The 136,477-nt window shown below is 37.0% G+C and overlaps 5 protein-coding genes across 9 annotated transcripts; 2 read left to right on the top strand and 3 right to left on the bottom strand.

The window, feature by feature from the left end:
- Positions 1-1,706: 1,706 nt before the first annotated feature.
- On the bottom strand, positions 1,707-8,940 carry LOC306880747 (angiopoietin-related protein 3-like). The gene is made up of 7 exons (XM_079434485.1): positions 8,412-8,940; positions 7,331-7,441; positions 6,565-6,676; positions 6,368-6,481; positions 6,134-6,229; positions 2,469-2,738; positions 1,707-2,285 (listed from the first exon to the last, which is right to left on the bottom strand). The coding sequence occupies exons 1-7, from the start codon at positions 8,892-8,894 to the stop codon at positions 2,122-2,124; spliced, it is 1,350 nt and encodes a 449-aa protein (XP_079290611.1). The 5' UTR covers positions 8,895-8,940; the 3' UTR covers positions 1,707-2,121.
- A 3,011-nt stretch (positions 8,941-11,951) lies between these two features.
- On the top strand, positions 11,952-24,066 carry LOC306880841 (KN motif and ankyrin repeat domain-containing protein 4-like). 2 transcript variants are annotated; one of them, XM_079434623.1, is made up of 10 exons: positions 11,952-12,130; positions 15,090-15,163; positions 15,287-16,798; positions 17,250-17,331; positions 17,495-17,827; positions 17,936-18,020; positions 18,867-19,086; positions 20,654-20,796; positions 20,947-21,147; positions 23,697-24,065. In XM_079434623.1, exons 2-10 carry the CDS (start codon positions 15,148-15,150, stop codon positions 23,805-23,807), a joined length of 2,703 nt encoding a protein of 900 aa, XP_079290749.1. In that variant the 5' UTR covers positions 11,952-12,130; positions 15,090-15,147; the 3' UTR covers positions 23,808-24,065. The 2 variants fall into 2 exon arrangements, with proteins under 2 accessions (XP_079290749.1, XP_079290750.1); XM_079434624.1 differs by having other exon boundaries at positions 11,961-12,130; positions 17,283-17,331; positions 23,697-24,066.
- Positions 24,067-28,723: 4,657 nt separating this feature from the next.
- On the bottom strand, positions 28,724-116,055 carry LOC306880840 (low-density lipoprotein receptor-related protein 8-like; the record flags this gene model as incomplete). Its single annotated transcript, XM_079434622.1, has 18 exons — positions 28,724-29,055; positions 30,893-30,961; positions 32,068-32,316; positions 32,479-32,631; positions 32,959-33,100; positions 38,072-38,211; positions 38,369-38,487; positions 39,216-39,443; positions 42,661-42,832; positions 43,938-44,063; positions 44,327-44,446; positions 47,136-47,258; positions 47,706-47,828; positions 55,115-55,507; positions 71,075-71,197; positions 91,539-91,661; positions 115,456-115,587; positions 115,989-116,055. 18 exons carry the CDS (start codon positions 116,053-116,055, stop codon positions 28,724-28,726), a joined length of 2,934 nt encoding a protein of 977 aa, XP_079290748.1.
- Positions 116,056-118,570: 2,515 nt separating this feature from the next.
- On the top strand, positions 118,571-127,104 carry LOC306881907 (uncharacterized protein). Of its 4 annotated transcripts, none has more exons than XR_013785181.1 (7): positions 118,645-119,478; positions 120,745-120,983; positions 122,102-122,234; positions 122,756-122,866; positions 122,992-123,055; positions 126,588-126,697; positions 126,805-127,104. XR_013785181.1 is itself a non-coding variant. In XM_079436261.1 (4 exons), the coding sequence occupies exons 1-4, from the start codon at positions 119,016-119,018 to the stop codon at positions 122,851-122,853; spliced, it is 933 nt and encodes a 310-aa protein (XP_079292387.1). In that variant the 5' UTR covers positions 118,571-119,015; the 3' UTR covers positions 122,854-123,541. The 4 variants fall into 4 exon arrangements, 2 of the variants coding, with proteins under 2 accessions (XP_079292387.1, XP_079292388.1); XR_013785182.1 differs by having other exon boundaries at positions 126,588-126,721; XM_079436261.1 differs by lacking the exons at positions 126,588-126,697; positions 126,805-127,104 and having other exon boundaries at positions 118,571-119,478; positions 122,756-123,541.
- Positions 123,304-130,847, bottom strand: LOC306881908 (putative rRNA-processing protein EBP2). The gene is made up of 9 exons (XM_079436263.1): positions 130,649-130,847; positions 130,429-130,512; positions 128,898-129,073; positions 127,742-127,865; positions 126,945-127,034; positions 126,784-126,859; positions 126,563-126,650; positions 124,131-124,287; positions 123,304-124,012 (listed from the first exon to the last, which is right to left on the bottom strand). Exons 1-9 carry the CDS (start codon positions 130,724-130,726, stop codon positions 123,965-123,967), a joined length of 921 nt encoding a protein of 306 aa, XP_079292389.1. The 5' UTR covers positions 130,727-130,847; the 3' UTR covers positions 123,304-123,964.
- Positions 130,848-136,477: the final 5,630 nt, after the last annotated feature.

Here is a 136,477-nt window from a genome sequence, read left to right as displayed (position 1 = left end):
TGGTTATAATGGGAATTGTATTGGTTTTAATGGAAACTATAATGGTGTCTACTGGTGGGATGTAAAATCCTATTGGAAAAATGTCCAAAACACACTACAAAAAGGAATTTTGTAATGGTTTTACTGGAAAAAGCTAATGGTTTATAATGGTATTTTAATGGAAACCATTGGAATTTCTGTGATGGTTTCTATTGGGATTCTATTGTTTTTTTTGTTTTGTTTTTTGCAGGGATGCTATTGAATTTTATTGATTTCTTCTGAATATCAGCCAATCACACATTTGGATGTGTTATATACAATAAAATAAATTGGTAACAGTTTAGGAACCAATCCTCACTGTTAACTAGTTGCTAATTAGAACACATATTACTAGCATATTGGCTGTTTATTAGTACACATAAAGCACATATTAATTTCTTATTCTGCATGACCATATTTTAGATATCTTAACCTGACCCAATACCTAAACTTAACAACTACCTTACTAACAATTAATAAGCAGCAAATTAGGATTTTATGCAAAAGTCATAGTTAATAGTTAGTTAATAGTGAGAATTGGTCTATAAACTAAATCGTGACCAATAAACCTAATTCTGCCTTTTTATGGAAATAAAATATACTTTCACTTTATTAGACCCTCTCCTATTCCCAATTTTTATATGCAGTTTCTGTCGCTACATTTTCAGTTTAGCTGTTAGGATAGAAGTTCATCTTAGTGCTCCAACTGTCCAGATTTAATGACTGTGACTCCATCTTTTTCGCATTTTAGCGATAGTGCCTGTGAGTAAAGTTTTACCAAATACAGCTCTTTTGTGGATGTGGGCTTTGTGAAGTTCTCTGTCGTCATTTTTGTGGAAACAAGGCGAATATTAAGGGTTGCTATCGCTTTTGCTGCAAAAAGTCCTTCTTAATGATAAGCGTCCCTTTTATTCACTTTTGGTTTTTGCCTACTACTCTTTTTCGCTGATGAAGTCTTGCCAGGCTTTGTGTACATAGTAAAAATCGTAAAGACTGTTATTCTTAAAACACCAAACAATTTGGCTGTTAACTGACAGATACTCCTACTGAACGGGTCCTTTTTGGGAGTCTGACAACAAGTTACCCATTAGTGCTTGCACTAAACAACACTGCTGAACACTGATATACAAGCTAGAGAATATACACAACAAAAGATGATATATGTTTGGTCACATGGTTGAAACAGAAGTAGGTTTTTCTTATAGTGATAACTTTTCATTGTATTTACACATATTAGCTCAATTTACAAAAGATCAATTTACAGAAAAAAAAAAAAAACTTTTGTTCTTGGCACATGCACAGCTCCCTATGGTGTGTGTTTATGACATTTACAGCCTTGGCATATGAGAAAAAGGAAAGCCTCAGGAACATTTTCCTTATAGTAGTCTTTTTAAATGATAAAACAATAATTTATCATTTTGTAAATATGCAGAGTTAACAAAGCTGTCCTGTATTATTGAGCTTTAATTAAAAATGGCTGCAATTATTGGCAATGCTCAGCAGAGGGCGATGCTGCATCAACTATGAACATCATTGCTATTGCTCTCTCTCTCTCTCTCTCACACTTTTACTGTTTATGTTTAATTACTCTGATTTTATTGCTTTTTTAAATTTTTTTATTTTATTACCATTTATTACATAATAAGTTAGAAATTCAGCAAATTATAAGCCATCCGATCATTTTAAACACGTTTAAATGAAATTTAGAATTTAATGTAATGTTAACAACATAATGAATAAAAATATGTATGTTGGAAGTAGTGCAAAAATAGCAAAAGCTGTACAACTGTGCATATGACATCTTGAGGTCAATGTGACTCATTTAAACACATGCTGAAAGTGGCTCTCAGAAGGTTAAATTAGAGGTTTCCTGGTCGGACTCATTACAATGTAATTAAGATGACTGGTGGAGAAACTGAATCACAGTGTAAATGTCCCATTTTTACTGCATCACATTGATAGGTTCATACTCAACAATGGGAACTTTGTCATGTCCATTAAACGGTTACTTTTTAAAAACCAAGATGCAATTGCGGGGGTCTATCACCCCTGGCCGGAGATGTGGAATTCAATCATACTGTGCTTCTGCTCATACTGTTGATATTAAGGGGTTTGTGGCTTTGTGAGGTGACTAATGGAGATTTTTGAGGCCTTGAAGCTGGTGGTTCCCCTGCCAGGTTTCCAGTGGGTTCCCTTTTTACGAGGTCTGCTCTGAATACACTTGCCATTTAGGTTAATGTCGCCGCAAATGCTAAACCACCACCCACCTAAAGGAAACAGCAGCAGTCGTGGAGAGAAAACTAATTTAGTTTGTAATTTCCAAGCACACTATTATTCAAAAGCACTGGGATTACCTCAAAAATAGGTATTTTCAACAAAGTCGCACTACTTGATGTATTAGTTTTCCACAAAAACACTCTATGAAAAGGTCTGCTTACGATCGCATGTACCTGTGTAGTCTTGAGCACAGTTTGGATCAAGGTTTCCATCTTTGTGATCTTTAGTGGAGAAACTGAAGCCAGTGTGTTCATCCAGAGCAGAGCTGGACTCTCCGGTCTGCAGCTTCAGATGGATGGTGTAGTTGAAGGCGGCATCCTCAAGGATATAATGAAAAAGCATGAAATGCTTCTCCTTCCTCCAGTCCTCAATCTGGACGTGCAGGAGCGAGTGTCCCTGACGGGCAACAGCATAGATCTTCTTTAGCCCCAGCCAGAACTCACCTACAAAACACAGACATCTGAGACGTCCAGCTCTCTGTATTATATAGTATTATAAATCACTTAATATTATGGTATTCTAATATCATAATAAACAGGTACAGTGGGGAGAAAAAAATAATTTGATCCCCTGCTGATTTTGTACGTTTGCCCAATGACAAAAAATGATCAGTCCGTTATTTTAATGCTAGGTTTATTTGAACAGTGAGAGAAAGAATAAGAGAGAGACAGTTGTCCTGTCCCCTGATTCCTCACCGTTCTCATGATCATTGAAACTCCACGAGGTGAGATCTTGCATGGAGCCCCAGACCAATGGAGATTGACAGTTATTTTGTGTTCCTTCCATTTGCGAATAATCGCACCAACTATTGTCACCTTCTCACCAAGCCGTTTGGCGATGGTCTTGTAGCCCATTCCAGCCTTGTGTGGGTCTACAGTCTTGTCCCTGACATCCTCGGACAGCTCTTTGGTCTTAGCCATGGTGGAGAGTTTGGAATCTGATTGATTGATTGATTTCTTCTGTGGACAGGTGTCTTTTATACAAGTAACAAACTGAGATTAGGAGCAGTCCTTTTAAGAGAGTGCTCCTAATCTCAGCTCCTTACCTGTATAAAAGACACCTGGGAGCCAGAAATCTTGCTGATTGATAGGGATCAAATACTTATTTGACTCATTAAAATGCAAATTAATTTATAACTTTTTTGAAATGCGTTTTTCTGAATTTTTTTCTCTCACTGTTCAAATAAACCTACCATTAAAATGATAGACTGATAATTTCTTTGTCAGTGGGCAAACGTACAAAATCAGCAGGAGATCAAATAATCCCCCCCCCCCCCCCCCACACTGTATATGGTACAATATAATTAAGAGTACTTCAGATTATTTGAGAAACATTTCTCTCTTTAGTATACTGTAAAAACATTTTATCAAAAAAAAGAGAAAAAGATTATTGGAGTACATTTTGCAAGAAAATACTATTTCAGTCTTTCTATTTAAAAATTTCACATTTAATTCAACATGTTAGTCACTCGTCACGCCTTTGTCATTATTTGCAAAATTTACTAGCCATTTCTGAATGTAAACTGTCTGACAGTTAATCCTACATCAATTCTTTCAGTGTAATGCTAGAATTGATTTATATAAATAAATAAATTAATTATAATAAATACATTTATTTATATTAAAATAATTATAAAATTATGATTAAATATATTATTATAAAAAAAATTACATTTGTTTTTGTAATGTGTTATGTATTAATCTGAGAAAATTATGAATTTGTCTTTTCCCCTTAGACTCATCCAACTCCATGGGGGCTGGATGCCATGGTACAGACGTGGCCGAGGCTTCGTCTGTACGTTTTTCCCCCGATCGCTCTGCTCCCGGGAGTTCTGGCGAGAGTGCGCCGGGACAAGGTCAGTCTACTTCTGGTAGCGCCATTCTGGCCAGGCCGAGTATGGTTCTCTGACCTGATTTCTCTCTTCGACGGCTCTCCATGGGGGATTCCCATCAGGAGGGATCTCCTCTCACAAGCGGGGGTCTATCACCCCTGCCCGGAGATGTGGAAGTTGTGGCGGTGGCCCCTGAGGGGGCGCAACTCATAGCTTCCGGTCTCTCAACTGAGGTTGTTGAGACCATCCTCCAATCCAGAGCTCCCTCAACGAGGAAACTGTATGCCTTGAAGTGGAAACTTTTCACTTTATGGTGCGGAGACTGCCAGCTCGACCCAGTCAACTGCCCGATTGGTACAGTTCTGGAGTTCATGCAGGCCTGTTCCTCCGCAGGGTTAACCCACTCCACTTTGGAGGTTTACGTGGCGGCAATTCGGCCTACCACACCTCTCTTGTTGGGCAATCAGTGGGTAGAGACCCCCTAGTTACACGTTTCCTCCACGGTGCGCTGAGGCTGAGGCCTCCAGTATGGCTAGTCGTACTGCAGGCCTTCTGTCCTCCTCCCTTTCAGGAGCCTGACCAGCAAAAGCATAAATGTATGTGTCCAGTGCGACCTAAGAGGGGTCTGCCTGCTACAAAGCAGACCCTCAGTCGGGGAATTGTGGATGCTATCAACACTGCCTATGAGTTCTCTCAGCTCCCCTCGCCGATGGGAGTCAGAGCTCATTCGACACAAAGTGTGGCGGCCTCCAAGGCCTTTCTCGCAGATGTCCCATTACAGGACATCTGCAACGCTGCGGGATGGTCTACGCCCCTGACCTTTGTCAGGCTTTATGGCCTTGACATACGGCCACTCCAGGCTCTTCCATCCTCTCTTCCACCCTAGATGTGCTCCGCAGGGATACACACTGGGCAGGGACTTGAAAGTTTGGCAGCGTGGGTATCTCGTTCCCCTAGCATTTTCGTACGCCGCTCGAGTTCTTGAAGAGGAATGTCTCTAGGTTACATATGTAACCCTAATTCCCCGAGGGAACGAGACGCTGCGTCTCGAGGCCATACTTCCGGCATCCCTGCCAGCGCTTGCTTCATTCCTAGAAGCTGACGCCGGTTTCACCGCCCACGCTTTTATACCAGCTGGTCATTACGTCACCCCGTCCGTGACGTCTCGCCCATCCATTGGATAGATTGCACATGATATTCAGAGCCGCTAATGCTGAAGGCATTCCCCTAGCGTTTTTGGACGCAGCATCTCGTTCCCTTGAGGAACTAGGGTTACATAAGTAACCTAGAAACGATCTTTCTTACATCATTTAAAGGTCTTTATCAGTGCTTCATATGGTAAGACTAAATATTGGTTGGTCAACTTCTATATTTAAACTTGGTTAAAAAGTACAGTTTTTCTTTTTAACGATTATATTTTTTTAAATGTATTTTTTTCTTATATTATTGTTATTTTTTTAAGACTAGTTTCACTAGTTAAGGATAAATGCTTGATTAGCTTATTTTCACTGACATTCAACCGCTTATTTTTAATTTTACAAGATTGCATCATATAAATAAAAAATCTCATGGGTTATTAATATTTTTATTAATTAATATTATAAAATATATACTTTTTGTAAATAATTAATGGCAGGGAACACAGAAACTGAGTAATTTATTAAAAGTGCTACCAGAATTTAATAAATTAATTCCAAGCCTACTGTGAAACAAGGCTGTAACCACATGCGTGAGCAGTTACTATATTCTTCAGTAAGTATTTTGAACGTTTTTATGCCAGGATGTCTCATGAGAACAGATTGGGACAAGAAAGACAATATTATAAAAGAGGAATGCTGGTCAAGTTGGACATAGTGTGAAATTATGTAGTAAAAAGTGATACTAAAAGTAGGGCGTTAAGATTCAGACTTCTCAACACCAATCACAGAGCGCTCCATTGTACTCCACTCTATAATCACAGACTGAACACATTCAGTTTATGAGCACAACATTCTTGATTTAACTCACTGCTGAAGTCCCCAAATCCATCCTCATACTTCTCCCAGGACTGGTCGAAGTCCACAGAGCCGTCATGTCTGCACTGGATGACAGTGAACACCCCCTCTGTGGATGACAGAGGACAATATCATAAAGAGACTGCCATCATCAAAGTTTCATGAGAATCTCTTTTCTGTGGAAGCAAATCACCTCTGGCTGTTTTCAGAAATCAGAGATCTGAGAAAGAAAATGCCTTATCTTTACCCTCAGTGAATTCACATTTCACAAGAAACGGTCGTGACTCGTGAGGTTTAATGGCATACAGGCCGCTGGATTTCTGTCCTCGGCTGAAGACCTCGCTGCAGTCTTTTGGAAGATCTAAAACACAACCGGACATGTGGGTCTACAATTGAACAGATGCAATAACATTTTTCAATGCAAACCATTTCTGCATCCCATACCGCTTGAGAAGCTCCCATCAGATGTGAAGTATGGTAGATATCCTGAGAGGCTGCTGCTTTGGTGCTTCCTGTCCAAATTTTCAGCAGTTTCCTGGATCTGTGCAGAGTTGAGCTAGATAGAAATTGAAAACATAGAAATACTCAAACTCAAGGACCCATACAGTATCTGGCTCAAGTTCCTCTTTCACTGCAGGTCTATGGGGTATTTTAGTCTATTTTAATGTCTGCTGGGTGCAAAGTCCCATCACTTAACTAAGGCTTATCAACAAGACAGGTGATTTAAAACATCTTTTTCTGTCACGATAACGCTCTGAGAGTTTAGCATGGTAATATACATGGCAATGTTAATGTGTTTGGGCTTGGTGGAATAAATTTGCTACACTGCTGCTGCGGCAGAGCAAGTAAGACTTGCTATTGTCAACACATCCACAGACATGCTGCTGTGAGCATGTAAGAAATACTGCTGCTGCACATATAACATATATGAAACAACCACCATATACTGTAGCAAACATGAATCACCTTGTAGAAGATCTATACAGGTGGAGGATTTCTAAAGCATGCTGCAGCTGCTACAGCAAGCACTGGCAGAGTATTTGAATGTTGAGCAGCGAGCTCATTAGCTGCTGAAGTGAAAGAAACCAATCACCTGCGCCATGTGATAACGATGTCATTATGTCAGATTGAGTTTGACCTATCTAGAGTTTCATGCCAGAACTCTGTATTTACAGTTTTGGATAAGTAAAATGGTATCTTAATAATGTACTTTATTTTCCAGGCCCTTGATTTTGGTCCTTTGGTTGTTGAGCTGCTCACTCTGTTCACTCACAGCCTTCAGCAGATCAGTGATGCTCTTTTCTTGGGTCAGGATTATCTCCTAATAGACAATAACAACAACAACAACATCTCAGCATCTTGTAAACCTGAGCACGGCATAGACAATTAGAGATCACATCTGCTAGAGTCCCAGATGTTTTGCCTGCTGTATTGGGGTCTTTTGTCAAACATATAATTGTGAACCTGACATTGAGTTGTATGCCGTTCATAACTGAAATGAGAATTAAATTTATACTGAAGCGGCAAACAGGACATTGCAAATCAAATTTAAAAGAAGTAGGATTAAAATGGAAATTTAAAAAGACAAAATTAAATTAGTAAATTAATTCAAATAAGGAAGTATTATTAAAATGGGAAACTAAATTAAGAAATTAAAAGAAAATAATAAAAAAAAATTAATAAAATTAGGAAATTATATTAAGAAATAAATTGAAATGATAAAAGGCATTGTCCAATGTACTGTGTTAATATAAAGGAATTATGCATCGCACAAATTTTAGGGTGAAAGGAAATGCTACTGGTGGAAAATTACCAGTTTCTTTTCAATTTACAAATTTATTCCAAATGCATAGGTCTACTCTAAGTCTACCACATACTAAAATATTACAAAAATTATAATTTATATACATTTCACTATATAAAATATTGTTTGGACCATGTGAAGAAAACACATTTCCTATAAGGCTCTAATTCAGTTAAAACTTTGGGAATATCTTTCATTGTTGAATATTTATGTCTTTATCGAATATTTATATTTCTTATATTATTGAACTTTTTAACCTTCCCACTTTTCAAAATTGAACTCTTCAAAACTGAGCTAACCTACAATCAATAAATTTTGTATTTTTAAATAAAATTATCTGAAAGCAATGTGGTGGAAAATAAAAAGGAAAAATAAAATGTGAATAAATGACCTACACATAAATCTTGCTTGATTACACTTGAGAATATTCATAAAGGATTTTCTGTCTCTATCAAAGACATCTAAAACTTTACTGATCTGATCCTACCTTGAGCGTGGAGATTTCAGCCACCTGCTCAGCTGAGAGCAAACTCTGGGACAGACCGCTTAACTTCTCCTCCAAACCGCCCACCTGCCTCCTCAGATGATTCCTGTCTTTTATGATATCTTCCACTTTGGAGTTGATCTTCAGTGACAGACTCTTTATTTCCTCATTATTTGCCTTTAAGATCACAGTGGTCTTCTTCAGTTCCTCCTCCTCCTCCTTGATCTCACTGGCCAGCACAGAAAGTTGGTAGAAGGATTTGTCAAAGATATTGATCTTTTGGAAAATATCATTGATTTGATTCTTGGTATTCTGCACAAAGTCCCTCAGGCTATGGCCCAGCTGTAGGAGGCCGTTTGCCAAAAGCCGAACTTCATCCAGAGCAGCAAAGCTTAAGCGTCTCTCTGTCTGATGTTCAGGAAAGGTGGGCTCTGTAGGGAAGGAATGAGATGACGCCAGAAGGAGCAACAGCACAAGCAGGTTCATGGTTGCTTCTTTAGACTAAGACTATGGTCCTCACAGCTCTTAGAGTGAGAAGCCCGCAGGTTTGAACTTCTTTTATAGGCCTCCTCCCGTTAATCATTAAGCAGGGTGATGGTGACCTGATATAGACTTTTAATATATAACAGATTGGCATTCCACAAAATGGGAAATGGCGAAACTTCCTAAAATTGTGAGCCTTAGGATCAGTTCACACAGAATGGTTTTTTTTTTTGTACTTTTGCCTTGTACTTTTTGCACAAAATTGTATTTCCTTGTAAATGGTTACTTTAATATTGCCCAAATAACCTAAACTAATTTAAATTTAAAAGTAAAATGTAAAGAAAATGTATAAATTAAGTTCAGCTTTTGACATGCAACACAACTAATTGAAAAACAGTAGGCTAAAAGTACCTAGATGACCTATTGCTTATTCCGACGAGATTCTAAGATGCACATTTGATGGATGTTTTACCCCATGAGGCCACAGGAGAGGATTTATGGTATACTATGTCCGAATTTCATTCACATTCATACTATATAGAACATACTTCATTAATTTATTAACTATGACTGAATTTGAACTTTATTTTAGTAAATTCAAATCCAGATTTTGTACCAACTCAGTATGCAGTTTTAGGCTGAATTCAGAATGGCACACTAGCATACTAACATTAAGTCTGAGCAATATAATGCCGTAGCAAATACCAGTAGTAAAGAGCTATTAAATGATAATAAGGAAAGGAACACTGTTGATGCAACACTATTTATTTTACCATTATTTTGCAAATTGGCCTTTCAGATTATGCAGTAGCGTGCACTAGATTTGATGTGCTGTGCTCACTGTGATAAAATAACCCTCTGTTTACCAATGACAGCTACTTTGATTTTGAAAATCAAAAAAGACTAAGGTTGCCCAAGACTGTGTGTGTGTTTGTGTGTGTGTGTTAGGCTACGGCTGCTAATATCATCAGTTCTGACTTCATAGCTCTCCAGCGTCCTACTAAAACCAAAACTAACCATTAGCTAAAACTATACCGCTGTCCATTGCCACATGGCAGTGAGATTATTTCCTATTTTCCTGAAAGATCGAAAGTTTCCCTCTGCCTTCTATTTCAGCAGAGACTGGGATGACGATGCCTCTGAACTTTTCATCATAGTCAAAGTTTTTCAACAGGCTCAAAAGCCAGTGAGAGAGCCAAACAAAACACAGATGATTATATAAGGGCTGATCGCTGCAACTTTTCTCAACCATACAACCGACCTTCACAACCTGAGGGCTAAAAATAAAATTTTGTGAAATCAGTTCTGGTGAACTCAAAGCAGACTTCCAACAAAAGTAAATCAAAAAGCTTTGGGCCACCTCCAGTTAAAGGTTAACTTGCATAAGGATGAAACATTAAAAAACAACAACAACCTGACCTCATCCCCGATTCTGTCCCACACAGGGAATGCGTGTCTGAAGAGCTGTATAAGTAGGTGAACACATTAGTGTGTGTATCACCTATGATATGTTTGTTGTTTAAGATTTGTATTAAAGCTTGAATTGATAATTTCTCATGGACCAGCAATCTTTATGTTCATCCCTATAGTTTGTATGGTTTGAACAAGGATTGATAAAGCCGTATTTGCTTCCTGATGTTTTTGATACGAATGGGTTTACTGAATAGCCTACACACAGACTGCATTCAGTGCACATTATTTACAGCCTTCTCTTATATCACTGATGGTTCAATCTGTTTGTGCATACAAGCATGCAAAAATGCTCTAGTGTACATATATCTGAGAACAACATTATAGAAAAAAAAATCAGAATTCAACTATGAAAAAAACTGAAATCACAAATGACACTCATTTCTACACAGACTATAATGTACTGTATGTTACTTCTAGTTTAGTGGGAATCTAAAATTGCAACCAATTACGTCTAACCCTCTGGCTTTAGCAAGTAAAATACCCACATAAGTGAAGAATTCATTGGCATAAGTAAATAAAAAAATCAAACGACTCAGAAGTGGGATTTTATTTAGGGCTCTACAAATGTGCATTTATTTTCCTGGAGGCAACCCCACATAACTAATCTAATAAGCATTAAAGTCATAAGCAGTGAAGTGCTAATATAGTTCACTCTCTCCTAGACACCATTTATAAGTTTTGTTTTTTTTGCATGTATTTTCCCACCCTTAGATTCAAGTATCAGGACTATACGTGCCAGAGACATTGTTTTTAAATGGATTTTGCATTACACACTAACAGTGTTAAGCCAGTCAAATAATGTTGCTGACAAATGGCAACTGTTACTGAGAAAGACAAACAGACAAAGGCAACTGGTGACCATTAGCCAAAGAAAAGTGGACTTGCATGTTTCTTTCATCACTGATAACTGTGGAAGTCTAGTTATGCACGCTTGTTCCCATCAGTCATGCAGGACCACCTCAGATGACTGAAGTCTCTCTGTTCGGTGGGTGTCACATGCAAGCAGAGCATTATTTTCAATAGTTGTAAAAGTAGTCAGCCTTTCCTGATTTCTATGTTCGATAACCATTGCCTTGTTGATGCTGTTGCTGAAAATCTCCAATAATACTATTAAAACCAGAGAAAGCAGATACATAAAGAATGAATGGCATGTCCTGAGAGAGCCTCAACCACTCTGTGCCCTATACTCATGAAAAGCCCTGCACTATTTCCAGATTATAATGGATGGTGAGCACTATGTTACAGTGGATTGTATTACACTTAAAGCGTATGGGTGGCGGCTTTAGCCACATGTGCTCTGAGATTCTGACGGGTTACACCAGGGTCCTCTTTCACCCAGTTTCATGCGGGGCTAGTCTTGTGAGTGCCCCAGACTGTACTAGTAAACTCGGGCCCCCTGCCATCACATGGATCCTGTTTTGAGAAACATCCCTCAGATGCAGTTATGCACAAAGCCCCGCCCACCTCTCAGTTGTTCAGCCCGCCCTCTTACTTTGATTGGAGGAATAATGCAGATTGCCTCCCACCCAGTGGCTCTGATTGGGTGTAGGGGGGAGTCATGAAAGGCCAGAGTGCCCACAACCCGCCTCCTGTTCCACACACAATAACACTGCTTATGTTTTGCAAGAATTTTACATTGGCATTGCTTGAATGTCTTTTGTCTGCCTTCCCCTCTGAAGCCTCTCAGAAGAAGGAGAAAAGTGAAGAGGTGAACAGGCTAAACTCCAGCACAGAGAGGACACAATGGCAGACTTGTGATGTTTAAGGTAAGATACAGCACTAAAATATCAAATTTAGTGTGAATATTTAAACAAAAAATAACTCATGAGAGAAGTAATGTCAAAGAGCTTGAGCAAATCTCTATGGATATCTTTAAACTCTGGGTGCCCAGGCATTTACTTTTTTCTACTATATTAGAATATTGCAAAAAAAGTGTTTTAGTGTAATCTGGGTGTGTCATTTTACTTCCATATGATACGCCATTTGTTTATTTTGGACAAACAAATTCTCAGGAAGTCCATTTTTTGGGTGTCTCAAATGAGATTTAAAGACTTTCCTCTGATGTAATGACTGTGTCACTTAAACAATAGAGAGATATCCTGAACTGCTTAGTTTGTGTGACAGGAGCCAATGAACAGGAGGTTTCAAATGGTGACTTTAGAAGATTCTTTTTGAATGTTTCTCAGGCACTAAGTGCTCAATGTTTGACATGTGTTTGATTATACAGTGAGTCAGAATTTACTTTCCTGCACACATGTCTTCTCATGTAACTGGTGTGCGTGCACATATTGCTGTTGGCAGAGAGCCAAGATTGTCGGCATGGTCCAATTATTGTGGACATGGAAAAAATCCCACAGAGATGGAACAACGCTCTAAGGATAAGAACATGTAGATGCACAGATAGATAGATAGATAGATAGATAGATAGATAGATAGATAGATAGATAGATAGATAGATAGATAGATAGATAGATAGATAGATAGATAGATAGATAGATAGATAGATAGATAGATAGATAGATAGATAGATAGATAGATAGATAGATAGATAGATAGATAGATAGAAGAAAAGCATCTCTTTTCTCACAGTAGTCATTCTGAAAAGTCCAGTAGCATAGACTCTCCACCACACCCTCTCTCCATAAAGTGAAAGGGTGATGGGGGTCAGAGAGCAGGAGAACCAATCTTTGGCTTTGGTCCTCCAGCCAGCTCCAAACAGACGAGAAAGAATGAGGATCTGAGCCAAGGAAACCACACCACTTACAGGGCTAAACAGGAAGAGTGAAACGTCTGTCTATTGTGTGTGTTAAAAATGTGAGCGAGTGAGAAAGTGTGCAGGACCAGCAGTCTGTTTTATGTGACAGTGAAACAGGTCTACTTGAGCTATTAAATGTGCATGTCAAAACAAAGCTAGCATATCCTATGTTATTCAGAGATAAAAGAGAGAACAGGTTGTGTCATCTGACTCATTTTAGTGATAGCACAATAAGGAGAGATATGAAAAGACTCACAAACCACACTCATTTAAAATGATGCATTGTGCGGCAATGTTTCCTTGTATATGACTGAACTCAAATACAAGTAAAAAAAAACTTCCAGTTGTAGCAGACTAGTTTGAAACTCTCTAAATTGTTTGTTCCTCTCAAGTTTCCAGTTTGGTCGTTTTTTCCATCCTCCAAGCCTGACCTAAAACCTGAAATTGTCCGCTCCGTTCAGAGTACACAGTGTTTCAAATTTTGTTCTTACAGCGGTAGCAGTTTTTAAGTTGTCATGAGTTTCAATCCAATTTGTGGTGTAAGAAAGAATGCAGTGGAGAGAAATACATTTAATGAGAGGAGGGATTTTTTTTCCTTAGTGCTGCAAAAAGGAAAAGGGAACAATAATCATTACTGTAAAATGGAGTGCGCCTTACTCAGTGAACACAGACTACATTGTAAAAGTGATCAAATAAATCCTAAATCTACTACAATCTCTGAATTAAGACTTCATATTAAAGTTGTCTATAGAGGCAATTAACAGCACTTATAATGTTTTAGTATTTATATTACAGCTAATTTTCAGCATTAGAACAGAAATATACTCTACAAGTACTCAAGGGGGCTTTAACATCATCTTTCAGGTAGCTAGTTCTAAACATGAGTGTAAAACTGAGTGTAGAAGACAGTTTAAAGCCAACTTAATATCCCTCACAATAAACGTAAGATATCAAGCTTATGTAGCTGTTAATATTTGTTTTCACATACTTGTGTAGAGTACGTTTCAGGCCTTACTATGTCAGCATATGAGAGAAGTTGTCATGTCAGTCTATGTATGTCTGTGAGTAAATGTGCATTTACTTATGTTAAACATGTGCCCTACCAACACTGTTTAGGTCTACCTACACAATAGGGGTGTCCAAGTCTGTTCCTGGAGGGCTACTTTCCTGCAGAGTTTATCTCCAACCCACCTGCCTGGAAGTTTCTAGCGATCCTGAAGACCAGTTTAGATACCCTCTTGTTCAGTGGCTATTTATGGTCCTTCAGGATAAAGGAAACATTTGTCAGGATATTTTCCATAAGTGTGTTTCGAACAAGAATCCTTCAGCCCCATTTTCCTATCAGCATAAGACTATATCAGCAATGCATTTTTGTGTCTGACATGGCCCATATATCTCAATTGTTATATCAGTACTTTAAGATCAGCCTACCTTGGCATAGCCAGGTTCTGAGGTATGTCATAACAAAAAAGGTCAGCCCCTATTTGTGTGTTTGTCTGGCTGATCTCTATCGATAGAGTAGAACGGTGGAACAGACAGGTATGAAAGAAGGGCTGTTGCAATTTTTGATAAGATGGATTTTTCCTACCAGTGTGAGCGATGCCAAGGTGTGCATCTGTGGTTGTTTGTGTGTATGCGAACCAGTGGAAGTGTTTGGTCTCAGCTATTTGTGTGTTTACTGCATAGCTCACATTGTTTGGGCTGTGGCTGCTTCTGTGGTGCCTTGAAAGTGCTGCGTGGTCAAAGAGAGACAGAGAGAGAGAGAGAGAGAGAGAGAGAGAGAGAGAGAGAGAGAGAGAGAGAGAGAGAGATGGGGAGGGATACAGAGACAGAGAAGAAAGAGTCTGGCTCTGTAAATCAGCAAAATACTCATGCACAAACTACTTTGATCTCAACTTGTGTTCACAGCATTCAGAAGTGCTTGATTCTGTTTCACTTAACTCTTAACAGCAATGTCTTTTTGTTCTCAGGTGGCAGGAGACAAACTAAAAACCACATGAAGCTGAAAACAGACTTGTGCTAAGAACAATGGAAAACAAAAAAGGTATGAATCACACAGTTTTGTTTAGGAACACGTAGTACTGCAGTTCCAATGGTCTAAATATATTTGGACTGTTTTGCATATTGTGCATCACTTCTGCAACTCACCCTTGTGTTTTTCTTTTAGAGAACGGCATCTCTCCAGAAGAGAATGGGAGCCAAAGAAGACCACCCTCCTACTCTGTAGAGACTCCCTATGGATTCCATCTGGACCTGGACTTTCTCAAGTATGTCGATGACATTGAGAAGGGTAACACCATTAGGAGGGTGCCAATGCAGAGAAGGCAAAGAGGACGAAATAATGGCATCCTGTCACGTAACTTAAGCCTTCCGGGTTATGGATGCAGAGCTACAGAGTGGAACTCAGTCAGCACTTCATGGCCCAAAACCAAACTAGGAGACTCTCAACAACATTCTGAGTTTCGATCTAGTGACAGTGTGTCTGCTGGCTATGTCAGGAGGGGAGAACCCATCTACAAGTCCTTTACATCTGCAGAGATGGAAGCTTTTGATGAGCAGCCCTTAGGATGTTACGTCAGGCCAAATCTCTTGAGAGCCTCCAGTTTACCCTTGACTGTTTTACTGAGAAAATACTCTGAGTCAACTGAGGACCCAACCAGCCCCAGCAGCCCCAAGGAATATCTAATGCAAGAAAATGGCTCCTCTGAAGATGTATTCCACGCTTCTGACAGCAGGATAGGTAGAGCAAACGGGACCCTCCAGCGGCTCACTGCAGCTCTTGAAAGAGTTGGGGAATTGGAAGAGGAGATCAGAGTCATTCCTGAGCTCAAGGCGCAGATATGTATTTTGCAGGAGGAGCAAGAGAGACTTTTACTCCAATTACATTCCCAAAACAAAACCATCGGGCCACTGGATGTTCTTACTGCTCCTCTACACATAAATAACTGGGACACTCTTTCATTTGCCAGAGAAAATCAAGACAAAGCGAGTGATGACTGGATGAATCGAGAATATAACCGGCTAGAGGAAAATGTCAAGGCTTCTTCTGAACAAGTTGATGCAGTTACAATGACTTCAGCTACTGAAAGAATCCTTCCAGAGATTGAAAGACGTAAAACGGTCTCGCGAGAAAGAGATCTCTTGGATAATGGAGACAAAACTAAGTCTCTCACTGAAACACTCCAGAGGAAAGTTGTTTTGCTGGAACAGAAACTTCATGAAATGGAGGTAGAACTGGACAAGACCAGAGCTTTGCTGAAGCAGCAAGTAGAGGAGAGTCTTCTCAAGGATGATAAGATCAAGCAGCTGACCGTACAGCTTGAAATGGGACGCACACTGGCCAAGGTGATTTCATCCGAGAGCTCCTTAATAAGTACACAAAGTCTTGAACCTGTGGTAGAATTGCAGGAAAGTGGGCAAAAGATGCCAACAGAGGAGGGAACCACCCCTCAAGTTCTGGATCAACCTCCAGTATCACATGCAGACATGGAGCACCATGTGAAAAGATTACAAGAGCTCATTCAGGAGCAGTGGGAATGCCTTTGTAAAGATGACTCATCAGGGAAAATGTCTTCAGATCTCTTGCCTCCACGTGTCTGCACTATTCAAGAGCAGTTAGCTACTTTAGTCACCCTTCTTACCCTCTATGTGTTTCCTACTGGTGATGCTTCAAAACCAGGTATGACTCTGCATGCAATCGCACCTTTAGGGGTACAACAGCTTATCACTTGGGTACCCTCAAAGGGTACTAATATGCACCATTTATGGCAGGGGTCTCCAACCCTGCTAATGGAGAGCAAATTTCCTGCAAATTTCAGCAATAAAATCAAATTTCAAGTCAAATTTCCAATTAAACACACCTGATCTAGCTAATCAAGGTTTTCAGGGCTACTCGATAATTACAGACAGGTGTGTTGGAACAGGGTTGGAACTGGAGTCTGCAGGACGCTAGCTCTCCAGAAGCAGGGTTTGACATCTCTCCCTGCTTCAGGGGTTGTTAAACTAAAATGTTTATTTTTTGAGGGTACTGTCCAAGTGACAAACTATTTTACAAGTGCTATTTGTTCTACTGACATTGTATGTTGTAAATGTGTATGATGGTCTTTTGTGGCTTTTCTGTGAATTGCAAGACTATAAAATGATGGAAATTCTTCCTAACATAGGAGAGAACCCCAAGACAGAACATTTTAAGACAATCAGTATAAGAGACAGGTAAATATCACCATTATGGGCAATTTTATATTAAACAGTACTAATGGTCTTGGAATAGAAAGTTTTTTTTTTTCTTTTGTACACAATGACTTCAGACTAATCCACTAAAACAGTGAATTCAAATTCAGAATACTAATACTCTTTGACCTTCAACATTCTGAAGTGGGAGCATGGAGACAGAGGGAATAAGTAATGCTATCAAGCTACAAGAGCATGCAGAAGTGGATGTTGGCCTCAAGAAGAATACAACTAAAGAAGAAGGCAAATTCTGGACCACACGGACAACAGACTCCAGTGTACAAACACACAAAAGTAAACATGCAGAATTCAGTCAAAAAGAAGATGCCATAGAGGTAGAGACCACAAAACAAGAATATCAGCACAAGCAAACAAGTCAGGCAAGAGCTCTAGAGGATCAAACAGAGGAAGAGAGGAAGGATTGCATTTCTTTGAGCGTGGTCTCAGATCAGAAATCCCAGGCAATGAAGCAAAACAGGTGAGACGATTTCATCTTTAGGTTTCTTTTAAATTTGTAAATTTTTTAAATTCTTACATTTCTTTTACATTTTAAATACTAATGGAAACCACCTGTTTTTTCCCCCAGGGAAGCTGTTGATAAAGATTTCAAGGAGGCATGTTATTTTGTGAGAGACCACATGGATAAAGTGTCAGAACCTGATGATGACATGGTAATACTCAACTTAACTAGTTTATATGGAATATTCCCTTCTTGCCTGTTTTAGGCAGTGGTGTGTACTAGTTTGAAGCTTGTAACCAAAATGTTGCTGGTCCAATCTTTGCAGGGAATAAGACATGAACCATCACCAATGAACCCTTGAGCAAGACACATTGGGCCAGATTTACTAAACAGAGCTAATTAGCATGAGACCAGAATCCCATAAAAGTGCCAATAGGAGAGTAAAGTTCTGCAAGTGATTTACTGACAATGAGCAATTTAAAGAACATAGACACAGCCAGATTATTTCCATAATGACCAATGGAATCTACCAAAGAGCAGCGCAAATAGGAAAACTTAAAATAAAAAGCCATTTCAAACACAGAATGGGTTAAAGGGCATTAAATACAGTAAATTGACTAGCGCAAACCTTAGTAAATTATGTTACATGATTCATTAAAATACTCTCCTCCCATAAATTTTACCTCTGAAAAAGAAACTCCTACAAATGCATATGCAACAAGGTCAGTAGTAAAAAAACAACTTTAAAATAAAATTTTCAGTGCCATTAGTACATCCTGACAGCATGTTTTAAGGCAAAAAGAAGGTTTGACCTGGTGCTAAAGCTTTGAGTAAATCTGGCCCTTAATCTCAGGTACCTTCAGGCAGATTGTCATTGTAGTAAGTGAACTGTTAGTTGTTGTACTTTGGAGACAAGCACATGCCAAATTAATATTTACTTCCTCTGTCAAGTCTGACTCTGCCAGATAATAAGTTACCACAGTACTATGCAGAGGAAAATAATTCTATTGTTTTCTGTAGAGTGGTAACGTCATTGGTATCCTTTGCTGAATTGCAGAGCCAGGCTCTCACTGTGGTGTTCCAGCAGTGGTTTCTCATCTCTGCTGAGGAGGGAGCATGTGCTGACACTGTTGCTGTGTATCTCAACGAGGTTAACTCACAAACACCTACAGTCCTTCAGTTCCTGGTCAACATGGCTGATGATAATGGGAACACCGCCTTGCATTATAGTGTGTCGCATTGTAACTTCAGCATCGTTAAGATCCTTTTAGACACAGGTCAGTGATAACATACTTTTTTGTTTCATTTTCTCTTATTTTTAACTGCTCGAAAATAAATGTTTTAAAACAGGTCTTTAATTATTGTGTGGGAAATTACATTATAAAATCTTTGATTTATTTGAGGCTAATGAAAGCAAAACACATACTTCAAGTATGTTGTTACTTCAAAACACATACGTCAAGAGTAACATTCACGTTTCTCGCTGTGATTGCACTCTATAACTATTCCAAAACCTAAAGTAGCAGCCTACGTAGACAGCATTTTATCTCTTCATTTAAAGGGTTAGTTCACCCAAAAATGAAAATTCTGTCATTAATTACTCACCCTCATAACGTCCTAAACCCGTAAGACCTTCGTTCATCTTTGGTATGCAAATTAACCTCTTTTTGATGAAATCCGAGAGCTCTCTGACCCTCCATAGACAGCAATGGAACTGACAAGTTCAAGGCCCAGAAAGGTAGTAAGGACATCGTTAAAATGGTCCATGTAACATCTGTGACATGAACTAAGAGAGATGGACGTTCTACATCAGAAAGCCGGCTTCTGCATCAGCAGCACCACATGTATGCATCATGATACCCTCATAAATGCGTGTCGAAGACTGACGAAATTGTTGAATAAAGTATTATTTTAGTTTTCTTCGCACACAAAAAGTATTCTCGTAGCTTCATAAGATTACGGTTGTAATAACTTTAATTCAACAATTTCTTCTCTTCCGTGATGTTAACAAAGTCCTTGCCAGTTGCGTTGCAGGGTCAGAAAGCTCTCGGATTTCATCAAAAATATATTAATTTGCGTTCTGAAGATGAACGGAGGTCTTACGTGTTTGGAATGACAATGGGGTGAGTAATTAATGACAGTATTTTCAATTTTGGGTGAACTCACCCTTTAAATTAGTACTGACGAGTATTAATAGAGTGGCGCAAGAATATATTTTTTTTTGCAATTCCATCGACCTGAAGACAATGGATTTTTTAAATATTTTTTTATTTTTATTTTTAGTCAAATACCTGAAATAGGGTCCGTGGTTAACTAAAGCTAAAATGTTTTCATGTTTTATTCTATGACAAAATATTTCAGTAACACCCCCATTTTTTAACAAGCTTTTAACACCTCTTGAAGTTGGTCGAAGTGGCTAAATGGAGCTACAGAAGTACTCAAACTTTCCAACTCATCTTGGACAATGGATTGTTTGTGTGTGCTTTTATGCTTTGCATATAGCATGGTTAGCTTAGCAACATGCTAACATCAAATTCTTAATAAATCAGTTGTCGTTTGTGTCTCTTTTCTGCTTCTTGTGAGTACCGCTATATTTTTAGTGTGGCGCACATGTTGCTGCCTAAGTAGAGCGTTCCAAATCTGTCACTTGTGGAGTTACATTTAATTTTGGATGCTGCCTTAGAAGGTGGTAGACAGGATGGCAGCTCACTAGGTCTGAAAAAGAGCTATTTTGTCCAAATACAAGCTTTCTTTGAACATTGACCTGCTTCAGGTTAAATTTTTAGCATCCATTACATTTTCAGTGATTCAAAAAAAAAAGTTCTTGCTTTCCCTTAACCTTAGGTGTATGTGACGTGGACCTGAGAAACAAGTCTGGCTACACTGCTATCATGCTGGCCTCCTTGGCAGCTGTAGAATCACCAGGAGACATGAAAGTGATCCAGCAGTTGATGGAGCTTGGTGACGTCAATGCCTGTGTTGGCCAGGTGATGGGAGGCATAAGCCAATTGGCTCAGTTCACACTTTATATTAAAATGATTTGTTTGAAATGGACTGCTGATTTGCATAAGATCTGGCATATTCTGTAATGTTTCAGAAGATGGATGTGTTTCTGCTCTAAATAAATGTGTCTTTAGGTGGGACAAACGGCTCTTCACTTGGCAGTAAGACATGGACGTGTTCCAATGGTGCGACTGCTGTTAGAACGAGGAGCGGATCCTGATGTCCAGGATCATGCAGGAACCACTCCACTGATCAGCGCCTGTGATCGGGGACACGTCAGTATTGTGCGAATTTTGTTAGACGACGCGAACTGCGATGTCAATTTAAAAGACAAGGTAATTTCTTGTGCATGTTTGTCCAAACCTTAACAGAAAACAAAAATACCTAACCAACAATATAAAGGATAATATTACAGCTCCAATAACACACATTTGTATACACGATTTCAGTAGAGTTTAAATGCAGAAATTAGCTTTTTGTTGAAAAGTTATAAGGAAATGTACAAAATATGGCCATGATTGAATGGGAACAAGGGAACAAATCAATAAAATATGCCCACGATTTAAGAAGCTGTGAGAACAAATTGGTAATTCGTGGCCACGATATCTTTTTTTTTATTTTTTTTAAATGTCAACTGTGGGACTCTAGTAGAAATTAGATTAATAATTCCTTTAAAAAATAATTCTGTATAGACAACATCCAATCAAAAGGTTCAAAGATTTGAATAGTTTTATACAATAACTTAATTTATGGCTAAAATGAAATGGTTAAGAAAAATCACTTTCCTTTTTTTAAATAGATGCTTATTATATTATTATTTTTTATTCTCAGGTTTTATATCATGTTTTAATGTATTTTATATATTTTACATAATATTTTCGCAAACATTAGATCTTTACATTGTCAAATTACTTTTGACTTAAATAAGGCTGCTTCTATATTTTTAAACGGCACATGAATGCATAACAGTATTTTGTAATAGAAGTGAGCTACAGAGTAATTACTAATACATGCACTGTAACAAAAAGCTTCGTTTGCCTATCATTAGTATTTTTTGTTGAAAAAAACAATGAAACTTTATGGGAGGAAGACAACAGCTATCTAGACTGGAGTAAGTTCAGCGTGGGTTAAAGGGCAACAGTGAGCTGTTTCTGTTGACAGTTGACCTGTAATAAAGTGCCACCTACTGGACACAATCCTGTCTGAACTCTGGAAATGGTCAGTTCATGTTAACATGATGTCAGCCTCACACTCTTCACACAAACAACAACAGGAACCGACAGCCTCCAGTTTACAAATAACGCTCACAAACTCATCACTTTCTGTGTTTGAGAAATCCTTGCTTGGCAGCTGAAATAATCCCACACAGCTTTTATCACTTCTATGCGAGAGAATGAGAAAGAATAAGAAAGCGAGAGAATGTGGATGCATGTAAGACAAAATGAAAGCTGTCAAGTCTGCTCCCCAACAGCTGAAACTAGAGCGTTAGTCAGGCCACATCTGCATCACATTACAACTGAAGAGCTGCTCTGAGAACTAATAAATCCTTTGAAACACAGAGTAGGTGCCATAAAGACTTCCTGCTTTCTTTCAGATAGAAGCTTCCTGTTTAATGTCCACCTGTTCAATTCATATATACACATTACCTTTCAAAAATCTGGGATCAGTACAATTGTTTTAATGTTTTGAATGTAGATTCGTATGCTCATCAAGGCTGCATTTATTTGATAAATAAACAAAAATATTGTGTAAAAAAAATAAAAAAATAAAAAAATAATACTGAAATATTATTTACATTTTAAATAACCATTTTCTGAGTCAAGATATTTTAAAATGGAATTTAATCCTATGATGGAAAGCTAAATTTTCAGCATCATTACTCCAGTCCTCAGTGTCACATGATCAGTGCCGCCGCTCCCTATATGCAGAGTATGCAGATATTTTATTAAAGTTCTATTTTGACCCCTATAGTAGGTGTTTTTTTTATTCCACAATATTTGAGGGAGGGGGGCACAACAATACACCCCTGCATAGGGCACCCGTTTGGCCAGCAGCGGCCCTGCACATGATCCTTCAGAAACCATTCTAATATGCTGATTTGCTTTGTAAGAAACATTTCTTATCAATGTTGAAAACAGTTCTGCTTTTTGAAACAGTGATACATTTTTTCTTTCCGGATTCTTTGATAAATACAGAGTTCAAATAGAATTGAAATAAAATAGAATGTATTATAAAAATATTAGTAATTGTAGTTTGCTGCATTTTCAAGGCCCTCATAGGTGTTTGAACTAAAAGCGATAAGATAAATAGCTTTTCTAAATGTGTGTGTGTGTGTATATATATATATATATATATATATATATATATAAAATTTTATTTTTACTCCTTTTGAAAACAGTTGTGCTGCTTAATATTTTTGTGGTAATTGTGACTCAGAGAAAGTTCAAAAGAGGAGAATTCATTTGAATTTTTTTTGTAACAATGTAAAAAACTTTGTTGTCACTTTTGATCAATTTAATGCATCCTTGCTAAATAAAAGTTTACATTAAAGAAAAAAATATTTTAGTGATCCAAAACTTTTGAACAGTAAGGTGTATATGTTTTTGTTTTCTAATCTAAATGTTCACACTTTGTTAGTCACCTAGCAAAATATCCTCCTATCCAATTTATTTTCAAAATTGAAAGTGGCGCAGATAAGAATTGAAAATGTCAGATTCACTGTAATTCAAAGAAAAAAAAAACTGAACCACGTTTAACACTGATGTGAATGTAGTCCCCGACTAACCTTGTAGCACTATAAAGACAGACGATATCCACATGCTGTTTAGATGTTTGTAGATGTCATGTTGTGTATCATATTCATGCATCTCTGTTTTGTCTCTAGGGCGGTCGCAGTGCATTATCTCTGGCAACACAAGCCTCTCATACAGAGATAGCAGATCTCCTGAAAGCCCACACAGAAAGCAAGAGCACAGACAAATGCAAGGTCTCTTAGCTTGGACATCTCAGTCATTTTCAATAATCATTCATGTACAGTTACTACTTAGACAATCAGCAATAAAATGTCAATATTATAATTTAATAGTCAAGACGTAAATGTAAAGCTTGTCAATGTAAATATAACTGACAATAACAGCTTAATGTGCATCTTTCCTATAAATCCAACTCAGATCAGAAAAAAATAAAATAAATAAATTTTGTAACCAACCCAGTTTCATTATGAGTCTTATGTCAATAAATTAAACTATTCTATAAAACTAGTGGTTGACGGTGTATTTTAAGATGAACACAATCTGCATATCCACTGAATGCCACACAAATCTTCTGACATCTTCAAAGGAGCATGATTTGCTAATCTAGAGGATTCATTTCAGTACGGTAAATCACCTGAAGAGAATCCCTTACCATGGACATCTAAATATACATAAAGTCACTGTAGAAAAGGTAAACATACTAGTGGGTAAAAGCTGTTAATATGAAGTGTTATAAACAACCCAGGGTAGACACATGGCCTGATATATATTTTGTGCTACAGTGGCATTATCAAAAACCAAACATTTTTTACTGTAGCAACATGATTCTTGAGGCGATCCAGCCAGACAGTGTCCTAGAATGGACGCCTCAACACCATATATCTTGTTTGAGAAAGAATAGTTCTTAAATTAAACATAGGATTGAAGGAACGTAAAGATGTTACTGGCAGAGTTTTAAAGAAAGCTTCAATCCCGAATAGTCCCAACAAATAAATCACACTTGCAGGTAAATATCAACAAGAATATGTGATCTGCATTAAACGTGATCTATTTTTACAAGATGAAATACAAGTCTCAGGTCCCCAGAATGTGTCTGTGAAGTTTCAGCTCAAAATACCCCACATATCATTTATTACACCATGCTGAAAAATACCTTTTTTTGAGTGGAAGCAAATCATGCTGTCTTCTTGCATGTATCTTTAAATGCAAATGAGCTGCTGCTCATTTCTAGAATTTTGCCTCTTTTCTAGAAGAGGGCTGTGACTTTACCTCTCGTGCCTCAGATACAACACAACTGTTTGATTTTGATTGTCATTTCTGTCATGGTCACTCTCGCGTGACATTGCAGTTCTTTGTCATCATGAAAGTTTATTATTTGTATGCATTTTAAATCGAGGATAAATCAATTCAACAACTTACAGTGGAAGACTGGTTGCCATCCATTGTCAGTTGCGATCACTCCTCTTGCATGACATTTCCTCAATCTGCCAACTAAAGTGAGCGTCAAGTCTGAGGAGGAGGGGGTGGGAGAAACACTATTTGTCAGGTGAGTACTAAACTAAGTTCTCTTTTGCATCTTATTGCACCTAAACTGTAAAGTACACAAAAGGATGTGTCAAAAGTTCACATAAACACAGTCGGTTATGTCTGTGAACTAAAAAGCTAGGATAGAATTTGCATGTGGATATTTGATCTATGTAATGTATAAAGCAGCATAAACAAAAGAAAAAAAAAGAAAATCACTCACTGCTCTTGAATGAATAACTTTAGTGGTAGCTTTATAAGAATTCATTTCTTACTTGAATGTTGATTTTAAATGCTCTAGCAAGGAGCAAAGAACATTTAAAATATTTAAGTTTAACGAAACACCAAATGGCAGCAGATTTTTAATTCATTTTTATAGCAATTTATAGAGAGACATATAAAGAGAAACATTTGAAATACAATGAGACCATTATGCCACAAAGTTTATGCAGTCAGAGATCAGACAGAATGAAATCAGTGAAGGTAAAAATCACAAAACAAGGCACAAAAAAGAAAAACAAGTTTTGTGTTTGCAAAATATAGTGCAATAATAATGTAATTTAATTAAACTACTCAAAATATTCTATATTAAAGCCTTAAAATGCAAAAATAAAGATCGAAATAAATTCTAAAAGTAAAAAAATACCAACAGCAAAAATGAATAATCCCAACAAAACAGAAACACTTTGGCAGAATATATTATTTTACCATTAGAAAACAAGGATCATATATTACAAATAAATTAATTCATAGGCAATACTAAAATCTTATATACATTTTTACAAAGGTGTATCAAAAGTATTTGTATAAAAACATTTACACATCGCATTCCATAATCACATTACACACTGATTTAACTTTCACACCACAAATTCTGAACACACATATTAACATCCACACACACTTTCTCTCTCACACACACACACACACACACACACACACACGATATTTCATGCTCCTCTCTTATGAGGGAGCCTTCATTTGAAATCCTAGAGCGATGCTCTTTAATATTAATGAGGTAACATCTGATCGCAGAATCTGTGAATGAACAGCTGGTCTCCCTGACCACCCAAATGAGAAAAAAAACTAAACTGTCCTTTTGTCTGACAATTTATTCAAAGGATAGGACACCAAAGACACCCTCGTAATATAAAGTATAAGGGAAAAAAGCCTCAGCGAGTGAATCTCACGAAAAATCTTCAGGTCATATTTCACCCCAAAATCTAAAGAAATAAAATATATTTTGCATGAAAAAAACCAAAGCCTACCTTAAGGACCTTTAAGATTTATTGTATTGTAAAATGTAAAAACATTTTGCCCTAGTAATTCTCACTCTCATGATGATGATCTTATTTTCTTACTATGGAAGCAATGTACAACAAACAACTATTTATATATGTATATCCTGTATGTATATCTTTAACTGTATTTTTGATCAAATAAATACAGGCTTGGTGAATACAACTTTTGAACAGTAGTGTGCATACAGTACATATTTCTTTGTAATGTAAATATATGATTTCTTTCTTTTCATTTTGGGGTGAAATGTGACTTTGGCATATTTGGTGACCTGGACGACAATACCAGTACTAGCCCTCTAAAAAATCTCTCTGACCAAAGCCAGTCTTTATGCATCACATCTTAGGTCGAACTACGCAAGTTGCATTTTATGTTTTCTCCACAGTGAATGCATTGTTACACATTATTTCCCATTCCAATGATCATAACTAACTAAAACCCTTCCACGCTCACACTCTCTATACCATCTCCCTGAGACAAAACCAAACGTCCCCACAGCACATGACAGAGGAATGCAGAGGTACCCCGTGTTAAAAACAACCGCACAAATAAATGTCCAGCATTTGGAATGTATGGCCTTTCAGAGCATCTTTAAAGGTCGGTTCGTCTATTACAGTGAGGCATGAGCTCTAAATCTGCTGAGCAGGCTGTCTGCACATATGCCAGTCCCAGACACTTTTTTTCCCAACGTTAACGTGATTCTAATGCGTTTAGACGTTAACCTAGTGCTTATGTAACCTTTAGCTCAGCGCCTGTAGCTATGCTAGACCCTTGGGGCGACTATCAGCTTATGTTCTCCCCGTTTCTCCGCTCCGGAGATAAACAACAACATGAAAGTGAATGTACTGTAAGTGGGCGGCACGGCAAACCCATTCAGCATGCGACAACTCCAATAACAGAAACAGACGTGTGAAACTGTGACATTTCATAAATTACCAGTGGTTCACGCCTAGCGAAGCGCAGCTCGGTGTGAACCACCCTGCTGTGTAATGCATTCGCGCTGACCCTCGTAACATCTATTCCGACTCGGAGAGATTACGCTAGGGTTTGCTCCACTAACTAGGGTACTCTGGCAATTTCAGTGTCTTGCGAAGTCGTAGCTGCAGTGCAGTGGAGCCCCACAGAGACGTGTCCGCAGCCTCACCAGACAGTCGTGTGAATTCAAGGACAATGGCTTTTCATTTGCATGCGAGTGATGAATATACAATGTCTCTCTATGGAATAAACACCTATAAAAAGTGGATAATACTGCTGAAACGGACAAAACATATCAAGTTTGGAAATAGTTTTGTATTGATATCTTTCTTTGTTGGGTGCGTTCTACACGAAAAACCTAAAATGTAAACATCATTTCTGAATGAAATTTGAACATTTAATGAGGAAAAAAGGTGGGACTTGATTTTATGCATTGGGAATTGAATGGATCATGAAGAGCGGTCTCCATATTAAAGTCGTTAGTGAAGTTCAATCAAGTTTTCTAAGTCAAATATGTTTTTCTTTGGAATCATATGCACAGATGAAACACGCGTACAGTGTGACCAAACATAGGAAAGAGAACAAGTCCATTTTGATTTCATGTTAACTCCTCTCGTGCTATTATGTCTGTAGCGAGGCGATAGGTCAAAGATTATTTAAATAAAACAGTTATACTGTATAATATGATACAGGTAAATTATTTTAGGAATGTGGCTCACTATTTATGCATTTTATCATTATTAAACAATTCTAAAAAAAGTCATGACACCAAGCAGTTAAAATTGCTTGTTTGCCCTTGAGCCATCAAAGATCTACATTCGGAAGTATTATTTCTGTAATTGCGTACAATTTGTTGTTAAGCCTATAAAATGGTACTTTATAATGTAATACAATGTAAATTGTAATCAAAATAATTGGTTAATTTTGGAAACATACCTGATGACTAAATGAAACACTGCCATGTTAGTAATAAGGATCAAAAACTCTTTCTCTCTGCAGCTTTAGCTAAAGTGCTGGACATTTCTAGTCTAATAGACTAGTTTCAATATTTATGTAATAAATTCAACGCCAGTTACAGTGTTAGATTATAAGATAAATATAAATAATGCAAGTTTGAAAAGATTTGCCCTGGTGGTTCCAACCAGCAATACAATGACGCTTAAAATGGACCAAATGAATATGGGTCTGAAATGTCTAAACCTTTTGTTTAGTAATTAACCCAGCGTTTGCACTCCAGCGTACTTCAAAACCTGGGCATGTTAAGAATGATTCTGCTTGCTAAATGCCATTCAGTTCCTGCATAGCTTGGCAGCCACGTGTCAGTCCTGCTCCCACAGTATTTCTAGAGTCGTCCTCCCTTTCACTTAGTACTAGAGATGGTGGGCTGCTCTGTGTACCAGTGTGTGGCAGGGTCTGGTAAACCGGTCCCCAGAGGCAGAGCGATGAATGGCGGGCAGGTCCCCGTACCGACTGGCGTCATGCCAACCACGGGCCCGGGGTAAGGGTGGTGATGGCCAGCGAGCCCGTCAGTCCGACCGATGTGAATCTCGTCCTCCTCTGACTCTCCTGTGGTTTTGCGGTAGACGGGGTTGTCAAAGTTCATGCTTTTGGTGCTGTTCCTCCTCCAGTTGCGGTAAATGAGGTAAACGCCGGCACACACCACTCCGAAGACCACTGTGGCAACAATAGGAACTGCATGTGTTTAACATACAGCCGTGAGGGGACATGTTAACACACGCTTGACTGGCGGTGGAATGACTGACAAGACAGCCAGTGTGACAAACAAAAACAGACCGACAGATAGACCGACAACTCTTCCGTGGAACAAAAAATTTGAAGTTTAGTGTAATGTTCATGCTGGGGTGGGTGATTGGAGTGTGGTTAGCAGAACCTGAACACTGGATGAGAAGCGTTATTATAGGCTAATGCATTATAATTGTACCAAATCCTTGTCTGTAAGATTGTACGTTTTACGTCCTATTTAATTTTAGAAACCCTAATAATAGTATTAGTTAGATGCCAAGTATTTTATGAATTTTTTAGGCTATGACTCTGGATAATTGATTTTTGAGTTCACTGGTCTCCTACGAGTCTGAAAACAAACCAACAACAAAATAATTTTAGGTTCTGACAAAATGCTTTATTTAATGTTATGAGTCTATTTATAAATGTCGAAAATGTTATAAATTACTCTATAAAAATATATATTAAAGGAATTTATTATGTAAAACATCATAAAAAAAAAAAAAGATTCAGACAAGAGCAAGAGCAAGCAGTAATGGTCAGAAATTCAGCAGGAGTGGGATTAAGAAAACAATTCTGCGCAGGGCTTTATACAAAAACGCACACAATGAATGGCAACCATAGAAAGCAAAAGCCAAATCCTAAACATTTTGGGGGAATTAGAGATTTTTTTCCAAAAAGATGACATGTCCAGGGAAAAGAGGACGTGTGGTCACCCTACTTTCGTTATTATTTAATATTAGCAACACAGAAATGTAGCCTAGCCTGCTATGTAGACTGTTTGTGAAGCCGTCTCAAATATGAAGCTTAGAAACGCTGCTCTCTCTGCAAAAGCAGCTTTAAATATTCCGATGTGATTAGGTTTAATAGACATAGCAGAATCATCATCATTTAGGAATAAAATCACGTGTTTGAATCGAGATCACGATCTTGATTAATCGTGCATACATATCAGCCTATAGCCTATGAATTTTCATATTTGTAAACTTCCATATTTGTACCAGACCTCAAAAGTAACCTAGGCCCAGGCTCAGGTGGCCCCTCGCTTCCGCGACCCATGCTCAAAACTATAACATAGCTTCAGAAGATTTGAAGTTTAGTGCATGAGTCAGATGAGACAGATCACTTTTATGGTGCGTTTTTGTTATGTTTAGGCTCCTGTAGACTTCAGGTGCGGAAAAGAGCAGCATAAACATTCTACACAACATCTCCTTTTATGTTCCACAGAAGTCAGTCAAATCATACTGATTTGAAACAACACGGGGTGAGTAAATATCAGAATTGCTATTGGTGAACTGCTCCTTTAAATTGGCTAGAAAAAGAGAACATGAGAATAGCAGATGAAAACTTAAACAGAGCAAAGAGGGTTGATAGGGAATGAAGAATAAGGAAGAAGGGCAAAAACTCCATACAAACTGAAACATTTCATATCAATCAGAGAACATTATTTTATGGCTCTCAGAAATCTTTGAATGCTGATAAAAACCTAACCTACTAAAAATCAAATAAATCAAAACATCTGCTCTCTCTGCAATGCAGCAGGCTTTATTTTTGTCCGTTTTGTTGTAATATTACCAAGGGAATTTCTTTCTTGGTTCACGAACACAAAGTAGAATGAATCTAAATTCATGCAGACAGCACACACACACACTTACAGCTGAGACTGCTGCCCCAGGCTCTCTCACCTTGAAGTTAGAGCATCGATGAGCAACACTGGTGCCAAAATGTGCTCAAAATAGCACAGAGCAGGACCCTAGCAGCCCCAGAGAGCAGAAGATGTACATACCTATGGGAATTACAACTCCAAGCACTGCCACTGTCAGATTACGGCCAAGGAGAAACAACTCATTGCCAGCTGGAGGAAAATGAAAGACACCTTCAGATACACAGTCACATTTGTTTAACATGTCAAGTCAAATATGTTGATGTAGCTGACTGACCCTTCACTAAGCCTATCAAAATAGACTGACCAGTTACAGCTAGGTGACTATTACTAGAGTTATGGCAAGTTTACAGGCTTTCTCAGTATGACCAAATGGATGAAAAGTTTGAAGGGAGGAGTAAAAGATCATTACAGTATAGGAAAACGGTAGAAACTTTACAGAAGTTTAAATCAACATTTTAAAATCCTGGAGAACTTTTGAAGCAACGCCACATGAATCACCTATATGAGTTGTTTATGGGTTTTATCTTTATCTTAATGCATTTCTGATAGACAGCATTGCTGCCATCACAAATTGTTATCATATCACTTATCGTTAGATTTTAAATTTTTAATTGTGCAGCTCATTTGCCCTGGTTTTACATTTGTATCACCTCTGCTAGCATATGTTAATTTCAGTTTAATTGAGATACGGTTATAATTGTACTAATATTTTGAGTTAGTTTTTAAAAACTAACTTTTTTTTTTGGCAAAATACAAATGTTGCTATTATTGGGTGGCTGGTGCACTTACAAATCATGCGAGTATATGACACATGGTATGATTTCTGCTGGTAATCCCACATACAGTATATTCAAATCACTTCTGGTGGCCTGGCAACCTCTCCCGGTGCTCCTAATCTGGGCCATTTGCATGCGTATTATAGGCTATACTCTCAAAATATTATAACTTTAATTGCTACGACTTAATACTCACAATTTTGACTTTATAATCAAATTATTTTGACTTTATTCTCGTAATTTTGACTTTATTCTCAAAATATTTCGAACTCTATACTTGTATTGCTATGACATGATGAGAAATGCCAGCTATTAGTAGTTTTGCACTCAAAGCATTTCACTCCAACCCACATAAAAAGTACTTCCATGTAATGAGCATATTTTGCCAAAAACCATTCATGGATGAGTCCTCTGAAACACTCTGTAAGCTCGTCAGACCTACCAACAGTAACCAGGATGGCTTAAAATGGCTTAATTAAGGTTCCTCCTGTGCATTAAAGCACACAGACCCACACTTACAGTGATGAGACAGGTTGCTCAGGCTGTCTGGTGTGGTGCTGGACACTTGTGTAGGACTGTGCTCTGCTGTAGTATTAGAGGAGATGGTCGGTTCCTCTGGGCTGGAGGTGAGGAGTGATGAGAGAGTGGTTTCAGCCATACTGTCGGACTGAGATGTCACTGCTGCAGGGGACTCTGGTGCCCGGCCAGCCCCTGTCTCATTGGTGATGTTGATGGGGACAGTGGGTGTGACGACAGTCTCATTTTGCACTGGTGGTATAATGACGGGTAAGAGGTTAGTTATAGGAACAAAAAAAATTATTTTCCAACATTCTTTACCAACATTCTTCAAATATCTTCTTTGATGTTCGAAACAAAATTAGTTACAGGACTGGTCAGGACACGGTGTTAGGCACAATGTAATGAGCTTACCGGGTACACATTGGCGTGTGTCAGGGCTGAGCTCCTCACCGTCAGGGCAAGCGCAGGTGTATTTGGGTGAGTGTTCACTGATCTGAGGAGCTCGCAGACATAGGAAGTTACAGCCTCCGTTAGTCACGCCGCTCAGGTTACAGCTGTCAGGAGCTACACACACACACACACACACACACACACACACAATGATTAATCATCCATCAGTGGAGATGTGTTCTCATTCTGTGAGCTACATGGGTCAAACACACTTCATCTTCAGTCTGTGGATTGTGGAACTATGATTAATATTTAACAGTAAGCTGTTGAATCGTATTGTCTTTTTAAAACAGAAATGGCAAACGTGATGGTTTACAAAAGGAACAAATCCGTTAGTGGATTTCATAAGGTGGATTAAAAACTTTTTGTTGTACGCCATTAGTCAAAATGTCAAAAAAGGACTTGAAATAAAGAGAAATAGCAGAGTTGAAGTCCACACACCCGCAGGCTGGCTCAGCTCGTGGAAAACCACTATATCATGAGGGTCATTGAGGTGCTCGGCAAGACTGGTCACATCCTGTCCTGTGAGTCTGTTTGCACTGTAGACGGTCTCCTTCTCACGGTCCGTCCAGTACACGCGATCCTAAAAGATACACAACAGTCAACACAAGAGTTTCACATGTCCTTAAGAAAGGAAAACTGCTAGGCTGTTGCTAGGGTTTCCTGGCTGGTTTCGATGGTGTTGCTAAGGTGTTCTGGGTTGTTTTAGGCCATTTCTAGGTGGTACTGTAGCTAGGGTGTTCTAGGTGGTACTGTAGCTAGGGTGTCTTATGTGGTTTCTATGGTGTTGCTAAGGTGTTCTGGGTTGTTTTAGGACATTTTTAGGTGGTACTGTAGCTAGGGTGTCATAGGTGGTTTCTATGGTGTTGCTAAGGTGTTCTGGGTTGTTTTAGGACATTTCTAGGTGGTACTGTAGCTAGGGTGTCTTAGGTGGTTTCTATGGTGTTGCTAAGGTGTTCTGGGTTGTTTTAGGACATTTTTAGGTGGTACTGTAGCTAGGGTGTTCTAGGTGGTACTGTAGCTAGGGTGTCATAGGTGGTTTCTTTCGTGTTGCTAAGGTGTTCTGGGTTGTTTTAGGACATTTCTAGGTGGTACTGTAGCTAGGGTGTCTTAGGTGGTTTCTATGGTGTTGCTAAGGTGTTCTGGGTTGTTTTAGGACATTTCTAGGTGGTACTGTAGCTAGGGTGTCTTAGGTGGTTTCTATGGTGTTGCTAAGGTGTTCTGGGTTGTTTTAGGACATTTATAGGTGGTACTATAGCTAGGTGTGTCTTAGTTGGTTTCTATGGTTTTGCTAAGGTGTTCTGGGCGATTTTAGGGCATTTCTAGGTGGTGCTGCAGCTAAGCTGTTCTAGGTGGTCGCTAGGGAGTCTTAGGTGGTTTATATAGCAATGCTAAGGTGTTCTGGGCAGTTTTAGGGCATTTCTGGGTGGTATTGTAGCTAGGGTGTTCTTGGTGGTTGCTAGGGTGTTGTTAGAGTGTTCTAAGTGGTTTTAGGGTATTTCCAAGTTAACTAGCTAGGGTGTTGTAGATGGTTGCTAGGGTGTATTAGGTAGTTTCTATGGTGTTATGGGTGATTTTAAGGGCATTGATAGCTAGGGTGTTGTGGAGGGTTGCTAGAGGATTGCTAAATGGATTCTATACTGTTATTGGAAGGTTTAGAGTTTTGCTGGGTGATTGCTAGGGTGTCCTGGCATGTTCTAGGTCAGGGGTCCTGGACATAGGTCCTGGAGAGCCATAGTCCTGCAGAGTTTTGCTCCAACTTTGATTAAAACTCAACTGTCTGTAATAATAATAATAATAATTTGTTACATTTATATAGCGCTTTTCTGGGTACTCAAAGCGCTTTACATAGAAGGGGGAATCTCCTCAACCACCACCAATGTGCAGCATCCACCTGGATGATGCGATGGCAGCCATATTGAACGCCCACCACACACCAGCTTATTGGTGGAGAGGAGTGATGAAGCCAATCAGTATATGGGGATGATTAGGAGGCCATGATGGTCAGAGGCCAATGGAGAAATTTGGCCAGGATGCCGGGGTTACACCCCTACTCTTTTTCGAAGGACATCCTGGGATTTTTAATGACCACAGAGAGTCAGGACCTCGGTTTAACGTCTTATCTGAAGGACGGTGCTTTCTAGTAACCCTTAAACCTTGAGTGGGTGTGTTTGATTAGGGTTGGAACTGAGCTCTGCAGGACTGTGGCTCTCCAGGACCAAGCAGTGAGCAAGCAGCACAGTGAAATGTTCAGTGGTCCATGTAGTTGCTAGGGCATTGCTAGGTTTTTGCTAACACATCCTAGGTGGTTTATACGTTTTTGCTAAGGTATTCTAGGTGGTTTTATGGAATTTTTTAGGGAGGGATAATCTGATTGCTTAAAGAGCACCTATTATAACAAGCCCCACCCATGACTGATGACTGCCCTATTAGCATAGATCCCACCCTGAGTTGATTCTCAAAGATGGACCAATACCAACTGTTCATTATCCAACTTGTGAATCCAACTTTGTTTAGGACCCACAAGTACCTCACTTTATTTTGTTAAATGTTTACAAATAACCTTTCTTAATGTGCTTGTAAACACGTTGTATCTTACTGCATTCACAGAGAGAAGAAATATGTTATTTTTTATTTTACCCCAAAAACACTTACCGTATAATTCATAAACGCACCTTTATTGCCTCTAACAAATAAATAACGACATGGCTCTGGTCTCTGTGAATACAATCAGAGACAATGGTAGTTTTAGCCACATTAGCCATTTTGCATGCTAACAAACTCATTTGCATTTAAAGAGACACACACAAACAGCGTGTTTTTGCTCCTACCCAAAAATGGTAATTTTGGGCATAGTGTAATAAATGATCTGTGGGGTATTTTGAGCTGAAACTTCACATAGACATTCTTAGGACACCTGAGACTTAAATTACATCTTGTAAAATGGGCATATTATGTCCCCTTTAAAAAGTTCTCCTCTCTTCAGAACACATGACTTGAAATATACTATAGCACAGCAGTGGAGGACATGTTTAACATGATAAAACTTGATATTTCAGTTTCAAAATATAGTGATGTAACACTATACACACATACAGTCAGCAAACACTTTTGAAAATAGCAAACATCACTCAGAAAATGAAGAGGTACAAAGCATCTCTTCATCAATCTGCTTGCATCATAGATATTGAAGTTTGCTTGAAACAATGAAAATCAATTCAATAAGGAGCATCCTGGGTAAAACAACTGCGTATCGCCTAGTCTCTCACAAGCAATTAAGCTGCCAAGAAAAAGTTCCACATTAAAAAGTCCCACATTGTTTTCTGCAGAAGCTCTGTTACCAGGGTGAAATCCACAGCAGGATTCTCTGTCCAGCAAGACCTTTAATTCTGCGGCTAATGTGTAGGTGTGTAAGACTACAGCCCTTCAGCCCTGCTCTGCTGTGAGAGGATGTCAATCTTAGATTAGTGTGCTCACCACTACTTAAGCCATGCTTGTGTGAAAATACTATAATCTTCTTTCTTCCCATCATAACTCTGCCCAGGACCCATCCCTGCGTTGATGGACATCTTTGCTAATCTCATGTAATATGATTGACAATATTTGGACATTTTCAGATGATTTATGAGATGATTAATCAGTGAGTCTTGCATCAGTTCCAAAATTTTTAAGTGACTAAATACACTACTATTCAAAAACTTTGAAAGAAATTTATACTTTTATTACACAAGGATGCATAAAATCGACTAAAAGTGATGGTAAAAACAATTAAGCTATATTTCAAAGAAATGCTGTTCTTTTGACCTTTCTATTCAACATTGAATCTTGAAGAAAATTTATTACAGTTTAGACAAAAAATATTAATCATCACAACTTTTTTTTAATATTGACAAAAATAAGAAATGTTTCTTGAGCAGCAAATCAGCATATTAGAATGCACTGAAGACTGGAGTAATGATGCTGAAAATTCAGCTCTGCATCACAGGGATATTGTAATTATCACAAATCCGGTTCGTGGACTTCCATCCAATTGCCACCAGAGGTTGCTCTTCCATTATATTGACTCTCTCACTACACAGACTTTCACATGTCGTCCCGGACTACATTTCCCATCATCCATTGCATTGATTACACACACAGCTGCAACCAATCAAACACACCTTATAAGCCATGGACTTCCTCTGTCAAATCGTCAAGTATTGTTTAGTATTTATCATTGTGCCAGTGATAGCTACTTTACGGAGCCATTCCAAGTTTCCTGAGTCTAGTTTAGCCTTGTTCATAGTCTGTTTTCCCGTGTCTTGATCCTTGCCTGTTATCTAAATTTGTCTGATCTCTGCCTGCCCTAAAGTTTATAGCCAGTCTTGGATTTAACTTTTGCCTAGCTGTTTCGGACTGTGTTTGCTCCTTGCCTGGACTATTTCCTGTTTGTGTATTCCCCGTTTGCCTCACCCTCAGGATTATGTTCGCCGTCGACTGACTCGTGCCTAGCCTTGGATTACTCTTTCGTCTTGCCTGTACTAAAACCTGTTGTTGTTGTCAACCCAAGCCTGTTTTATGGCCACACCTCTGAATAAAGCTTTGCAAATTGATCCGCACGTTTCCTCTGTTCACTTCGTAACAGTAATAATATTTCACAATATTACTGTTTTACTTGACTTAGGGAGCATAAGAGACTTTAAAAAAAAATAAAAATTGTACTGACCCGAACTTTTGAATGGTAGTGTAAATCAGTACAAACCATTAAAAAGCTCAACCACCAGTAAATATTGTATAAATCTTTCCTTGAATTGCGTTATATAAATATCTGCATTATATTTGCTTTCCTGATATTGCCATTGCCTATTGAAAAATCTATATTTTTTAAAGAATTCTAGTTGTTTTATGGTAAAACATTTGGTTCTGGTCGGCGCCGACACCCTCATGGGCAACGTGCCGATATATAGCGTCACTGCACTGTAGTTGTCTCGAGTTCAAATCCCAGCTCAAGGACCTTTTCCGATCCTGCCCCCCTCTCTCTCTCCCGCTTTGCTTCTTGTCAGATCTAAACTGTTCTATCATAATAAAAGGATTTAAAAAAAAAAAAAAATTGGTTGTGAGCATTACTAAAAATGTAATCTGATCTCGATATGCTTGATTTAGTACTTGACTTATAGCTGTAAGCCTGAAAGAAAAAACAGATCTGGACTACCTCACTGGCCAGAGTCCTGCAGCTCTGAAAATGCTGCTATATTATTAAATCACAAAGAGAACAGAAGAAAGGCTTTAGAGCTAACTCGGCTATAAGATACTGATCGTACACACACTCTTTTGCATACGCTTCAGTCGGCCCTGCCTGTGTGTGAGCGATAGGACCAGAGCTTCTCAGCAGTGTGAGTTATTATTAAGTGCTGGACTGCCTTGGACAGCAGTTAAATTCACAGTAATGCACTGATAAATACACACAAACAGACTAGCTGGTGTTAACCACATGCATGCAAACATACACATTGAATTTATAAAGAATTAGAAGAAACTGAGACACACAGGTATAGTATTAAGGAGGCTCACTCACCTCGAACACAGCGAGGGCATACGGATGGCCGAGTCTCTCGCTGGAGGACAGGATGACCCTGCGATGGGCCCCGTTTAAATCCACGCTGCAGATCAGGTGCAGTTTTGAGTCCACCCAGTACAAGCGTTTACCAACCACATCTGCATTCAGAGACACAACGCTGCAGTCAAACAGTTCAGCCTTACTGATTCATAAAAAATGCATAAAGCTCAACCGTTTTAGACTTTTTACAAGCCCATCTCTACCTCTTTCAATAGAGCATAAATAACAGAAGGGAATGACCATAATAATTCCTACCGAGTGTGATTCCATTGGGCCACTCAATGTTCTTAGACACCAGCACCTGCCGATCTACACCGTTCATGCCAGCCTTCTCGATCCTGGCCCTGATGCCCCAATCAGACCAATACATGAACCTGTGAAAGCAAAGCATTATTACCAAAAAAAGTTTAAACACAAAACCTGGATATGGATTTTTTTTTTTAAATACATTAAAAATGTAATTCATACATGCATGACCTGAATACACCTCTTCCATAATTTCTAAAATGATAAAAACTAAAATTGATTTTGATATTTTTTATTTTTTATTGAAAATTTCAGGGTGGTACAACAAGAGAAAAGCTTCATTAAAACAATGTAATTCTTGTAAAGATTAGTATCTATCTATAATTTTAGTTAACAAAAACGACACTTAATGTCATGGGGTGTCATTCTCCAAAAACTTAATGATATTGTGAAATGTGAAATTTTAAAGTATGAAAAATGTGAAAATATGTTACCTTTCATTTGATGGATATACATCACATTTTTAGAGTCATTAAACTTTTCCTGAAAATGGTCTACATGTTTTTCAAAACTAAATGAAACTAACATGAATACAAATAGCATATTTCTAACTTTCTAAGATGCAGACCTAAATTACTTATTCAAATAGTTTTGTCCATAAACAAGAGAACCATTTTGTGGCATTCACTATTGTGAGCAGTAAGGGATTAATAGAATTCAATAACATTTCCTCTGTAATACTCCACAGCATCAGCTTCTCTTATCATCTCAGTGACCTTTAAATGCAGTCTGGCCTTTTGTGATTTTGTCATTTGGATGGCAGTGCTGGGATGGGATGTGTCTGATAGCTGCTCACCCTCTCTCTGGATCCACAGCGATGGCTCGTGGCTCGCTCAGATCAGTGCTGATCAGCACGCGTCTCCTGCTGCCATCCGCTGAAGCCACAGAGATGGTTCTGTCGCCCGAGTCGGTCCAGTAGAGGTTGTGCTGGACCCAGTCCAGTGCCAGACCCTCAGGGGAATGCAGATCCGAGTCGATCAGAGTAACGTGTCGAGACGGGTCGCTCGCCTCGTGGATGTAAGCGCTGCAGAGACATGCAGACAATTACAGGTTCTGCTACTAGATGCAGAGTCCAACAGTCAAATAACATGACTTCAGTTGTGTTTGTTTTATAGATATACAAAATGCATCCATTGACATTTATTTTTCAAAACCATTAACAGCCAGAAATACTGTCAATAAATTTCCATGACTGTACATGTTTTCAATGCAATATTTGCATCTTGAATGTCATTTCCATCAAGTATTTTTTATGATATCCCAAAATTCACATAAAAATACTACTGTTCAAAAATTTGTGGTCAGTAAAAATTTTAAAAATGTTTTTTAAACCTTCTCCGAAGATGCATTTATTTGATCAAATAAATAAAACCTTATTATAATTTCAAATAACTGTTTTCTATTTGAATATATTTAAAAATATAATTTATTCCTGTAATGCAAAGCTGAATTTTTAGCATCATTACTCCTATTTTGTTTCAAAACTCCCTAAAAGTGATCATGTGTTGCCATAAGCAAAAGATAAAAGCAAATGTAAAATGACTGTTTTATGCACTGTTAATGAATGGAAGTAATTGCATGTTTTTTATTCGTAAATTTGGAAATTTTATTTGCATCTTGGTGTTTCCATCCACCATTTTTTTGTGTTATCCCAAAATTCATAGAAAAATATATTTCAGTGGAAAGCCCACTAATATAGCATACTATATTTGGAATAGTTAATTATCGTATTGTTTCACATACTTTACATTTATAAAACATAAGGCCTATATAATGTGCAATATGCAATAAACCGCTGGTTAGTTGCCCATAAACATAATCCTTTTGTCTGAAGTATGCTTTCTATTTTTCTGTTTTATTAAAAATTATTTATGTTCTGATTTTTAACTAAAACACCTTTTCTAGCACCCAACTTCTCTTCACAGATCTTCACATGACCTGAAGTGTTCATGAGTGCCACAGGTGTCTAAATTAATGAATTTAGGGGGCGTCAACTCACCCCTCAGTCTTCTATTATCAGCTTCAATATCATCCCAAACTAGTTCAAGCTCACAGCGGAGCAGCTACGGCTAATGACTTTGGACTTTATCCTCACTTATAAGTCCAAAAGAGACAGAGAGAGGCAGGGAGAGAGAGGGCAGGGGCAGAGTACTGCCGTTTAATAAGATAGCACATCATTTTGGGCAGCCGCAGAGGTATCTATTATTAGGAAAGTGAATGTCCCCAATTAGCGAGATCACATGGAAAGTGCAATCAGGAGGAAAGGAAGATGGACCGTGGAATAATGAGTCAAGAGGTTCAAATTTATATGAATTTGTAACAGGGCAAATGGCAAGAGTCAAAACCTTTCCTGTTTTACATTACACAGTGCGTTAGACCTGCTGTCTACACAGGACACTTTGAAGTGAAAAAAGCATTGCAGGGTCGTTCAAAACAAAAACTTTTCCAACCAATCCAAAACATATTCAAAGGGTTCAAATGATTTCACTCTCAAAATTGGTGATATTATAAAAGTCTTACTATCATTAACTTTTTAATAACCCTTTTAACCCCATGGTATTTTGGTGTTTTTTTTTTATAATTTCTGCTGTCAGTATGCCATAAATCCTGTTTTAGATTTACAAAAGTGTTTTAAAAGCACACGCGGATTTAATTCACAAATAACAGACATTAATTGACAAATAATGGCAGCACTTTATCTAATATTCATGTTTCTCGTGTACATATAGTGATTACAATAACTGGGTAATAACTAGGTAAATAGCTAATCCTGAACCTACCCCTAAACCTTACCTTAACTTATGTAGTTACCTTATATTGCCAGGACTGTCTTAGGTAAGTACAAGTACACATACTGTAAAATAAAGTGCAACCAAAATATTAATATTTATTATATCAGTATTGTAAAAAAAAAATTACATATGGTACATCACAAAACAAATGCATAAACATATGCATAAATTCCATGTATTAACAGTGCATCATGCAATCATGTTACATTTGTTCAAATAGCTTTTGTCAGGTTTTTTTTTTTTTTTTTGGAGCATCACATGAACATTTTAGGGTGTTTTGCCCTGAGACCTAAGAGGTTTAACTTGTACATTACGTTGTGGGATCGGTAAGATTTTATACATTTTTTTAAGAAATTAATACTTTTATTCATTAATGATGCATTACATTGATTAAAAATGACAGGTAAGATATATATAATGTACAAAAGATTTCTACGTCAAATAAATGCTGTTCTTTTGAATTTTTCACTCATCAAAAATGCTTTAAAAAGTATCACAGTTTACACACACACATACACGTGTTTGTTTTTGTGAATTGTGGGGACATCCCATAGGAGTAATGGTTTTTATACTGTACAAACTGTATTTTCTATTGCCCTACACCAACCCTACACCTAAACCTACCCCTTACAGGAAACTTTGTGCATTTTTATTTTCTCAAAAAAAACTCATTTTGTATGATTTATAAGCGTTTTGAAAAATGGGGACATGTCCTCATAAATCACCTTCTCCTTGTACCGATAATACCTATGTCACACCCATGTCATTATACAAATCTGTGTCCTCATGTGTCCCCACACACACACACACACACACACACACACACACAAGCAAGCAAGCAACATTTGTAATCAGAAATGTTTCTTGAGAAGAAATCAGTATATTAGAAAGATTTCTGAAGGATCATGTGACACTGAAGACTGGAGAAATGATGCTGAAAATTCAGCTTTGCAACACAGGAATAAATTACTTTTTAAAATATATAACTGTTATTTTAAATTGTAATAATATTTCATAATAATCAAATAAATGCAGGCTTGGTGAGCATAAAAAAAAATATCTTACTGACCCCAAACTTATTCCCAAGGAACATAGGCATGGTCACTTATGAATGGCACTCCCACATAATCTTTGTTTCAGTATTATGGCAGTTAAAATGTTTCGTAAGTGCTGTTTTTCTGCCTCGCTGCATCTCATTTTAATTAATTTCACTAGAGAAAGTGTTTTCTGGAGAGTAACGGTCTGAGTGTGTGAGGGAGGGATATGTAAATAAATTAAGCCATATCTCCTGAGTTTAAAATAATTAACACATCACAAGCATGTGAAGCAGCATTTTGCTGTTAAATGAAGCCTGGCTCTCATAATAATTGCCACGGCTTGCTTTTAAGTGCTCAGCTAAACCGCTTCCATATTTACAGCATAATAACCCAAAGGTGAAGATAAGGTCACCTGTATATTTTGTGTTGAAAACGGTCACACCAGAACATGCGGTTGGCGGCGACGTCGATATCAATGGCCACTGCGTTCTTCTGAGTAGGAACCACCTGTGTGTAGTCCCTCTTCACCAGGTCAATGCGTCTGATCTCGTGCCTGTTCGTGAACATCAGGTAAGGGCTTTTTCCTAAAACAAGCACAAAGACAAGTGATCACAGAGAGTTCACAGATAACACCGTAGCTATATAAACTATATAAAATATTTCTTAAAATATCATTTATTACCAAAAAATAATACATTAATTAAAAAAAATTAAAGATTGTGAATCAGACTACACTAGTAGCTCCGTATGTTTGTTTTTGCGGGCAGCCCTTAGTTGGACATCCAGTCATGTCTTGCAACTCAACAAATATGTTTTCAAAATCATTAGGATACATAAAACTTAAGTAACATTTAATTATTTTTAAGGACAACTGAATAGAATTGCCATTATTTTGCAGTGCACTGTCTTTTTATCTCCTCACATTTAATTTAAAATTAAAACATTCACAATATACGCTGTAGACTGAGTGCACACTGCATATAAAGATCACTATAACAACCGCCCTCTGTGGGAAGGATTCACTTATCTTTATCCTTCTTAAACATTACATTTCTCCTGCTACATCTCTGTATGTCTGAGGGCCTCAGGGATCGTGTCATTGTGCTATTTTTCAGAGGTCTTCTACTTGAAGGCTGATGAGCCGTGGAGGGCACAGGAAGTTGCAGTCAGTCATGTGATAAGATCTAATTGGAATGTCTGCAGTAGCTGAATGAAACGTGCTGGAAAATATTAAAAAAAATGACTTCAAGAATGCATATCCTACAGTGTGATCTAATATAAGATGACCAGAAGCATGAATAACCAATTGGGTCTTTCATTCATTGAGAATGAAGAGTCAGGGTTTGACTGGTTAGCATGATTTCTCAATTCTTGGCCATTCAAAATATACATTTTTAAAATAAATAAATAATAATATTTTTTCAGATCCTTCAGAAATCATTCTAATTTGCTGCTCAAGAAACATTTACTTTTATCAGTGTTTAAAACAATTGTGCTGCTAAACATTTCTGTGTAAACTGGGATCAGGAAGCCATACTGGATACTATAACACTGTAGTTCTGGTCCGCTAGTTAAACAAGCACCTAACTAGCATAAATCAACCTCAAAATGACCTTTATTGTCAGGGTAATGAAGATAAAAGATCAGAAGCCATAACAAACATCTGTTTTTTGAATAGGAATGTCTTACCCTCAGCTTTGCAGGTCTTGCTTACGGGGTCCATCTCATAACCCGGGTGACATTCACACTTGAAATCCCCTTTCAGATTAATGCAGATCTGACTGCAGGCATCAGGGTTCTCACACTCATCGATATCTGTGGAGTAAACAGACACACGTGACTGCAGACAAGGAAAACACTGTCTTTTATGATCTGCTATTGATCAAGGGCACATCATGCACTTCAAATATAGTTCTTATTGTGAGATCTTTTGAGTTTGTCACATATAGAGATATATAAGTCATAGCAGAACACAGTGCCTGTAAGCTGAAGATGCATGCTCTTGCCCAATATGAAATTCAATTAAATCAGCTTTACTTTTACAGTCAAAATCATCTCATCATTGAACCAGGCCTGACCTCCACATGTCCTCTTGTCCAGAAGCTTATAGCCAGCAGGACACTGGCACTCGTATCCGATGGGACGATCCACACAGATGTGTGAGCAGCCTCCATTGTTAAGCAAACATTCATTTAAACCTTTAAAAGAGAGAAGATATGGATTAAGATGCAGATTTTGAAAGGTACAGTGTCCTCCAAAAGTTTGGAAATGCTGTAAGTGACGTTTTGGGCAATGGAAATAGCAATTTAATGCACAATTGATGTTGACAAAAACAGGTGTCCCTCGTATTAAGGCAAAACAGCTTAAGCCTTGTGAAAAAGAAATGCTTTTAGTTGTACTGAATATGCACTTGTAGTGTTCCAGAAATCTTAAAAGTTTATTTTTTTGAAAAACTGTGCTTGGAGATAATATTAATAATGAAATAAAAGGCCACTTAAACAAGTATACTTGCATGACTTTAACACACTTAAGTGCACTTTTAAAAGTACATTTTAAATGATTATGTTGTAACAATATTTTGTCATGCTTTAAAGTACACTTCTTTTTATGTGTTGACTAGCATAGTAAAGCATGTGTAAAGTATTTGATTTCAATTTTAACTAGTGACTTTTTCAATATTTCATTTGAAATGAATAGATTTTGAAAGTACTAAATTGTAACTTCATCATTATAAATGTGCATTAGAACTATATTTAATTACACAACATACAAGATTAAATAAAAATGACAAATATAGAGCCATCTCTCTCTCTCTCTCTCAATCTCTTTTAACTCAATGTATGCAGTGATATGATTAAATCATGTTATAATAACAGCAGAGGCGTGCTGTTAGTAATAATAGCTAGTGCTAAGTAGGTGTAGTCCAAATATGATTTAGACACATTACCATGTTGTCAGTAATTATTTTTGTATCACTTTAATTTGCTCCTTGTTTAATACTGTTGTGGCTTCTTTGTACCAGAAAACATGAGCCATGAGCTTTTTCTTTCATGTGGCAAAGAAATTAAAATTTTTCATTTACGTGAGAGAGAGTGGCTGTCTATATTACAGCAATAACAACCAAATACAATTACCATCTTCAGGCCTCATCTACATTCCCAAAGGTCCATTAAAAAAAAACATGTGAGTGATATTATAGAGAGAGGGTCAAAACGAGGTTGAGTCTTTCAGGCACTGAACCATACTGACTTGGTGTGTTGAAATTAGCGTTGCATTGTTTGCAGTTGAATCCCAGGAACATATTGTCTCTGAAAGCTCGACTGAGCAGCAAGACATATTGAGCATTCTGCAGACAATAATTTAATGAGGCAAGATGGAGACGGCTGTGTGGGCCAGAAATGAGCAACAATGTGCTTTCTCTTTGCTTGCGCTCTCTCACAAGGTAGAATTTGAAGACCAGGTGTTCTCTCTAGCTCTCTGCGTTCATTAGTAGGTGCTGGCATCCTGACAATATCCATGGCAGTGAACAACTTGGGGCAGGGCCACTTCGCTCGGAGCCAGCCATATGTCAAACGAGCAGCAGAGGATTCTGGATTAAAGGGGAAGACACTGAGGGTATTAAGACGGAGTTATGAGCGCTTGGGGGAACGTGGCATTTGAGAGAAGAGGATAAGGGTGCAGGTTTGGTGATGAAACACACACACACACTCAGGCCTCTAGAACAACCACAGCGGGTCTTCATTCCTCTTTGATGCTAATGGATTTTCTGAGAAGATGGTGATCCGTTAGCTCTGCCCCAGATAGTGCTGGGATGAGTAAGAATGAATAGAAAACCTTGTTTTTCTCTGCCATATAAATTACGATACACTTTCAGTGGTGCTCCAGCAACTTCTCTAACCTATTTGATTCTGGTTTTTTTTTAGCATGAATCAAATACATGCTATGTAGTCACTAAAAATTCCTGGGAAATTTGTTTAGGTTTCTTACTGGAGCAAGTCAAAAGAGACAAAAGACCTGAGCTGAACTCAAAGATCTAAGACTTTTTCTATGTACACAAAAGGCCTATTTCTCTCAAATATTGTTAACAAATCTGTCTAAATCTGTGTTAGTGAGCACTTCTCCTTTGCTTAGATAACAGGTGTGGCATATCAAGATGCTGATTAGACAGCATGATTATTGCACAGGTGTGCCTTAGGCTGGCCACAATAAAAGGCCACTCTAAAATGTTTGACTCTATAAATTCAAAATGAGATTTATTTTTACAAATGTGAAATCTTCAAATAAAATGTTAGGGTTACCGTCTGAAAAAAAAAAAGTTTGATTTATAGTTGTTTTATAGTTATTTTCAAAGTTTTTAATGTACACTTATTATATCAGAATTATTATTTAATTCTAACTAGCAAGTTTTTGTTAAAAACTAACTAAAATTAAAAATAATGTTTTTATAATCTCTGCACAAGAGAGACTTGGTGTTGTTTCCAAACAAAAGGAAATATATCAGTATCAGCTTTTTGGCCAAAAATATCGGCATAACGGATATCAGCAAATATCCAATATTCTGCATCCCTAATTTAAAGACATTAATTAGTTATTGTCATGGGAAAAAAATGCTTAAGTATGTAATTTTGATTATTAAAGATGAGATGTATTCTACTGTATGCATGCATGAATTATTCACATCAACACTGAAGTATACTTTTTACAAATTTTCTAAATATTCTCAGAAGAGAATTTAATATGTCTCATATGTACAATCAAAAGTCAAAGACTTCAGTGTGAGCTCAAATATTTCTAATCAATTCTTTCAAAATCAGATAATCTGAGCTAAACTAACCACATTCATTTTTTAGCTCTCTACTCTTGTATATCAACAAATAGGTTTCTTACTGCACTCCTTCTTGGGTTCGTCCGACCGATCCTTGCAGTCCTTCACATTATCACACACCTTGCTGCTGTCAATGCATTCTCCATTCCTGCAGAGGAACTTCAGAGGTCCTTCACATTTTGTGGCTAAAGTATTATGGGGAAAAAAAAGATGCTTACAGAACAGATGGCAGCTGATTTGTTCAGTTCATTTCAATTTAGCTTTGTTTCCTCCCACATGAGCACAAATACTCAGAGGTCTTTAGTGCACAGATACAGACTGCTGATTTAACAGACGTGGGCAGTTTAGGTGAAGTCTCTGCACGTCTTCCATAGAAAAGCCACTTTCAAAAGGATTGGCCAATTTATTTCCACACATGAAAGCTTATTACCGCTTAGACACAGCACTCTTTGAGCAGGACACGCTTCTGCTATGGACAGACAGGTCTGCACTCATTAAACTTTGAAGGGTGTCGCATTAAAAGGCGGAACCAATTTGATCTCTGGGATACATTTCACCCTGCTGAATAAAGCAACACAATAAATTTGTGCAAAAAAGTACCCTCACACACACAAACACACACCAAGACGTACCGTTGACACAGCCAGCCTCGTCGCTTTTGTCGAGGCAGTCGTGTATTTTGTTGCACTGCTTGATGCCGTGGATGCAGGATCCGTCTCCGCACTGGAACTCATCAGGCCGGCATGTGAGCAGAGCTGCAGATGAGCCCAACACAGCATAGATATCAGCCAAACGCTGACACACAGACTCCAAACAGACCTTCATGGTATTTTACCTTTAGGGAACGTGCTTTGGAGCTTCATAATTTGAGTTATTTTAATAATTCAACAAACTAAATGGAAATTATATATATATATATATATATATATATATATATATATATATATATATTGAATTTATAAATGTGTATTGTGGCGGGAGGAGCCAACGACAGACACAGTGGGCGTGGCGTCAAGCCTCGGAGAGGTTTTTATTAAACAATATTTCAAATAAAGTGTCCAAAGGGGGAAAAGTGTCCAAAATAAACAGGGATCTGGTGTCCTCGTTGTGCTGCGGGGCTCGTGAAGGAGGGCAGTGTTCAGGAGGGAAGGGTCCAGGTAAGGGGCGGAGTCCGGCGGCCGCACGCGCTCCCGTCTGGAGGTCCCGGGGCGCGGGTGACGGCGGCTTCTGTGGCGGCTTCGTCCAACTCCTTCATCCCCGGGTGCTCGACGGGATTCCACGGCCCGGCGTCCTTGCCCGACGGCCGTATCGCGGGTGCAGTGTCGGCCGGACTGCGGGTCCGGCCGCTCGCGTCTCTGGCGGCGGCAGGTAGTTCCCTCTACGCTCCCTTTCCTGGACCCACGAGGACACCAGCGTGCATGCACGGGAAGAGACCGGTCTCCCGAGGAGAGGCGCGCTTGGAGTTTAAACGGCGGCGGTGATGAGGCTCCATTCACGTCAGGTGCGCCTCATCACACGCCGCCAGCCCTGGCTGTTTCAGCGCCCCTCCTCTCTCACACACCCACTCCCGTCGGGAGCCTGGTGAAGGGCGGCGAATAAGGGACGGGGTGGTGATGATGGACAGGGGGGAGGCAGCCGACTCGTCACAGTATGTATATATATTTATGTATGTATGTATGTGTGTGTGGTTGTACATATATATAGTTGTTGTTTTTTTGGTGTTTGGCTTAGTGTTATGTTAGAATCATTATTATACTCATACCTTTTGTTCTTCAATATTTTGAATTGTTTTTAGCTTTATTTTTTGTTTTTCATTTAAATGTTAAGTTTTGAAATTTGGTTGTATGCATTTGTCATTTTTATTCAATTTCTTTATTTTTAAAATGTGTATAGGTAGTATTTATAAAGTTTTAGCTTTTAGTTTTGGATCTGTTTTTAGTTGTTTTAATACTACAATTGATTGCTTCTGTTGTCCTCATTTGTTTCATATTGGGCAAGTCGCTTTGGATAAAAGTGTCTGCTAAATGACTAAATAATGATAATAATAATAAACAAGGAATTATCTTCTGTGTCTTCTGAAAGGCAGTAATAAATGAAAAAAATATGATATAAGAAAAATGTACAGATCTTCCTAGATCATCCTATTCAAAAGTTTTCACCCCCTGACACTTAATACACTGCGTTTCCTTCTGTAGCATCAGTGAACATTTGAACCTTTTGCAATAGTTGTAATACTTTTATAATAGCACGAGTTGAACAGTCATAGATCATCTAGGTAATGATACACACAGTATTAAGAACCAAGCATATGTAAACTTTTGAATGGGGTAATTTTTATAAATTCAGCTGTTTTGTTTTGTCTTGTGGACTATGTTCTGCAAAATGTATGTAAACCTTTTGACTAAAACTGTATATGAATATGTGTATTCTGTGTTTTCAGTAAGATTTAAGACAAATCCAACCTGATTTCAAAGTGTGTATAGCTGTCATGACACTTTAAAGACACTTTCAAAGCCCATAAAAACCCCACAAACACACCTCTAGTGAGTGTTTCTGGAGAGCTGTGGCTTAATTACACAAACACATCTGAGAAGACAAACAATATTGGCCATTATGAAGTTCAAAGTAAAACCCCCTGAAACACTGCATAAGAATGAGGGATTAATGTGATTATGGAGCAGTCTGTGGTGGATGTATCCTCCCTTTATTTCAAGGGCTTTAAGATGCTCAAGGACACACGCCCAAGGGTTGCCTAGTAACGCACGTGCCACTCTGCTCGCCTGTTTTCCCTCTGGCCTGGGCAAAGCCACATCGTAATTGACCTGGATGTGTTACCTGATGGTGGGAATGAAATAAGAGGCAGCAGGTTTAAAACAAGCTAATCTAGCCAACAGAAGTCAAGTACGAGGATGCATCGTAATTAAAATCAGGCGCTCTCCCGGGCACCTGTCTTTCTCCCATAACTCTCGGGATCTTGAGGTCGGTTAATACTCCTGGGATCTTGTTGTTTACCAAAGCCGCTCTTCTTAGACCTCGATGTTAGATAACAAACACCTTGTGGCAGCTCCATTCTATCAGAGGTGCCTGGGGAATGAGTATGACAGCGGTGATGTGAAATCTGAATTTCCCCAGCTTTCAGAGAAGGACGTGGCCCAGAGATTTTTAAAAGGATGTGGCAGCATTTTGACAAATCTGATTTCTGATGCGTATCAGAGTCATTGCTGATATATATGAAAAGAAATTGCAAAATCGAAACAAACCACCTTGTGCAATACCATAACTTGGGCTGGGCGGTAGATGCCAATAGCATGCAATGGTAGAAACGCATTTATGTGGAATTCTGATGCATGGTAAGTTTTATATTTATCAGATATTTTAAATCCATAGGCTTAAAATATGTGGCTTGTCCAGCCATATTAATAACGCATTGTTTTATTCTTATGTTTCAACTTGTGTGGTCTTTATTTGTGAATCACACTCATGGTGTTTGCAGTCAAAAGTGACTGGACACCTGAAATGTAACTTTTTTTTCCTTCAGTAAAATCAATTTAATATATTTTTGTTCAATAATATTTTTTATTTTGAGAGAATTTTATAGTAATAAAGTATATTTATGCAATAATTGTTATACATTTTTCCCATTGAAAATAGTACAAAAAAAAACCCTCTACTTTTTTAAAATAATTTTTCAATTAATGCAGTATATCTCAGATTAAAAAATAGTTGGTTAATAGTGAATAAGTGTTCCCTATTCTAAAGTGTTACCAAAGCTTTTTTTATACAAAATATTAAAATGTAATGTGTGTGTCTGTGAGTGTAAGTGAGTGTGTGTGAGTGGATGTGTCTGTTTTGCATGAGTGTGACTATCTTTTTTACGAGCACTTAAGTTTTTCGAATCATGCCCAAGCTTCAAAAAGTTCACAGTTCACATCGTAGTAATCCAAATGAATCGAGCGGTTTATTCCAAGTCTTCTGAAGAGACACAACTGCTTTATATGCTGGACAGATTTAACTGAGACTTTATTCAAAGATAATAATTGATCAACGAAGAAACACTGAGCACATCAGTAATGGTCAATGGAAGCTGAAATGTGTGAGTTTGACATGCCAGAATCAATGAGCACCGTTGATCTTTCTCTGAAAACTTGGATTAAACTGTGTTTATTACTGCCCTGTCTGTACGAAGTTTTAAAGCATTAAAGTTTTGAGTGTGTGGACTTTCACTGGTGGGAAATCTGTCAGAAAATATCCTTATTTGTATTTCCAAGGTGAAAGAAAATCTGACGGGTTTGAGTAATGACTGAATTTTCAATTTAAATAATTTCATCTTCTTTCCACAAACTGTCACATCAGGCAGTGAAAGATACATGCTTCCACCATAGCTTAATTCAAAGTTTTTTTTATCCATTATGATGTGGCACACAGATAAATAGTGTTATGTGTGGGTTGTGCAGAGTAGTCGCTACATTCATGAGCATCACCACTGTGCCCTTGAGCAGCCCATTTAACCCCAGAATGCTCCAGGAGGGCTTTCTATATAATTAGTGCATTGGAAGATCAGAAACATTGTACTCTACACGAATACACAAACACTTTGGTAACGTACTGCAAAAGGGCATGAAAAAGCTATCATTGCTCTTATGACATTACACAACAACGGTGTGTGTGCTGCCATCACTGACAAACTAAATTAAAGTGTGTCTCCACGCCACATGCTTTAAGTCACGTGGCAATAACGGCTTCAATAATACGAATTGTCTTTGCGTGGGTGGAATAGATAATAAATGTCAGGCAGTCAGAAAAAAATATCTGCCGTGAACTGTCGCCTTCCATCTTTGCCAAAACCTTACAGTATCTAAGATAATTTAATTCCCATCGGAGCATGTCAGTGCGACATGCCCTTCGGAAACATTGTTGGGGTCGTGTGGCCCTCACAATGAGAACTCCTGCTGAGATTCCTGCACAGATATTTCCAGAAATGTGGTGGAGATGCCGAGCACCTTCATGCACATTCACTGGGAGTGTTTGCTTTGTGTGCATCAATGCAGCAGCCAGCAAGTTCAGAAGGTGGTAAACGAGTCTGAGAAAAAGAAAATGAACCATGCAACGTACAAAGAGACAAACGGTAAGAGGGCTGATGCACACACACAAATACACACAAACATGCTACAAAATTAATCCATGTTCTTGCACATCCTCTTAAATGTTACTGTTATGAAAGAGTATTTCTCATAAATAGAATGCACTGCACACAGCAGTCAGTCGGGCCATTGGTTCAATCTTTTCAATTTCTGCTTTTCTTGTTTTTGACCCATGTAACCTTGTATTGTAATAAATAAGACTGTTACGGCACCACCATTTTAGGTACCAGTGAAATGAAAAACAGTGCTTTAATATTTTCAGATAGGTAAGAAATACTACAGGAATTGAATTACGTTACCAAATGTAAAATAACGCTGCATAGTCTGTATAAAATTAATACAGATTCATCTTCATGAAAACTACAAAACGTTGTTTGGTCAAGAGCAGTGAGTGATTTTTCTGTCTTTTGTTGTTTGATTAACATTAATGACAGGAGCAGCAGGTATACTGGGCTGCTGTCACTTTAAGACCTAACGCACAGATCCAATATACCAGGGATGGGCAACGTCGGTCCTGGAGTGCTGATGTCCTGCAGAGTTTAGCTCCAACTCCAAAAAAAACCCTCACCTGCCTGTAGCCTTAGTAATTCTGAAGACCACGATTAGCTTGTTCAGGTTTGATTAGGGTTGGAGCTAAACTCCAGGGCTGTATCCGAAATCGCCCCCTATACCCTCAAATAGTGCACTAGTTGAGGGGACAGCCATTTTAAGTGGTGTTCGAAACCATAGTGGATGTTCTCGAGTGCACTCAATCAATCCCACAATATACCGCGAAAACGAGTGTACAACCGATGTACACTCAACGGCTAGAGATGACCCAGAATGGGTCATCACTCACTCGTTTTCATTCACTCCTTCAAGTGAACTGTATGAGTGGACTAATGTAGGGAATAGTGAATGAGGGTATAGGGGGCGATTTCGGATACAGCCCAGGACTGACATTGCCTATCCCTGCAATATACTGACACATCCGATTTCATTCACTTAAGAAATAACCAGCGGTGTTGGATACTCCCCAAGACTGGCATTTTGACAATTTTGTGTGCATTTGTCAGATCAAGCACAATACGACAAAATGAAGCAAAATAAAAATTATTTCGGTACACATGCTATCTGAGCTTAAATGTTTTCAAATCTCTTGAATGTTTAAATTGGCAAGACTTAAAAACAAATGCAGTCTGTCAACAGTCTCATGCAACACTGACTTCATTGTTGAGCCCTGCAAAGGTATCCTAATAAACTGGGTGGGTGCAAAACTGTGCACAAAAACAATGAGCATCATCTACAGTTGACCCAGTAGGCCAGCGTAGGCTGGGGCCCACTATTATTACTAATAATCTTATTAATTAAATTAATAAAAATGAATAAATTATTATTAAACGATTAAAATAATATCTTAAAGTAAAAACACACACATATAACATCAAAATGTAAATGTGTGTATCACCCCAAATAACATATTGTTCTTGCTTGAATATTGTGTTAGACAATAGAATTTCAGGCCTGTTGTCACTTACCCTTTTGGGCCTCTGAAAATGTCATTTAATTTCATATATAATTGTCTTAATTTTATTTTATTTTTTTTACACTCCCCCTTTTTTTTGTTTTTACATCTTGCGAACACAGAGCATGGCGTAAGCAACATCAAGGTCATGAGCAGTAAAGCTTGAACTGATAAAATGTGCACCTTAAATTCAGTGCTTGCCGCTTTGAATAAAAGCATCTGCCAAATGCATAAAATTGCACAAAAAAAAAAAAAAAAAAAAGTAGATTGGGCTAAATAAAATGTGCCAAATATGTAACAGAAATATGTCAAATATGCAGGCTCTGGTGATGGAACAAGGAGGAAGGAGGCTGAGGAAGGAGGCCATCGACGTGGTCCCTTCCTCACAAGAGACAGTCCGGATTTTACAGCCGGTACTTCATAGTTCCAAAGAAGGATGGAGGGCTGCGTCCCATTTTAGATCTGCGTCAGCTGAACCGCTCAGTCATGCGACTGAAGTTAAAGATGCTCATAATCAAACATGTCGTGTCTCAAATCAGGTCCAAGGACTGGTTTGTCACGATAGATCTAAAGGACGCGTACTTCCATGTCTCCATCCTTCCCACTCACAGGAAGTTCCTGAGGTTTGCTTTCGGGGGCGAAGCTTACCAATATCGAGTTCTTCCCTTTGGCCTAGCACTCTCACCCCGTACTTTCACGAAGTGTGTGGATGCGACACTGGCCCCGCTGCAGCTTCAGGGCATCCACATACTGAATTATATCGACGATTGGTTGATCATGAGACCTGTACATGAGACCCCTACAGTGGTGACTCAAGACCAAGGGGTTCTACCCAAGGAGAAACCCACTCCACACTTTCAAGGTCACGAGACGATGCATACGTGCCTTAGACATGTGGAGGAAACCTTGGTTCTTGTCCCAGGGCCCGGTGTTGGGAGCTCCTTGTCGCCGTGTAGCACTAGCGACGGACGTGTCTCTCACCGGTTGGGGTGCGGTCATGAGTGGCCACCCTGCCCATGGTCTGTGGAGTGGCCGCAATTTGACATGGCATATCAATTGGCTGGAGATGCTGGCCGTGTTTCGAGCACTCAAACACTTCCTCCTAGACCCAAGAGATCACCACGTGTTGATGTGAACCGACAGCACGTCGGTGGTCTCGTACATAAACCACCAAGGAGGTCTGCGGTCATGATCCTTGTACAAGCTATAATACTTATTGTGGTGAGCCAGTGAAAATAGTCAGGGCAAGCAAAATTTGTACTACTGAAAAAAACACGCCCCTGCACTGAGAAATTTCAGTATTTAACTACATATTTGAGTGACGGATTAAAGGGTCGCGGTTGTACAGTGAGATCCTAGCACTTTCTACAGGAAGTAAGTGAGAGTGCACACTCACGGCAGTCGGCCTCATCTGACTTGTCCTTGCAGTCAGGGTCCCTGTCGCACCTCCAGGCCAGTTTCACACACTCCCCGCTGCTGCAAAGAAATTCTCCAGCACTGCACTGCAGTCTCCGGGTGGGGGGCGGAGCCGGCTGTCCAGACCCGCCCCCGCATCGCCCTGCCCACTCATCAGAGCCGTCAGCGCAGTCAGGGTCGCCGTCGCAGGTCCAGGGCTGCGGCACACACTCTGAGCTGTTACAGCGAAACTCGTGTGGCCCACAGGTGGGCGGAGAGCACTTCTCTTCATCGCTGCTGTCTCCACAGTCGTCATCGCCGTCACAAACATAGACTGGTGCTAAACATTTGCGGTTACGACACTGGAACTCCCCCGCTGAGCAGGACCTGGCATCTGGGGATGAGAAAACAAAGGCTTGATTAAGAAATGCCCAATTACAAATGAAGAGACAGAATGGCATGTGCAGCCATCAACCATATTTTCTGCATAGTGGTAGCTCTTTTAAAATGTGCAAAAAAATCATTTTTCTTTTAAACGATGAACTCACCATCCAGTTTGCATTGATTTAAATGTTTTGAAAGTGAAGTGTTAAAGGTTAAATGTATATATGTATACATATAATTGATCATGTCAAATAACTTTGATAGAAAGGTGTGTAATGAATTAGGTTGAATAGCTGTCAAATTTAAATACACAATTAGATAATACCAGTTTAGGTCAACCAAGCAAAACATGGTCAAGTCAAAGTGCCTGAACTATTTTTGGTCCCAAATTTTTATAAATTTTACTGGAAGTCCACTGTATGAAGAATTTTCTGGGTATAATATGTCACAGTTCACTTTATTTTGCTATCCTCACTTACGTAAATGAACTATAATGTCCTGCACCCACTAGTAAAAATATAAAAAATTATATCTGGTGTCTAAATAATTTTTGGTTTGACTGATAATAATAAAATAAAAATTAAGGTATGCTTTAATGCCATGAAAGTGCCAGAAAATACTATATATTATAATTTTAAAACTATAACAGCCAAGTTAACAGTAGCTGTATTTTATTTTGTGAAATATTAATTTAATTTGTACTGTATGATGCTATATCATCCCTCCCGCATTTCTGGCTTTCTAACAGATTTTAAGATGTTTTCATAAGCCGATGTTTGTCCTGTCTGTGGTGCAGACAGATAGCTGCTGAAGTGAGAGGGGGTGGCGAAGTAAAGCACAGGGCTCAGAAAATCAGGCAACAGAAACAGAGAGTGATTCCATGAAACCCTAAATACTGAGCACATGACTGATGTCTGCAGAAGCAGAGCACATCTCATATCCAGTACGCCAGCATATAGCACTGCTCAAAGCATGTAGTGTCACAATTCATTTGCACATTTGTAACATCTGCTTATCCTTGATGGTCATTGGGACTTCATGTCTTAAGAGACCCTTTTAGCCTTTTGACATTTGCATTTAATTCACTGTCAAAAAGATGCTAAACAGAATTGACTATCTGTTCTCATCGGACTTCAAACACATTCCAAGAGAACTAAATGACCCTCGGTACCAGGCCTGGCTGACCAGTGGACTAACCTCCCACGATTACAAGATACATAACACACACATAGAGACATTGGGCCTCATTTATGTAACGAACGTACGACCGAAAATTGTGCGTACGGTCGTTTCTACGCAAAACTTGGAATTTATCAATATGGACGTGAGCAGTGGCTACGATCAAATCTCACGTCAGGTCTGAGCTCATGTATGCAAGTTTTTGAGTTAGCCTGAACTTGCGTGCACATAGAGAATTTCGGAGAATTGTATAATGACAGCATTTTGTTCATTTAGATTATTTTCCCAAATAGACAAACTAAGCTTTTTTTTTTTCTTTCAGGGCTTTAGCTTTATGCGCAAATAGCAGCATAAACAACAGGCCGTGAGGAATCACACACCTGCAGCGCTTCTGTGTATATATTTCTCTTAATTAACAGATTAACAAAAGAAAAAAAACAGTGCAACAAGTATAGGCCACTTTCGTTTTTGTGACACTCTTAATGCATTTTATTTGTTTTCTATAACTTTATGTATTTTATTTTATTTAACTGATTGGTGATCAGGCAGGTGCCTCACACGCACACACACAACATTTCAGCGTTACTAACTTGACATTTCAGCCATTAATCAAACTAAAATGCAGTCAACCAAACATAAATGTAACATTGCACAATTTACAAGGTCCACTGTAATATCAGCGTGCAGCGCCGAAACAAACATTTATTGCGCACGTGAAGGATGATGCTTTACGTTGATATTGGAACTCAAGTGAAGTACAAAGCCTTGTTTACATCATAGATAATAGTTTAGCAACCAAATGTTACATGGCAAAAATGGAAACATTTGGATGTCGAATGAGAGAGGCTTGTGAGCCCAATGCGTTTAGTTTCGCTTTAATTAATTAATTTTAGCTTGACATTCAGGGCCGGCACCAAGGAGGGGTATTCGCTTGCCGTGCCCCCCCCAAACGAGTTACTGTGCCCCCCACTTTCCATCCTCTCCCCTCCTTGCTGAACGCGATCGATTTCGAAAGTGAAAGTACAGATAAAACAGCGCAAATAAGAAAGCGATTACACGCTTTAGCGAGCGTCAGCAACTGCACGTGATTTAAATGCCCCCCTGATGGAGGTTGGAGGTGCCCTGGCGCCGGCTCTGCGTTGTATTCTGTTTATAATGAATGCCACTATAGCCTAATTTGTGTTTTACTTCATAGTTTAATATAAAATTTTATAGCTACTCATTTTTTTCCATTCTTGTTTTGTAATACCGTTAAATTTAAAGGGTTTGTTGTGGATTAAGGAGAACTAAATAAGCTATATAGTGTTTATAATATTTATACATTTTTTATTATATTTACTGGTATTTAATATACATATAAATAAATGCCATTGTTTGCAATTATAAGGTTAACGGGTGTTTTTGGAGTAAGATCAATTTCTCTTTCATGAGATTGCTTCCTCTTTTTGGCCAGGTTATGTTTCTCCGTGTCGTAAACTCTAGGGGCGGGGCTTCTAAACCGGGGTGTTTTTAGGGCCGTAATATTCAAATGATGGGATTGGCCGCATACGAATGTTTCATAAATCACACGTGAGCTCTGTCGTAAGTTGATTTGTGCGCTCGTTTCTACGTTAGACTGATAAATGAGACCCAGTGTCTTTATTTAGACCATAATTAATCAGTTACAAATGTATCTGGCATATGCAAGTGTTGTTTGTATGTTTCCTTATTATATTAACCTAGTTACTAGTTATTTGTATTAGTAAGCTGTAAACACTAATTTTACTAAAAGTGTATGAATGGATCTCCGGTTTAATATATGTTAGATGTCTCTTTCTTGATATCAAACTGATCTGCTCTTTATTTCTCAAACAAGGATGTATACTATGTGAACGTGAAATACATCATACGATTTTTACTGTACTGTGGGAAAAATGACACCAATTGAGCAGAACAGTCATAAAACATGCAAATGAGGTGTCAAGTGGAACAAAGAAACACTTTCCCGCTGAAACTATGTGCCTTGTTATTGGTCAAACTAACCAAAATGGGTGTTACAGGGAAACCAGATAAAACTTCTCCCACACCCAAAAGGTGAGTTCTTCTCTTTACCTTCGGTGCCCTGGAGACACACATCACCGTGGAAACCTCGCGACTCCCCTTTCGGGGGAGAGTCATTCATTTTCATAGAATGATGTCATTCTATGATGGTTCTAACAGGTTGTGTTTAGCTGATGTGCAAATCCGGCCATTATGCTCTCTCTCGGTCTCTCTCTCTCTCTCCATGCCTTCCTTCCGTTGGCATCTATATTTAATGTGTGTATGTTTGTGTTTAGTTCAATGTTACATGTTCCCCTGTAGTGTAGTTTAATAAACATCCATATGTATTCACACTTGGTTGTCTGTGTCTGCGGCTCACAGAACGAGGTCACTTTAACAGTCCGGTTTTGCTACATGCTCTATGAGCGATGTATTAGTGAGGAAATTAATTTTTCATGGCCAGAGAAATAATTTTCCTTAGAGTCAATAGACGATTAAAACTGTCCGTACTGTGGACGAACAAATCGTTTTATTGTACTATTAATGCTACAGTTAATTCCTGAAGATGCATATATAATTGATAACAACCGTTATGATTAATTATGTTCATATCACTTTGAGCTAATTTGCTACACATTTATTCATAATAGACTCACATATTGTGGCTGTTAAATTTAAAGTGTTAGTTAACCCCCAAAATAAAAAAAAATTAAAAAGTCAAAATCAACAAATGTTTCACTGAAGAAAGAGAGTCAAACAGATTTGGAATGACATGTGGGTGAATTGTTCATTTTGGGGTCAACTATTCATTTAAATCCCAATTTGAGAGATTGAAGACAAACACAGAGAATTCAAAAGAGATCAGAAGAGCTGCTAATGTTATAGAAGGATTTTAAGAGATCATGTAAAGATAGACTGAAGGACCTACTGATCAAAGGCAAGATTTTAATTGGATCTCTAAGAATTGAGAGTAGAGATAAGTGGAACACAGGAGAAGCATAATAAGGAGACATGAAATCAAGAAAGAAAAGAAACAAGATTAAGGTGAATGTGCTACTGAACGGTTGTGTGTATTTTGTCTGTGGTCAGTTAGTTTGGTTATATACACCAAAGAGAAAAATATATTTCAGCATATATCCGTTTAATGGACAGAATGTTTAATGGAAAGCCTCACTATTAAGGCCTTGATATACTCAACTTGTAATAAACGTTTTTACATTTTTGTGCTTCGGCTCATTAATGAGAAGTTATTCATCAGATACAATGTACATTTATTTGAAAAAAATTAAGTTATGACCATTTTTTAAGCTAACTTTCCACCGGGTCAAAATGACCAAGGAATGCAAAAGGTTTTGGCGGTTTTTGAATGCATTAAGATGGGCAAATGTGTGCTGGAATCAAATGTATGATTCCATCAATTCAAGAACACACAGCCAAACTAACAGCAGTGGAAAAAGGACAGTTAATAAAGCCTCTGATCACAGGGATGTGGCTGTTTGCACCAGCTCCGCAATTCAGCACTCCAGTGTATTCATGTTTTTACTTCTTGAGTGAAGAATTAAACCTGAAAAGATGTCTTTGATTTTACTTGAGTGTACTGGGTTCTTTACTATTGCTCATACTTATTAGGACTTTTTTTTAAAGAAGTTTAATTTGGATTTAATTCGGGTATTTGATTTCTGAAATTCACTTTAATAGAAAGTGTGGATGTATTTTATCTCACAGTATAGTCCTGTATTTGACACGTGTTCAAGAGGCTTGTGAATGATGTGCTCAGCTCCAGTATAAAGGCCTCTGGTTTGAGATTAGCCTAGATTAAGTGCAGATTAATGCGTGGGAACAGGCAATTATCATCATTGTGCCAAAACTCCCTCCATTTAGATGATTCATTTATTCCAGTCAGGAAGCAAAATCCCTTCAGCGCTTCAACATGCAGCACAAAAAACTGATATATATTCCTCATAGCCTGACCCTGTTTCAGATCAGAATTTGCCTTATTTTCTTAGCCAAGTCCACATTTAAACTTTGCTTACTTAAACTGACATTAAAGATAATTTGCAATGAACCATTAATGTCAGCAGTGGCTTCTGGAGGACTACTGCCATCCTGAAATTGTATATTGCATATAACGTATAGTTTAAAACATATGATTTTCCTGTCTGTATTTTCAGCATCATTACTCCAGTTTTCAGATTCACACGATACTTCAGAAATCTTTCTGATTTGCCGCTCAAGAAACATTTAATATAATCAATGTTGAAAACAGTAATATTTTTGTAGTAACTGTAACACATCATACATTTATTATTCAGGATTTTTTGAAGAATAAAAGAACAAATAACAGAACAAAGGAACAGCATTTATTTGAAATCTTTTGTATCGTTTTTTGACACTTTTTTGATCAATTTATTGCGTCCTTGCTGGATAAAAGTATTCAAATTTTTATTTAAACAAATCTTACTGATAACAAACTATTGAACAAAGTAATTGTGCAAAATACTACCAGGAAAATATATACTTCTCATTTTTTGGCTCTTGTCCATTAATATAAATGAAATAAATTATGATACATTTTCCAGACAGTGTTAAAAAAAAACTGAAATTGTGATAATGCCACATTCTGTAAAGTTAAATATTTGATTAAATTATATATTTTTTACTACTACTACTACTATGCAAAACCTTACGGAGCAATTTCAAATTTTCTAAGCTGAAATCACTTTGGAGTAACCTTTGAGTAAAAACAATAAAATCAATCCATTTAAGTGAAGCACTCAAAAATGGTTAATATTTGAGGTATTTAAGGTGAAAAGGCAAGAAAAAGGTGAATATGCTTGGCAGAGATTTGGAATCTGAGTGAAAGATGGATCTGCATTGATTTTTCTATAGCTCTGAGCTGCAGCCCGGTCAGCAGTGCTTCTAAGGAGACTCAGTAGTGAATGTTGGAGCGAAGCCAGTTTGACCCAGTTCCCTGGAAACTGCTCTGCCGTGATGATGAGAGCTTCTGATTAATAGAGGTGAAGCTGTAGGCCGCGGCCAGCCTGGGGGAGATAGGTATGACGGACCAGTCCACCCACATTACACTCTACTAGTGCCCGCTGAAATCCTCTGAACACAATGAATCAATGTTTCTTGTGTGGTGCTCTTGGGCACAATTGTACTCAAAAGCAGGGCCAAACATGTTTCAGTAATTCCATGCAAGAGTTTAGTCCCTTACAGACACAAAATCCTTCTGTTTTGGACAAGAGATTAGAATAAATATATAATCAGATTAAAATGTATTTAAATAAATGTATTACATTTATTAGAAAATGTATTGTATGATTGTAAATTGTATTGTAAATGTATGATTCAGATTATAGAATAAATATTTGACGCTTTTTGCTCAGAAAATTGCCCAACCAAATATAAGTATGCAACAATACTGCAAAAACAAAATAGCGAACATTTTCAGATTTGATTTTTTATGCAAATGACATCACCAGGATATATGAAAGAAGGTATATTCAGTTTATATTATATAAAGTTTATACTATATGCAAGGTCTAGCATGCCACATACTGTATGCTGTCAATTAGAGCATGAATGTATTTAATCCAAAATATTACTGTAAATGTTTAGATTAACATTCTAGCATACTTCTATACTTTCTCCATTATATAATATTGCATGTATACTGTGTGCAATGAAACCTTCCATGTAATATTTGGATGAGTCACTACATTTACTAAAAATATCAGTATACAACAACCATGTTGAATAGAATACTGTACTCCACAATGCCTTGCACTTGACCTTCCATTTCCTGTGTGACGAATGAACCAAATGTTATATAAACTGTTTTCATATCAATTTCTTAACTCATTATTTGATCTGCCTGCCAAAGTGAAGACATTTTTACATTAAAATGCAAAATAAGTGTTTTATTTCCAAAACTACAGCTGGATGCTACTCGCAGAATAAAAGATGCGACGATAATGTAACATTTACTGATGTTAGGTATGTTTATTGTTGCATACTATTTTAATACCATTCAAAATAAATTAATATTCTCAATAATAATTACATATTTGTCAAAAGAATCCTACTTATTAATTATTAGAAATTAATATCTGAGTGTATACTGAATATTACTTTTATTCAGCAAGGATGAATTAAACTAATCAAAAGTGACAGTAAAGACATTTATATTATAAGAAAAGATTTCTATTTCAAATAAATGCTGTTTCTTTTAACTTTCTATTCATCAAAGAATTCTGAAAAAAAGAAAATTTTCAGCATGGATTATATTAAGAAATGTTTCTTGATCATCAAATCAGCGTATTAGAATGATTTTTGAAGGATCATGTGACAATGAAGGCTGGAGTAATATGATGCTGAAAATTCAGCTTTGATCACGGGAATAAATTACATTTTAAAACAGATTCACATAGAAAAGAGTAGTTTTCATACATTCAGAGACGTCTTAGATGACCTATAGTAATTATATATATAGTAAGCAGTATTTAGTGTACATTGTCGTGAGATGTATGCTAGTATTCTGAACATAATCTAAGATATCTTTTGTGTTTTTGAACAGCTAATAGATCAGGTACAGAAGCTGAACGCTGACGTTTGTCAGTAAACAGTAATCAGTGTAGCACATAGCCTGTGACAAGATTTGAAATGCTATGCAGGATGTTGTGTGTGATTTTACATGATGAGCAATTTGAGCTTCTAGAGGGGCTGCTAATCAAACCTGCTCAAGAGAATCATACATAATTCAATACATGGAAGACTCAATTGACCACACGTCAAAGAGAGATTGACTTTAATAAGTTTCCCACTGAAGTGACATACGGTGACCCATACTTGGAATTCGTGCTCTGCATTTAACCCATCCACAGTGCACACACACAGCAGTGAACACACACACACACAGCAGTGAACACACACACACCGTGAACACACACCCGGAGCAGTGCTGCGGCGTCCGGGGAGCAGTTGGGGGTTCGGTGCCTTGCTCAAGGGCACCTCAGTCGTGGTATTGAGGGTGGAAGAGAGCTGGACATTCACTCCCCCCACCTACAATCCCTGCCGGCCCAAGACTCGAACCTGCAACCTTTGGATTACGAGTCCGACTCTCTAACCATTAGGCCACGACTTCCCGTGCTAATAACATACTACAAAGCTGGGAAGTTTGTAGTCCTAAAACCCAGAAGACAATTAGCATTCAAACCACAGATTCATTTTTATTCAGGTTTCCTGGTGATTTTTGATTCATGATTTGAATAAGGTCTGAGGTGAACATTACTTGAAGATATTGAAGAAGTTACACTCAGCCGTATCTCAAATGACAATTCTGAGGCAGGTTTTTTCTCACTTTTTTAAAAAGTTTTTAAGATGTTGCTAGATAACCCAAAAATAAAATGACCAATTATAAACAAAAATGACAAATATAAAAGCAAAATAAGTTAGAAAACACAACAACCAGTCAGACGAAATGGAAAAGGCTATATTTTGTGAATGAAATATCTAGTGCTGATTGAACGAGATATCTGCCAATCAGTATTTACAGGAAGGCTGCTGTATAAGAAAACTTTACACATGTAAATATGTACTGTATTTACTGTGGATTATAATATAGCATTCTGACACATTTCTGCAGTTCATGCAGAAAAACAGAGCGCAAGCTAATCTTCATGTTGATATCTTACCAGAATATCCAAAAATCACACTACATGAATATCCTTCCTTAAAGCAGTGCTATCAAAAATAATTTGAAATGAACACAGAAGTCCACATATGTACAAGAAACAATGTTAGTCACACAATTTCTTCCTGTATATATATAGATTGACAAATCCTGTTCAATTAGTATTAAGTATACCATTTTCTCTGACTTGATGCTATTTTTGATTCATGATTAAAAGTCTGTGGGCTTTACTTAAATATGTTAAATAAGACATATCTCTAACAGGAATTTTGAAGCACTCACCACAAAAAAATTGCAATTGATTGCGCTGGTGCCTCCATGTCCTGTGCTTTAGTCGCCGCACAAACTGGATGTAGCGCATATTTTTTTAGGTTTAACGTTTAAACATTGTTATATGCTGTTATAACTGTTTTAGTATATCTATAGATTTTATTTTAGGCAAGTCGTGATGATTTGAGAAGGCTAAATTGATCAAACATAAGCTATGATCAGCCTGCCGGTCCGCCGCTGGCCGCTCGGTCGTCACTTTAAGAAAGAAAAAACGTATTTAATGAACAAAAAATGCTCCAAACGTTTTTTTTTTCTAAATGAACTTAATAAAAAGCCGGAAAGAAATATAAACACTTTGCCATTAGGGCAGGGCTCTAGTACATTTTAGAATGTTAAGTTCTATTTCTGTAGATATTTTGATGAAAGTAACTCAAAAGTAATACAGGAGTCATGTAACGCATTACAATTCTGAGACAGTAATATTGTAAGGAATTACTTTTAAATAACAGTAACAAGTCATCTGTAATGTATTAGAGTTTGGAAGTAACTTGCACAACACTGCTGTCTGAGCATCATCACAGTGGATTCAAGTTATGAGGCCTTCAGAGGTGGATAATTAGAGGTGTATTACACTGCACAGACCTGGCAGAGAAAGGCAGGAAATCAATTATCATCAGGGCCCAGGTGAAATATCATTTCGAGCCAGCGCTCCGGTTCTCCTGGCTCGATACTGTGACATTGGCACGAATGTACTGATCAAGAGTCTGAGTAAGAGATTGTCTGGACTCTCGGTTTATAGCTTGATGAAAATAGAAGCATGATTACCTCTATAGAAGGAAAGAATGGCTCAGTGCTGCCAGGACTTGTGCGGTTGATGAGGACGGCAGAATAAAACGCTGATTAATAGGAATCATTTGGAAAACATACAAGCATACAAACTCGTCTTTCCAAAATGACTGCTTCTAGAAGATGCATTAGGATTAATTAGGCTTTGTGTTTCGCCAAGTCTTTTAACAGCCATGAATTCTCATCCCCCCAGAGTGAAAAATGGTTGGAGGGTGTTTAATTTGCTCTTAATAGGGCAATTAACATTGTGATGTATATCTTGTGAGATTGCACAAGTTTTTAATGTTTCAGATGGGCCGACAAGATAAAGAAATGATCTGGAACACTAGTTCGGGTTTCAATTTGTCATGTGAATTAAACCCAATCCGTGGCACATTTTCAAGTTAATTATAAAAGCAAACTTTATTTAAATGGCCTTTCTGTAAAGTATTTTAAAATGACAAGTGGCCATGCTGACACAGTGCATTTTCAGAGTGTCAACAGATGTGACCATGCAGGTTAATTACAATTAACAAATGTAGTATGAGTAAATCCTTGTTCTTTAAAAGGACCAGATCATAATCAGAAATAAACAAGACAACAAATGAAATAAAACACAGGCAGATAGGAAACATTATATTATGTGCACTAAAGATAACCTAAGAAAATGCACACTGGAAAATAATTATTATTGAGTGTTTAAGTAAAATAAACTATGATTATGTAACTTCTGGAAAGGCTGTTTAAATAAAGGATATTTAAATAACTCAGGGGTACAATAATTCTTTAGGTAGGTTCAGACAGACATTTTACACATTTTATACAATTATTTTGGGTTTTTATTCATCTCTGTTAATGTTAATTAATACAGCTGTTCATTCTTAGGTTATGTTAGTGCAGCTCTATTAATTAATATTAAAAGACACAACTTTTAATTTTAATAATGTATTAGCAAATGTTGAAATTAACATTAAGATTAATAAATGTTTTAGATGTGTTTTCATTGTTAGTGTTAACTAATGTAGTTAACTAATGTTAACAAATGGAAACTTATTGCAAAGTGTTACCACATAAGTAATATTTATAGTAATAAAAGCAATTAATAGTGTTGTGAAATTAATAGTGATTAATAAATGAATAGTGAAAAGTACATTTTATTTAGTAATTTTATTCATTGTATTATTATTATTATTATGTGTGAGGAGCTCAAAATTATCATATTTTAGCAGCTGCAAGACTATTCTTTATTTTAACAGGCAGAAATGAAAGAGAGAGAGACTAAACGGCGGGAGCGTGAGATGCCATTAATGTGAGATTGACAGTGGAGAGATACTATTATAAAGAGCTAGGGGAAGGGAAGCTAGAGAACGTGTCAATTTCCACAGCTTCTTAAAAGTAGGGCAGCGGGATTCGCAGTGGGGGTCTGGGGGGACATCTGATTGGTTGAGGTAAAACAACCGTGTTTAATAAGCAGAGCTCAAGCACCTCCCACCAGACGTGTTGAAACGTTCAATGATCATGACACATGCCGCTAACATCAATACCCAAGAGTCTACACAATTTATCAAGGAAACCTTAGGCGAGGATGTCAAGGACATGCTCTGCTACTCCTTAAGAATAATCTCTTGGTACCACAGCCTTCAGCATTCAATTTAAGCTTACTATACAGTAGCCGAAGACTTTCTGGATACCTAACCCACACTTAAAAATAATAACTGAATATTATTTTAAATGCACATGCAGACAAATAATCTTTTTTTTTCTTAAAAATTTTACAATGTCATTGCCTTCTCAAGTATTACCACATTAACAACGAACACCATCCACTAACCAGACTTCTTAAATCTATTCTGTCCATTTTACCAATAACGCTTTAGTTTAGGGACCAATTCTCACTATTAACTATTTGCTTATTAGCACGCATATAAAGAGCATATTTGCCGTTTATTAGTACTTAATGTTTTTTTTTCTGCATGATCATATTTTAGATCCCTTAATCCTACCTCAATTTAACAACTACCTTACTAACAATTAATAAGCAGCAAATTAGGAGTTTATTGACACAAAAGTCATGGTTAATAGTTAGTTAATAGTGAGAATTGGTCTACAAAGTAAAATGTGACTATTTTACCATTTAAACTACAGTTTTACAATTTAAACCAACCAAACAACAACCTGAATTTTTGCTTTTATTTTACTTTTCTTTCAAATAAATGCCACTTTGTGGAATATGGTATTCCAACGCTATCTCACGGCAATTCGTAAGTATTTTACGAGGTGGCTAATTCGTACGAATTCGTACGACCTCACTCGTACGATTTAGTACGATTTGTCTAAACCCCAATGATGGGTAGGTTTAGGGGCGGGGTTAGGTGTAGGTAATTCGTACAAATTCATACGAATTGGCAACTCGTAAAATACGTACGATTTAGCAAAAATCGTATGAATTTGTACGAGTGAGGTCGTTCGAATTCGTACGAATTAGCCACCTCGTAAAATATGTACGAATTGCCGTGAGATCGGGCTGGGTATTCATATATTTTAATTGTAAATACAAGATAAACAGGCATCATTTGACATTTATTTACCAACACAAACAACTATGGCTGCACAATTATGACCAATTTGAATTGTTATTACTTCCAATGAAACACATGATCACATGAACACATTCCAATGATTGCAATTATTTTGATCAATAGAATTATAGTTTTAAAAAGTAGCATTTGCATAGCTAGCTACACATTGAAAACAGGCTGAGAACTGTTTAGCAGCATGATATCCAAAACTGTTATTGAAATGCTGAATAAATTATGCTCAATGCAAGCGACACTGCAGCACTCAAGATAATAATCACTGAAGCTGTCTCTGCGAGTTCACCCAGTTTGACGCGAATGTTTCAATCTTGAAGTTCAGTGTGAGTTCACAGCCAGAGCTTCTCACAAACACTCGTTACAATAAATTAAGCTGTCCATGCTTCAGAATTAATCTCTTATTCATTCTGTCTGTGCCTTAATGAATTTATGTGAATGCTGCAGTTTTGTCGCACCCCTCTCTTGCAGTGATATCTGGTGAATCCAAAATATTCTCAAATTACAGATGATGCTTTGTTTTGGGGTGTCGAGGAATGTTTACACATATTTAACCATCTGGAGCTGTACATTTTGGGGTTACACTTATGCTGTACATCAGTCAAAACAGACTATTTATTTACCTATAAAATAATAGCAATATTAGAATTTGTATTTATTTATTAAAAAATTTTATTATTCAAATGAATGCAGTATTTAAGTTACAAATTGAGCAAAAGTTATTCAAATATAATCAATGCAGGCAGATTAATGCTATCTGGTGGAAAGAAAATCATTTATAATACCATTGCATACAGCCCTATGTAAAGGCCTGTGTGTTCCTTGTTGCTGTAGAACAATGTTTTCAGACATAATTTATTGTATTAGGTATTTTATTTGGATATATATTTAGGCATTATCAAAGACTACTTTTGAAATGTTAATTTGAAGCGTCAGTTTTTGCATTATTATGGTCAAACCTGAACTATAAATTTAGCTTATTTCTCTTCAGTGTCAGTTTGCTGCCATTCATGAGAGTACCATGTAGACGTAGAACATATATGCACAGCACCTTGTTTACAAGCAGAGGAATGCACACGCATGTGTCATGGTACTCTTGTGAACTGCGGCGGACTGACGCGGAAGAGAAGAATTGTTGAATAAAGTCATTATTTTTGATTTCTTTGTGCACAAAAAGTATTCTTGTTGCTTCATAAAATTAATATTGAAAGTCTGATGTCACATGGATTATTTTATCAAGGTCTTTACTACCTTTCTGGGCCTTGAATGTGTCAGTTGCGTTACTATCTTTGCAGGGTTTCATCAAAATATCTTAATTTGTGTACCTCAGACAGGGCTTGAAAAAAAAAGTCAATCGGTTCACTCCGAGCAGAATCGATATTTTAACGTTTCCGTTCCTGCGTTCCTCTGTATTATTACCGTTCCTAAACCGGTTCGAGTAGAAAAAATAACGTTTAATACCGTTATTTTTAAAATGGTCTTTGCCTATAATAATAATAATAATAATAATAATAATAATAATAATAATAATAAAGTACAGTGTTTTCTTTACACTAAAAGAAAAAGAAAGAAAAGTATCTTAACCCGCTGCGCTAATAGGCTATACAGCATCATCTTTTCTAGATTTTTAAATTTCTAAATGTAGGCTACTAAACAACAAAAAAAAAATTATTAATGCTTTAAAGACATTAAAATATTTTTTAAAAGATATTTAAAAATGTTTGCTGCAAATTGTAAAAAAAAAAACGCTACTTGTATAAAATTGCGTTTTGAGGAAAAAAAACAAAGGCTAAGCCGCGTCGCATTTTATTAGGCTATTATTCAGAAATGATGTGGGCTAAAATGCCAGTAAATCAAAAATGTTTACAAACATTATAAACGCAGTTATTTTTTTTTTTCTTTCATTTTGTTAATCTGTCAATGATTTACGTGAAATATATTTAGTGTGTAGGCATATATACTCCTTTTTATGTAAGCCTATAGTTTTATTCTGTGTTCTCCGTTCACAGAAGCGCCGCAGGTGCGTAAGATCTGTTGAATCCATCTTACACTGTCGTCGGATAAACTCTAACGCTGGTGTTCTGAAGATTTGTGCTACCCTGTCAGATTTTGCTACCTCCCATTATTAACAGATGGTAGCAGAATTCATTGCCATTGCCACTAGAGTTCACAGCTGAGCGCGGGCGGGCATTTCACTTGCTGGATGCATCAGCATCACATTTGCATAGTCTGTACTACTTGAATTCCTGATTGGTTGACAGCAAATTTCAAATATTAAATGGAATGATAAAATAACGCTATTAACCGGTTAATGGCCATTTCAAATTTTCGATTCTGTTCGGAACTATAAAATTTGATTTCGTTTCTGTTTCTGGTTCTATTCCAGTCAAATTAAGTCCGTTTCTGGTTTTCGTTTTTGTTCCTTGAACCGGTTCAGAGCCCTGACCTCAGATGAACGAAGGTCTTACAGGTTCGGAACGGCATGAGAGGGAGTGACAGAATGACAGAATGACAGAATTTGTATTTTTTGAACTATCCCTTTAAGTAAAATGTACAACGTACTAGGACCATCAGTGATAGGCCTGTAGACTAAATATCTCACCATTACATTCACGCACACAACAGACATGTCTGTGACTGGTTACAATTCTCAAAAAGTTGTAAACAGAATAATTACACACCAGGGTAGAGCTAAATTAAATGCTGTAATTGACACTTAATTGTAGTTATCTAGTACTAAAGTTGTCCAATCAACACGTAATTGTCCAGTACTAGAGAGTTTCAATAAAAGACAGAATACACATGTAACAAGACAACGGTGTGCTCAGGAAATAAACCATTCACTACATCTCTCTTTCCTCTTTTGTGCCTTTTAGAGCCACGACTGAAGCAGGTCCACAGCATCAGGGTGAAACAGAGTTCAAACTATCACCTCAGCCTTGAACAAAACTCCCTGCGGAGAATCAAACACAGTCTGAGGGAAAGAGAGCAGACTCACCTGCTGCACAGTCTGCTTCATCTTCACCGTTTTCGCAGTCTCTTTCCCCGTCACACCGCCAGGACAGCGACACACACTTCCCTCCGCAGTTAAACTTCTCTGGTGGACACGTCTGTTTGACTGCTGTGGAACAGAAACAAATGTTTGAACAGGTTACAGTGAAACATGCGGCAAGTAAACCGACTGGCATTAAATCATTTTGTTGAAATCATTATTTTGTTAAATCATTTCACATGACAGTGAGAAATGTGAAATCGCAAATGTGATCTAAACATGCTTGGCACCTCTAAACAGAATTTTTGAATACAATTTTCAGCATGTTTTTGCTTTTTGAAGTCCATTTATACACCCAGGAGCTTTTCTGGCTGCTGATGCACATCAGAATGAGAGAAAGTATTGGGACATTACTGACTTGACAGTACTCCGACTCAATTTTATGGCAGGTTTCCATCCATGATTGTTGATGTGTGACAAAAATCATGGTTTTAAAGTTTGCGTAGGTGACTTCAGAGAGGCTAGCAAAAGCAAGCCAGCTTTGAAAGCATAAGATCCCACTCTCCCTGCAAAATCAGTCTCCAAAGCCACGCCTCCTCCAAAATACATGAATGCGCACAGGCAGACCAGAGGCTAACAGTGACATGATTAGAGACAGCATCAACACTGTCAGATTACCTCATGTCTCATTCACCGTGAGAAAACATTACAGTACAAAGCGCATAATAATACAATAATAATCTTGTTTCAAACCTGTGCGGCAAAAAAGAAAATAACAGAAGGAGAGTAAATGATAACAGTATTGTAATTTTTGCGTGAACTATCCCTTTAAGTGAGAGTAAACGGGGTCAGGCGGTAGATCAGAGGGTCTGTGGCCCCCGTTTTAGCAGCTCTGTCCCCCTCTCTCCTTCACAGTCATGGCCAATCTGCTCCATTTGGCAGGCTGTCTGTTGATATTAGATTACAGTTTGAGAGGTATCAGAAATGCAGGCATAAATAAATCATCTCTGGCTGCAGAGGCCTGGAGAGTCGCCACAGTCAGTGAGTCTGCCGGGGCCGTTTGTCAGGCCTTATATCATGAAAGAATTCAAAATGGCTCAACAAGTTATACCAATTAGCCTGGCCAAGGACATGTTGTATAAACTTTCTAGGATCGGGATAGAAAGGACAGCTCCGTTTAGGCTGTCAGTTTTCTCAATTTGCTCTCGAGTAAATTTATTATTCATCGCTGGATCAGTTTCATCATTTAGATGAGCGATACATATCAAATGAGATGTGATTTCTATTACTGCAGTACTTGTAGAACCCTCGGTATCATTCATCAAGCAAAATAGCTGTCATTTATTTTCCTGACTGTATTTTACTGAATTTCAATTATGAAATAATGAGAACAAACAGTGTCACTTCATAACACTTCATGACAACCAAAATTGGGGGGTTGAGTGTGCAGGTTGGAGGGTGTGTGTCTGTATAAAGGTATAGCAGATGCTTATACAGCTAGAGGAAGTGAATTAATGGATGTATCACTGACTAATTATATATGAATGCACAAACAGCAAAAGACAAAGACAAATCGTTGAAGAATTAATGGTTTTTAAATTAAACAATTTGAAAGCTTTAGAGACTCATAATCCACCAAAGGATAGACTAATAGTGGAAACATCAACTGGACATGATCAATTTGGAACTCTGTTCCAGAAACTCTAACTCTATCTATCTGACGTCGAAGCTCATAACAGATTTAGGGGCAGTTCACAAAAACCACATTTTTCCATTCCAATGCAATACTTTACTATAGTTTTTCTATGTGAACACACGCTAGACGGATGTGTATGACCATTGCGTTTGCATCTCACACCTTTTGCAGTGTCTCACACATGAGCGCTTAAAAGAAATTAAGTTAAAAGAATTTAAATTTTTACACACAGTACTGTTTATCAATGTCAGTTCCAAAACAGTGGTCCAATCAGAAGACTCTGGAGGCGGGGCAAGCATTGCAAGCTTATAGCAGCAAGTTAGCATGCACTGTAAAAATGATCGTGATTTTAATGGTAAAATTTTTTTTTTAATTTCCATTTTCTAATATCAGTATTGTTATTGTTAACTAAAAGTATGATTAAAAACTTATTTTGTTAATTGAAATAAAGAAATTAAGAAAGAAATTAAAATATAAATATGTAACAATCAGTCCACTGAAGGCAAGCATAGGGATGAACCCAAGTGCAGTTTTATTTAAACAAGGTGAAATCCAAAATCCAAACTTTCAAACAGAGACTTGACTTGAACAGACTTGACTTGGCATAAACAGACTCACCGACAGCAGGGTTACAACATCAATACTCAACAAAGGACAAAGGCGCATGAAGGCTATTTATATCAAACAATGAGGGACACATGACACAAACCAACCAATGGGAAACAAGGCACATGACTAAGACAACCAATAGGCTTGTTCGAGATGAACTACACTAGCCTGCCACCGGCTGGCGAGAGTAGCCGCTTGCAGTCGTGACGGAATTGAAAGCGGAGACGTCAAGTCGAACACTTTCTGCTCCCATTAGTGACGCTCTCGTGGTGTCTCGTGGTATCACAGATGAAGTGAATTAAATGCAATATTTGTCAAATACACCGACGTTTCAGAAACGTTTTCATGAGCAACAGAAACACTTTTTATATACTGCTTAATAAAGCGCCATCTGTTCATGAATAAAGTTCGACATCAACATATACTATTTAAATACCAATAAAGTGGTGGTATATATGCTTTTATCAGTGTTTTTTGATAAACGTGACTCAATATAACAGTGCGACTACACTAAAAAAGCTTTACTATTATAAAAACACAGATTTGTGAGCATTATTGGAAATTAATTGTTAGAATAAGCACACGCACTCGTGCTTGTCATCACAGAATCTAACCAATGAGAATAAATTTTGTCGTCATCTAGGCTCTCGCAGCCGATTTCGAGCAACTGCAGTGCCTAACCTCGTCAATTCTATAGTAATGCATAAATAATATTAAAACAACACTGTGAAGTATATTACTGATCAGTTTTCTGACCCATCATCTTGCACTCATTCTCACATTGTCCCAAAATTTCTTCTGCAGTCTGATGCCATCTCTCATTTTAGGGCCAACTATCCATTTAATATAATCAATTTTAACTTATTGAAACATTCTCAGAGCATTTACAGCTTGAATATTGTTACAGTAGCTCAGTTGCTAACTACATATTGTTATTGAGGAACACAAGAAGAAATAAACAGAAGAAAGAAAGTCACATGAGAGTCAGAAAATGATGACAGAATATTCATTAAAGCAGATTAATAGTACTGTCAAGATGAAGTTGAAATGACTGGAAAAGTGGGAAAAGGTGAAAGAAGGAGAGTGAGTGAGGAACAAATGATAACAAGGTCAGAAGTGCTTTCTCCGCTCCCATGTGACTTCGCACTCGTGCTGTATATGCAGTGAGGTGTGAGGTGAGAGAGCGCGGTGTTGTGAAAAGGTCACGGTGAACTCAGAACCCGAAATCTGCAGAGTCAAATCGCTGTTAATCTCTAGACACATTAAATTGATCCCCACTTCATCAAATAATTTCTGTTGTCAGGGGTGCTGCCATATGGAAATAGAGCACAGGAATATGAAATGCCGAAACATTAATGCAGTCACCTTTACCTTAAAGCTGCAGTGTGTCATTTTTAAGCCACAAGCGACACCGGAGAGAATAACAAACTATATATTGGCGACTAAGCAACTAAGGAACAGAGCTTAAGGCATGAATATGACACAACTCCTTTAACCCTCTGGTGCTCTTTGTCATTTTTGAAAAAAATAAATAAATTCCGTTCTCCTTTTTTATTTTTTTTACTACATCAGAATTGTAAAGTCGTGAAAAAAGTCGTGACGTATTGTCAAGTATGGTGACCCATACTCGAAATTGGTGCTCTGCGTTTAACCCATCCAAGTGCACACACACAGCAGTGAACAAATGCACACACACACACACACACACACCGTGAACATACACCCGGAGCAGTGGGCAGCCATTTATGCTGCGGCGCCCGGGGAGCAGTTGGGGGTTCGGTGCCTTGCTCAGGGGCACCTCAGTCGTGGTATTGAGGGTGGAGAGAGCGCTGGACATTCACTCCCCCCACCTACAATCCCTGCCGGCCGGGGACTCGAACCCGCAACCTTTAGATTACGAGTCCAATTCTCTAACCATTAGGCCCCACACAATTGTATGAAATTTGGTAAAGATTATGACACTTGGTATGTGAACGCCAAAAATAATCATGGACATGATTCAAAAAAGGTTCAATTGTCCTGAATAAAAATAGAAAAAGAAAAGGTACACGTACTCCTCGCAGTCAAAAGTAACCGCACTTGAAATCAACAGGAAGTGAGTTTGTGGAAACGTTTAGTATTGCACCCCATCAAAACTTAAACAAATTTTTTGACATATCAACCTCAAATTTGGAAAACAACTTGTTTAGATTTATGGCTTTGATTTTTATGCAATTGTAGAGTAAAAAAATGGAAAATACAAATTTTACTATAAAAATTATATTTTTGTGCATTTTCCATAACAATAAAGTTCTATAACATTTTTGTAAATGTTTGCTTTTTTAAACTTTGTTCACTTAACCCTCTGGTTGTGTTCGGGTCAAATTGACAAGAATTTTTTTTTCTTTTTCCTGAAAATACTAGTTAACGTTATCGCATTGGACTCAAACTTACTGACTTTGCGCACATAGGGTACAAGTATTTCTCATAAATTTTTTTAGAATTTTCGTAATTTTTTGTGGGTTTTATTTCACCTAGTCACACTCGTTGTGTTCCCGGTCAAAAATGACCGGACTCCGAACAACTGCTTATAAATCTGTCATTATGCTATATTATCACTAAATATTGGATTCATTCTTTTTGTCAACTTGTTTTCTTTCATTTAGGACTGGTTTTGTGTTTCTATTTGCTTCTGATTAATCGTAAGCCTCATTTATCTGAGAGTAGGCACCTAATTTTTTGAGTGAAAAAATTATTTTTTATGAATAATTTTCACAATATTAAACAAAAAATTATAAAAATTTGCACTGTTTCTCACACTAGTGTACTTTAATGTTTAATCAGGAAGTTTGCTTTTAAATGCTTTTATTTTGTACAAAATTGCAAAAAGTCACACTCGTGGTGTTCCCGGTCAAAAATGACCGGACTCCGAACAACTGCTTATAAATCTGTCATTATGCTATATTATCACCAAATATTGGATTCAATCTTTTTGTCAACTTGTTTTCTTTCATTTAGGACTGGTTTTGTGTTTCTATTTGCATCCGATTAATCGTAGGCCTCATTTATCTGAAAGTAGGCACCTAATGTTTTGAGTGAAAAAAGCATTTTTTATGAATAATTTTCACAATATGAGAGAAAAAATTATGAAAATATGCACTGTTTCTCACACTAGTGTACTTTAATGTTTAATCAAGAAGTTTGCTTTTAAATGCTTTTATTTTGTACAAAATTGCACAAAGTAACACTTGTCAAAAATGGCCGGCCATTGAAAGTGAATGGGGAAGAATGAAAGAAACAACTAGTGTTCAGGAGCATGTTGTGCTTGCAAACAAAGACCTTGGACCTTTGCATGTGTGGATGCATTTATACTCAAGCTATCACACACACACATGCGCACACACGCACGCGCACACACACACACACACACACCCATCCATCCATGCATACAAACTATTTTATTACACCTATTTCATCCTACCCTGAACTGCATGCAATATCCTTTTATGAATAAAAAAGGATCTCTCTCTCTCTCTCTCACACACACACACACACACACACACACGCTCAGACTGCCTTGTCTTTAGCCTGCATTGACCTCAAAAATAATCTTTTTTTTCACCACATATTCTAGACTACGGAGCCCCTTAGAGCTCATGGTGGTGGAAAGATTTCGGGGTGGGTGAAAAAAATTTGGGGTGGGAGGAAAAAATATTTTTCAAATCTTTTGCGTTCTCTCGCAAAGATGTTTGCGTTCCCTCGCAAAACATTGCGTTCTCTCGCAAAGATGTTTGCGTTCTCTCGCAAAGATGTTTGCGTTCTCTCGCAAAACTTTGCGTTCTCTCGCAAAGATGTTTGCGTTCTCTCGCAAAACTTTGTGTTCTCTCGCAAAGATGTTTGCGTTCTCTCTCAAAGATGTTTGCGTTCTCTCGCAAAGATGTTTGCGTTCTCTCTCAAAGATGTTTGCGTTCTCTCTCAAAGATGTTTGCGTTCTCTCTCAAAGATGTTTGCATTCTCTCGCAAAACTTTGTGTTCTTTCGCAAAGATGTTTGCGTTCTCTCGCAAAACTTTGTGTTCTCTCGCAAAGATGTTTGCGTTCTCTCTCAAAGATGTTTGCGTTCTCTCTCAAAGATGTTTGCGTTCTCTCGCAAAACTTTGTGTTCTCTAGCAAAGATGTTTGCGTTCTCTCGCAAAGATGTTTGCGTTCTCTCGCAAAGATGTTTGCTTTCTCTCGCAAAACTTTGCGTTCTCTTGCAAATATGTACGCAAAGTTTTGCGAGGGAACGCAAAAGATTTGAAAAATATTTTTTTCCTCCCACCCCGATTTTTTTTCACCCACCCCGAAATCTTTCCACCACCATGAGCTCTAAGCGGTTCCGTACTAGACAAAACATTATGACAATATGTTTAGAGGCTTTCATGTTCTCTCAGAGTAAACGAAAGTTTACAATTAAATGCTAGAGCATACAAATGCCTCACAGTGCCTTGCTTGTCATTTACACGAGGAAAAGACAACTGAAGAAGAATTTTACAGTGACGATGCATTGCAAGATATATTGGAAGATAAAAATATCACTGGACAAGCTGAAAACCTTGCAACAACTGAAAAGAAGCAATCTTCTGATTTTGAGGACCCAGCTGAAGTTGATGTAACGTTCTGGTCGAGGGATGGAAAAAAAGTCAATGCAGGCCAAAGACAAGGCAGTTTGAGCATTTGTGTGCATTGTGTGTGTGTGTGTGTGTGTGTGAGAGAGAGAGAGTTATAATATGAGATTCATAAAAGCATATTGCATACAGTTCAGGGTAGGATGAAATAAGTGTAATACAATAGTTTGTATGCATAGATGTGTGTGTGTGTGTGTGTGTGTGTGATAGCATGAGTATACATGCAGGCACTGGTCCAAGGCATTTATGTTTGCAAGCACAACATGCTCCTGAACACTAGTTGTTTCTTTCATTCTTCCCCATTCACTTTCAATGGCCGGCCATTTTTGACAAGTGTTACTTTGTGCAATTTTGTACAAAATAAAAGCATTTAAAAGCAAACTTCTTGATTAAACATTAAAGTACACTAGAGTGAGAAACAGTGCAAATTTTCATAATTTTTTCTCTCATATTGTGAAAATTATTCATAAAAAATTATTTTTTCACTCAAAAAATGAGGTACCTACTTTCAGATAAATGAGGCCTACGATTAATCAGATGCAAATAGAAACACAAAACCAGTCCTAAATGAAAGAAAACAAGTTGACAAAAAGATTGAATCCAATATTTGGTGATAATATAGCATAATGACAGATTTATAAGCAGTTGTTCGGAGTCCGGTCATTTTTGACCGGGAACACCACGAGTGTGACTTTTTGCAATTTTGTACAAAATAAAAGCATTTAAAAGCAAACTTCTTGATTAAACATTAAAGCACACTAGTGTGAGAAACAGTGCAAATTTTCGTTATTTTTTCTCTCATATTGTGAAAATTATTCATAAAAAAATATTTTTTTCACTCAAAAAATGAGGTACCTACTTTCAGATAAATGAGGCCTACGATTAATCAGAAGCAAATAGAAACACAAAACCAGTCCTAAATGAAAGAAAACAAGTTGACAAAAAGAATTAATCCAATATTTAGTGATAATATAGCATAATGACAGATTTATAAGCAGTTGTTCGGAGTCCGGTCATTTTTGACCGGGAACACCACGAGTGTGACTTTTTGCAATTTTGTACAAAATAAAAGCATTTAAAAGCAAACTTCCTGATTAAACATTAAAGTACACTAGTGTGAGAAACAGTGCAAATTTTTATAATTTTTTGTTTAATATTGTGAAAATTATTCATAAAAAATGCTTTTTTCACTCAAAAAATGAGGTACCTACTCTCGGATAAATGAGGCCTACGATTAAACAGAAGCAAATAGAAACACAAAACCAGTCCTAAATGAAAGAAAACAAGTTGACAAAAAGATTGAATGCAATATTTGGTGATAATATAGCATAATGACAGATTTATAAGCAATTGTTTGGAGTCCGGTCATTTTTGACCGGTAACACAAAAGGCGTGACCGGAGTCCGAACACAACCAGAGGGTTAAGCAATAATCTGTTAAAGTTTCTTCTTTAAAAAGAAACTAAACTTAAGTCTGTGCTCCAAAATTCAAGATTTACTACAGTTTCAGTTGCAAAATTCATTTTGAAATCTATGCTCAAAAAGTGGTTAACGTAATAAATGGATTACAACTACTTCATAAATAATTTCATAAATAATTTAGTACCATAAAATCCCCTAAAAATGCAAAATAGTATATAAAAACATTATCATACTAAAATATCGTACATTCATATAATTAAAATCATATATAAAATTATATTTTGAAGTCGATACAATGAAAGTGGGGTGCAAATGTATGTTACCATTCAAAAATTTGGGGTCAGTAAAAATATTTTTCTTTTAAGAAATTAATATTTTAATTCAGTAAGGATGCATTTAATTGAAAATAAATAGCAGCTAAGACATTTATAATTTTCCAAATGATTTCAAATGAATGCTGCACAACTATTGCTTTTGATCAAAGTATCCTGAAAACAAATTTCAGCAGAAATGTTTCTTAAGCGATCACGTGACACTCAAGACTGGAGTAATGATGCTGAAAATTAAGCTTTGCATCACAGGAATAAATTACATGTTAAAATATATTCAAATAGAAAAGAGTTATTTTAATTTGTTTTAATATTCCACAATTGCTGTTTTTTCTGTATTTTTAAATAAATAAAAAATGGGCAGAATAATGAGGGTGGGTAAATGATGGCATCACTCATTTTTTGTGTCAACTAACCTTTAATACAATCAATTATATCTAAACTAAACATTTACAGAGTGTTAGTACAGCTTGAATCTTGTTACTGTTATTGAGGAACAAACTAGGTCAATTCTAGATGTGGGCCAAATTAAAGAAACAGAAAGCTAAAAAAAATTGAATTATTTAAGAGCTGTTTTAGTTCAGCTTCCATTATAGTTGCCTTCATAGACAGATCAGGGAACTAGTAATAATCCTTTGATTCTAACTGGGTAATGTTACAGGACAGGCGATATACTGAAGGAAAAGATACTAGTCCAGCAGTGATTTGCTAAACATATTGGACAGCATATGGCAGTCAATTACATAAAGTGGGTCAGCAAAACCCTGGTTGTGCTGTATTTTGACTGTAGAGATCATAAACATTCTCAGCTTTCAGTCGCTAATGCGTTCCCTATGAAAGGAGGTTTGACTTTTTCTTTTTAAAAGCCGTTAAAATCGGCCTTTATAATTCCTGTGCGTTTCCTTGCAATAGGAAAATGTGCTGAACATGGAAGCATCATTTATTATTAAATAAGACATCCAGAACAGTGCTCCTGCAGTAGTGCTCACTAATGTGAGAGCACAAGGTTACTCCAGCATGAAAACTGTGTGTGACAGACGGAAAGGCGCGTGTGTGTGTGTATTGTAGAAATGTCATGCTGTACCTTTGGGTTTATGTGTATGTATGTGAAGCTTTTATAGCCATCATTATGGAAGATCAGCATCAGATTCAGTGATCTTAGGTGGACAGATCAGAAAAAATTTATTAATTAAAATTAATTTCAAGATTCCAACAAGTAAAAAATTTGAGTTGCCAATTTAAATTTAGTTTAGTGTGTAAAGATAACATGACAAATTAATGTAATTAATCATGACCAGTGAATACATTTTATTATAAGGTAATCATCTTGCCATAGGAGACATTCACCCAACACACATTCTTACATTCAAAAACATATATAGATGAAAAAAAACATGATATTTTTTGTCAGGATTCTTCAATGAATAGAAAGAGAAGAAAATAACTGCATTTATTTGAAATAGAAATATTTTGATGCATTTGATATTTTATAAATGTTGATCAAATGAATGCATCCTTGCTGAATTTTATTAGGGCCCAAGCCACTAAGGCGCAGGGGCCTCTTGTTCTTCTAAGGATTATTATTAGGGCCCAAGCCACTAAGGCGCAGGGGCCTCTTGTTCTTCTAAGGATTATTATTAGGGCCCAAGCCACTAAGGCGCAGGGGCCTCTTGTTTTTCTAAGGATTATTATTAGGGCCCAAGCCAGTAAGGAGCATGGCCCTCTTGTTTTCCTAAGGATTATTATTTTAATTAATTTTTTTAATTTTTTTCGACTATCCGGGGGTTTTTGGGGGCGTTAACTTGCCCAAAAACTCTTGAAAATTGGCACGCATGTTGGAATCCGCAGCCATTAGGACGCCGCAGAGGCTGGGACCCGGGCGTGGCACAAGATAAAACAGATAAAACTTTAAATTTTGAATAATGTTTAAGATTTTAATATTAACTAACATTAATAAATACTATAAACACTTGCATGAGAAAGTTTGGCAACCCGATGCAGAATCTGTGAAAATGTGAATAATAATTTTAACAAAATAAGAGAGATCATACAAAATGCATGTTATTTTTTATTTAGTACAAAAAAAAATTTAGTAAAAAAAAGAAAAAAAAAGAAAAAGTTTACTCATTTGAATATTTGTACTTTGAGGAACAAAGTACATGAATTTGCCGATTTGTTACTGTCAAACACAAACAAAATTAATATTGTTGCTTTATCTGAAACTCGTTTGGATGAGACTTTAATGATAATGCTGTGTCTATAAGTGGATATAATTTATATAGAAGGGATAGAAATGACGGTGGAGGTGTTGCTTTTTATGTGCAGAATAATATTTCTGTAAAAGTAAGGGATGATATTATGTGTAATGAAGTTGAGGTTCTATGGATGCAGATTAATCTTCCTCATGTCAAGTCAATTTTAGTAGGATGCTGGTATAGGCCACCAGGCTCAAATCATAAATACAAACCCGATTCCAAAAAAGTTGGGACACTGTACAAATTACGAATAAAAAAGGAATGCAATAATTTACAAATCTCATAAACTTATATTTTATTCACAATAGAATATAGATAACATATCAAATGTTGAAAGTGAGACATTTTGAAATGTCATGCCAAATATTGGCTCATTTTGGATTTCATGAGAGCTACACATTCCAAAAAAGTTGGGACAGGTAGCAATAAGAGGCCGGAAAAGTTAAATGTACATACAAGGAACATGGATATACCATGGATATAACATGGATATACTGGAGGACCAATTTGCAATTTATTAGGTCAATTGGCAACATGATTGGGTATAAAAAGAGCCTCTCAGAGTGGCAGTGTCTCTCAGAAGTCAAGATGGCAAGAGGATCACCAATTCCCCCAATGCTGCGGTGAAAAATAGTGGAGCAATATCAGAAAGGAGTTTCTCAGAGAAAAATTGCAAAGAGTTTGAAGTTATCATCATCTACAGTGCATAATATCATCCAAAGATTCAGAGAATCTGGAACAATCTCTGTGCGTAAGGGTCAAGGCCGGAAAACCATACTGGATGCCCGTGATCAACGGGCCCTTAGACGGCACTGCATCACATACAGGAATGCTACTGTAATGGAAATCACAACATGGGCTCAGGAATACTTCCAGAAAACATTGTCGGTGAACACAATCCACCGTGCCATTCGCCGTTGCCGGCTAAAACTCTATAGGTCAAAAAAGAAGCATATCTAAACATGATCCAGAAGCGCAGGCGTTTTCTCTGGGCCAAGGCTTATTTAAAATGGACTGTGGAAAAGTGGAAAACTGTTCTGTGGTCAGACGAATCAAAATTTGAAGTTCTTTTTGGAAAATTGGGACGCCATGTCATCCGGACTAAAGAGGACAAGGACAACCCAAGTTGTTATCAGCGCTCAGTTCAGAAGCCTGCATCTCTGATGGTATGGGGTTGCATGAGTGCGTGTGGCATGGGCAGCTTACACATCTGGAAAGGCACCATCAATGCTGAAAGGTATATCCAAGTTCTAGAACAACATATGCTCCCATCCAGACGTTGTCTCTTTCAGGGAAGACCTTGCATTTTCCAACATGACAATGCCAGACCACATACTGCATCAATTACAACATCATGGCTGCGTAGAAGGAGGATCCGGGTACTGAAATGGCCAGCCTGCAGTCCAGATCTTTCACCCATAGAAAACATTTGGCGCATCATAAAGAGGAAGATGCGACAAAGAAGACCTAAGACAGTTGAGCAACTAGAAACCTGTATTAGACAAGAATGGGACAACATTCCTATTCCTAAACTTGAGCAACTTGTCTCCTCAGTCCCCAGACGTTTGCAGACTGTTATAAAAAGAAGAGGGGATGCCACACAGTGGTAAACATGGCCTTGTCCCAACTTTTTTGAGATGTGTTGATGCCATGACTTTTAAAATAAACTTATTGTTCCCTTAAAATGATACATTTTCTCAGTTTAAACATTTGATATGTCATCTATGTTGTATTCTGAATAAAATATTGAAATTTGAAACTTCACTCCACATCATTGCATTCTGTTTTTATTCACAATTTGTACAGTGTCCCAACTTTTTTGGAATCGGGTTTGTATTTAGAAGATATGGGTGAGATGCTGAATAAGGTTTGTAAATTAAATATGGAAGTTTTTTTTTTTAGGTGATCTTAATATTAATTGGTTAGTACATGTGTGTTTTTTAAAGAATCCAGGGGAAAATATAATAGATGTATGTGGATTGAAACAGATGGTTACACAACCAACGAGAATAAGTATAAATAATAAGGGTTCACATAAGTTCACATCATCTTGTAAAGATCATATTTATTTGAGCAATGAATATTTGTATACGACAGCAATATCGGTCCAAGTATGTTGTAGTGATTTAGACCATCAGTAATTGCTTGGATGGAAAGTTACCTGCATAATAGATCACAGAGAGTTTTTTCAATGGAAGTTATTTGGATAGAAGGGGAATTGAATGTGGAGTTCCACAAGGGAGCTGTCTGGGACCACTGTTGTATCCATTTTTACAAATGATTTATATCTGGTGCTAAGAAGTGCTAACTTAATGTATGCAGACGATACAACAGTTTATGCATCTGCACAAACGTCGGTTTAATTAACGGCTATTTTGAATGAGGAGTTGGAGAGCATAGAAAAGCGGATTTTAGAGACTAAGTTGATACTAAATACATCTAAAACAAAGAGTATAGTGTTTGGGTCTAGCTATTCTCTACGGACCAAACCGGAGCTGAAATTATATATAAATAAAACACTTATTCAACAAGTTAAGGAAGTAAAACTATTGGGTATCACCTTGGATAATAAATTGTCATGGTCAAAGCATATTGAGAACACAGTGAAGAAAATGGGAAGGGTAGTCGCTGTAGTAAGGAGATGTAGACAATATTTTACGTTTGATATAATGAAAATAATATTGGATACTCTCTTCTTCTCACAGCTGGACTATGTCAGATAATATGGGCCAATGCTTCAAAAAACTTCAGCTGGTACAAATTAAGGCAGCGCGACTTATCCTCCAGAGTCCGTGTAGAACAAATATTAATACAATGCATTTTGATCTGTGTGTGTTTCACAGAGTTGATGGTTTGGATTAACCCTTTAATTGCTGTATCCCTTAAAACCAGACTGCCAGAGGGTTACTGTAATGCGTTTTCCTGATGGCACCGGGGGTGGCGGTTGCACTGACGGCTTGGGCCCGCCATCGCTGCTTGCAGCTATATTTTTATTTATTTTTCTTACTTACCCCAAACTTTTGAATGGTAATTTATCACAGTTTCCACAAAAATATTAAGCAGCACAAAACATTCATAAAAATATTAAATGTTTCTTGAGCAGCAAATCAGCATAATAGAATGATTTCTGAAGGGTCATGTGACACTAAAGACTGGAGTAATGATGCTGAAAATTCAGCTTCATCACAGCAATAAGTTACATTTTACAACATATTAAACTGCAATAATATTTCACAATATTACTGTTTTTACAGCATTTTTGATCAAATCAATGCAGCCTTGATGAGCATAAGATGCTTTTGTTCCGATTGTTGATGGTAGTGTAATTTATTTTAACATATCGACAGCTATATTGACAGCCCATGACTACAAGTTTTAAACTTTATTTCAACAATTTATATTTTATAATAATTTGCTAAAATATTTTTAACAAGTTAACATAATAAATTATGATGAATATAATAAAGCAGCAAGTTTTAATATTATAACGTCACAGCAGTTTTATCTTTAGTGTGGACAAACAGTTTGCAACAAGCGTGGTTAGGACACAATCTGAGGATGCTGAGTTTAGGGCCCAATCTCAGGACTGCCATCTCGTAATGGTTTTTTGACAAGACCTGAATGCTGAAGAAAGTGGTTTGAGGCAAAACGCTAAACAAAGCCTTTGAGATATTGTTGTATAAAGTACATGCTTCATTGTTTGTGGCAGATAGATAAATTAAACATGAATGAGGCTACCACTGTGTTTGCTTCACAGGCTCAGTGCGCTCACAGTGTTTTTGGAGAAAATATGTCTAGAGGATCCAATCGTTCAGTTGTTATGAGGTGTAATAATCAGTATTTAACTGATTTCAGTTGACTAGAACATGGTATTATTTATAAATGCATAGATAATGGGTGTAAATAATAGGATACAAAATATTTATTTGAGAAACAATAAGCTCACTAAATCCAAAGCTTCCATGAAGAAAACGGGTCCCTAGCAAGCAGTTTTGAGCCAAGACGAACAAACAAGTTCAAACAAGATGAAGCTTTAAAGGGGTCATGAACTGAGAAATCAAAATTCCCTTGATTTTGTGACATATAAGAGGTCAATGTACTATAAAAACATCAGAAACAAAACAATAAAGATGGCTCTGAAGACAACAAGACATCCAAGTGTCTTTGCGTTGCCTTCCGTCTGATGCCAGCGTTAGGAAAGAGTGGATGAACTTTATTTTTAATGAAGATCCAGACCGTGTCAGTAGAACTCGGTCCTTTGTTCACTTAATTTTACCGCAGATTCATTAACAAACAAGGCACAAATCGACACAGGATTTTCAGAAAGATATTTCCAAATATATAAATATATCCAAATAATCAAATAAGGCAATTTTTTTTATTTATACATGGATATTTTAGTCAACCAAAAGTTGACTAGAAATCCATAGAGACTAGAGTATCATGATGACAAACTCACTGGACAAGTGTCAAGTAAATGATTATTTTACCTGTTTTGACTAAAACATAACATAAACATCCTTCACTTATGCATGAGATATGTAATAATACTCAGTCTAATGCATTACAACCATTTATGCAAAAGAACAGACTTCCAAATAAACAGCATCTCTTATTGTTTCTTATATCTTGCCCATCAGCTAATGGTTTTCCAGAGAGCCTCGGTCTTAGTGTGTGAATTCATTAGAAGAGCTGCTGTTGAAATGGCCCTTGGGTATTTATTCCATCTAAATGCATCAGGAGACTCTTTTGTTTGACATTTCTGTTGAAGATGCTTCTTGAAGATTATAAAATCCTATTAGCATGCAAACTACTTTCTCAAAACAGCCTACGTGAAATGAACAGCAGCATAGTGATGAAAGAAACAAACAATAATACACATGCATTTGCTAGCAGTAAATTACTTATTAAATTACATTACTGGCATCCACAAAATGAACATGAACTAACATGATGGTCTCTTTCTGCTGAAGTTAATGCCGGCATGGAGCGGAAAGAGCAGAAATACCGCAGGGAGGGCTCCTGTTTGAGCTGCAGTCAATCTGAGATGATGTTTCATGTTGCACATCTGTGCTCCTCACCTACAGATGCCGGCGTACTGTAGTCATGGAAACGCCGCTATGGTTATGATAGACAACCACTTTAAGACACGGCCTTGAATGATTAACTTGACTAAAACTGATAAAAGGCAACAAAACACCATGTCCAATAAATTGTTATTATCATATTGTAACAACAACAACAAAAATAATAATATTAATAATAATATTTTTAAAAATAATAGCTAGGGTGTTGGTAGACAGTATAATAATGATAATAATAAATCATTGTTTTGTTGTTGTAAATACAAGTATATAATAATACACAATTACTATTATTATTAATACTAATACGTTTTGTTATATTATTTATCTAACAAATAGTTACATTTATTATTAGTATCATTATTATTACTGTAATAACAACAACAATACTATTAATAATATATAAAAACAAAGATAATAGCTAATAGTTAAAAGACAGTAACACACCACATCCAGTAAAAAGTTAGATTTATTAGTATTATCAACAACAACAACAATAAAATCATAATAAATATATAAATGTTTTTTATATATTTGCTACATTTATTCAATAAATTAATTATTATAATTATTATTATTATTACTTCCACCATCAGCATTGTTATTAGTGATATTATTAATGATAACTGTTAATTACTGTTTCTAACCATAGAAATACTGTAGAATCTTTAAAAAAATATTTTCTGTATTTTTTGTTGTACTACTTTTTTTAATGCTAAAACTTTTTCCAGGTTTAAATTAGATTTTGTGTCACAGATGTTCAGCGTGAAGAATCTAGTTCCTCTAACCGGTTCATTAATTCATTAGACGGTTTACGGCTGCCAAGCCATGCAGCAACTTGGCATATTAATATATTATTCAGCTGATGTGTGGTCACAGGTGTGCGTTTACAATGGCTTTGAGCTGGTCTAATCAGATTTAGAGTTTGAACTATTATGTTTAAAATAAACTTATGCTTCAGTATGTTGTAAGGACCAGGGCTGCGTTTCCCAAAATCATCGTAAGCTTAAGTACATCGTAGACCCATTGAAACCAATGGAGCTACGATCAACTTAGGCTTACGATGCTTTTGGGAAACGCAGCCCAGAAATGCTAGAATCTTTCTTACATATTTACAGTCATGGCCAAAAATATCGGCACCCTTGGTAAATTTGATCAAAGAAGGCTGTAAAAATTAATCTGCATTGTGAATCCTTTTGATCTTTTATTTTAAAAATTCACAAACTCTAACCTTTCATTGGATAATAAGAATTTAAAATGGGGGGAAATATCATTATGAAATAAATGTTTTTCTCAAATACACGCTGGACACAATTAACGGCACCCTTTTATTCAATACTTTTTGAAACCTCCATTTGTCAGTTTAACAGCTCTAAATGTTCTCCTATAATGCCTGATAAGGTTAGAGAACACCTGACAAGAGATCAGAGACCATTCCTTCATCCAGAATCACTCCAGATCCTTTAGATTCACAGCTCCATGACGGTGCTTCTTCTCTTCAGTTCACCTCACTCATTTTCTACAGGATTCAGGTCAGAGGACTGGAATGGCCAGCAGAAGCTTGGTTTTGTGCTCAGTGACCCATTTTTATGTTGTTTTTGAGGTTTGTGTTTGGATTATTGTCCGGTTGGAAGATCCAAACATGGCCCATTATAAGATTTCTAACAGAGTCAGTCACTTATTGATTTTTTATCTGTTGGTATTTGATAGAATCCATGATGCCATGTGTCTAAACAAGATGTCCAGGACCTCCAGCAGGAAAATAGGCCCACAACATCAAAAATACAGCAGTATATTTCATTTTACACATGGGGTACTTTTTATCCCTGTGTTCACCAAACCCATCTTGAGTGTTTGCTGCTAAAAAGCTCATTTTTTAGTTTCATCTGACCATAGAAGCCAGTCCCATTTGAAGTTCCAGTCGTGTCTGATAACTGAATATTTGTCCAGTCGTGTCTGATAAACTGATAATAAAGTTTGTTTTTGGATGAGCCAAGAGAATTTTTCTTGAAACCCTCCCAAACAACATGTAGTGATGTAGGTGCTGTTTGACAAATTTCTTTTTAGGTTTTCTGACCCTTTCAACTATTTTCTGCAATTCTCCAGCTGTGGTCCTCGGAGAGTCTTTAGCAACTCAAACTCTCCTCCTCACCGTGCATCAGGACGATATAGACACACGTCCTCTTCCAGGCAGCTTCGTAACATTTTATGTTAATTGGAAATTCTTAATTATTGCCCTGATGGTGGAAATGGGAATTTTCACTGCTCTAGCTCTTTTCTTAAAGCCACTTCATTAATTTGTGAAGCTCAATTATCTTTTGCTGCACATCAGAAATATATTCTTTGGTTTTTCTCATTGTGATGGATAATTAAGGGAATTTGGGCTTTGTTTTCCCTCCTATTTATATTTCTGTGAAACAGGAAGCATGCCTGGATCATTTCATGTTCATAATCACCCTGGAGTGCTCAAAATTGTGAATATGAATGGGAATATACTTCAGAGATATTTTACTCATAAGAATTTCTAGGGATGTCAATAATTGTGTCCAACGTGTATTTGAGAAAAACATTTATTTCATAATGATATTTCCCCCTATTTTAAATTCTTATTATCCAATGAAAGGATAGATTTTTGTGATTTTTTAAAATAAAAGATCAAAAGGATTAAAGGGGCTATGTGTAGGTTTTTACTTTAAAAAAAATCTTTAAGATAGAGTTTTCATTTGTCCATTTATGAGCCAACCATAATGTAATAGGAAGAATGACACCTTGACTGTCCACCACGGTTGCCTCTATCAGCCTGTAGGCTCAGTTGTGTCTGGAGGAGTCGGGTCCGAATTGGTCCGAACTGTTAGAAATTTCAGAAATTTCTATAACATTAGAAATAAAATTTCTAACAAATATTTCTAACAGTTACTGACACCAGTGGCCGTTAGAGGAACTGCAGCCAGTCTCATGCTCATTCTCGGTGCGCACTAGATAAGGCTTTTTTTTTTTTTTAAAGCTTGCGAGGTTTCAGTGGGTGTCTGGGTTGTGCTGGAGACTGGTCGCTTCTTTCCGTCTGCAGAGTCCATTTCAAACACTACCGCTAGCGATTGCCGCTGTAGACGAGAACGCGCATGACGTCACATTTTGTGGATTTTCGCGCCAATTCGGACCCGACTCCTCCAGACACAACTGAGCCTACAGGCTGATAGAGGCAACCGTGGTGGACAGTCAAGGTGTCATTCTTCCTATTACACTATGGTTGGCTCATAAATGGACAAATGAAAACTCTATCTTAAAGATTTTTTTTGAGTAAAAACCTACACATAGCCCCTTTAACAATGCAGATTCATTTTCACAGCCTTCCTTGACCATATTTACCAAGGGTGCCTATATTTTTGGCCCTGACTGTACATACTTGTAAGAAAGTTTGGACAAACATATCAAATGATGGCATACTCCACTAGACAAAAACATAAGTCATTCTGTTTTCTCTGTTTTATCATTTAGTACAGTAATGAAGTTTTGTGTTAGGGCAGAATTGAGCTGTGGACTCATTCATCCTTAAATGGATTTCTAGCATATAAAGCCCTTTCTTTTAATACCTCTCATGTTTTCCCACTGAACAGACATTTTCTGAACTGGTTGGGGATAGCGACTGAATCATTCATGAGAAAAGTGCACATGCAATGGCAGAAGGTGAAAATGTAATTAAATACTAGATGAGCTGCCATGACGAGCTTTGAAATAACTTCCCCTGAATGAAATAACACTCCTATAACTTGTTCCAAGGGCACAAACAACATTGAAAAGAATGTTGCTTCTAAATTCACATTCTGATTTTCAGCCTTGAATACGGTTGCAAAGCCATAGAGTTTACGTGAAGCTACCTACATGAACGCTTAAAGATCACATTTGATTTTCCTTCAGAGAGGAAACAGCACTTACAGCATAAATCAGACCAAATATCAGACAAACACAATCAAGTTGCTGCACAACAAACACACTGGGAGGCCAATCAGTAACTGAGAGGCCAACTCCATTTCAGGTGTGGTTTAGAGTGATGTGTTTAATATTAGCAGCCTAAAGGAATCTTCTGGGTTTAATACGAGTTCAGTCCCTTGGATTACCAAAAGAAAAAAATGGGCTTGTCCAACATTTGACAGTAATGCCAGGGGGCCTAACCTCCAGAGGGACCCCAACAAAAACTAAAATTATTTAAAAAAAATAAATTAGCATTAGAGAAGTCAAAATAAAGAAAACTGAGATATTTTTAAGTTGATTCATTTTTCAACAAAAGTACAATAGCTACATATCAGCTCACACAGGAGGGCCTTCAAATACTGTCTCGGACAAAGAGGGGCCTTAAAATCCAAAAGTTTGAGAACCACCGCTTAAAATAGATAGTTAAACATAAGCGATAACAGTTTTATGATATGTGACTTACTACAGGTGGCATCAGCTTCATCCGATCCATCCGGACACTCGGGTTCTCCATCACACCGCCAACGCCCAGGAACACACTGACCATTCGCACACGCAAACTCTGAGGGAGCGCATGTGTTCTTCACTGCACACGGAGAAAGAAAGACAGAGTTAAACGTTTGCACACTCTCTAAGCAACAAGCAAGTGTCCATATAGTGGAAAGAACAAATCTGAGAACACATTGAAGTGAAGTATTGTATAAACACACTTAGCAATAAATGCACGGACTCTGGAACTCAACTACTTAGTTCTATATTGTGTACATAGCAAATGCACGTCATCTGATGAAAGACCTAACGACTCAGACCAGAAGTCTCTCAAGGTGAACTAATCAATTCTATTTCCTGTACCAGAATTCTATACTGCCGAGTCATGTGTACAGGAAACAGAATTGATTAGTTCACCTCCCGAGTCATTTGATTCATGTGCGGTCACACAAAAAAGTGAATGAATAACTCTATGAAACAACTCATTACAGAAATGAATACGTCGTTCAGGATTTTAAAAAGAAACTAGATATTTTCATGATTCTGCTAATCCTAAAATACAGATTTCTATCAAACACATATTCTTGCACGCTCTCCCTGACTACATGCATTTAAAAACTTTTACATATTGTAGGCTATTTTAATTACATGACAAATTTTCTTTTTAAATTTATTAATGATTATGAATAAACATGGAAGCTCAAATGTGTGACTTTCATAACCGACAAAATCAGGGCTATAAATATAAGACCTAACAAAGAACTAAACAAAAAACAGGTGCAGGGAAATCATATTTTCTTCATATTTTTTTCTGTATTGCAGTAACAGATTTAGTATCGCAAAAACGTAGGGTGGGGATTTATGCCATGTACACACTGCAGCTAAATTTGCATTCAACAACCGAATTAACTCCTGAAATATTCAGGTAGTGACAACTGCACAATAATTCTACGCAGGGTGTACAGAACCGAACTGAACAACTGGCTGTTAATGATGTATTTAAATGTGGATCAGAGCTGTGTCTTTTCTGTATGTGTGGTGCAAGAAATTAAAGTGAACAAGGTAGGTTTTGACTCATTAATGTTGCCAGATCTTGCTATAAAAAAATCCAAATGCGTTATCTTGGAAACACCAAAATATCACGACCTGCGCCTTCCTACTTTATTAACTCCAAAAAATGGATCGCTTTATGAGCCAAGACCAAACAACAAGCCCAAAGATCTTTAATAAGCATCACTTATAATTAATGGACAAGGCAACCCTCTGCGAAGTAGCCTTCCAAACATAAGCAAAACATGACGGCTCTGTCAACAGTTGTTTAGTTAAAATCACTGAACATGACAAGCTCTTGGTGGCTGTAATATTACTTTTGGTAAAAATAGCTGATACCAATCACAAAAAAATGGCGTCAGTCAGCAATTTCGTGAGTGACTTCTGTTCTGTAAACACAAAACTGTAATTTAGAGGATTCACTGTCTCTCCTGAAAGTTGGCAGTGTATACCGATGGTTATATCTATCGGTTGTTGATTGGATGGATGCAGATCTGTAAGAAAGAGTCAGGTTTAAGCAGACTAAATGATTAGAGAAGTGCAACCTACATAACTAAAGAGAAGACTGTCATTTCACTGGAAGATCAAGTTGTGACATTTTAGATAAAAATGTACAAACTTAGGCCTAAACATATGCATGGATGAATTGTTCACAATAAGATCAATGACATGCATTAAGAAAACTTCCATGCTGACTTTGCTTGTGTAAGACTACTGCATTCACTGATCTGAGCAGATGGAGCTGTAAGCAACAGAGCATTGACAACAGTCTGAAGCTGCAGTTATTATATGCAGAGGCTCTGCTCTCCACCTGCCGAGTTCTCACAAACACTCGCAGACCTTCAGTGGGCGGCAATCACAACAGCCTAACACAACTCCACAAGATCTGTCGACAAACCTGAAGGATCCGCTGCGGCAATGCTGCATCATTTTCTTTCCCCACAGCTCTGTGAGGCTTCCTCTTGTCCTTGGACTCTGGTAAAGGCCATGCGTGGTGTAGGCCAGTAACCAGCCAACAGGGACGCGTCTAATCAAACGGAATACACCCGCAGCCCTCCCCGAATCCTCAAGCTGTGCATCTGACTCATCCGAGAATGTGATTCTAACAGGAACATTCCCTCAGCAGCTCTCTCCTTCCCCTCACAACAGTAAGCGCGCGTTTATTGAGCAGATTGTAATCATGATAGACCCTTTACACTTCAGAAACGCTGCTGACCACTGCCACCTTTCACTCTTTTCTAATGCAAGTCTGTGTGTGTATTGATAGTTTTTAAATGCAAAATTTTACTGAATTAGTTTTATTTTAGTGTTTTAGCAACGCAACTGTATAACTTAATTTATTTAAAGAAAAACATTGGATAAAAATGGCTTGATTCAGTCCAGCTCAAGTAAAAAAATAATTTCCAATTTATTTTGACCAAATTACGAGCACATTTTACTCAAACATCACACTGTGCACAGAAAGACTAAGCTTAGCAAAAGGTCAATTAGGTCAGATGAATTCCTTTGCCCTTCTTTTTCTTTGACTGCAGACGCAGCTGTTAAATTTAGGAATATGTAATATATGTTTTTATGAAGAAAATGTGAGTGGTCAGAAAACATCACCACACACCACACATACAATGCTGCTACTGAATTAAATCAACATTGAACTAAACTGAGCTAAATGTTGTCTTCTGCTGCTTTCAGCTGAATTAAATTCATTTCACTGATGAACTTTGCAACATTGACATGTCTATCGAACTGAATTGAATCAACATTGAACTAATTAGAGCTGAATAATGACACTATTGTTTACGGCAGAGCTGCTTTATACACTGAAAAAGTGGCACCCAAAAATGGTGACATCTAAATTAAATTGTTTTATTCAAGTCGAAAATATCATTTAACATCACTGAACCAGCCTATACCAATAAAACAAATTTGTATGGGTTAAATCAGAAAGAAATAGTAAAAAAATAATATTTTTTACTGTGAAGCTGCTTTGAAAAAAATATATATATTGTATGAAGAACTATAGAAATAAATGTGTTCTAAATGGTTTTTGCACATTGATATAGAGTATAGACTATGGCTGCCAAGAATACAAATTTACATTTTTGTTTCTCAATATGGCTTGGATGTCTCCATCAATAATTTTGGGGGGATTTTATTCTGTTTTATCATCCACTAAGTAAGTATCCAATCCAAAAGTCAAATAAAATAATAGGATGAAAAGGAAGCAAACATTTTTTTTGATTAACCTTGTCATGTATATGTACAAAATGTTCTGATGTTCCCCATAGTTTTCATTGCACAAAAGACAAAATATGAAAAATGCATAATCTGTTCGAACACATGAATATTGGAATATTGTTGGGCCACTGTGAATATTGCACTGATGCCTGCACACATGCATGACGTTATTGTGATGCATTTAATTTCAATTAGTGTAGTGCTTTGATGTTTGAAGGACAATGAGGACATCTGCACATTCACTGATTCACAAAGTTGTTTACTAACTAATAACTCTTTTCACCAACCAGTGCCATCTGTTAGGGAGGAAGAATAAAGAAGACAGAATGGTACTCAAAGAAACAGAGAAAGAAATAGGCAAAGTGAGGGATAGAAAAAGTAAAGAATGTAAAATTGAACCTGAACAATGTGTCTAAACTAATCATGATAGCTGCCCACAGTAAAATCTCATAGTTTAAAATCTCACTCCGCATAACTGTATATAATGCATACTGTATATAAATGTTTTATGCATATATGCATGTTTAAAACTATGTATTACTTGGAATTGTTGGTTATGTTCACAAGGATTCACTGCTACATATTTTTAATTAGCTTCAGGTAAAAGGATGAACGTGCCCCTAAAAAAAAAAAAAAAGAAAAAAAGATGATTTCAGCATCATAAGCAAGTTTCCGACCTAATGGGTGTCCAATCTGACATATACAAACAAAGTTTCTAATCTCTCTGGCAGTAGCGTATAAGAAGGAAAAGACTAATTCATTCTGATAGCTAGTTTCCATAAAGGAGTTATCCTAAATCACCCACGGCAGTACAGAGCCAAATTCTGTCAAATGTTTAACAGAAAATGTGCACGGAGGATCTCAAAAGCGCTGTTATATCACATAAGCAGCATTGTAAGGCATTATAAGCTCACTACAGACACTTATGCATCTCATCCTATCCTTCACAGATAAGACAATCCCAGTGAGCACTTCAACGAGCTTGAGAGGACACGATTTCATTCAGTACTTAAGTATTGATAACAATTCTAATGAATAACATATTTTACCAGTTAGTGTGTTTTTCCCCTTTATGAGTATTGTGTGATTAGTTTAGCAACATGCTAATTTACAACTACAGCAATCAATAGAATTAAGTTAGAGTAGATGCCATATTTGATTTGATATGAAAACAAAAAGATATGAAAAAGAAATTCCTTGCAAAAAAGTGCTTAATTTTATTGAATATTTACTGGAACACTGATGAAAATGATTTTGTGTTGAAGTAATTACTACAGAGAAACAAATGTCATTTCTACATTAAATAATTTAGTTCAGGCAAGAATTTAAAAAGAGTAAATTCTATCAATTTAAGCTTGTAGAAATTAAAATTTGTTTTACTTGGAATTATTGGTTATGTTTACAAGTATTTTTTAAGTAAATATCAAAGTTATGATCCGGTTTGTTTCCATCATGCACTGGGGCATGAGTAATTAATAAGGTTAAATTTATCAATGTTTTTGGTTGCTTTTGTTGTTATAGGTTTAGTAATTTGCTATTTTGTGACATCTGGAGTTCATTTTCTACTCAAAATGACCCATTCATACTCAAACACTATTCACTGATTGTTACCGTCACTGTGTGTGTAAAGCATTGAGCTCTCTGTGTTCATTTGGGTAATAATTATATTGAGTAGACTTATTATTTAAAAAAAAGGATGACAAGCCATCTACTTGCTTACTTACATGTTTGTAAGTGATCCACATACTTTAATAGCATGTTTTTTTTCAGTGCTACATTGTTTGAGTAAAGTTTATAAACCGTGACTGAGTGAAATGTACTTGAGTATTGCAGATTAAATTTAAAATAATTAAGTCGAAATGACTAACTGGGATTTTCTTATTTCCTTTGCTAATTTTACTTAACTCAGTTAAGTAGATTTTACTTAATTCAATACTTAAATTTTACTTTAAAATTATGCGTGCAAAAACTTGCAAAATAAAAATTACGTAAATTTTACTTATTGTTTTTTGGGGGGTTTTTTCAGTGTAGTATACTTAAAATCTTAAAAGTATATTTTAAAAAAAGTACCGAAAAGGCCACTTTCCTGATTATGTTTCTTAACACACTTAAGTACACTTTTAAAAAAGTATACTTTGTAATAATGTAAAAAATACTAAATAGTACATTTCAAATTAATGTTTTGCTTTAAAGAAGTGCACTTATTTTGATTTATTGACTAACATATAAATCACAAGTAAAGTGCTTTATTATAATTTTAACTATTGTTGTTTGATGTGATATTTCAACTTGATCCATTTTAAATGTATAAATTTTTTTATTAAAACGAATGACGTGTTAAAAAGTAATGACATCATATTTTTGTCAGTATATTCAATAGTACACGTTAACCTTATTTCAAAGATAACAGAAGTAATTCTGAAAATACATATAAAGATGTATCTGCTTAAGTGGGTCAACACTCTTAAGTTTAGCTAACATTTAAAATCTATTTAAATTGTAGTATTTACAATTAAGTGTTCAAAAACATGACAATATATTTCCACTTAAATATATTCTTCATATTATTTCTCTTAAAATTATTATATGAATTATTATTATTAATATTTAGTTTTCATAAAAGTGACCCAAACGTAAAAAATGTAAATAACAGTATGTTTATTTATACATTAATTATTAAATTTCTACTAAAAAGCCTGAAGTTTTTTCCCTTACAGCCTTGTTTTCAAATTTAAAGGGATAGTTCACCCAAAAATGACCTCATGATGCTCCAAACCTGTATGAATTTATTTTTTCTGTTCAATTCTAAAGAAGATACAATATAAAGTTGCTGGTGGCCATTGACTTCTTTTTGTTTTCCGTACTATGGAAGTCAATGGCTACCAGCAACTCTTTGGTTCCCAACGTTCTTCAAAATATATTTTGCGTTCAACTAAAGAAAGAAACTCATACAGGTTTAGGTGAGTAAATGATGACAGAATTTTCATTTTTGGGTGAACTGTTCCTTTAAATGGAATATATCTATCCAAACTAAGGTGCCGAGGTCACGAGTTGGGTTTGCATGCTATAGGAAGTTGTTTCAAACCAGTCCCATTTTTGGTTAGGATGCTGCCTTAGAAGATAGCTACCTATGTAGGCCATAGACTGACAGGCAGCTCACTATGTTTTGGATCAGATCAGAAATATAGCAGTACCACACCTCATAACCCGATAACAAGGTAGTTTGTATGTGCTACAGTCCTTTGAGCTTCACCGCCAGATAAGAAATAGAGTTCTGCTTGAGCAGCTCAATCTGGACGCTGTAATCACCCGAGGCCTGCCCACCATCAGCCAGATACGCTTCTCCTTTCTGTCAAACAGGGCAGACAAGCGTACCTCTATCCGTCTCTACATCTTGCTTTGGTCCCGCAGTCTTCTATCACTGTGTGTTCTAGCATGATTTAAAAGACAAAGCCGGAGATGAACCAACACGGCCAAAAATATGCATCTGTAACAACAGACTATCTAACCTTCTCTGAACCTGAGCAGTTTCAAGTACAAAATAAAGTCTAAGCAGTATCTGAAAACAGAGGATTAAGACATGGGAGTATAAATATTTTACTTCCACACAATATAACAACATCCACTAAACAATAAGTAATAGTTTTGTTGTAATAGCCTGTTTCTAAGTCTCCCATTCAAATTCAGCCCAAGCAAACAGAAGATTAGCCTTTCATTGGTAAATATCATCCCTGAAATTAAATAGTGTGCATTTGGGGAATGAAATCGCATTAGGCGGGATTGCAGCTGTGTGTCTGGGCATCAGTGATGGGTGAGAAGAGCTTCAACAGTTCAGAATCCCTCCCTGTGCCTCTTCTGATACTCCACTCTCCTGCTCTAATGTTAGCAAACACTCGCAGATCCCTGTTTCATTAGAGCAGAAATCAAAAGGACCCTCTGAGAATCCAAGAGGATCAGACGTGATGCTCATTTTATGACAAACCACAGATCTTTAATCAGAGTAGAGCTGGTAATTGGGTAATCTGATGATTCTTTTGATGATAAAATACACAACATGCAGTCTGCTAAGCAAGTAATATGTGTTGTATATCTTGCTAATCTACCAATTGGCCAACAATTTTGATCATTAACCCTATGATACATACAATCGCACCACTGTGATCGCTCTAGGCTGGTCCCTGATGCGTAGAACGTTCAGTGCATCCAGTGCTGGTAGTAATTGATTACATGTAATCTGGAATACGTAATCAGATTCAAAAAATGAAGTACTTGTATTTAGATTATATTACATTTTAAAATACTCTGAATCAGACTACAGTTTTTTTTCGATTCTTCCGAATTTATTTTGATTGTTGTTATTTTAAAAAATACCCCTGCAGTTCTTTCATGACCCCCAGTTTGGGAAACCTTGTCGTAACGTTTATTGCGTTTCATGTTGTTAATAACAATGAATGGAATATATTTTCTATCTCAGTTTTATATCAAGATTTTCCTTGTTCAAGCTCTTGTTCTGTTCTGGCTGGACTATTGCAATGCTCTCTTGGCAGGTCTTCCAGCCACTTCTATCAAACCTTTACAATTAATCCAGAATGCGGCAGCAAGATTAATTTTTAATGAGCCGAAAAGAATGCACGTCACACCTCTGTTTATCAATTTGCACTGGCTACCGATAGCTTCTCGCATAAAATTCAAAGCATTAATGTTTGCCTACAAAACCACCACTGGCTCTGCACCCCTTTACCTATATTCCTTACTTCAGACTAAAGTGCCTCTAGATGCTTGCGTTCTGCAAGTGAACGTCACTTTATTGTGCCATCCCAAAGAGGCACAAAATCACTTTTATGGACTTTTAAATGAAATGTTCTCTCCTGGTGGAATGACCTGCCCAACTCAATCCGAGCAAGTCCTTAGCCATCTTTACTTGACCCTCTAACTCTAGCACTCTCTATTCTAATTTTCTTCTTTAAAAAAAACTGTCTATTTGTTTTCGGTTTTCTTTTAATTTATTATACAATTAACAAAAGCAAAAAAAGCCTCTAACATTAGCTTGCTCTATTCTTTTTCTATTCTATCGGTTTTCTTTTTATTTATTATATAATTTAAAAAACCTTGCTACGTGTACTGCGTTAAGCTAACTGAGACTTGTTATAGTGCTTGCATATCATTGCACTTTTTGATTGCTTCCATTGTCCTCATTTGTAAGTTGCTTTGGATAACAGCGTCTGCTAAATGACTAAATGTAAGATAATCAAATTTAAATCAATGTGAAAAATGAGTTAAGTCAAAAGTAATCTAAAAGTAATCATTACATTACCTAAAATGTAAAGGATTATGTTACTAACTACAGTTTTTGTCATGTAATTTGTAATAAGTAACAGACTACAATTTGTAAGTAATTTACCCAGCACTGAGTGCATCATGTGATCAACCGCCAGAGCCAGACACGCTCAGTGCTTGTCATATGTTGCCAAATGCATGTAGTAATTAACATAATTTCAAGATGAAGTTCTACTGAAAGCTGTCCACATCCTCTGACTCAGATTTATGTGTTTCTATGGCAGCACTGCCAGCACCTAAATGAATCTGCAGCAGTCAGGTGGTACAAGTCAGAGCTCTCTGAAAATTGTAATTATGTTGTAATTATGAGTGCTAAGAAAAAAACTTCACAAGTTCGCAATCAGGGTAATTATGACATGGTGGGAATGCACCATATATATCACAACTGTTGTGGTTTTCAACCACATGATGTTTATTTTAGGTTTCAGTCATTTAAATACACATAAGTACTAGCAAAAACTCCCTTTATAGTTTTTAATAACATACTGTCTATAATGCTGCCTTCATATGCTATCGGAAATTTCCTATACTTCTCACTTCTCAAGCTGTAATTACGAATTTGTCACGTTCAAGTGCTCTTTCTCTCTCTTTCACTTCCTCTCCCTCTCATATATAATACTGCAGGATTTGAACAGGAGTCTGATCCAGAATTAAGGCTTCGGGACAAATTGAAATACCTGGAGCTTTGAATACCCGCTCCAGAGAACAGCCTGTCCCCAATCATGTTTATGTGTGTAATCCTCAAATAAATGTGTCTATCACACGATTGGACATGCTTCACATATAAGAATATAAACCCATGACATGCCTTCACATCTAATCCAGATCACCTCGTATTTTTATCCTCATATTAACAATGCAAAATCAATATTTGGCAGCCTGGCTGGAATTAAGAATTATAGTTTATTATCACAGATGCTGATAATGTTACTTACACATTTGGTTTATTTTACTTGTGTGTATTTGTGCTTGTAAAATAGAGGCATATCTTCTATTATAGTACTATGAGGATTTGATAATGTGTGTACTTTAATACTCTCAGTGGTAATTTTCTACTGCCGTCTGTCTAATGGTCTCTCAAGGGAGGTTATAATAAAATACACATCTACGTGAAGCTCTGTAAAAAAACATCTACTGTCACCAAACCATTCATTCTATGCTATTTATAAAGGGGTTATAAGGGTTTCTCAAATTTATTGAAATAGGGATGTGCAAAACTAAACAATTTTCACAATTGACTAGTCGGTGGGTTTCTGAATGACTAATTGGTGTAAAGGAAGTGAAGTCCAGTTTTTTTTGCTCTGTATGGACGTTGCACACAGTATTGCAGTAGTAGTTAGAAGAAAGTGCTATAACTGCACTGGCACAGGTCCAACTTCATTACACTTCACTGAACAATCAATTTCCTGCCTCAGTATTACTGAACTGAAGACTTTATCTGCACAATGGTTACATGTAGGCCTTGAAACAGCCAGGCAATAAATATACTTATTGCTTATTGGCTGTAAGTGACATCAGAGAAAAATGAAAGAGATATAATCAAATCCAAGCAAAACTGGCCACCAACTATTCATTATTTTGGCCCTTATAATTGACTTAATGATATTAGTTTACATTTACATGCAATAAAGTTTACATTTGTCAGCAAATTTACATTTGTTTGTAAGAGTTACATTGGAGACTTTGACATGAAATTAGGAGACCACTGAGTGATTTCCATCTCTAGTCAGTTTGGTAAGATATCTGTGGATATCAGAGTGCCTGCAGGGAGTCATGCATAGTCTACAACACTAGACTATGCATGCTGTAGACTATGCATGACTGTTGGATGCATGATCCAACATGGAGCCCAGGGGTACAAATGTTCTCATTATTTTTTATCATACCTTAAAATGTTTGTCAACCAATCAGTATCAAGAACAATCCTGTGGTATTAAAAATACTGTATAATGGTTGTGAAAAACTGATCAACCAGTTAGAATCAAGAACAATGATGTGGTATAAAACTACTATATGGAGTGCAAGTATTTGGTTCTGAAAGTAAAAATTCCATTCATTTTCTTCATAGTGGAACTGATTTTTAAACTTATAAACATTACAAGATAGATACTGTGAGCTGAAAGCTTGTTAAGCAATGGTATAAGAATTCGTTGAATGCATCAAGTTTTTTCAAACTGCCATTTTTTTTTATATTATTTTTAAATAATAAACAGCAGAATTTCTGGTTAAAAAAACACATTACCCATGATTCTTTCCCTCTCTAAAGCTGTTAAATACAAAGTCTTCTTTCAAATCAAGTTTGTACTGGTTTAATTCACTTTGTAGCTGACTGGTTTGGCTCATGGCTCATAAATATTTTTTTTAAATCCCTATTTGGAAAATGAATGGGGAAAATGCTTGCTGAACCAAAGCCGCTGAAAAAGTGGACGGGCACTATTGCACCTAATGCTTGTGAGAAACCATCAGCCAATCAGAATCAATAACAATGATACAGTTTTTACTGTATTACTATTATTATAAAAATATATATATAATGCTTGCTAGAAATCATAATATTTCTAATATTTCAATAATAAAATAATATACTCATTAGTAGAATGTTATTGCCTGAAGCATAAGGTAAAGAAACAGCATGGCTACAGCAGCTCTCCTCAGGTAGCTCTCACTCACAATATGGTTGGAGACCTCCAGCCTACAAGTATTCGATCAACAATATAAGAGTGCTGATGCTAGTTTAACCTCAGAATAGAGAGCCTGCGTGTGTGGGGTGTGCACACATTTGATTAGTAAAGTGCACATAAATGAGTGGGGGGTTTCCTACAGACATCATTTAAGCAGCAGCGTGTACACATCAAACAAACCTTCAACATCTTAACAGAAAACTGAGCACCTCCTTCACAATTCACAAAGATAGGTCCTTATATTCACAGCAAATTTCCCTCAATCGATGCTAGATTTGTGTCTAGACAGTGTAATACTTCACTGCTGACAAATTGGTGGTAATCGTTAATCTGCGTTCTCCTTTGTTTCGACTTCTGGCCTCGCAATATGTTTGCGATAAATGATGAAGAACGCCATTTCATCTGCCACAGCTGCTCTGTTGAGTCTGAGCGTGACGTTAGATGAAAACGCTTTTAACGCCCTTTCTTCTCTGGGCAGGTTTCAGCCCAGCTTTCCTCAACAATGATGCATTTGGACTGCATCTCCTCCGGGCAGAACTCAGTGGAGCTTTGATCACCGAGCACAAGCCTTACAGGGGTCAGGGAGTGCTTGGCAGGGGGCACGCTGCCATCTGGCATTACAGCTCAAACATTAGAGATGCACTAGAATGAAGCTTCAGCAGTCAGCAGTGCTGTCTGTTCTGCTCCTCCAGGCTGGATTTCACACTCGACTCTGGATTAATGATAGTTTTGCAGGTGGAAGAGGGAGCATTGGATTTTGCTTGGATTTCATATGAGGCTCTACTCTTTAGAACTTTGCCACAATTACCTAAGGCACAATCAAGTTTGTACAATTATTATTATTATTATGAATTACACTACACAACTTTTGCCATCGAGTTGACGCTACACTCTTAAAAATAAAGGAGGGGGGCTTCACAGCGATGCCATAGAAGAACCATTCTGGGTTCCCAAAAAAATACTTTCAGTTACAGAGATAGTTCCCAAAAATGAAGATTACCCCATGATTTACTCACCCTCAAACTCATCCTAGGTCACATTTAACACAATCAGAGTTAAATTAAAAGATGTTCTGGCTCTTCCAAGCTTTATAATAGCAGTGAATTTTTTTTAAGTTTTGGAACGACAATGTCAGGATTGGACCTGTTTTGTCATGTGTTTCAGTTCCTGTTTTGCCTTATTTGGTCACCTTCCTGTCCTTGTTTAGTTTGATTATTAGTTGATTCCCTGCACCTGTCTGTCCCTCATTAGCCTGTGTCTATAAGCCCCAGTCTGTTCAGTTTGTGTTTGTTGGGTCTACTTGTTTCTACGTGTGTTTGCTCAAGCTCCTGAACAGCGTAACGTGACAGAAGACCGGACCGAAAACAGTTCCCGCCATGTGTCTACCCTTTTGTTTCCGTTGTGTGTACCCTCATGGATGCCCTCCTTCGCCTGGAATGTGGGAGGATTTTGAGCTTAGTTTGATATTTTGAGCTTATCTCAAAACACATTGTTTTCATTTGTTGTGCGTCTATGAAAAAGCACATGTTTGTTGTGTTCAGAAAGGCTTTAAAGTCTTTGTGATCCTCAGTCATTTAGTATATGGTGCCTGCACACACAAACTGGCAAGATGGGAGTTCAGCACTCTGAGGCACATTTTTAATGCCCTGTGCAGTTATTTTTAAAGAGCCTGCCCAAAATTAAGTGGTCTGTTGCATTCATTTGCATTTGTTCTAGAGTGAATGTGCCATGTATCTCTGTGAGTGAGTGTGTCCAAACAAGGTCCCTATTTGAGTCAGTTACTGAATTCCTAAATCAGCAAATCAAGTCACATCAAGCATAACTAATCAAAACCAAACATTATTTACATTATCAATCAAAGGTATCACTCAGAGTACTTGTGCACATCCCTAGTCACATAATTATGTGTTATATGTATTTAATGTTAAGCTGTAATGCTTAGTATTTGAAACAACCCACTAAATTCATTAAACGTCTTACCTTTGGGTATTATAGACAAGTTTAAAAAAATATATATTTTAGGCAAGTTCTTTTTGAAAACATTATTTTCTGGTGTTTTGTCTTTAGAATAATCTTTAGAACAGTCTTTAAGAAAAAATTCTTATAAAATGTTTTTTCAAAATATTCTTAACTTTATTTTCAAGTTAGCAGTTCAGAAAATCTTTATTCTTAAAGTCTGCATGAAATCAAAATAGACCTTATTTACGTTACTAGCGCACGTTGCTAGTCTTGATGTGAACAATTAATCAAGTTAATCCGCTGAAAAAAATAGTTTGTCTTGGTAATCTTTAATCAAAATCTGAACATTTGCTTCCGCTCTGGAATGGCATTCCTTCTCTGATGACGTCAGTTTGACGGCTTGGGCAGAATATCCTTAAACACACCCCTCCGACCGTTAGGTTGATATGAGTGAGAGACAGAGAGGAGGAGCGCTAAAATAAAATCACGCCCTCTATTCAATATTCCGTTTCTGCTGGAAATACGTCACTGCACTGAAATAAAGTCGGCAGCAACTTCCGGTTCGTGCGGACTTTAAAGGGGCTTTATGTAGAATTCAGAAACCATTGTTATTAGCGACACCTGTGGCCATTAAGTAAACTGCAGCCAGTAACATATTTGCCCGTGCAACATAACGTACAAGAGATTGAACGTGATTTAGTGCCCTCATAAAACGTCACGGCAAAGCTCTTTTTCTGTCTTTTCTTAGAAGTAAATACAATTTGGAAACAACCTTGCTGCAATTATATATACTGTTAACGAACATCAAGATTCTTAATAGATTAATATAGTGCTGCACGCTTTCTTCTCAATAACAAAATAAGCACACTGACATTGCAGTGCAGAATAGCTCTTTCGGCATCAACCTGAACTTCACGAGTTCACACTTACATATATTTAGCACGAGTTACGTAATGCGTATTTGGCGAGTATGGTAATACGTAGTTGGCGTGCTGTCCTGGGGAAGGGCTCTGAGCTCGGGAATGGCCCGAACCCAGATTATCCCCCCGTGGTATGGTGAGAACTTAGTGATATTGGTGGAGAAGGGGTGGTGGAGGGATGCTGATAGACCGTCAAATGAGTGGAGGTATGTCAGCTGTATTTATGTCCGTGAGTTGATTGACTTGATTGCGTACCACTTGTGTTTAATTAGGCTAAGTATCTGACGTGCTCCTCCCGAACTTTGTTAATAAAACATCATATTGTATGAGCGTTCGTTTTGAAAGAGAGGTTCTCGGGAGCATGCGTAAAGGTCACATCCTTTTGACTTTCCCAGCAAACGCATCCCAAAAAAAACAACCTAGTCTTTCTAAACAACCAAGTTGGGGAAGGCCTCATTTTTTTTAAGTTTCATTACAAGCTGTTCACACATTGGCAATAAAAGAGCGATTTATTAACATTAACATCTTTAAATATAGCCCCTTTAAGAATGTTTTTCATGAGTTTGGCCCCTGGAATTCAGATTTTCCTCACCATCAGTTGTATATGTAATATAAATTTACAGCTTTAACCCAAACCATTGAGAAGTTTATCAAGTTAATAATGAAAATTGATAATGTTCATGTCCATGATCTCCTGAATGTTAACAGGATTTAAGATAACACTTGCTAGCATACAGTAATTCTGTTTTGATGTGCACATGGCTAACCAAGTTAACATGCTACCACGTTAAACTATTAATATAGCTAACCGAGGTGAGTTAGCAAGCTGATTGGCTAATTAGCTTAGCCAATGCAATCAACAGAGTTAGCGTACTACATCTGTGTTGAAAACGATTGGCATTTAAGTATATTTCTTTCACATATAAATAATATACAGTAGGCAGATGTTTAATGTATATATGAGTGCTAGAACTGTGTACTTTGAGTCTCTGCTTTTAGTTTCGTACCTCTGTTAGCCTTGAAGGTGCTAAAAAAGAGCTTGATTCAATTAATTCATACGGTGTGTGTTGTTTTGTAGAGCTGAGCATTAATGTGTGTCTACAGATTGACAACCGTTTGAATGAAGCATATATTTCAAGGTAAGATGAGTTTATACTTGCAGTACAAGCTGTGCAATTAGTACACTGTGTGTGTTACCAGTGTTATTTAACTTGTCTTTTGCGTTTTCAGAGTAAAATAATTGTGGACCGAACAAATTGCAGATGTATTTGCTTTTTGTTTTATCTTTTAATTTAATGAATTTACAATAATTCAGACTCTGACTTGCGATCAGATATTTTATTGGACAAATACTAAGGAATAAGATATTCATTAAAAGTATACTAATTAACAATGAGTTAATACATTTTACTTTGAAATAAAGTAAACTACTTGAAAGCATGCTTTTAAATTCACTGAAATGTCTGATTAAAAATAGTTTCCGACCTTTTTTCAAGTAAAACCTACTTTTTTCCCCCATTATTCACTTTCAAAGCAAGACAACAATACTGTTAGAATGAACATGGTTGACTTGGCACCAGAGAATGTTGGCAAACAAGAAGCTCTTTTTCACTTACATAATTAAGCCCGCTAGCAATGATGTGCCATAGTCACTGACATACCGTTAATTTAGCATTAATAATAAATGGGTCAGTCAAGATTAGGTCATTTCTATGCCTGTGTTCTGCTGAGTCACAGCAAGTCTGCAAAGCAATGTAGTTTCCTGGTTTGCCCTCATTACCATAGGACCAATAAGGCAATATTGGGGAAATAAAGAGACAAGTGGTTATACTGCTTTCCTGTGTGTTACCGTTTTGCCACAAAAAGAGCAAAAGCAAAACACATGATGAAAACACCTGTCTAAGGTTGTCTGAAACAATGTTACAAGTTACACCGTGATCAAACCAGACAGGATATGGGCCTGTATGTTTTTAGAGAGAAGAAGAGGTGTGTGTAAATTCATAGCCAGAAACCACTTGCATCTCTTTGATAATGTGACACAAAAAGAGCATTTTAGTAGATCAATATTATGGATTTCTGTTAAGCACAGTAGTTAGCATATAGAAAACTGCTGACAGACTGAGCCACCAGATATTGCGCTTTCATAAAAGACAGGAGCTAGTCTTTGAAGTCTGCTGTATTGTGGAGGACTGGTCGACTTTTCTTCATCTCAAAAGAAATGTAAAATTCAGTCAGTATAGAGATATTCTCTCTAGTCCTTCAGCAGTTTCATCTCATTACATATCAGTAATGGAATGCAATGGATTTCAAGAGGGAAAAATCAATGTCAGAAGATAATAATGGTATTCTGAGATAAATTTCCTTTTTTGTATGAAAGCAGAGAAATAACACAGATGGTAGTCAGTGGTTCTGAAATCACAACCATTTTGCATTTCTACTGATCTGTGTGTTATGGAGCTCTTGGTCATCATGTATGCGTTATTGATCTATTGTGGCAGAAGCTAATAACATGGATCAGAGAATAATCACTGCAATTACATGTGCACAGGAAAACACAGCATAAATGTTATAATCATGACCTGTGAGACAATTCAGATCCCCAACAAAACCTTCTTTATCTTTAGACTAGAACATATTTCAACACAATGTCATAAGAAAGAAAGAAAAATACTTTGTTGAATTCTCATTACTTTCATTATATATATATATATATATATATATATATATACAGTATGTTTACAAATATGTTACAGAGAGACATTGTGCTAATACAGCCTAAGACTTATGCTGATTTAATACTTATGCTATATTAAATAATACAATAGTGATATATTAAAAGCATAAATTATATATTAATATATAGTACAGTACATAGAGTACACTTATGTAATGTAATCTATATTTTATAGCAAATCTTGGCTGTTGATTTTTTTATATTGTTGCAAATATGTCAACTGTATTATTGTGCAGCTCAGTATATGAAGTTGTTTATTTTTTATATACGTTATTTGCAAAAGTACACACTTGTAAAGCGATATATACTATATAGCAAATCTCAACTGCCTGCTTTTTATTTTGGCGCAACATGTAACTATATTACAACTCAGCTCTAATCTGCTAAATGCAATTGTAAGTAATGAAAAAGTACTTTTATGATAATGGGAATCATGAGAATAATTAAAATTACATGCAACTCAAAAGTAAAATGTCTGGTTGTAGTATCATAATGAGACTTTGGAAATGAAAAAAGCTTAACTGTTGAGAAAATAATACCACAGTCCAAAAAAAAAAAACTTAATGGTCCTAAAAAATAGTCTTCATTCTTATTTCCTTCTTTTAGATTTTAAGGGCTGGATTATAATCTGCACATTCACCCTTAAACTCATCATATGGACCTGACCCACATCACACTCACCAGATCCATTGTGTATTTTTTTGTTTTGTTTGTTTGCAGCAGTAACTAAAGTGATTTATAGAAAACATTAAGAGACATTTGAATTTAATTGCCGCCTCTCACAAGACTAAAGAAATCCTAAATGCAAACAGACGCCTACTGTCTGCATGATTTTTCCCTATAGTATAAACAGCATAATTTACATTTATGCATTTGGCACACAATAGCTATAATCCAAAACAACTTGGTGGGCATTCAAGCAGTGGCCATCCTATCTGTGTCTGTGTGTTTATAGACGGACGGACGGACGGACGGACAGACAGACGGACAGACAGGCAGACAGACAGACAGACGGACGGACGGACGGACGGACAGACAGATTGATTGACGGACGGACAGACAGACAGATTGATTGACGGACGGACGGACAGACAGATACGTGGACGGACGGACGGACGGACAGACAGACAGACAGATAGTGTATTTTAAACGTTCATATTGATGCTAAAATAATAATATGGACCAATAAAATACATAAAATCATTTTTAATAGACACCTTATTTTTGGACCATTACTCAATAACTCTGTAAACACTACAGGTGTCATGATGGTCGCGGGTACAGAGGTGCCGGTTTAATTTAACAGAGCTGAGTGCTCTAAAAGCAGCTCACTCACAGATCACCATTTCAAAATCATTTTGATTCAGATGTGACTGAAAGTGATGATATCTGAGTGGGTGAGCTGTTTACTTTGCAATTAGTCTGTCTGTTTCAACAGTCTGACCCAGATTTGCGGAACGTTTGTGAACATGATAGGCCAGCATTATCACATTGACAGGGAAAAGAGCCAGACAGTGTGATTGCCTCCTTTCAGGTGAACTTCCACTTCAATCTCACCGTTACCACACCTCGAAACTTCACCCACACTCTTATAATAAACATTTCAAAAGGAGGTTTTCACAGCAATGATATTGAACAGCCATTTTAGGAACCTTTCAGTGAACAGTTCTGAGAAGAAACATTTTTTCATATTGCGAAGTACATCTAAAGAACCTTTTTCATGATAAAGAACCTTTAATGGAAAGATTCCATGCATCTTAAAGGTTCTTTATGGAACCATCAATGCCAATAAAGTACCTTTATTTTTAAGAGTGGTGTTACTTTAGAAAGAGTTTAACATATCTTTGACTGATATATGGGAAACTAGATGCATATCTAGTTTGTCCTCTAAGAATATTAGCATAACAGATTTGCACACACAAGAACAGATATGTGTTATGCATCGGTATATAAATTGGTATGAGCTGATTCCTTGATGTCAATGTTAAGTTCTCCTGCTCAGCATCCACTAATCTTCCCGCAGCATCACCCTGACTAATCACAGAAAATGGGTGGATTTGAACCACTCAGTTCCTAATAGCCACATCGGGGCGCTCGCTCATGAACCCAGATCACACAGGAGGGGGAGAAACCTCTCAGACTGATTATCTGCTGTAGTGATAAAGAGACTAACCCCACAAAGGCCTTTCCACAGGTATTCACATGTCAAGACTTCTGAGGCAAATCTGGGATTGGTTACTCAAAGTCAGTGAAGTCGCCGATAGCCTTGTGAGAAGCATGCCAACATACAGCGCCGTTGTGCTACGGATGTCCCGAGTTCGAATCCTGACTCAAGGACCTTTCCCGATCCCGCCCCCTATCTCTCTCCCACTTCACTTTCTGTCAGTTCTCATCTGTTCAATCCTAATAAAGGTGAAAACGCCAAAAAATAAATCTTGAAAAAATAAAAACATTTTCACCCCAAATTAATTTCATTTTTATGTGCATCTGGTCTTTTCTCTCTTTAATAATTTTTAATGAATTCTCATTACTGTAAGGACATGTTATTTTGATTTCAGTACAAATACAGTTTTGTAATCATTTTAAAAATCAAAATAAATTATTTTAAGTTATTAAAGGCACTACAACAAATGCTAGTATTGAGATTGTGGATTTTGCATTAGAGTGATGACAAAAAGGGGCACTTACATATAGAAATATTTTATTTAGGTAAAATAAGCAATTTGTTCTGAAAATAATGCCACAATGTAAACATCTTAAGGCTCTTAATAATAGACCACTTTAATAATGTGCACTGCGTTTTGTGCAATAAACCAGGAACATGCATTACGATAGTGAAAATTGTGATTTCAGGTTAACCTGAATTCAAAGGGGCAGCATGAGGCTGGAAAATGCATATGTAAATGAAATTACAATTGAAATGAAATTGGACTGCAAGTCCAAGAACCTTACGAGAAACCTTGACTATCAAGCAAAATGACTAATCCAGCATCTTCAAGCAAAAAAACATTATATAGTCCAAAAACGGTGCTATAATATATCTGTACAGTCCTAGCTGTAATGCATAATTTGGGCAAACATACATATTTTGTTACAATTCTCTGAATGTGAAAGGGTTGCAAATGGTCTCTTCAGTAGTTAAACTTCAGTAGATAGGCCTAGTTATGTGAACATCTCCTTAACTCTATAATGAGAATGCAGACATCCCATGAGCCTTTTATCATTATTGGGATCTTTGCTCTTCACAATCTGCTACAGAAATCCTCCAGAGATGCCTTCTTTTCAATAACATTCTCTTGCACTGAGTCCAGGTCTAAAGATCACTGTTCAGCGCTGCTGGTTATTTCTCACTCTGCTCTGTTTTGAATTACTGCCGTTTTCTTATTCCTTTTCATTCTATTCCACACATCAAACCTTACGTCTTACTCTCCTCTGGTTTTGCTCTTTTATTCTGCCAGTCCCTACAGGTGGCCTTTGAGTGGGTTTCCACCATTCTCTGAGTGGGAGTCTGCACACAAACGGAGCTCGCACTCGAGCCAAATACAAAAGGGTTTTTTTGGGCAGACAGAGGGAAAAGCCTCTTGAGGTGCCCACAGACGGGGGCTACAGCTGTACAGAGGCCGCGTGGGGTTGCGGTGCTATGGTGATAGTGAAAGGGCCGTATTTCAGTATCACCTGCTATTTGGTACAGTGTAGGATCATTGGACTTATTTGTAAGCCTTCCTGTGGACCTGTTGGAAACAGCCATTCAGTGTTCTTGATATGAAGCCTTTAAATTTCACATTTGTTTGGAAATGTTTTGTTTTTCGCATATGAGCGTTCACATTATGCTTGTCTCTGAGATGAAGGAATCCTTCCTGCCTCCTCTGTCATACAAAATCACATGCCAAAATGACACAGCTTTAAAATACATTTTAACGCTTTGCTTTTGATAAAAAGGGAACCCTCATTTCCACATACGCAACACGTATGGTGTGAAACTGCATTTTTATTCATTATTCTGGCTGGTTTCCTGCCCTTCAAATTATAATCACACTAAAAAGAGGAAAATATGGGAGAATTAAATAAAAAGAGGTTAATATGATGGATCAACACTTGGCACAGCTCAACTCTTTTTGTTTCTGTGCCAGTTTTTAGTGGAACAATGTGTGGAGTTTTGGACCAGGATCAAGTTTCCATGTGTCCAAAAAAAATGTTGATTACTGCAGAAATTATTTTACAGTATGGTGCTTCAGGACCCCAAAATGGGCCAAAATTAATAATAATAAATTACTATGCTGAATTTTAAGGACATTTTTTGTTTATTTTTGTATAATTTTAAATAAATTTGTATAGTTTTGTATAATAATAAATTGATAAACAAGAATGAGACCTATTCAATGCTCATCAAATCTGCATTTATTTGATCAAAAATACAGGAAAATAGTTTTGTGAAATATTATTACAATTTAAAATAACTTATTTATGTGCAGAAACACTTCATATTAATCAAAATGGTTAAAAATTAGTTATGCCACTTTTTCAGTTTTTTTGGTGAGTAGATGTACAAAGGAACAATATTTATTTGACATAAAAGTATCTTGTAACATTATAGCCAGTACTGTCAGTTTTGATCAACTGAATGCATCCTTTCTGAATAAAATGTCATTCAAAAAACTTTTAGCAGTAATATTCTTATTACCAAATATTCTAACTAGGTTTAACATGACTTTTAACCTGAGAAAGTAGATTACTTTAGATATTACTATACTCTGCTGCACATTATGGTGCTTCGGGACCCAAAAATGGGCCAAAAGTAATAGTAATGAATTACTATGTTGGATTTTAAGGACGTTTTTGTTTATTTTTGTATGATAAACAACTATGGGTCACACTCGAAAGTAAAATCTGGGTCCTGAAGCAAAACCGCTGCTAAACCTAATCTGCTGCTTATCACATTTATCACGTATGACTCGTTTTACACTCTCAGTCTCAGATTATTAATCATTTTAAACTGCAGAAAGACAGTTCAGCACGACTCAATAAGCCGGACAAATATGACTCATCTTCACGACACACGATGAAACGGCTGCATTCGCCAATGTGTGCTATGGAGAGGGCAGGTCACGAATCAAGAACTCATTACATGATTCTACACACATACGCATGGCCTTGTTATGCATTAGAGGCGGATATATAGACAGTGTGCGGATGAATCCGCTGGATTTGACATGGGGGTGGGGGTGCTGGTATAGGAGGAGGATTAAAGGGACACGGGGGGATGGGACGGGATGGAGGAGCATCAGGGGAATCCGTTGGGGTGGAGGTCAGCGGTGTCTGTGCCAATAGTTGTTAGAACAAGGTAAGGAATTATAGATCAGGATCAAGAATCTATTTATCTAGTTGCAACGCCAGAAAATCAAACAGGCTTATTTTTCATTCTGTTCTATTATAAGACAAAAAAAAATACTTCTAGATCTGCAGTAACTAATTGTGTGCTTGGATCAATACAAAACATTTCCATGACAAGCAGGATCCCACATGGACGTGTTGCATTGCTTGGATGCAATAACTTCAGACTGCATGACTGCCCTTTATTGAGAAAAATTGAAGGAGCAGTCATAACAGTAAACTCAGCAAGCGCATGATGTGGTGACACATAAATTGCTTAAGAAAGCAAGCACTCACTTTGACCTGCTTTCAGCTTGAAGTCTTTAAAAATAACCCGATGCAATGAGGCAAGACACACTTGACAAAAATCTCTTGAAAGTATGTGAGAAAGTTACTATAAAAAACACATACATGGATTGGTCTTGTACCACAATTAACCGTCTAATGAGAGAACAATGCATGGAATGCTGGGAATGTCTAGCTGGATGAATTCCACAGTTTTTATTTTTATAGTTTATGCTCCAAAAACAGTCAAATCAGATTAAATACATTTAAAATTTGCAAGTATTCTATGAGTCAGTGAAACCCCATTCACACCAAGAACGATAACTATAAAGATAACAACATTAGCGTCCACACCAGTGTACAATATTAAATTCTCGAGCAGGATCTGATTCTGACTAGGTGTCAATGTTTGTATCGTTCACCAGCTGGAAAATAATCATTCTGAAAGTGATTCCAATGATATCGTTTCTCTGTGCCTTTATCGTTGTAGTTGTGGTTGGGACTATTCTTTAATATTCAGAATGATTTTTAAAACTATAATTATAGTTATCATTCTTTGGGTGAACGGGGCTTTATTTTCCATTAATGAAATACATAGTTTCATAAAAAGAGTGTGATCTTGGTCTTCGAACATGTAAAAGCTAATAGTATTAATGTTGCTAAACAAATATTGGGCTAGTTGGGCTATGTATATCTGGGCTATATATATATATATATATATATACACATACTCACATTTTTTTTTGAGAAATTAATACTTTTATTCAGAAGGGGCATATTATATTAAAAATGCTGATATTTTAAACTTTCTATTCATACTGAAAGAATATTTTTTTTTTTTACTCTAGAAGACTATAGTAATGATTCTGAAAATTCTGCTTTGCCATCACAGGAATACATCGCATTTTAAAGTATACTGAAATAGAAAACAGTTATTCTAAATTGCAATAATACAATATTACCGTTTTACTCCATTTTTTTTTATTTAAAAAAATAATACAATAATAAATCTTACTGACCCCAAACATAGGCATATTGGTTTGTTTACGTTAGGTTTTATATACTAATAAAGGTTTCAAATATGCACACACACACAAAAATCGACATTCAACAATTATTCTATAAAGAATAATGGAGCGAAGAGTTTTGATGCTTCTCTTCTTGTGTCATTTGTTACAAGTGCACAGTCAGTAAATAAAAAGCGAAAAGTTATTGTTTAAAAAAAATCATTAAACCCAGTGGTCTGGTGTCTGTTTGGTCTTGATATCACTGCTCTCTGCTCTTTTCACATGCGTGTCAGTGTGAGTAAACGCTACTCACAGCAGTTCTCCTCATCGCTGTTGTCAGAGCAGTCATCATCATCATCGCATCTCCATATGGTGGGAATACATCTCTTATTGTTGCACTGAAACTGTCCATCCTCGCACTCCGTCTCAGCGCCGGTTTCAGTACCTGGGAACGACAGATAACCTGCGACCATCACAATACAGGCTGCACAAAAACACACGAATCCAAACACACCGCGTGCTTCCAATTCTATTACTGCACGCGCAATTCAATAAAGCCATGACAAAGAAAACACCTACAAATCTTTCTCTTTCTTTCAGTGCTATTGCTCATGAAACAATAAACGCATATGCTGCCAAATCACCCTCCTTTATTATTCTACCCGTGTTGCAAACTAGCTTTTTAAATGAAGTGTTTCTTTGTGGATTTAAAGGCAGAAATGTGGAAGCACAAGGCTGCAGTGTGTCTGTAGGATCAGGAGTGTTTAGTCTCTCGCACCCACGACATATCCAACACAGCATCATTCACTCCGGATAATTACATTTCAAGAAGAGAATACAACAAACCTTTCGCGGAGTATAATTCCCAAACTAAAAAATGAAAAAATAATAATTTCCCAATTTCTGTCCACATTTCCGAAACGGGTTGTGTTCGTCCACAAACAAAAGCGCGTCGCTCCTTTCACTGAATCTCCAACAGATTCACTGGCCATTTCAACCAATGACGACATCAAACGTAAGCGAGTATGAATATTAATAACTGCACTGTCGGGTAGCGTGCTATCAAACACCATTTACTAGAAAATGAGTCAAAGCAATACAATATATGGCATTATTAATACTGCACGGGATTAATTAGCATTTCAAACTAATTCTCAATTATTAATTATTTGTTTTAATTATTCATTTAGTTAGTGTATGTTTTATATTAATAAATATTATTAATTTATTAGTGTATTTATTAAAGAGTAACATAAAATAAGTGATTGGCCTAGAATTTTGATTAAAAATTTGGTGTACAATTTTCACTCAGAAATTGCTAATAAATTTCAGTTATTTACAAAGGCAAGTAAAACATTGAGGTGGGCTAAGTATGATATTTTTTTAAAGTATATTGACTAAAAAAAAATATATTTTCTTGTAACACACTCCAATAACCTTTGTTTTATTTACAACTTGCATATACATTTCATTGTATTTATTCATTTATGCGAAAGTGACTTAATGTCAGAGAGTCACCGCAGTCACTCACACTCACCAGATCCCAATCCCCTGATTTCTGATCACCGCCACCTGTCAGCACTAATCAGCAGCACCATATCCCTGCACTCCTCCCGTTCACTCACTGTCTGGTCTCAAACTTTCCATGTTGACTAACCTGACCCACTTACCTTTTGTCTACTTACCAGTTGCTCCAGTGTTCCTATCCCTGTTCTCCACCGTCTCCACGCTCCACTGTTACCTCCGGATCCCCTGGAAAAGGAAAAAGGACATTCACACACAGATAAGCCACTAGAGACATTCCCATTACCCACCTGCTTACTGGGACATTCTGCTCATCTCATTCCCCTCTGCTACTACTCAATAAACCTGTTGATTGTATTGCACTTACCTCTGAGTCCTGTGTCTATCTGCTGACAATTACATAGTTCATTCAATCAAGCTATTATGGTTTGCTTTGTGAATTTCCAAATAGATATATTGAAATCAGAAATTGAGTGCATGGATAATTTAGCCTAAAAATCTGATGAAACCCTGCTCCACCCCTCCGGGATGTTCACACACATTTCCTTAAAAACTTATCACCCTGAAGCAATATGGGAAGGCAGAAAAAGCGTGAGATTGTCAGTTTTGAAATTGCATTAATTATAATCCTTATTAAGATAATGGGGTTAGGTGACCTTGTAAAAGAGTTACGGTAATATAGTACTGCATCTGTGGCACTGTGGCAGCATGAACTATTCTGTCAGTCAAAACTAGGCCAGAGCTATCCTGACAGGAGAATCAGTCATTTTAATAGCAGTAAGATGGGACTGAAGCCCCTCCCCCAACTGCTTAGCTATGTATTCAAAAGGAAAAATTTACAGGGGCAAAGACCCTATTGTCATGAACTCGGCATATACCCAGATTATGTAAACAGGCGGCAGGTGGCTGCCAATCCGCCTTCAGGGATCCACTAAATTGCCACCGAAAGAAAATGTTTAGAACAAGTTTCAAATGCTTCAAAGGAATTCACCCCAAAATAAACATTATTTGAAAATTGACTCATCCTCAGGCCATGCAAGTCTGTTTCTTCATCCAAACAGATTTGGGGAAATTTAGCAGTATATCACTTGTTCACCAATGGATGCTCTGCAGTGAATGGGTGCCGTCAGAATAGAGTCCAAACAGCTGATAAAAACATCACAGTAATCCACACCACTCCAGTCCATCAATTACTTTTTACTTACTTTACTTTTGTCATTTAGCAGACGCTTTTGTCCAAAGCGACTTACAAATAAGAAAAAGTAACTAAAACTAAAAAGTTACAACTCTATAAATACTATCTACCCACATATTTAAGAAAATAAAGAAATTAAATAAAATTAACACATGCATATAACAACAACATTTCAATAATAAACATATCAATGAAAAAATTAAATAAAAAGCTACTACTATCCCTTGCCGGTGTCCCTGCCCGGTGGAGTCGCACGGTGGAGTCAATGGTCTTTACACTCTTTACTTTTTTACTTTTGTCATTAATGTCTTGTGAAGTGGAAAACTTCATCCATCATAAAGCAATTTAACTTTGAACCAGCTCTCATTCTGATGGTCTCTTGCTTATCAAAGCTGCATTTATTTAATCAAAATACAGTAAAAACATAAATACTTAAGTGTTTTCCATTTTTATGTATTATGTACAACAAATCGGATCATGTGACACTGAAGGCTGAAGTAATGATGCTGAAAAAACTTTGCCATAACAGGACTAAACGTATTTTTTTTTTAAAAAAGAAAAAGAATGAAAGAAAGCAGTTATTTTAAATTGCAGCGATATTTCACAATATTTGTTTTACTGAATTTGTTATCAAATAAATGCAGCCTTGGTGGGGTTTTTTTTTTTTTCAAAAACATTATTGCCTAAAGTCGTAATTATTACAAACTTTCAGTTTCAGCTTCTTTATTTATGCACAACAATTTATTATTTAAGGTTATTAGGGCAGATTATTTTTTGAAATGTCAAACTGCAATCCACATCAATCATATTTCATTCATAAAATAAAAGCTTTAATATAAAATTAAATACAAATTACAAGCTTTAAAATCATTGATGTGTTTTAAAATGTAGAAAGTTTTGTTTTATGCGAGTAGTTTGGGAATTTCTGTCTTTAGGGGAATTCCGCTGTCAGTGATTTCCAGACACGCGCATAACGAGCCAGTCTGTTCTCACGCGCTGGAGTGGTGTCACGTGAACCTTTCTTTTTTCTTTTCGCAACATGAACTGACAATTTCATGAATTTGGCGGGCAGACCCTGCACACGAAATTTATTCAAATGTAACACATTAATTTGAGATATTTCAAACTATTATCGATACTGATATTTCGTGGCGATGGCGAATATTCCAGCAGCGGCAGCAAATAACGGAGTAACGGCAGAAAAAGCGGCGCGCAGCCCGAAGTGCGCCAGATGTCGGAACCACGGCTTCATCGTGCAGTTAAAAGGCCATTCGGGGAAATGTCAGTTCAAGCGGTGTTTGTGCTGGAAGTGCTCTCTCATCAACGAGCGGACGAGGATCCTCGCGTCTCAAAGACGGATCAGATCCGAGCCACCGGGTGCCGAGCAGACCGCTTTATCCAGCAGAAAAACCGTCTGCGCGGGTAACGATAATTCAACTAACGGGGTAGACGGTGAAACCGATATCAGCGCAAGAAAGAAGAGTAACGTTACTATTATTAAAGCGCCCGCTGACGATTCAAAATACACCGATCTCCTCGCGCCTGTGAGCACGCGCGGCCCCGTTACTGATCCCGAGACACCGGCGGGACCGAGCGCGCAGGACTACGCCGCTGGAGGTTTGTGCTCTTTTTCACTAAATATTTTTTTTAAACCCTTATTTTATAACCAGTAATCCTTTCCTTTCAACGGCAACCTTTACTATTAACCATATAATATGACTTAACTTACATGTTTTTGGGAGGACTCTTATTATATCTTAAGTCATTAGCAAACATTATATAAAGTTAGACTATAAAAGGGATCAGTATATATTTAATTGATACAGAAAATAAAATGTAACAAAAATAAAACGATGATTTCTAAAGCATTTAAATGCATTTTGTAATATTACAAAAAAAACAAAACAATTATAAGCGCTTTTAACTTACCTTAATAATTACCTTTTCACCTTAATAAACCATTTCTGCTTGGACTTAATAATAATAATAATACGTTTTTGTAACCAAATCAAGATTCGCGGGAGTAAACTGTTTTATAAATTCAGTTTGAATAAATATGAGGTGATAAAAGTCTTAAATATCTAAAATGCTATAACTAATGTATTAATTATCATTAAGAGTTCTTGAATTTTAGATAATTTAGATAAGGCCTAATTTGATTATTCACGTGGCGATGATGCAATTAATTACCTGAACTGTTGCGCGCGGGGTTTCAGAGCAGTTCAATCACTTTGTGACAACCTTATGACAATGTTTACTTTATGGTATTTATATAGTATGTTGTAGATGGATGTTATAATCTGTCTCCCTAATCTTCGAGATGCTCTTATTATTATCAGTAGCTGGAAGTAGTAAAGCATAAAAACTATTGTTAAACAGTATTATTTTATTATATTTAAAACGTGGCAACAATAACCTTAATAAACAATAAACAGCATTTAAATCAACGAGGTTAAACACTTGTGGCTTCTCTCTCAGTCACAGAAAGGAAAGATTTAACACATTCATTAAATAGGTTTGACTAATATCAGTACAATAATCTGTTTATTGTGTTTCTTGAAACACTCATTTGTGTATGCTGATATATTAACACATCAAGTACATTCAGTACATGTTGAAAAAAACTTTGTCATTTATCAAAAATGCATTTAGCTGTATAGTCTGACCCTTTCATTTCTCTGGTCATACAAAATATTTTAAATATGCATAAAATTAGTTCGTTTAGAAGCGAACTCATGCAGCAACATTATTTTTGTCACGTGTTAAAACACATTTACACTGTAATAAATATATTAATGGTTATCTATTAAACATTATGTAACTTCTCAATCTTGTTATTAGAAAGTGTTACTGAATATTGTATAATGCTGTATATATCCACAGATGCACCACCTTTTCCTGGAGAGTACATAATGAAAGAGGCAGTTCCAGGGCAAATTTATCCAGGAGAAATGTTCGCAATGCCTCTTCCCCTGTACCAGCATTACCCGGACAGATACATGTTCCCGGTCGTGCTGGTGACCCTGAGACCACCTGCACCAGGAGCCTTCAGGGAACATGTTGGATTGATACCCTTGCCACCAGGGGCGCTGTCCCATCCGCTGGAGACTCCTGAATGGCAAGTATGTTTCACAGACGTGATTGTTCTGCAATGGCACCCGTGAAAATGCCTACAAACTATTATGTTAGTAAGACAAAGACAGCATTGTCCATTGTAGTCAGTGTGTGAGCTAGTATAAAATTTGGTGAGTTAAGTCTTCGATACACACATGATCAAAGGTTTGGGGTCAGTAAATAAAATAAAAAAATAAATTAGAACTTTTATTTAGCTAGGACGCATTAAATTGATCAAAAGTGACAGTAAAGACATTTATAATGTTAGAAAGTTTCTTTTTCAAATGAAATGCTGTTCTTTCAAACGTTGTTAATAATAAGAAGAAATGTGTCTTGATGTTTCTGTTGAAAATACAGGAATAAATTACATTTTAAAATATGTAATGCATTTACATTTAGCAGACACTTTTATCCAAAGTGACTTACAAATGAGGATATATGTATATATATAATATATATATACTCTTATTATCTGTTACTGTTATTTACACTAATTGAGGTAAAACAGGTTTTTGTATCTTTATAAATTCAGTTTTATCAAATTTAAGAGTCTTAAATATCTTAAATGGTATAATAAAATCTTAATTAGCTTTTACTGTATTTTTCGATCAAATAAAGCAGCTTTGGTGAGCATAAGAGACATCTTTCAGAAACATTAAAACATCTTACTGAACCCAAAGGTAGTGTAATAATTGATTTGCTCTTTCTCGTTGTTCCACTTTTATATAACTTGTTATCTCTTCATCCAACTGTCACAGTAATACTTTCGGCTGCTCTCACTTTTAAAATATGTCTAATTTTTATTCTCTTTATCTTGTGCAGTCGACTTCCAGTATGTGAAAGCTTGAAACACCAAAGCTAGTTTAACTTCTTTGATGTTCTTTTTCTAATCACTTCATTTTCCATAATCTGCACAGACGGCAGTCCTGCGATATCAGGCTACGGCCGACAGTCTTGCAGCTGTATGTAACTCATTAGATTTTTCAGAGGTTATCAAAACCTTTGGGAACAGTGTAAATCAGCAGGAAGATCAAGTTTATGAATGTTCCTTCAGAGTTTAGCAGCAAAAAGCCTTTTCTGGTGTATTTACGCTAAGTCTGTTACTTCTGTTCCTGTGTTTCTGGAGATCCGTGTTCCGCATTATAGTCCGTACCCCACATATCCAGGGCTGAGAGATGAACCTTCCCAGCATTCACAGAGTCACATGGAGGGAGAGCAAGGAAGATCTGAGCTTCCTCCTCAAGTCACAAGAATCGCAGGTATTAGTCAAGTCACTATTATTTGTATAGCGCTTTTAGAGTGGCCTTTTATTGTGGCCAGCCTAAGGCACGCCTGTGCAATAATCATGCTGTCTAATCAGCATATTGATATGCCACACCTGTGAGGTGGATGGATTATCTCGGCAAAGGAGAAGTGCTCACTAACACAGATTTAGACAGATTTGTGAACAATATTTGACAGAAATAGGCCTTTTGTGTAGAAAAAGTCTTAGATCTTTGAGTTCAGTTCATGAAAAATGGGGGCAAAAACAAAAGTGTTGAGTTTATAATTTTGTTCAGTGTATGTTTATTTATATAACAGTCATGATGAAATCTAGTCTACTGAAGTTTTTAAACAATTTTAAGTGCATCACAAAATCACAGTATAACGGTTATAATGTTCAGTTAGAAGTTACGATATAATCAGTAGGTGTCAGATTTCATTTTTTTGTCAGGAGAATTTGTTTGCTGCCAATAGGTGAACTTTCCTTAACATATTGTTCTTTGTTTGCTTAATACAGAAAGTCAAGTTTGTGGTATCCAGCAAACAGATGCTTTATCTGCTGACAGTCTTTCCTCGAGGAACGCAGATGAGACCTTCGGTTTTCATGTCGACTGATTTCACATCATTTGTACTTAGACATGCATTCATTGTTACCTTTTCAAAAACAGGAGTTTTCCTTATTCGTTTTCAATTTCCAATAGCATCTACAATGCATGTTCATTACTGTGACAATGTTGTATTCCTGATTTTCAGAAAACACAGCTGAAATCAATGCCGTCTTTGTTCCAGTTAAAGGCAACAGTTTTACATTTGACAGGTTAGAAAGCTGAACGCCTGTTGTTTTTTGGGGGCAGTGAAGTGAAATTCAAGATGTTATTTTAAGTGTTTTATGAATAAACAGTTCAATTTTGAAGATTTAGTGTCGTTTTGATTTTGCGAAGTTTAACTGAAGCAGCTCTCGACTCTTAAATCAGAGCGTTCTATTATTATTTTCCGCTGTGTAACTCAGACTCGGCGTGATCCTGTTTGTAAAGAGACATTACGATTCCCAGGATGAACATCTCACTTCATTTGCTTATCTGAACCCAGACGGCACAGGAACGACACTGTCAGAATACTACAACCAGGACCGTTGGGCAGATAATCTAATTACAATCTCATGAATATTAATGAGCTTCTCTGGCTCAGAGCAGCGCTGAATGCAAAACTCCCATCCGATGTGTGCCAAACTCAAATTTGTGTACAAAATGTACGCAGATAAAGCAGTATGTTTATTCCCATAACAAATACAAACATTACTGTGAAAAGAGATTTGTTTTCCTGACTGATTTAGTAGACTGATTTGCAAGACTGTGTGTTTTCTGAACCCAAACAAATAGGGGAAAACTAGCTTTCTACGTTTAAAAAACAAACATCACTGATATAGATGCAAATCTATGGAAAGTTTTTCAGTTAAATAACTTTTAAACTGAAGAGAACTATGGTGATCAGCACCCTGAATGGTTTTACTGGTGGTGTTCACATTGGTTTTAATACAAACATAAAAATAAAATCTTCTGAAATATTTGCTCTCGGGCAACATGGAGAAGTCTTTTGAAAAATACAAAGGTGTTTGTCAAAGAAGAACAAAGCCATGACTTCACCCAAGTAATAAGAAATAGAGATAAAAAAGTCTTTTTAATGGCACAATCCATTTGAGTGAGAGGTACTAATGGGAAGATACAGCTCATTTGCGTGCCTTCATTTTCTTCCTTGCCTCCTTCCCTGGCCGTTTCTGTCAAAAAAAAAAAAAAAAAAAAAAAAGAGAGAGAGAGATGAAAACGTGTGAGGGAGGTCTTTAAATGTTAGAATATAACAGTACTGATTTAAAAAAATAAAAATAAAGCACTTACATTCGTCTTGCCTCCTTTGCCGAAATGTTTCCCACGAGCCATTTTGGCCTTGAATCCTGAAATGTCGTCATGGCTGTCTTTGGTGTTCCATTTGCTGCCCTTCTTCTTTCCCCCAAAGCCAAACTTCTTATCCTTGTACTTCCTCTTAGAATTTGGACTTTAAAAAAAAAAAAAAATACAATAAATAATGAAAAATAAAAATACACAATAACAATATACACTCACTGGCCACTTTATTAGGTACACCTTGCTAGTGCCGGGTTGGACCCCCTTTTGCCTTCAGACCTGCCTTAATTCTTCGTGGCATAGATTCAACAAGGTGTTGGAAACATTCCTCAAGAGATTTTGGTCCATATTGACATGATAGCATCACGCAGTTGCTGCAGATTTGTCGGCTGCACATCCATGATGCGAATCTCCCATTCCACCACATCTCAAAGGTGCTCTATTGGATTGAGATCTGGTGACTGTGGAGGCCATTTGAGTAAAGTGAACTCATTGTCATGTTCAAGAAACCAGTCTGAGATGATTTGAGCTTTGTGACATGGTGCATTATCCTGCTGGAAGTAGCCATCAGAAGATGGGTACACTGTAGTCATAAAGGGATGGACATGGTCAGCAACAATACTCAGGTAGGCTGTAGCGTTTAAACGATGCTCAATTGATACTAAGGGGCCCAAAGTGTGCCAAGAAAATATCCCCCACACCATTACACCACCACCACCAGCCTGAACCATTGAGACAAGGCAGGATGGATCCATGCTTTCATGTTCTTTAAGCCAAATTCTGACCCAACCATCTGAATGTCGCAGCAGAAATCGAGACTCATCAGACCAGGCAATGTTTTTCCAATCTTCTATTGTCCAATTTTGGTGAGCCTGTGCGAATTGTAGCCTCTGTTTCCTGTTCTTAGCAGACAGGAGCGGCACCCGGTGTGGTCTTCTGCTGCTGTAGCCCATCTGCTTCAGGGTTCGACGTGTTGTGTTCAGAGATGGTATTCTGCATACCTTGGTTGTAACGAGTGGTTATTTGAGTTACCGTTGCCGTTCTATCATCTCTAACCAGTCTGCCCATTCTCCTCTGACCTCTGACATCAACAAGGCATTTTCGTCACACAACTGCCGCTCACTGAATATTTTCTCTTTTTTGGACCATTCTCTGTAAACCCTAGAGATGGTTGTGCGTGAAAATCCCAGTAGGTCAGCAGTTTTTGAAATAATTTTGAAATACACCAACAACCATTCCACGTTCAAAGTCACTTAAATCTCCTTTCTTCCCCATTCTGATGCTCGGTTTGAACTTCAAGTCGTCTTCACCATATCTAGATGACTAAATGCTTTGAGTTGCTGCCATGTGATTGGCTGATTAGCAATTTGTGCTACCAAGCAATTGAACAGGTGTACCTAATAAAGTGGCCGGTGAGTGTATGTTGAAATATTCTCCAAAATATATTTTGTCACACAATAGAAAGTAAGAAACAATGGAAGGAATAACATGAGGGTGAGTAAACAACAATTTTCCTTTTTGGGTGAAATATCTCTTTAAAGTAGTTAAACCGTTCAGGTACTTCTTTCAAAAAAATAATACAGTACAAGCAAATTAAAGCTATCTATGAGGCCAATGCTTTACACGTACATCTGTCAGATCATTGATCATTTAATCAGGTTGCAAATTAGATCAGTATACATGTGCCATGTAATTATAGTAATAAATGCAACTTTCATGCACATTTGATCAAGATACACTGCACGCTCTGCAATGTTCTTGTTAAGGTTGTGGATATAATGCTATGTATATAATGATATGGCCCATTTCAGGATCTGCCAAAATTATGAATAAAAAAACTAAATATCAATCAGAGCTGTGAAATCTACCATCATTTTTACAAGTGAAGTTTCATAATACAAGTAGACTTATTTCTACGACCCCCTGAACATCTAATTAAGGCTGACAGTATTACACTTGAACAGATAAATGTCAACCAAATCAGATATACAGCCAAATTCACTTAACCAATTAGACACAATTACAAAACAGCATTTTAACTAAATATTTGCCCATAAAACAGAAAGACCTAAAATAATGCCTATCAGGGAATCTGGGAATTGTTACAGCACTTCCTGTTGAAAAATAACCATCTAATTTGAAAACAGCTACTGAAAAACGTAGTAAATATACCCCCGGTTTCACAAACAAGGCTTAAGCCTAGTCCTAGACTAAAATGTAAGTCTGAGCTGTTTCAACTGACAGAAAATTGCACTGACTGATCTTAAAACACATCAGTGCCTTTGTTTTGTCTTTAGATGCACACCAGTAATGTTTTTTTCATAGGCATGTTTATAAAAATGACTTAAATGTCCTAATTGAACTGGCCTAATCCTGGTTTAGTCTAAAACCTGTCTGTGAAACCGGGCCATAGAGTCATCACTTACTCTTTTTTGTTTATTTGCTTTTTAGCCGCTGATCCTTTCGGTCTCTGATCTTCATCTCCTTCCAAGAAGTCCAATTTATCTGTCATTCCTGTGGGACATGAGGACGAGTGAAAATGTGCTCCACGAATAAGGAATGTAAAACTCTACCTGATAATACTGGTAAATTCATGAGATGAAGTGAAAACACTTTGCTTTAATGATGTACACGTGTGAAAATGTACCTTTCTGATACTTCTTTACAGCTGTCAGCATTGCTTTCTTCTGTTTCTGCCTGCTCTGAATCACCTGTATTTGAACCTGTAGAGCCAGAGATTTAAAACCAGGTCTGTCAAAACCCAAAAACATCAATCTGGGAGAATCTGGAAGCGGTTTTAAAACGGACCTTTTTGCCATATTTCCTCTGTTCTCTGAGCTTCTTGGCCTTTTCTGACTTCTCCATTGCAGCTTGCTTGAGAAGAAGCTTCTTCCTAATCTGTTAAAAACAAGTGGAAAATTATGATTTGTAATTAACACAGTGAAATTTAATTAATCTAATAAAACATTACAAAGTGGAACACTTTAACTCTTTTTCTTTGAAGATTTATGCATCTGGTTGACATTTTTATGCATGCATGTTTTCTTGTCTCTTCTGCTCACAGAAGCTGCATTTATTTGATCAAAAGTGCCAACAGTAATATTGTAAAACTCATTTCAATTTAACAACCATTTTCTACATTTAAATATTTTAAAAATGTAATTTATTCCTGTGATGCAAAGCTGAACTCTCAGCATCATTACGCCAGTCTTCAGTGTCACATGATCTTTCAGAAATCATTCTAATATTCTGATTTACTGCTCGAGAAACACTTCTGATTATCAATGTTGAAAACTGCTTAATATTTTTGCGAAAACTGTCCATTTTCTCAGTATTCTTTGAGGAATAGGAAGCATTTATTTGAAAAAAATATTTTATTTACTGTCAACTTTGATCGATTTAATGAATAAGCAAAACAAAAATGTATTAACTTCTTTCAAAAGAACAAATAAAATCCATATTACTGACTCCAAACTTTTGAACGGTAGCATATATTCCCATGTCCTTAGCTTGTCAATGAGATGGAGGTTACTGGCACTTCTACTTCCACTGTGTACTGGACAAAGTGCTTTCTATAAATCCTGGTCGTCATCTCAGTTTCTCACCTTCTGCATGTGCTGATCGGTCTTGGCCATCTCTGCAAAGTAATCCTCAGGTCTCTTGGTAGGAATCTTGAACTTTTGCAGTTTTGGCAGTGCGGCTAAAACAGTTGCTTGGGCCTGTCGGTAGCTGTAACATATGAAACATACTGAAGCACAAGACACGGTTTCCAAATATTATATATAGTGTAAAATTACTGCTAATTTAGGAATTGTGTAAATGCTGTTTGCTGTCAATAAATACAATTATTATTAGCATTTTAAAAAAATAAAATCCAGAAAGAGACTCAGAACTATAATAAAGGCATGTGATTTCCAAATAGGGTATTTCATAAATAAGGTAGGGCTGCACGATTAATCAAAATAAAAAAACGAAAATCACAATTTGACTTTGTACAAATATGAAATTATAAAGGTTGTGTTATTTAATAGATTAAATATATGCACAGCATGTTTTATGATCAGAGCGGTTAGATCAGTTCACAGTAAATTATTTATTAAATTTATTTTAAATTATAATTAACACCCGAGACGAAATACTCCAGCAACTCGTTAGGACAACCCTGCCTTTGTCTACATTAGGGACTTCCTCATAAGTGATAATTATTTATGCATTTATCATATTTGGTGCCCTTCAACTTCTAATATAAATTAAACTCAAATCACACGTGTTTATAGCACACCCTAATGTTCACAGCACCCTATCCTATGTAAAAATAATAATTCTCTCTAAAGAAATTATAAGTAAACGTATGAGAAGCCATACTTGTTTCTTTAAGTAAGCACCCTTTTGGCCTTTTTTTCCCCCTCAGTGGAAGCATAACATCTAGATTTCATATTAAAGGCATGGACTCTGTTGATTTTGCATACCTCTTGTCAAAAATGAAGAAACTACTGTCACAGATGTGAATCATAAATTATTTAATAAACCTCATAATAAAATAATTGTTATTAGTCATATGTAGAGAACCTTTGGCCAATTTCTGCAGCCCTACAAAGAAGCACAACAATTTCTTAATTTATTTTTATTTATTTATTTGAATAATTTCTGCCTTAATCAATCAATAATTCCGCCCCCTAAAACAAGCTATAATATCAGACACAAGTAAACATTATAAGTCAAGCAGCATCCTTGTTTTGCATGACCAAGTCACACACTTACAAGTACATCTCCCTCTGAAAGTCATCCTCAGAATTGACATCTTCACTGCCTTCTGGTTGCTGCGCTCTGCCCTCCGCTTTTGCAACCATGTCAACAGCTGGGTAGTTAGTGAGGTCCAGCCTTTCAGCCCATGGCAGGTTCTTCTTAAACTCAGCGAGGCATTTCTTAAGACCCTCCTGAATGATGTAGAATCAAATTAACAAATATTATTAGATTTTTCAACAAATCACTATTAACTGTATCATATTTGATATGAATTTCTAAGGCCTCTAAATTAGCAACATTATTAAATCTGCTGTCCACAATCTTCTAAATGCATTGCCATCTAAATGATTCATACTTTTTAAAATGATTTTTATAAAGTAAACGTAAAATAACGTTTATCTTGGTAAAAATATTGATTGACTTTTAGGTTTGCTTGATTATCCAACATAAACATTTCTTAGAAAAAACATGCTAAAATGTAAGTATTAAATATGTCAGGCTTGTTTATTTATTTACAATATATATATAAATATTGTTTTGAATGTTTATTTGACACTCACTCAATCTTCATTGTATTGACTACATCATATGCTTTGCCTTACAAACTAAAAACATTACATAAATTCTTCCTGTGACATATTATTAGATTAGATTAGATTAGATTCAACTTTATTGTCATTTATGCAGAGTACAAGTACAGAGCTAATGAAATGCAGTTAGCATCTAACCAGAAGTGCAAGAATATAGTGTTTTATATACATATAAGTGCAGAGTAAATGAAGATATGATTTACAGAATGTACAGTGGAATTGCTATATACAGTATTGAGCAGAGTATATACAGAATATAAAATAGGAATGCAATGTAGGGATTGTATGTACATTATGAACAGAGCAATGTAGGATTATATACATTATGAACAGCAGAAACGTGAGAACAGTGGTAATAAATAAATACAGCTGGATGAGTGTGCAAAATATTGATAGGACAATGTATTCTATGCAAAATAGCAGTAGTGCAATATTTTATAGAAATATTTTACTGTGCTTTGTGTAGTAACAACTTTATACAGTTTATAGTGTGATAACTTGTACAGTCTGTGCAAAATAAGAGTAGTAATTAACACTATTTTCCTAAATCTGGTAAGACGCTGAGCCTCGCGATGTGTTCGCGCCGCCATCTTGGATATCAATGGGAGATTGATATCCAATTGGGAGATATACGTTAGTGTCAACTAAAATTAATATGCATTTTATGCAAGTAGTCTGTTGTACTGCTAGAAAGATCTCACTGATTTACATTACCAACCAAGATTGCATATTTGTGCTCAGTTTGGATGTTTTTTTCCTCTTTGAGTGCAAGTATTTTCCTATATCACACCATATGGGCAATAAAATGCTGAAGCATCATATATGTTACAAAACATAAAACACATTCACAACCTGGATTTTTATTTACATTTTGTCTAAAGCAAAAAAAGATATATATACACTTTTTAAATTTCATATGTCAGACTTCACAGGATAAAATTCTCCTCAAAACTTACCACATTGTTGATGGCCTTCTTCGGCTCGAGCAGAGGAACATTCAATCCTGGTTGGAGCAAACCCTTGGAGAAAGCTTCTTGCAGCTGATCAGAGACAAAAGTGTTATGCAAACGTACTGTTTCGGATCTCGTACCTACTTGTTGACTTATGTAGCATGACAAGGGGTTGTGTAAAACTGTACTGCCTGAACAAAACACATGAAATGCACTATATTCTCACCTCGCCGTCTGATAATTCGTCGTCGTCTTCTTCCTCGGACTCAAACCCCATCTGGGGATCCTCATCTATTTCTAGCATTGTAAACTAATACAGAACTGAATAAATAGAGTAACAGAAGAATTCACAACATCCCCGAGCTTCACGTGTGGACAGCACTGTTTCTCACGAGTGCGCGTAACATTAAAGCCCTGACGGAAACAGAGAACGGTAGAAGAATGGTTCCGCTGCTGGAGGACTTGGCGCCTCGTTCTTCGGGTTTATGGCAGGTTGATGGAGGCGCATAATCTATCATTTCATTTTAAAAATAAATTAAAAACGTTTAAACCCAAGAGTTATTATCACACCCCCTCAGTGTTAACACGTATGTGTTCAGGTAAAATAGCCCAGATAATCTGCAGCCTACAAAACCACCATATGAACAAATAACCGAATGCTCTTTTAATAATTTAATTTACAGGATGACATTATAATGTATCAAATGTGTGGAGGCGTAAGCACTTTATAAATTCCCATAAAATAAAGCCATCTTGACAGTTAGCCAACTTCCTGAATATTGTCATGGTTCTACAATTGGTTCATGTTCATATGCATGCATTTGTTACATGTTAAACTATTCAAAACTGATTCTTCTCCAGTTGAACATTATAGTATTACAGCCTTTATCTGTCAGTTGAACCTGCTGATTCATCAGAATTTGCTATTAGCCATGACCGTCACAAAATCACGAAACTAAGCATGTTTGCTAAAAATTACTGAAATGAAGTTTTGGACTTGCACGTGAGATAGGCATATATTAGTCACCTTGTGGCCCATTTTCACAGAATTTAATACACATATAGGCTACTGTACATTTTCACACAATGTACTGTACAAATATCCTTTTTTTGTCTTGGTAGGCCATTCAGACTTGACATTAACCACTGAAATGTCATTGGTTGCTGCCAGCCATTTTTGTTGTTTTGTACAATTGACTGTACAATTCATTCATTCATTTAATTTTCATTTGATCAAACTGTTGCAGAGTTATGACAGGATTTACCGTAATTGTAATGCGGATTTTAAAGCATATTTAAATTGACCCGTTGTCTATGTGCCTGCCAAACAGGAGCGTGTATCCCTAAATAGAATTTATCTGTACAAAGAGCTTTTAATTGTAGTTGTGTTTTACATGAAATGTTTGTAGATGTGTCTTCAGCTGTTTCTTAAGGGTAGTACGTTGTAGGTTGTGGAAGGTGGAAGACTTTGTACTTGTGATGAAACCACCAGGCAGCGCTCGTTCACTGACTGTAGAATCTGTACAGTGCAGATGATGTGGTAGAATGTATTGTGGACTGAGGTAGGATGGTGCTGTTGTTCAGTTGCATTCCTTAAAGGGATAGTTCACCCAAAAATGAAAATTCTGTCATCATTTACTCACCCCAACCTGTATGAATTTCTTTGTTGTGCCGAACACAAAGGAAGATGCCCAAGGATGCCCAAGGAACACAAAGGAAGCTCCATGTTCATAGCTGGAGTTAAAAAAGCAGCTGAATATAATTATCTAATCTAAAACATTCAAATGCAAACCATTCTCATTTCTAGTGTTCATAAACGCATGCTATCTGATCACTTTAACATTAGTTAAAGCGAAAATTCAAAAGGTTTTCTTTCTTATTTACATCACACCAGTGGAAACCAAGTCAGTCTGTTACTTTCTGAGCAAATATCATAAAAATATCCAGGCTGAATGGGATCCAAACGCAAGAGTGCAGCAGAGCACTTACTTCGTTCATCACTGAACTGTAAAAATGCAAAATTAACTTTTGTTTGTTAAACTGACCAGTGTCAGTCAATTTCACCGTCTTATAATTTCGCAACACTCTATATTAGGGGTTTTAGGATGACGTCTGTCGAGTTTCTTGTGTCCTAGTTTGTACAGGCGCTGTTTTTATTCATTCATTCACTCTCACTATAGCCCTATATCTAGCCTATCTTTGTGTTACCAAACATTTTTCTATATATATATATATATATATATATATATATATATATTTATTTTTTTTATAATACTGATTGGGCTTGGGTTTATCAAATGCATAATAAATATCATTAATAATTATTTATCACATTATTTATCAAATATCAATAATTATTTATCACATTATTTATCAAATATCAATAATTATTTATCACCTGTTTTCATTTATTACGGGTGTGAAGTCATACTTGCAGACGTTTTGTTGATGTTAAAATAAAAGTGGATGGCTAAACAAGCTTATCTATGGCTATAATAATCATTCGTAATCGTAAATAATAATAAAAAATAAAAAATAAAAAAAAGGGGCTAATTTATCGTCGAAGTTTACAGTCAAGACAGTTCGGGGGCTTTTCTGTAAGGTGGGCGTGGTTTGTGGTAGCTTGTTGTTACCGTGGTAACTAACTAATCAACACTGCAGGGTCAGATAGATGCGCAGCAAACAAACCAACCCGCTTAAATCTTTCTGTTCTACAGAGTGTTAGATAATAATTTTGTCAGATGGCTACAGTAGTGGCATAGTCTCATTACATATTCGGATTGCGGACTGGAGTGAGGAATGATTTATTGTATTTTGATGATAACATTGACACCTCAGAAGTTGGAGATTCTCAGCTAACGTTACCTTTTTCTTTCATGCTTCAGGTGCAGCTTCAGCAGGGATGAACAGCTTGATGACACAGCAGAGTTTAGAAGAAGCAGAGATCATCCAGTTTCAGCGACTGGAGATCCAGAGGTTCAAGCAGGAGATTAACGGTCAGACGCCCTCATCCAGAACCAAACTACCACCACTCACCAACTGAATGCACTTCTTGTGCTCCATGCATGAATAAAGCATCAAATAAAAGTCACAATGGGTGTTTTTTTATGAATCAATGATGAAGAACATGTTCCAGATATTAGTTGCCTCCAGAGTGCTGACAAATTACACAGAATACAGAGCAATCTCTAAATGATCAGCAATTTATATCAATAGAATAGAAAGTAATACAATTTAAAAACGCATAGAAATTCATTTGTAAAACCATGGTACACTTACTGTAAAGTATGGAGTACCACAAGGATCAGTCCTAGGTCCTCTTCTATTTTCAATATACATGTTGCCTCTTGGTAATATTATTAGAAAATACGGGATTAGTTTTCATTGCTATGCTGATGATACTCAACTATATATCTCAACAAAACCAGGTGAAACTTCTAAACTATCTAAGGTAATAGATTGTGTAAAAAATTTAAAAGATTGGATGACCAATAATTTCCTCCTATTAAATTCAGATAAGACAGAGATATTACTTATTGGACCAAAAAACAGTACACAGAATCTCTTGGATTACAATTTACAACTAGACGGATGCACTGTTACATCCTCTAAAGTCAAAAATCTGGGTGTTATATTAGACAGCAACTTGTCCTTTAAAAATCATATTTCCCATGTTACAAAAACAGCATTCTTCCATCTTAGAAACATTGTCAAGCTTCGAAACATGCTTCCTGTTTCTGATGCAGAAAAGCTAGTCCATGCATTCATGACCTCTAGACTGGACGATTGTAATGCACTGCTAGCTGGTTGTCCTGCATCTTCAATAAACAAGCTACAGATAGTCCAAAATGCAGCGGCTAGAGTTCTTACCAGATCAAGAAAATATGATCATATTACCCCAATTTTACAGTCTCTGCACTGGCTACCTATTCAGTTCCGTATCATTTACAAAATATTATTACTTGCCTATAAGGCCCTAAATGGTTTAGCTCCTGCGTACCTAACTTGTCTTCTACCACGCTACAATCCAACCCGCTCCTTAAGGTCGCAAAACTCTGGACTTTTGGTAGTGCCTAGGATAGCAAAGTCCACTAAAGGAGGTAGAGCTTTTTCACATTTGGCTCCTAAACTTTGGAATAGCCTTCCTGATAACGTTCAGGGTTCAGACACACTCTCTCTGTTTAAATCTAGATTAAAGACACATCTCTTTAGCCAAGCATTCACATAATGCATTTTTTAATCTTGTACTGTAGTATATCTGATCAAATGTACATTATTATTATTCTTTAGCTTGGGTTGAACAAATCATTTTTGCTTAGATGGAACAGCAGCTACGCTAATTATGTCTCTATTTGTCTCTGTTTCTGCCACGGGATTAACATCCCGTGGTAATTAGGAATGACAGAAGCTTCAGTCTGGATCCAACCCCTAAATGATCTGAGATGACCGAACACCTGAGAAAAGATAATGCCAACCCCTCAGAGGACCTAAGAGGATGCCAACGCTCAGACAACATACAGAATTACCAAATGACCACTGGAACTAGTTGAGACCTTACAATCTGACTTTGCTGCAGTTAAATTGAACTGCTGGTTTGTTGGCCAGAGGATTTTGATTTTGATATTGTGCAGTTGCTTTGACACAATTTACATTGTTAAAAGCGCTATATAAATAAAGGTGACTTGACTTGACTTGACTTACTGTACAGTATTTCCTACATTTTACAGTATCTCACAGAAGTGAGTACACCCCTCACATTTTTGTAAATATTTTATTATATCTTTTCATGTGATAATTTGCTACAATGTAAAGTAGTGAGTGTACAGCTTGTATAACAGCGTAAATTTGCTGTCCCCTCAAAATAACTCAACACACAGCCATTAATGTCTAAGCCGCTGGCCACAAAAGTGAGTACACCTCTAAGTGAAAATGTCCAAATTGGGCACAAAGTGTCAATATTTTGTGTGGCCACCATTATTTTCCAGCACTGCCTTAACCCTCTTGAGCATGGAGTTCACCAGAGCTTCACAGGTTGCCACTGGAGTCCTCTTCCACTCCTCCATGACGACATCACGGAGCTGGTGGATGTTAGAGACCTTGCACTCCTCCACCTTCCCTTTGAGGATGCCCCACAGATGCTCAATAGGGTTTAGATCTGGAGACATGCTTGGCCAGTCCATCACCTTTACCCTCAGCTTCTTTAGCAAGGCAGTGGTCGTCTTGGAGGTGTGTTTGCGGTCGTTATCATGTTGGAATACTGCCCTGCGGCCCAGTCTCTGCTTCAGTATGTCACAGTACATGTTGGCATTCATGGTTCCCTCAATGAACTGTAGCTCCCCAGTGCCGGCAGCACTCATGCAGCTCCAGATCATGACACTCCCACCACCACGCTTGACTGTAGGCAAGACACACTTGTCTTTGTACTCCTCACCTGGTTGCCGCCACACACGCTTGACACCATCTGAACCAAATAAGTTTATCTTGGTCTCATCAGACCACAGGACATGGTTCCAGTAATCCATGTCCTTAGTCTGCTTGTCTTCAGCAAACTGTTTGCAGGCTTTCTTGTGCATCATCTTTAGAAGAGGCTTCCTTCTGGGACGACAGCCATGCAGACCAATTTGATGCAGTGTGCAGCGTATGGTCTGAGCACAGGTTGACCCCCCATCCCTTCAACCTCTGCAGCAATGCTGGCAGCACTCATACGCCTATTTCCCAAACACAACCTCTGGATATGACACTGAGCACGTGCACTAAACTTCTTTGGTCGACCATGGCGAGGCCTGTTCTGAGTGGAACCTGTCCTGTTAAACCGCTGTATGGTCTTGGCCACCGTGCTGCAGCTCAGTTTCAGGGTCTTGGCAATCTTCTTATAGCCTACGCCATCTTTATGTAGAGCAACAATTATTTTTTTCAGATCCTCAGAGAGTTATTTGCCATGAGGTGACATGTTGAACTTCCAGTGACCAGTATGAGAGAGTGAGAGCAATAACACCAAATGTAACACACCTGCTCCCCATTCACACCTGAGACCTTGTAACACTAACGAGTCACA

Source organism: Barbus barbus, assembly GCF_936440315.1.
Source record: "Barbus barbus genome assembly, chromosome: 15".
In the NCBI taxonomy this organism is placed as follows: domain Eukaryota; kingdom Metazoa; phylum Chordata; class Actinopteri; order Cypriniformes; family Cyprinidae; genus Barbus; species Barbus barbus.
The sequence above is the reverse complement of the archived record's forward strand: the minus strand, read 5'-3'. Positions and strand labels throughout refer to the sequence as shown.

What these genes read in the sequence shown, in the direction of transcription:
- LOC306880747 (XM_079434485.1), bottom strand. Translation starts at nt 8,894, where the DNA reads ATGAACCTGCTTGTGCTGTTGCTCCTTCTGGCGTCATCTCATTCCTTC. An exon ending in TGATGGGAGCTTCTCAAGCG is followed by an intron (nt 6,482 to 6,564) that starts GTATGGGATGCA and finishes GTTGTGTTTTAG; the next exon opens with ATCTTCCAAAAGACTGCAGC. An exon ending in CTGTGCTCAAGACTACACAG is followed by an intron (nt 2,286 to 2,468) that starts GTACATGCGATC and finishes TGTTTCCTTTAG; the next exon opens with GTGGGTGGTGGTTTAGCATT.
- LOC306880841 (XM_079434623.1), top strand. An exon ending in TGGTGATGCTTCAAAACCAG is followed by an intron (nt 16,799 to 17,249) that starts GTATGACTCTGC and finishes GTGAATTGCAAG; the next exon opens with ACTATAAAATGATGGAAATT. An exon ending in ATGTCAATTTAAAAGACAAG is followed by an intron (nt 21,148 to 23,696) that starts GTAATTTCTTGT and finishes TTTTGTCTCTAG; the next exon opens with GGCGGTCGCAGTGCATTATC.
- LOC306881907 (XM_079436261.1), top strand. Translation starts at nt 119,016, where the DNA reads ATGGCGAATATTCCAGCAGCGGCAGCAAATAACGGAGTAACGGCAGAA. An exon ending in GCAGGACTACGCCGCTGGAG is followed by an intron (nt 119,479 to 120,744) that starts GTTTGTGCTCTT and finishes ATATATCCACAG; the next exon opens with ATGCACCACCTTTTCCTGGA. An exon ending in TGGAGACTCCTGAATGGCAA is followed by an intron (nt 120,984 to 122,101) that starts GTATGTTTCACA and finishes GTGTTTCTGGAG; the next exon opens with ATCCGTGTTCCGCATTATAG.
- LOC306881908 (XM_079436263.1), bottom strand. Translation starts at nt 130,726, where the DNA reads ATGCTAGAAATAGATGAGGATCCCCAGATGGGGTTTGAGTCCGAGGAA. An exon ending in TGTAAAGAAGTATCAGAAAG is followed by an intron (nt 126,651 to 126,783) that starts GTACATTTTCAC and finishes CATGTCCCACAG; the next exon opens with GAATGACAGATAAATTGGAC. An exon ending in GCAAAGGAGGCAAGACGAAT is followed by an intron (nt 124,013 to 124,130) that starts GTAAGTGCTTTA and finishes TTTTTTTGACAG; the next exon opens with AAACGGCCAGGGAAGGAGGC.